General features: G+C 28.2%; 4 protein-coding genes across 4 annotated transcripts; 1 reads left to right on the top strand and 3 right to left on the bottom strand.

The window, feature by feature from the left end:
• The first annotated feature begins 12,842 nt into the window (after positions 1–12,842).
• On the top strand, positions 12,843–75,617 carry LOC111030181 (ly6/PLAUR domain-containing protein 6B-like). The gene is made up of 5 exons (XM_022309572.1): positions 12,843–13,145; positions 69,061–69,209; positions 71,779–71,862; positions 71,920–72,050; positions 74,709–75,617. The coding sequence occupies exons 2-5, from the start codon at positions 69,086–69,088 to the stop codon at positions 74,919–74,921; spliced, it is 552 nt and encodes a 183-aa protein (XP_022165264.1). The 5' UTR covers positions 12,843–13,145; positions 69,061–69,085; the 3' UTR covers positions 74,922–75,617.
• Positions 17,703–26,269, bottom strand: LOC111030179 (aminopeptidase N-like). The gene is made up of 12 exons (XM_022309571.1): positions 25,800–26,269; positions 25,450–25,605; positions 23,131–23,418; positions 22,849–23,029; positions 22,493–22,731; positions 22,192–22,375; positions 21,520–21,721; positions 21,173–21,450; positions 20,887–21,071; positions 20,643–20,813; positions 19,339–19,567; positions 17,703–18,215 (listed from the first exon to the last, which is right to left on the bottom strand). The coding sequence occupies exons 1-12, from the start codon at positions 26,267–26,269 to the stop codon at positions 17,871–17,873; spliced, it is 2,928 nt and encodes a 975-aa protein (XP_022165263.1). The 3' UTR covers positions 17,703–17,870.
• A 9,788-nt stretch (positions 75,618–85,405) lies between the features above and the next one.
• Positions 85,406–113,992, bottom strand: LOC111030173 (uncharacterized protein KIAA1109). Its single transcript, XM_022309553.1, has 75 exons — positions 113,685–113,992; positions 111,789–112,067; positions 111,527–111,670; positions 111,261–111,404; positions 111,079–111,179; positions 110,853–110,999; positions 110,669–110,792; positions 110,519–110,607; positions 110,119–110,217; positions 109,932–110,039; positions 109,267–109,404; positions 109,051–109,201; positions 108,825–108,980; positions 108,448–108,709; positions 108,193–108,382; positions 108,004–108,126; positions 107,732–107,932; positions 107,480–107,677; positions 107,272–107,391; positions 106,815–107,063; positions 106,437–106,609; positions 106,218–106,352; positions 105,962–106,153; positions 105,727–105,880; positions 103,775–103,920; positions 103,437–103,710; positions 103,093–103,337; positions 102,907–103,033; positions 102,737–102,838; positions 102,394–102,673; positions 102,130–102,318; positions 101,949–102,069; positions 101,603–101,879; positions 101,224–101,367; positions 100,460–100,667; positions 99,819–100,060; positions 99,598–99,748; positions 99,419–99,518; positions 98,052–98,180; positions 97,809–97,989; positions 97,578–97,736; positions 97,378–97,509; positions 96,686–96,815; positions 95,555–95,982; positions 95,267–95,483; positions 94,760–94,915; positions 94,479–94,693; positions 94,058–94,199; positions 93,490–93,993; positions 92,988–93,403; positions 92,702–92,914; positions 92,502–92,648; positions 92,324–92,441; positions 92,136–92,257; positions 91,943–92,071; positions 91,568–91,817; positions 91,112–91,437; positions 90,753–91,047; positions 90,282–90,681; positions 90,074–90,226; positions 89,771–89,995; positions 89,554–89,709; positions 89,062–89,495; positions 88,758–88,989; positions 88,572–88,693; positions 88,312–88,500; positions 88,051–88,234; positions 87,747–87,989; positions 87,518–87,675; positions 86,981–87,427; positions 86,642–86,908; positions 86,374–86,574; positions 85,990–86,306; positions 85,773–85,915; positions 85,406–85,688 (listed from the first exon to the last, which is right to left on the bottom strand). The coding sequence occupies exons 2-75, from the start codon at positions 112,030–112,032 to the stop codon at positions 85,478–85,480; spliced, it is 14,739 nt and encodes a 4,912-aa protein (XP_022165245.1). The 5' UTR covers positions 112,033–112,067; positions 113,685–113,992; the 3' UTR covers positions 85,406–85,477.
• Positions 113,993–125,419: 11,427 nt separating this feature from the next.
• On the bottom strand, positions 125,420–126,076 carry LOC111030170 (bladder cancer-associated protein). The gene has a single exon (XM_022309549.1). The coding sequence runs from the start codon at positions 125,929–125,931 to the stop codon at positions 125,689–125,691; it is 243 nt and encodes an 80-aa protein (XP_022165241.1). The 5' UTR covers positions 125,932–126,076; the 3' UTR covers positions 125,420–125,688.
• Positions 126,077–131,170: the final 5,094 nt, after the last annotated feature.

Below are 131,170 nucleotides of genomic sequence, written 5' to 3'. Positions count from 1 at the left end.
CTGTAAATTGTTATAGATTTGTAAATAATAAAAATGTCTGTAGCTATGTTGACTAATTTACTTATTTTTATGAGCGAAATGAATTAAAATTGATGTATTTTTTACACACGCATGCAGCTTCATTAGAATAGCAATTTGTATTTAAACATGTAATAAACTTAATATTATGCAATCATGATAACTCTGCTTACTTTTTTTTTTTTTTGAAAACGAATTCACGTCGCTACTGTTGCTACTGTGTGTACATTAACACACGATAAATAGTTGACATTTAACAACATGTCTTACAGTTTAGATGTTAATGTGTATACCATATATAAATACGAGTATAATATTATTATATTATTCAAAGAAAAATCTATAAATATACAATTATTAACAGCCTTATTAGTCAAGTTATTAAGTCAATATTATGTAAATTGTCGTTTCTGGTTTCTGGTTTTACTACAAAACGCGACATTTTACTAATGCGTTATTTGAAATCTAATTAAATTTTTATTTTTACTTCGCCTGTGTTTAAATTCTACAGTAATATGAAACAAACCAATGACTTGATTTTATGGATTTTAACTGATTTAACCCATTGCACTATTATTATGATCTAATCCTTTTCATAAACTGTAAGCAGCTTATTAACATATTATATTATTAATTACTATGCATACTCACGGATTTCTAGCATTTAGGGTAATAATATTAATTGTGATAATATAAATATATAATATTGCAACGCTAGTCATTAACGCGAGTCAATAGTTAAAGTTCAGTTTAATTTTATCTTAGCCCGCTATTTTCGTTGGTTGTAATTAAGTGAATAAATATTAAATGACTAGTTAATATTGAACTGAATCCCAATCCACAGTATTATAGATTAATTATGTTATAATATAACTTCTAGTAACATTGGTATCAACTATTAAAACAATAAACTTCTAATTGTCACTCAGAAAGCATACCGATGTCTCTTAGGAAAATATCATGTGGACAAAGAAAATAATATTGTTTCGATTCAGCTATTATAGGTAGGTAAGTTATTCTGTTTTAAATATTATTTTGTATTCACTTAGATATTTCTAAAATTGTAGTACTATTTACTAATTTTTAACCTTGTCAATTTCGTGTTGTATACTATTATTACCTACGTTTTAACCGAGTTTAAAATATAATTCCTTGGATTGCACAGCCTCGGAAGTTTAGTTATAATATAAAGTATTATGCATTGCATCTATCTTATTCATCTCTTTCATAACTATCTAATAATTATTCATGATTTTTGTGCTGATTTAGCTGAATTTATTTCTATGGGTTCTTAACGCCTTACGACACTCTGTTGAAATATTTCGGTATACAAATAAGACTTAATATTAGTATCGAAAAATAAATGTTTACTATGATAAGTATAACGGTACATAATATATTATGCTACATAAAAATATTATACTGTGCAAGTATTTTTAATTAATTTTAAAATTAATATTCAGCATAATGCGTCATATACTCATATCAAGCAGTTCAAAATTAGGTAACAAAGAAATGTAGCTGTGTATTCAGTGAAGTACATAATAATGTCGGTTTCGTTCGAGTGAACTTTATTTCTACAATGTATTATTATTGATAAATTGTAAATTGCTTTTAATACAAAATATTGAAAGTTTTTCCATTAATCTTGTATTAATCTTTCGATGATATTTATACAATATTGACTTCAGTTTTGTCTTCTTTAAAACTGTATAAATAAACAATAGTATTCGGTAAAATACATCTGCTTGTAGATTTTTATACGAGATTTCAAATGCAGTAAATCAGCATTATAAAAGCCAAATATACTCATTGATACTTCTCAAAAACGAATGAACTCAAAATGTTGTATTTAGTGGTTTCTCCAATGCTCTAGACGTTCAGTAAGAAGGGATTTATAAAAACTAGCATTTCAAAGATGGACTTACACAGGAATCTCATATATATATATATATAAGCGTGCAAATATCATTGCAAATCGATGTGGTAAACGTGGTTTGGAAAACGGACAAATCGCCACTGCAAATAGCTTCCGCGGCGGACAATAGGCCACTGCAAATAGCTTCCGTGGAGGACAATAGTCCAATGCCAATAATTTCCGCGACTGATGACACTATTTTCTACTACGGACGAGACGCCGTGAGGACGCTAAGAAGATGCTCAAGGCGTGTGGCGTCGTGCCTCAGTAACCACTTGGGTTTTGAAAAAGAACCAGTGACCACTTAGCAAACGTGTTCAAAGCGTTTTGTTGTTGTGTCAGCGCCAAGTGTTACGAACAATAACACATACGTTTATGATAACATTTTTTCTCGGTATGTATTCACGGTTCACGTTATAACTCGAAAGCGCTTAAAAATGCATTTGGTCTATACGTTGTGTAGGAAGGTTAAATGTATAATTTAAACAGGTTCATTTACACCAGTGTTTTTCGACCCTCTTTCGACTACAACACCCTAATTATAAACTTAGATCCGAAAATATAGCAATATGCTTGGGCAGTCAACGGATTTTTGATAAAGTAACAGTTATAAACTTATATGTAAATTGAGTATCTTTTTTTTCTTGTCTGAGGTTTTTACCATCACCTCATATACGTCATAATGTCATATTATAATTAATCCTTAACACGGAAAATATAAATAAACATTTCGGCTACACGTCACGGTAATACGTGATACATTAGTGTGACGTGTACACACCACGTTTGAAAACCACCTTTTTACACCATGGTTTTAGAGTTCTTCAAAAACAGAAAATATTTGCATAAAGTGTATGATCATCCGATTTTATTAAAACATCACTTGTAATAATATGATCTAGCTGGCGGTTGCCGAATAATTTAGACCAGTGAAGCTGTGAAGATGAAGCTAAGACACAGTCATCGCACAAACGCGTTCGTAACGAGATTTTAAATGTCGATGAAATCCCAACGTAGGTACATAATTATATATATTATGTACAATATTATCTATTCGAATATAAAAAAAATTGTCGACAGTTTTAAAAGCGCCACCCATTTTAAAGTACATAAAATAGATTGTTACCTTATACCTACTCTTTTGTCCGACGACTGTGGTTGACGGTTATAAATCGCTGCTGGCACGGCCCACGTGCTCCACGTTATCGAATAATGAAGACAGGAACTAAGTCTAAGTCTAATACCACCATAACGCCGTCGAACCAAAAACCATCGATCGAAAGAGTTTGACGAACTTCGAAATGTCAATAAAGGAAAAACAGTCGAATGTACACGGATAATTTTATATTATCCATTCGAATATTATATAGTTTTAAATGTGAAAGCCATTAAATATGCATTAAAAAATTGTAGCCTTCTCACTTATCCAAATGTCCGATCCCTGTATGTGGGATATACCTAATTCAGTTTAGTGAATCAAATTAATTGACTTCAGTACTTACAAAAGGGTAGATTCATCTGTACTAAGTTGCAACATTAGATTTCTGCAAGAATAATCATTCGATCATTTGGTGTTATAATATGGTTATTTGTTATAATTTAACAGTTTACGATTATATTTTTATTTTTAAATTAAATATCGATATATTGTTATGATACTTTTATAAATATATATGTGTATAGTATAGCTATCTATAGTTAAGCACTGATATAAATCAGTGTTTATGAACTAATTAAAATACAAAATTGGGAAAGTGAATGACGCTTTCCTGTATAGTAGGTCAGAAGTGGATCACTGTAATAGATGGTGTTAAATTTAAATTCACTGATATAATACCATCATTTACAAAACATTAGTCCATTAATTTAATGTTTTAGTATTGAAAAATATTAGAAAATATTTAAGACACATAAAATTCATGATACGTATTTTTTTTCTCATGTAATTTTTATTGTGAACCAAACTAAATTTAATTTAAAAAGTAAACCCAAAAAGAAAAAACCGAAAAAAAAGTTTTGAAGCTTAATAACTGTGAAATTTAACACATAACTTACAATTTTAAAAGTGTGAAACTGGATTTATTTCTTTAAGAAACCATTCCTTTTCAGAAGATTTTGAACTTTATACCGTAATTTATCTTTTTGTCGACATAAAATATATACTTACAAATCAAAATAAATTTCTATCCTAACAATATAAACTTAACGAGATATCATAACGAAAAACAGATAGAATTCTAATAGTAGGTATTAAATATTAATCCATAGATTGGTATATTGGACTTATGTTCCCCAGCATTTTTTCAAGCCACACAGAAGTTAAACTCCGTTTAGAACACTTCAATTATTAGACGAGGTACGTGTTTAATTGACCACAAGGTGAACATAATATTTATTTGTAAGAAATAATTTACATCAATATTTTACTCATTTACTTTTTTTCACATCATCCCGGCACGTTATAATTTATTTACCAGTGTGTCAGTGTTACCTATGCTTGGAGTTCCTATAATTCAATTCTAGTTATAAAAGTATGGCTCACCTGATACCACACAATTTTCATGTTTATGGTTCTTTAAGCAAATACAATATACCTACATGAATGAATAACTATGAATTTAGTATCCAAACTTAAAAAAAAATTTCCATTTTCTTTAACGATTGAAATTACTTTGTCTACAACTTACAAAAATAGTTTCTTAGTTATATAAGAGTGCAATCAAAATTGACGAACATCGATGTTACAGCAGGCATTTTTAACAAAATATAACGGACAATTTTGTAAGTTGAAAAAAATACCTATAGAGAAATTCATTGATCCATATTATATAATATTATAGACACCATAAAAGAAACAATATATTGATAACATTACATTAAAGCAAGGCTGGGCAAGTTAACTAATTTTTCAGCTCGTTAAGTTGAGTTAATATAGTAAATTTAAGTTGAATTTAAAGTTAAGTATTCCTTTTCTTTTCTGTATAATTCACTAAAAGTTCAAAGTTAAATTGAAAAAAAATTAACTTAACTTAGTTTAAAATATATTTTTTTTCTTGTGAAATTGATTACCATATTTATTCATTAAAGCTTAACAAATAACATAATTTTGAAGGTCTTACTATTCAAAAAAAATGTATATCTTTGTATTAATTTCAGTAGGTACTTACATATTTCAATCAATTAAAAAATTCAACAAAACAAATGAATTATTTTAATACATTTTTGTTACTTAGAAGTTATTTTCTTATAAATCGTTTCATAAATTGTATAGGTAGATAGTTGTACTTATCAGTTAGGTATTACGTTATTTTAATACCTATTGAAATATCAAATACAGAAATAATGCAAAACAGTTCTGACTGTTTACAATTTAGAGCTTATTTAGAATACAGAATAAAATAAGTAATAACACAAACAGTATTACATTTTTCAGGTTATTTTAATTTTATACATATAAAAACCAAAATATAATTTTAAATCTATGGAATTTATATTAGGATAAATAAATGAACTGACGTAACTTCAAATTAAATTAACTCAGTAAGTTAGAAATTACCAAAAAAAATTCAATAAGTTAGAAGTTCCTTATGGAAATAAAAGTAACTCATTAAGTAACTGAGTTAAAAGTAACTTAACTTTAACTGTTTAACTCGTTAATGCCCAGCCTTGCATTAAAAATAGGTACTTTATAGGTAATTTATTATTTATTTTATTCACATTTATGTATGCCTATACATTTACCTTTATACTAATGTCCACAATAAAAAGAGGGTAAGAAAGTTTGAGTATGAACCTGCTTCATTTTCAATACCTAATGGGGCAAATTGATCCAGCCTTTCTAATCAGCCATTTCATATTCACCAATATATTAATCTCAAAAATTGGATAAGTTATTATTTTCTTTTTTAGTATTTAATGCAAAATATAACATATATAATATTTAAACATCACTATATATGTCTGTATGTAATAAATTTCATTTAACTTATTATATTTCCTTTGTTTTATGTTTTACTATCATTAAGTGTTTGCTTAAGAAATATTAACATAAGGTGAATAAAAAACCAAAACATTAAGGTTACTAATTCTTCATAAGTTTTTTAAAATATTTATTTCATTTCAAAAAATAATTCATATTTAAAAACTATTAGAAAAGACGCATTGATATATAAGTCGATTTTTTTGGCTACTACCTAAACGTATTTATATTGTACTGAACACATCCCATTGATACTCTTCATAATCCAATAACTTATATTAAAAAATAAATATAATACCTATAAAGTCTAAATATTTACCCCAATCTGCAAAAAGATTTATAATTTCTGTTGATTTTATGTAGGTTTAATATAAAAAAACTTACTTTTTACCAACACAACTATGGTAACCATTTCAATATTGAATATTATGAAGTGAACTAAATGATTACCAGCAATAGGTATAATTTATTTAGATGTAATCATTATATTGTTTTCTACATAGTTAAATAGATGGTTTATAATTTATATATACCGACATTCATGTAAATATATAAACAATACCAAATTAAAATATTGGTACTTTCAAGAACCAAGTTATCAAGAATAGCTGCTTTTATTATAATTTTTTTTCGCATTCTTACCACGAAAATCTGGGATTTACTGACTAATGAAAAAAAAAAAATTGCGACCTTTTCCCGTGTATTGGGACCCTTGTATTTTACGGAAGAGTCGAGTGGGTCTGGTCATGAATTCAAATTATATTTTGGAAATATAATATAAAATCGTGTACTTAAAAAAAAAAGTAAATATGCGTATTGGGAATTGGTTTGTTGGCAGCCGAATATCATTTATATAATATGCTTTACGCCTTATGTTTGTTTGGGCAGACCTTTATTTATATTATTTTGTATTCTTTTTTTTTATTTCAATAAATTCAATAAATAATTCTTGAACCTCTCAAATGTATTAAATAATGAAAACATTGCAAATTATTCTTTTGTACATATCAACAATAAAAGCTGAAGTGACCTTTTTACGGTTAGATTTTTCCTTTATTAGTTTAAGCCATCCGTTTGTCATTCGATGTTAATTTCATTTGTGCGAATTTAACAAAACACTTTTTACAACAATACCATTTTGCAGTGGTCACTTAATACTGATTTTAATTATTTTACACGTTTAGTCTTTGTATTATTTTTTACTCGGGCTTATTAAAATTTAACGGTTCGAAAAAAATGTCTAGATGACTTGAGTTTAATTATTCTGGGTAGGTACCGTCAAAAGTGGATGTGAAGATTTGTTTAAAAAAATATTTTATAAAATCTTCCAAGAGAATTGCAATATTATATAATAAAGCACGTTGTCAGTTGTACAGTCAGGAATATACATATAATATGTAAATTACAAAGCTTCACATATTATATACAATTATATATGATATTTATATTATGCTATATTTTGCTGTGTCTTCTGTAAATAGTTTCAAAAATACAACTTTGAAAATCAACCATTGTAAAAAATACTAAAAAGTGCATTCCATTTTATTCTAAATTATCACATAATATGTGATCGATCAACAAATATATTTAAAATATCCTTCTAATCATTACAAAGTTCTTTATTACAATTTTATAATTTTAATTTCTATTACAGGTTATAACAACAATCTTAGTATCTTATCGTCGTTGGATTCAATATTAAATGCAATTAAAAACATTTATTTATGTAAACATTAAAAATACAATAGTATTATAACTAGTGCTTAAGATTTAACCTGATAAAAGTACTTGCTATAACATTTTTTTTTATAACCTTCAATTATTTGGTCATTAGCACTTTAAAATAATACACAACATTAAATTTACATTAATACAATATTTATAATTATTTTTAAATAATAATAATATTTCTTTTTTGGGAAATTAATAAGTACCTGTAAGTAGTAAATTAGGAATTTTTCACTAATATTAATACTAATTACTAATTGTTATCTATTTTCATATGTTTAAAAAAATGTACCTATCAACAATAAGTTAAGATGACGTCGTCAGTGAAACTTTATTTAGTTAAAAATATTAAAAAATAAAAAGGAATTTTTCAACTTTAATTATTGATGTACTGCAATATTCATAGTGGTATTTGGTTTCTTTTTCAACAGTTGTTGGTACGTGATGGGTGATATTTGTGTGAACAATTCTTATTCTCATAATATTGTTTTGTCTCGTCTTCGCACTGAAGGGGCTAGGTATGATATAAAATGACAAGTTTGTTTTGATTTGGTGTAGTTTATTTTATGTCTACCCGTCTCATTTTCTTTTGAACCATTTTGCCTCGTTGCAAAGCGATTTTCAATAATACAACGTTCAGTGACGATATGTTTCATTGACAAATAAAGTACACATTGCTGTGAACACTGAGTAGATTTCTAGAGAAATAAAACAAGTGTGATGTATACACATTGTTATTGCATTTAGTATATTAAAAATTCAGTAATAGAATATATATTAGGCATCTATAAAATATAATACCTACATAATTAAGCCTACATTTTAATATTAATTATGACGTTTATTTTTTATGCTTTAACAAGATGCAAACCCCAATATCGATTTCAAATGAGTGTGTAAATAATCGAATATGATTAATTATTTGTATGCATCATATCACTATACATTATTTTTGAAATAAAGTAATAAGTAACAAAATTCACAAAGCTATATTATTTTTGTACTTGTTATCCCGGCAGTACGAATGAAATTATACTAATTTACTTTTATAAAACCATTTTTATAGACTAGACGTTCAGTACCTACTTAATTAGAATACTCCTTTAATGGCGCATCTTCTAGTGAAATATAAGATTAATTTCTCTTTACAATACCAGGTCATGTTACTTTTAAGGGTATAAAGATAGTATACCTATGACCGAGTTTATGTGAGATGCCGTTAATTAATTACTCACTGCTCTTGCTATAATACAGTACAAACATTAGGTATACACTTTAATGTTATTGATGATATTAGGTATATTTAATGTTACAGCTGATGTTTTATTTTTCACCGAGTTTATATACGATAATTTTCTTGAATGTTGAAATCGTGTGTACTCGTATATATCGATATAGCTAAATACATAGAAACCATAGAATGTTGCTAATTTATTGTATACGGTATGCCCATCTCTCACAATATAAAAGTGCCAAAAACAATAATATATTCAAAACTAATTTCACTACTTTGCATAATATAAGTTTTCCAATTATTATTAAACTGCAATATCATACAACTAAAAGCAGTACAACTTTTGATTTCTAAATAGAACTTTAATGGATTTCTTAAAATATTAGTACCTACACAATAATTGAAAATTTAAATACAAAATAATAATGTACAATAATATAAATATTATTAAATTAAAATTCCCAATAATTATTTGCAAAAAAAAAGCAAAGAACTTTATATACTCTTATGCATGCAACTTATGTACTCAATTAAGAACAATTCAACATTATTATGGAAATTTAATAAAACCACACTACATATGAAACTATAGTATATTATACATAAATAATGATTGTTTTTAGTAATACATAAGAATAATAAAAGTGTAAGCCCGTAACATGTGTTCCAAATTTAGGAAAAATATGAGAACATTTAAAGAAACAAATATTATCATGATTAAATAATAATTAGTATTTTAAATTGTATAATGTTATAAATGTTGCAATAATTTAAATGTGTATTTAAACGTAAAATGCTAAATATAGTTGTTTTGAAACTTTTGAGATGTAAGCAATACGTTTTTAATTAGTACAAATTGAAACCATAACATTAACTTTGAAATTTAATAATCGTTAATTTAGTAACCAATTACAAATTAATTAGCCATGTAACTAAAACTCCCGTAGGTACATTTTTTAAACGCTTCAAATATGTTACCTACACAAATTCTCCTACAAACTCATACAAAACGGCTATCTTTAATTTCATAAACGATGATATAAAAAAATAAATTAGGCAGATAAATCGCACTTAACGCTCTGGTGAATTCACTATTCAGTTGATAGCAAATACCACGAATGTGAAAAAGAAACCAACGGAAATAAAGCGTGTACCGGAAATGTTTGCGTGTTCAAAGCTTTAAAGCCAAAATCTTTATAAAATAAAAAATAAAAAAACTATGTTTGTTGAAATTCTTAAAAAGGGCTATAGCTTATGATATAAACTCAAATTAAAAAAAAATATGATTAATTGCGAGGTAAGTAAAATAATCATACGAGATTATAATAAAATATTTTGATTTGTAGACAATTATTTTGTAAATCGGCAATATTTATAAGTAAATTTGAATTTTGATTTGTGTTTTAATTTAGTTAAATACTTGTATGTTACAAAATAATTAGTTACTCTAAATTTAAGTATAATAAAAATAGATTGTTAGTAATACAGCACTAAAAAACAGATTAAAATAATGATTTAAAGGCAATTAAGCAAGACTTATTAAAAAAGTTTTCAACAATCCTAATTGACTATTGAGATACAATATACTATTTATTGCTCTACTTCTAACACGCAATGTTAATGAATACAACATTTAGAATAATGGATTTATAACTCGAGATAAACGCTGTTAGGCTTAGGTGAACCTATGAATGCATAGATTACATTCAGGTACCAAAAAAAAAAATCTAATCCTTGAACAAAGATATGATAGTTTTGAGGGTTAATATAATAATATTATTACATTTTTAATTAAACCACCAGTTCTCCTTAGATGTCATACACGTGTCACAATGGTCATAGTTTTTAGTTTATTATTACACACCTATTATAATATAAGTTTATAACCATAAATCAATTACGGCCTTTGCCAACTAACTTTGATGATTAAATTAATATTAGAGTAGATATATAACGTTATGAATTATAATTTGATAATTATAAACCTAACTTATTTCTAGAAGTACTAGAATATATTTTTTTATTTATTAAAAAGCTCTAAAGTTGTGCACGACAAGTAAACTTTTTAATATATATTTTTAAGGATTCTATATAAATATAAATTCATTTTGTTATTTTTTCCTGTCTCATTAAATGCAAAATAACTTTTGTGGGTCAGAAATATTATCCATCGTTAATAATACATGTAATAGTATCAAAGCTATTCAAAATGTATCAAAGAGTTTGTGTGATTTTAAATGAAAATATAAAAATGACATAAACTCATAATACTATTATTATTTATTGTTAAACTGTCGAAATAATTGTACAGTCAGGCTCGTATTCTTCCTATGTATGAACTACAAGTATAATATTTTAACTTAAAGTTTATTAAAATATTTTAAGAGATTCGTAATATTGTATTATTAGTAGGTACCTTTTACAATGTATTTCCATGTAACATATTTCAAGAATTAGGTAAATCTTAAAGAATTTGTATATTTTTTCTTACTAAAACCTCTGCTTTCGCTGTGTTTTGAAAATTGCCAACTAAAGATATTTATGATTTTCTTCTGCTAAAAAATAATATGCATATTACCATAATATACAGCATCTTTACCCATTTTCAAATACTATCCCTCATTGTAATGATCGTATAAAACCATTGGATTCCTCCAGTCATAAATTATAAAATCGGACAGGATACATAAATTGGGTGTTTGGTACTTCTTCTCGTTTCTGGATAGTGTTGTATTATAATATTTTACAATTTAAATCAATGATAAATCAACGAATTAAAAAAAACAGTCTATCCCATAAATAAAGTAAGTTCAATAAATAACCTACTTATAATTAACTTTTACATTTTAAATACTTTTACATTTTTGAACATTTGATGTTTCTTTTAATTAATGTAACATAACGAATGGTTTTAGTAATACGTTATTAAAATGTCAAGATTAAGTAGGTAATAAAATAAAAATAGATAAAAATTATTGTTGTTATTATGAGATATTTTGAGTGCTATCTAGATCCAATTTCCAATTTAATATATTATACACTCCATAAAAGTTTTGGAGTTTTTTTTATTATCTAGACAAAGTGTTTTCCGAAAAAAAATCACATTATTGCAACAAATGGTTTCTTTTCCCTCCTCAGAATCTAAAATTGCACATTCCCTCAAACGGATAGTAAACTTTTTTATTTTATAATGTTATATTTTTTACACTTAATTTATAATATTTGGAACAATGTTATGGAGAATTTCAACGGAAGATCAACATTTAAATAATAAATTATATCACATAACAAATATTTCCGGGAAACGCAGTGCTCACGTTGAAAGCAGAGGAGGAAGGATAAGGTGAGCGTAAGAAAATGAAAGTTTTTGATGTATAGGATTTTCCGGACAAGTTAATATTTGGTATCAAGGTGGTGATGGTGACGGCGATGGATATATTGGGTGGAGCGAGACAGCTGAAGTTTAACTTTTCAATATTTGCGTTGCTCCGTAGTTTTCTCTTAAAAATAATAATAATAAATAAATAATAATAAAACAATTTCGAAACCGCTGCAGAGTATAAGAGATGACAGCTAATCTCGTCTCAATTTATCTTCTGCTATAGGCTTAAAAGATCGGTTTGACCCAAAAAACATTCGGATCACGTGCGTATTATATCTGTGAGTGTATGTGTGTGTGTGTGTGTGTGTGTGTGTGTGTGTGTGTGTGTGTGTGTGTGTGTACGGGAAAGGATGTGGTCTGTGGAGCAGTTGGTCGGCGGAGTGACGGCGGCGGTGGCAGTGGCGGAAAACCAAAACGAGTGGTGATGAGGTGCGGCCGTGGTAGATAGGTTCGCGGAGGCGGGTGCTGGTTGGCGGTAAGGGGTGACCGTGGCGCACCGAGGGGGGTTGCGTTGCGGATGGCTAGCGAGGGTGTAGCGGTAAATTTCTCGCTTTTCCAGGGCTCCGTACATCGCAGTCGCTGACCACGTCCGCGTCAGAGCGGTCCTGCAGTGCGTTTACAACCCGCACGTTCACCCATCCACTGGAGTAGTAAAATACTCGAGCGTATTTTTATCATATTATAACATTAAATGCTCGCGAGCATACGTTCGCGACAATCACGGCGAAAGGACGATCTATACTAATATTAGAATATACGGTGTGCAGCGATCTGTCGTAGTTTTTATCAAAATTATTATTCTACCGTCCGTCCGTCACACAGCAGTCGCGTGTATTGTCGTCGTCCGACCGGAAACATCGACGGCCTCACAAAAACCAACGAAACAGTGAGTATAAATTAATCACCAAAATATTTTTTCAGTACAATTGATGGTACGTAAAAGAAAAAATTGTATTGACGATAATACTTTTACATTCCAACGTACCACATGACTTGTATTCTAATACTACCTGTATTGTAATATTATTATTTGTTATTTTATACTTGAGTTACTATATCGCCTAGCATAATCGTCATCAAAATAATAAGCCACACGCACTAATTATAAGTAATAACGTAACACTTATATCATTAACATATTATTGTTACAACCTCGTTGACGCGTGTCCAGGTAGGTGACGATGATCGTAATGCGTATACCGTCGTACCCGTGCCTATTATTATAGTGGCTCATTAATTATTATAATCGATGTGTTTATGTTGGGTAAACACAAACGGGACGTCGTCACCGATAATGTTAGGTACGGTGGACCTCTGTAATATATATATAACATGGAAGCGGCTTATCAAATGTCGACGAACCGCTCGTGCACACGTGTATAATTTATACATATTATATTATTATTATTACGTACATAGGAATACGTCGCACTTTCTCCGATGTATGCAAATGGAATTTGAGTTTCACAAATGGTCGCCCCCTGCCCCACTGACGGTTTTAAACCAACCACTATTAGTATTACACATTGTGTAATTAAACACCTTAACGAATACTCGCTGTACCACGAATACGAAATACATTTTACAATATTGTACACTAATTGCGTTATGATACATAGGCAATAACGCATAGATATTGTATTAATATATTGTTCACGTTTCGTGACAGCAATAGTAATACCATCGTGGCCTACATTGTCAAGTATTTTTCTTTCCTAACGGCAGAATGGGATAGTACATTTTTTATATGGTTAATTAATTTTTGTTTTTAATTTCACAAAGTCAGGGTATAATCATTGTTTTTTTTAAGTGTACTAAATATCATTGTGTACACGTTTATAGAAACATTCCTTTATGTTGAACCCGATTTTTTAGGACTTTTCGTCCCCGTTTGTTACTTTTAGCACTTTTACGTACAATATTCGTATAAAAACAATGCAGATACCTAAATTTGATCTAACACATACAACTTTGAATGTATTCAACTTATATATTTTTTTCAGAGTATTGTCTTGTAGGTTAATAAACTTTTGATTCGTGAAGTAGTTTTTATATCATGGTTTATCTAATTAGGAAAATATGAATTGGTTTCAATCAATATATTCAAAAATAATTACGATAGGAGATTACAGTATAAACATATTTAGGGAATACATTATTATGAATTCAATTTTGAATATATTTATTTTTTATAAGTATTTTGTACATTTCTTTCCTCGTCTAACATAAGCTTAAAGCTATTTTTATGGGGACAGGTAATAGTCTACAACGAAAATAATTTATTACAATACTTAATAATATCATAAAAACATTTTTTCCCCATATGCTTTCAAACATATTACTATACCTTTTTTCTATGTTATATCTAAAATTTAAATTAAAACATATTTTCTCATATATTTTTAAAATATACCATTCTAATTTTAAAAAGTATAATTTTAATTTTAATTAATTGTTATAAAATGACAATAACGAAAGTGAATTAACTAAGGGCGATTACTGATAGTATAATTCATTTAAATTTATTGTTTGATTTAATTTCAATCTAATCACCTAACAGTTTAACAATGTCTTATTTACTAAAGCAGAATCTTATTGGTTTGATGACAATAATTGTTAAACTTTTTATGAATATGGAAGGAAACTATATCTGTAAATATAAACACCATATATTTTTTATAAAACAATAGAAAAAAATGTCTTTAGAACTTGATGAATGCTCAAGGACATTTTTTTTAATGTACACAACATAAATCAGAAATATAGCTGCTCCTGAATGTATTGATTTATTACAAATCCCCTCTTACGATCTTAATTTATTAGTTTTTGGAACATTTATAAAGACTAGAAGTGCGGCCAAAAGAGGTTATAAGCCAGTAGTAGCTGTTATAAATACGTTATAATAATAAAGTTCATATTGTAAAGTATAATTTATAAATACTGTAAGTAGCATATTATACATCAATAAAATTAATTTATAAATAACATTACAGATTATTACTAGAGCAGTAATTTAAATTACATTCAACTTTCAAAAATAATGTAATTAATTCGTTATTAGTTACAAATAATCCATTAAATTTCAATAATTACTAAATTGTATGATACCTAATAGTATAATAATTATAGGTAATATACTATTTTCACTTAATTTATATTAAGTCACTCAAAGCAGTCAAAGCAAACACAATTTTTAATCTGACAAACCATATACCCACAGATTATGAGAAAGCTGACTCACTCTTTCAGTGTACCTGAATACCAAATCCACAACTTATAATAATATTATTGAATACGTTGCGTATTATCATACTTAATATCATACGAAGTACCGGAAAACCGACCACACGACTGTGGTGTACCTATTTAGCCTACACATAACGCCGTGTGATTATTATTTTATTACCAATGTACAAAGTACATTAAAATTTAACTAACACTAGATACAATTCACTGCGAATGGATACTAAGCTAAAAAATGAGTTTTATGCATTTTTTAGCTATACATTATAGCAAAAAATAAACATGCACCCAACACACTTAAATGTACCCAACTACAAGATGAAATATTATGCACACCACTTAAATTCAAGTGCAATATTAATTTTTCTAATTAGATAAAATTCGTAGGTACATATCAATATGATAAAACCGGTAAGTCACTGAACCTTTTTCTATATTACTCAGCTGCACCTCTCTAACGCGATATATACTGTTATGATACCTTAGACCAGTCCCACACAAGACAGGGATTCCTATATACATTCGTAAAACATAACGATTATTTTTACTCGTGGTTTCCCAAGAGTTATAAGCTACTGATATTGCTGAGAACATAGAATATGACAAGTTGAAATTGATCCGTCGTTCGATATTATTTTATGTACTCAAAAGCATTTTCTCACTCTTCCTTTGGAAATTAAATAAACATTGTTCTATAAAAGTAATACATTTTGTTTCTCAAGTAACGACAACTCGGTTATTTTATTTACATGCAGTAAGGATAGATAGTATGGAAAAGCATTGGGTGTAAACTCCTAAACCTTATAAAGAGCTAAGGGAAATAATGTTGTATGCGTGACCTATGATAATCTCTTCATCGTCGATTTTTACTTAACCAACAATTTGGAGCTACGCAGGTTATGTACATTATGTTAGTGGTCATTTTTTTTAAAAATATTTTTAAATTGTGCACAAATCAGCTGTAAGAAAAAATTTTACTTTAACTGTCATCACAGTTAGTTAGGTTGTCAAAAATGCAGTAATTTTTTCCACTCTTAAATCTGAAATGAAATGTTTTTTTATCTGAACATTTCATTTTTACTTAAAAGTGTCTCGCTAAGGCTCCGTGGTTTTTGTTTTGACGTGATGGAATTCACTCAAAGAAAATATAAATAGGTGTAAGAAAATGAACCATATTATTCCTAAGTATACATTATAATAATCACACTCAATTCTTGTCTGGATATGGAGATTGTCAGCCTATATTACAAAGTATATGATATAGGTTGGTACTATCATATATTTAAATTGCTATCATCGTGGTAATTTGTTTTACTAATAGTAATACGATGATAAACTATACACAGGCAATACCTTAAAATTAATCTAAATCTTTTGAAAATGCCTTTGAATATAGTAAAATATAGTAATATTATAAGTAAACATTTCTCGTCCCAATAAATATTTTTGAATTACACTTCAAAATAACTAAAATCATTAATATTTGTTTAAGAATAAATATACATACATAAATAAATAAGAAATATAATACGTTTCATCAAAATGTTAAATTTAAATATCTTTAAAAACAATTGTGCTTGTAAGTATATTTATTAGATTTTTGGGTTTCAGTCAGAGCTACTTAAGAAAAAGCGGAACCTTGTATTATTTTTGAATGCCTCAGGCTATGTCATAATATATATAGGTCATTCCTATCTCTTATGTTATATTTGTTTTTATAAGCTACACATTTGTACAAAAAATCTTTTCACTTAGGTACAACATTAATAGGTACTAAATGAGAACGGAAGTGATCTATATTTTACTTTAGATAACCATTGGAATTATATTATATTTACACTCGTTTCCTCACGATCGATTGTATCAATTTAAAGAAAATATAAAATGAATATATAGGTTATCACAAAAATTGTAATCCCCGTGTTAGAGACCTGGTATTGTAACTTTCCCAGTTATTTCATTGCGTTACATAGATAGTAAATACTGAACAATAAATAGTAAAAATATAGAATTTCTAAAATATTCTAAATAAGTTCAATTTTCAAAAAAATGATGTATTCTATAATTACGATAAGTGTATAATATAGTTACTATTATATGCAATATTAGTACTTATTTTTCACTGTTCGTCTCTTACATGGTCATACACCGATGATTACGTATCTGAATAATCTGCAATCTTTCAAAAAAATGAACTTCATAAGTTAACACCTTTCACATTTATTTAAAATTATCACACTAACTGGACATATGTTAAACGTTATAGGTTTAAGAAATAATTACAATTGTTATACATAATATAATCTTTGTAATATTTAACACAACATTAATACAATTCAATCATAAATTATTATTTTCTCATTCAATTTTACAACAAGTACGTTTTTATGAATACTGCAAAGACCGTAAGTTGTAAAATCACAAGACTGCTGTACGCATTCAGAGTTGCACTAGACGGTGCTGATGTAGTGGTCGGTAGCCTACTCGTCACAGGAGAAACAGTTCTACCAGTTGGTGCGGCCGTGACTGGTGGTGGCGTTAATGTAGTGGTTTCTATCTCTGGTTCCTTTTCTCCGTACTGTGACGCCCATTGGTTAATTCCATCAGAATAACTGTTGAACCATTCCAAGTTGTATTCGACCACTTTGTACGAGTTTTCGAACGTAGGTCGTACGGAGGCTCGAAGAGTAGAATTGTTCTTGAAATTTTTTATCTAAAAATATAATTAAATATTAAACACATGCACGAACAGACTGATATGATCCCTGATTGCAGTCGATTTCTCTTATAAGTCTACCACTGACCGATATCTTTATTTTTCCCACAACTAACAGTCATCGGTAGCCGATACTGCACATTCGGTTAGAAAATATCATCTAGCCAGAGGAGGTTGTGGAAGAGTCACAGTGACACGGCATCTACCGGACTGCAATCACGGACTAATGGCGAGTTAGTTATTTCTCGTCATTGCATTCGTCGATTAAAAAGCCACGTGTCACCATGGGCAAATAAAACAACTAGATAGCCGACTGTAGGATAATATTGAAGTCGGCAGCCATATGCCAACGGTGAAAAATTGCATGATTGATAATATACATATTTATACATGTATTTGTAATATATATATATATCATAATATATCATATAAATGTTATCAATTGAGTTATTTTGTAAACATTGCCATGTTGACATAAAGCCAGATGACTTCAACGTTCCTGAGAGAATGTAATATGCAATTCACTATCTAGTTGTTTTATGTGTCTATAAGTGTCACTTATTATTATGGAAAAGACAAACACTTTATATTGCATTCATAAAAAATATAATTATTGATTTTACTCTATCTTGTATTAGAACGCCCTTGTATTTAAACTGTGTTACAATATATGCTTAACCATTAAATAATAAAAATGGAGATACTTATTATTTAAATTATTAATCAGCATTAATCGATAGGTGCTGTGCTGCATACAGTACTACCGAGACCACCATGGAGGCAGGACCGCATCAAGATGGATTAGAGAGAACATTAAACTAAAGAATTCATGATAGAGTTACATAATACTGTTAAACATTACCTAAGCAACGAGATTTTTAATAGGGATCACACTATTTTGACAGATTCATTTAAGCCCCGTTTAGACATACAATTTTTACAATTTCCTAACTATATTTTTAGTCAATAATAATATGACATTAACAAGTTGGAACATCATTAATTCAAACCTAATTGTGGTGCATAATATTTTAGTGTTTATGTTTATTGTATACTTTTTTAGATTATTTTTTTAATTTTTTAATTTATTTTTTTTAGACTTAGATTTAAAAAAATTCACCTTTTCGATTTGATCGTCGTCTGTCATTTTGGAAGCAAGAGTTGAATATATAAATGTAATGATATCTTCACCATTAGGTAGCTGATCCATAGTTGTGTTTATGTTGACTGACATAAATTCGTATAACACATCGAGACCCAATGGAGTCACTGATATTGCAGACACGACGGATCTCATGTCTTTTGTTTTGATCAGTCCGTTGGGTCCGTCTAGTATATGATTTATGTACCTGAAATCAAATATTATCACTCATAGTTCAATTATATCGATATGGAAAATATTTAAAAACCCATGATGTTAAATATGCAACATGATCTGAAATAACTCTTATAGATTTGTCATTGCTACACCTATTTATCGTCAATATTGAAAATATATACAATTTTGTTTAAATGACCAATTCTACCTATATTATGAACCTCTAGGTTTACGCAGTTTACGCAGTTTACCTATAAACTCATAGATTCGAAAACTTTTGGAACCTTTTCAATAAAAGCTATATTAATAATTTCTTTGAACTCCTATTATATAAGTTGCTATAGAATACTCACATATGATTTTTTTTTTTTTTTGTATTAAAATGGTACTATCATAATTTTTTTAGTTAATAAAAATACGACACTTAACAATTTGTACAAAATAAATATTTAAAAAAAACAAAATGTTAAAATCAAATACTTATGAACACAACTATGATGATTACTTTAATGATTTTCTCTCTTAATTTATTTGTAATGCAGACACATAAAAACCAGTCTTAATAATATTGGATTTACGTTGATATTTAAATACTCGTCGAATCTGTCTCCATTTTTTAGTGTTGACATAAAAAATATGCCCAGAATTAAGAAATGAAAAGTTATACAATTAATTGTTGTAATAGTGTTTGTATTATATATTTCAACTGAATCAAATCGGAAAACGATAGAGTTTTAATCTGATGAAGTAGGGTGACACATATACTACCTACTCAGTAGTATTTGCCGTTATAAAAATAAAATAAAACATAATTAATTAACACCACAGATATTATTCTCACTCTTTAATATTATTATCATTATTTAGTTAAATATTGGTCTATAAACTCAAATATTCTCAAATCATGCACAGCCAGGTGTACGAAAAGTAAATCTGGCACGTAATGCGTTTGTGTAGAATCAAATAACAAATCGATGTAAACCGTCACTCGAAGTCGCTTATACAAAAGAGCACTACATTGAGAGTCAATACACAAGTCAACTTCAAGCGTTACTTATTTTTTACTCAAAGATAGTAATATTGATGGCACTAAGCAAATAACATACTGAGACAATTGTGTCTTGTTGGTAGAACATCCTAAAGCGGACTCGACGGAGGATTTTTCCGAAATTGAGTTAGTGCTGTTATACAACGCTAACATGTTGTCAAAGACCGTTGGACCTTTGCTGTTCTTCACTCCAATGCAGAATGCCGCGTCCTTGATATCAGCAGGTATTCTGTATGGTACAATTATTCAAGTTAGGTATTTAGATGATCGCGATGCTAGTATGGTATAGTATGGTTACTGACTTCTCTCCGGCTTGCCATTTATTGAAGTATTCCTGTGCTTTCGTCGTACAGTACTTGTTCTCCAACCTACAAGCCCACGTCGAGAACGTTTCCCAAGCACTCAACACTCTAAACTCAGTGTTTCCGTTCGACACTAGGTCTTCTAGCTTTTTGTATATGGTTCCGGCCAAACTGCTAACGTGAGACTGAACGCAAAAAAATAAATGAAATTCTCGTTACACGTCTACTGGTTTATTATCATCGAACAAAGTCTATATATCCAGTGGATTAAAATATATGTGCATACCTTGAAGTCTTCGTATTCATCGCCGCTACGAGGCATGCGTTCTAACAAGTACGAGAAGCCGTTCATCGCCGAATACCACGGGGTTGTGTTGTTTTCATTCTTCAGATATTTGGACAAGTGCAATGGCACCGAATAGTCCAATTGGCCTGACCTCGCCAAATTGAAAGCGTCGTCTATCAGCTGGGCTCGGTTGAGCACATGGATATCGGTGGGTGTACGGTTCAGCTGCTGGATCAGCGCCATCCAGTTGTCGACTTCGTAGTTCACTCTGTAAAAACCTGATAAATAGACGGGTCAGTTTGAGATTGATTATTATTAAGCTCTGAAGGCATTACATCAACACTTACCGATTGACTGAGGGTTGAAAATGTACCAGCTTATATTTTCTGCAGGGCCTTCAAAAACAGTCAAGGCCGATTCTTTGTTCGTCCAAACAGACGAACTGTTGTAAGTGAAATTTTTGCTCACATCGGTTGTGTACGTGAGACAAATGTGCCATGCCGCCGTTTCGTTGGCGATTGCTTCGGACTGGTTTACGTAAAATCGAGCCTACATAAAAAATAAACAAAAAATAAAGGTAAGAAAAATATGTATGTAATGATATGTGGCTCGGTGAGGGCGGTCGTACGCTCAATCTGCGAAAACGGTCTGAGCGTACATACCGGCCGTCGTCGCTAGATTCCAGATGGGTGACCACCCGGCATTCTTAGCAACAAAATCCTTGCCACACATGCCACACATACATACGTCTTCCAATCAACCATTCTTTAATACAAACAGCTAATGACTTTTAGGTCAATACAAAAAATATATATAATCATAAACATAAATATTAAAATAAAATATTATATAATTATAAACATTTTTCAAAAACCAACATGACACAATAATATTCACAAAGCAGTTTGTTGTCTGAGTGCAACATTATTATTGTCATATTGAATAAATATACTTATCTATGTATTCGAATAAATTGTAATATTATTTATTATGTAATATAATGGTTATTATTTGATTACTTGAGTCACGAAAAATAATTTTGTAGTTGCATTTCTCGTAACATTCAAAACTGGATATCCCGATTGTAATGTCCAATTTGACATAAATTCGCTTACAGTCAATCCATTCCCAACATCATAATCATGGTCGTATAATATATTGTCAAATGATGAATACAGATCTCCAGGATCTGCTGCACTATAACTATAATTATTTACAAACGATACAGATAATTATCAATATAAACAATAAAATGAGACATGAACGTTTTAGTTAACGTACAAAGTGAGTGCTGATGTTAAACCGACTACGATTATTTACCTAAATTTACTCAAATAATTTTGAAGGGACAATTGGAACAAATTTTCGGACACCACGTATTTCAACATTCTCAGAACCGACGCCGCCTTGCCATACGTTATAGTATCAAATACATTATCAATCTCTTCTGGGGTATTCACGGACGAAGTTATCGGATGTCTGGGAGTCTGATCGTAGCCCAATGAATTCTGATTAGTTTCGACAACGAACAGTTCTTCCATCAGCCAACTGGTCCTCACCTACACCAAAAGTTATGATAAATTATATTTGGACATTTGTTTGTACAACATTGACCGAACAAATAATACTGTAGGCTAGCCGCTAGGTGCATATATTAATTAATAATTATACTTTACCATGCCGGTGGCGAAGTATTGGAAGTACCTCGCGAAACCCTCGTTAAGCCATGTGTAATCCCACCACTTACAGGTGACTAGGTTGCCGAACCATTGATGCGTGAACTCATGTTGCACAACTTCTGACGCCCGGATTTTTGATCTCGTTTTTGAATCATTTGACAAGAGCAGATAGAACTCCCTGCTCAAAAACAAAACAATTTTTTTTTGTTAAAGGTGTTTTGAAGGGAACAAGACATACTGATTAGCGTCTTCGTCTTTGTTGATTCATTTGCGCTTTACCTGTAAGTGTTCAATCCCCAGTTTTCCATTGCTCCGGCACGGAAATCGGGTATTGCCAACAGATCCATTTTGGGAAGCATGTAATTGATGCCCGTGTACTCCTCCAGCGCTTTAAGGTGTTTTGGTGCTTCGGTGGCTACATATTCAGTTTGATCCTTAACTGTTTCGTGTGTGTAAATTGTTATTTTTGAATCATTTTGATTTGGCACGAATTGACCCACATAAATGGCAGCTAAGTAAGTAGACATCAGCGGAGTTTCACTGAAGTTAACCGTGGTATTTTCTGGACTAAAATTCAAATTGTTGTGTTTTATTTTTAAATACAACTACAATTACATTAAAAAGTATTTCCAGATCATAATATTGCTATCACGATACAGTAAATAATAATAATAATAATAATAATATTGCTTTGAATTTAATCTTATCCAACAATGCACATTTTTGTACATATAAGTGTATAATAGCGATATTATAGTTTTTAACTAAATCTCTAAACAGATAAGTATTAGTACAAATATTACATGCAAATATCACGTCATCTTTCCTCAATTTATATTAATGTGGTTATATAAGAACCTTTTAACTTTGAAGGCTAACTAAATAACGTGCATCGTATAAACACTACAGGGCTTTAATAGTAACCTAAATTTATGATTGTCGATATTATTCAGTTACTATTCAACGACACTTACTGCTTTGTGTTTTAATCTCAATAATAAACTAGTGCCACAATATTTGTTAGAATGATTTGTAGATATAAAATATTGAGTACCTAAAAATGTATTTCACCTACTTATTAGTTATTACCCGAGTATGAATATTTTAAGAATTAAATTATTTGAATACATTTTCCCATGTAATTAATAAATAATTGCTTATTATAATATTTAATAATAAGTCACATAATAAATTATTGTCATCGAGAGTGGTGATCAAAACCATTGTGGTATATCTAATTGTACTTTGTTACATAAAGTGGCATCGGGTATTATAGTTGATTAATAATGAAAATAACGAAAAAATGTTTTTTGTTTTTTTACGAACAGTGCCCGTGCTCGATTACGTATAGTTGACACACTACATTTAAGATTTTGGCAAATGCACATAGACTAGTTACCTACGTTGACTACTTGATGTGTAACTACTGAATATTATAATATTATAATTACAATTTTGAAAAAAGTTGTTTCGTATTTAGTATTATTCTATATTATATGCTCTAAATGCATGGCTGTGAACGAAAATTACATATTAGTATGGGTCGAGTGAAAAAAAAACCCAGAACAAATAGTTTTTAAGTCGAAAAACGTATGGTTATATAGGTATAAATAAAGGTTATGTACGTATTAGGTGCATAATATATTGTTTATTACATTCTATTTTATTAGATTATACCGTTTGGTATTTTTTTTGTCGTGTTTAGTGTTGCACTAAATGTCTATTTGTATTCATGATATATCTCAATTACAACTTAGGTATACATATATATGTATATATTATATTATGTATTATTATATACTATGGTATACGCCTTATGAAAACAAATAAATTCGCCTAAACATTTAATTATAATGACATTCATTGAATATCTTATTGCTATTATAAGCTCATAAGCACTCGATAGATATTTTTCGTTTAATACAAACATACATTAATCATAGTGTACTTGAAAATTCAACCTATTTTAGAGCAAACCGCACAAGTACCTTTTGTGTTTCAGTACGGCCTATCATACTACCTACCTATCTTGCAAATAAATAATAATTAAGTACCCCACATAATAATTTTTGGTGCCACGCCTTTGTATTAAATTGATGAGACGATTTACTTTTGATAGATAATTATAACCGTGACGTAATACTGTAGTACACGTATGTGCTAAAAAAATTTTTTCGAGTGTCTTTTGAAAGTGATTTTTTCAACAAAACTACTTTTGAAGATATCGAAAAATTACTATTTCTTTAAAAGTAAAATGCGTTCAAAATGTTTGCGTTGAATAATTGATTAATGATTGAAAGTAATATATTTGTATTTTATGTTTATCACGTATAGAATGGTAGTCACTTTTACGGTATAGTGAATAAATTCGAAAAAATAATTCAAATATTTACCCATAAGTATAATTAATAGGATCATGTTTTTGTCACGTTTTTTAGAACAAAATTGATTTTGATTTTTTTTGTACTTCAAAACATAATATCATTTAATACGTCTTCAACTTAATAAAGGCTCATATACTTATTTCGTTTGTCATTTATAAATATTATAATACAATAAAGCAAATACCCATTCGATGTACAATTAAAGTGTCCTTACCCTTCTTCGGTTCTTACAATTGGCATATTGGACAATGCCGTCTGATTCTTTTGCTTCACCACCGATATGTTGAACTTGGCCTTGTACATCGGTTCGTCGTAGCACGGGAATGCCATCCTCGCGGACCTCGCTTCGAATTGCGTCACGGCCAACCACCTGTTGGTATACATACTCAGTGTAGTCGTAAGTCAATAAAAAAAAACCTCCCTTCAGAGTTTGCCATTGTATGACATGTCACTCGCAAGTATTTCACTCAAAAATCAAATTTCTGCTTTAATTTTTGAGCAGTCAATATAATAATAATGTGAAGCATAAAAATAACAACGACAACATCATTAGGAGGTGCTCACTTTGTCACTCCGTCTTCAACATACGAACTCTTGTACAGACCAATCATGTCGTCCCGGATGCGCCCAGTGTAATTCATGGTCAATAGCAGCTGTTTATTAATGGGTACGATTCTTTGTAAACGGATTTCGAATTGTTCGTTTTTGGTCAGGTAATTGATCCCGGTAACCACCATGTCCCTGGGTAACTTAGGATTCGTGACATCCGTTACCAACACGCTAGTCACCGAAAGCCCATTGAAGTTGAGCGTTACCTTGTCGGTGTCTGGTTTTATAATTTCCACTACTATTTTGGCACGGCCTTCGAACGAAGAGTTACTAATGTTTGGAGCAAACCACAAATCGTACGACAGGGGCCTCGTATCTTCTGGCAACCGAAACACGTCCATCTTCTGGTCGTCGGGATCTGCTTGTCCACGAACCAGGACGCATAGCAGCGCCGCTGATAGGACCGCGACGAGCTTAAACATCATTTCCGACAACGACGACAATTATGATCTCTGCGTAACGCAAGTAATGACGACGGTAACGAATATTGCGCAGGGTAGCTCCAGACACTACTCAGCCACTGCCTGAACTAATATGAACACAAACTGTCGTCGCATAACTGAGGTTTCGTCGTCGTGTGTAATGGCCTCTTTTATCTTATCTCTTCGAGTGCGTTGAGATAGCGGAGTTTTAAGAGGACGTCGTACCAGAATGTGTAGTCTCCTTCTTACAAACGTCTACAATACGGCAAATATGCGTTAAGCAGTTTCAATTTTGTATTGTTAGCTTAATATTAATGTGATATATTATCAAACTTAAAGGTTAGGTAATTATTTTGTTGGATTTTATTACGATACTTAAGTTTTTATTCAAGTCTTGAATATTATGTAAAATATAAATAATTAAAAATGCTCATAACTTGCTTAAAACTTAAACTGTCGTAAAAAAACCCCCCCATCAAAGATCACTGATAATGTTCTTACCTTTAAATTGCATAAACCATAGTAGGTTAATTCACTATGTTAAAGCTCACAACACACAATTGGAACTGCTAATCTTATATTTTGGTATGTCATTCGTTAGTAAGGCGGAGACAACACATACGGGCAAGTTGTACTCTTAACGACAAATTTAACTTGGAACCACGCGAACGATATTCACTCCAAACGTCAGTCCTTGCTTCATGACTTGTAGGGAAAAGCGGCGTAATTCCGCACTAGAGGCAAAACTGTATGATAAGGTGTTCTCAACATTAAGTCAATATGCAATACAAATTATTGATGTTCCTTTTCTATGGCCATAATATGTTAATTGTTATCTTAACTGTTAACCTTGTTTGCAATAAATTTCCCCTCAAATACCCGCTATCGAATACATATATATATATATATATTATATATATAACGTAATATAATGAATTCAATCACTATTTTATTTTATAAAAATGAAATACAAGACTATTTACTTATAGTGTACATGGATAAACCAGGTTAATTGGTTCACAGTCATAGAATAGTTAATCAAAATTGAAGGTATCTTGATCTGAAAGTATCAATAAATTTCAATTGAGTTTTGTATAGGACAAATTAATTTTGATATGAACATTTAAGAACAGCCATCCATTTAACAACCGTAAATCATTTTTTAAATTGCAATGCTCTCTTGTTTCGAATTTGGAAAGTTTACTGATTAATTTTAAGTTTTCACTTAACAAGTTTTTGCGTGCCTACAAATTTGACTAATTAAGAGAACTAGAGGAGTTACAGTTTTCATACTCGTAATCTATTTTGATCTTACTATATTATGTAAATTTATGACAAATTTTCGAGGTATTACCCTCACTCCATTATTTTAAAAAACGTATTGACATATGAAACATGTACACACAACTTAATTTGCTACAAAATATATGTATCACTAAGTAGTAATAACTAAAATTTCATATGATACATTTCAATAAACAATAAAGAAATTACTGTAAGAATAAAGCAGAAATTAATGTGCATGAATCAAAACATATTGGTAGAATAAACTGAATAAAATACTCACAATAATTTGGGGAGCTTTGTCGACACATGGTTTACTAACTTCTTTGATGTTAAATTTACATTATTTATATGTTTTTTTTTTAGCTGAAATAATATAACTTATATTTTACTTATTGTACTTGTAAATATCTTTTTTTTTTGTGTTCAATGGTTTAACTTTTTCATGAAAAAATGCTATTTTGACCATATTCGATCCTACATTATAGTAAGTTAAATTAAAAATTAAATTGACACAAAAATCAGTACTTTTAAGTTCAAACCTCTTAAATTTAAGTATGTTGTATGCTCCAAATTACAAAAAATAGTTATTAGCTTCATCGTACGTGTTTCTCTGTAACTTTTACTCATAATCAAGTTAGCATGAATTTTGTACAACTGTTTGTTTTACAAACTGCAACATTTCGTTATACTACGAAAACCATACTTAATTATGAGCAAAGTATTTACAAAATAAACAAATAATGTTACACTTCTACAACTTTAATTTAAAATATCGTTTTAATGCAACGGGTACCTAAAGGATCATTTTCTAAAATTACATCCGGAGAATGAATAAACTCGAGTCTCTTGTGTTCATATTATTTTTTTAACTTCTTTAATCTTATAAGACACAAAACTTTTCATCTTAAACGAGACATTTTGCAGCCTTGACTATTGTCGGTATGAAGTATTTTGATGATACTACATAGAATCGTTTAATGTTCATAAGACAAGCAAATTTAAACATTCCACGCTTTAAATCTACCAAGTCTCATGTAGTTATAACAGCTTAAATTGAATTTACGAACATAATATAATACAATGATAAGTAGATAAAAGGATAACTACTAAGAAATATTTATACAGTTTCAAATGCAAATAACTATAAATATTATAATTTCCATGAAATGCACCATTATTATATCAATTAATATATGGCCAAGTAATATGTACCTACTTAATATTAATGTGATCCCTAATGCCTATTAATACTATCCATATCTGGGCATAACTAACATGAAATGTTTAGGATTTATTATTATTTAAAATTGTAAGTCTTCGTAAAATACCTAGCATAATATATAATATAACGTAGGTACCTACTCTTGTACTACTACTATTATATCATTTACTACTCAATACTCATGATATAACATGTTACTGGAAAAAATAACATATTTGATAGTATCAATAGGTACACACAAGTACACAAAATATTACTAGTTACAAGTATTATTCGGACAGACAGTTGTGTATAATGATTTATGAATATATATGGATTAAATTATTATTGATTGGAAAACATATGAAACGCATATCTATTTTGATATTTCTGTAAGCCGAGTTTGTACCGTCTGAAAATAAAGAAATTTTACTTTTCTAAAACAATCACAATGGTAGAAAAGTTATTCTAAAGATTTTATGTTATACGTCATATTTAGATACAAGACTATAAGCAAATTGTTTATTTGATTGTTATCAAGTAATATCAACATAATACATCCATGATCCATTGTCTGTTATAAATATAAAATTAAATCCCGATTGTGTCCGTCTTGGTTATAATGCATTTTCCCCAAAAAATGTAATTAAACTATTATTTGAACTCTACATTATTATACGTTATGGTTTGAAAAAATATTTTTTAAGACTCCTCAACAATCTTCACATAATATTTATAAGATAATTAATATTGTTAACAGTCAAATTGTTTAAATTTCAAACAAAATTAAAGAATATTAATAATGGTCAATAATGATTTTAATTACTTTATTTCTAAAAAAAAATATAAATTGTAAAAAAAAAGCTAGATATCGGTTTATCGTAAAATAAAATAAGCAATAATAAACAAAAATCTAATTAAAAGAAAGCTTTTAATAAGATACAACTAAAATTAATATATACAACTTATTTAACTAAATTATGTTTATGTTCTACCATGGCTTATATTAGATATTCAAAATAAAATTTGTTTTTGTTTATGTCAAGTTATTTAATAACAATAAGTGTTTTTGCATTTTAATATGTAATCTATTTTATCTAACGTTGTCAGTTAAGAAACGAACAATTGAAATTTATGAAAATAATATTTTATATCCATTAAGAGATAAGTTGTAAACTGGAAACAGTGAAAACCAATGCATTTAAAATCTATCTTAACAAATAATATTTTAAAAGTTGGATTATAGTGCAGGTAAAATATATTCGAATACAAAAAAGATTATTTTAAAATTGAGTCTTTTGAAGGTATAAGAGTAGTAATATATTTTTTATAACATCCACTGATGACTAAATATAATTCCGCCAGTAGTCCAAAAATACATACTCAATGTAATTAATGGATCTTTTTTAGTTACAAAAAAATATTATTTATTTTCAAATACACATAGTTACATTATAATAAAACCATAACTATTATTTATTAAAAAACTATTTAAAACTAGTATTAATTATAACTAGTGATAACTGACATCAATGCTTATATTGTAACTAATTGACAATTTGAAATATGTCGTTGTATTTATTTTGAATAGGGAATGTTAAGATTTTAAACTTTTATACATTTCACTTGAGTAAAGATGTAATTCATTGAACATGAGTATTCAGAATAATAAAACATAGTGTTACCTGCTCAAAGTTGACGTATTTTTTTGATTATTTAAATACAAAAACTATTATTTGATTTGGCTATTTTCCGAGTATTCTAATTTACGATTAAACTGCTACATTATAGTCCTAGTATATAATAAATACATAATCAACATTAATGGTGCGTCAGTTGATGAAAAAGTAATTTCTACGGTCTTTCCTAAACAATTTTAGCGACTCTTGCAAGCTTTAGTAAGTATAGAAAACACTTTAAAATTATAAATATATTCATGTGAACTAGGTTTTGAACCAAAACATCATAGGATAATAGCATAACAGGTGAATACTTGATTTTCTCCAAGTATGCTTCATTCTCATGTGGGCATCTTAAAATATAGATTATGATTAAGCTTAGGGACCTATAACTATTATGATTTCGATAATATTCCACATTTGCATTTTATCTCATTATATGTTATAACTCAATACACACCTATATCATAGTATACATATATATATATATATATTATGTTACTGTCAAAGACATAAATCAAAGAATTAACGTTAATGACTATCCAATAACGATATTTCCAATCAAATTAGACTATATAAGTAATATGATATTGGCTAGGAAACAACGTAAGTCCCCATTATTTTAGGGCATTGATGCAATCAGCAATATTTTCTGGATAACGAAGATAATTCCAGTCTTTTTTCGGCCATAGTTGATAAAAAAAAAATGTTTGTTCAATTTTCTTTTTGAATTAAGAAACGTACCTGTGTTGTAAAATCGAATTATCTAATCGGTAGGTACTAACAAAAACATACTTTTGAGTAATATGTCAACCATTGTACAGTTTAAAGTAAAAGATATCAGTCGTCCATTGACCGTCAGATACATTTACATAGAAGGTACGAGTATACAATATAAATCACAATAGCGAACAATTTATTTGTTACAATATTTCTACTGGCATATTGCATAAAATATAATACCTATCAAAAGAATAGACCGATTTTTCTGTGCACTTGGTAACATCATTTTAAATTTCTAACCCAATTTAAATATTTTATTAAACTAAGTTATCAATATTTTGAATTTTCTACCATTAGTAGGCATTAAGGTAATCTCATTGTTAGATTTTCATTAAATGCATTGACAAAACATCTGATTTTTTTAAAGATTGCCTATATTTTCTGTTAATGACTATAGTAAGCATTGACGATATCGTCTACTAATGTTAGGCATTAATGATATTTGCTAGGGAATTACGTTATTACCTAAATTACTCCATTGACGGTAACATAATATATACCTATATGTATGTATAGGTATACTTGAAATATGGAGGTAATTACGTATGTTTTATTGGACCATCATGAAATATTATAATATAACACGATAAAGATCGTATCTTATAACCATTGATAAATTATAAATTATATTTTATTCATTAAAAAGATTTACTCACGTGTTCGACTCCGAATTGGCAATGTCTTATATAAAACCAGGGATGGTAAAGACACAAAACACATCCGAAACAAATCACATACGTCTTACAATAATTAGTGTTTTCGGGGCTGAATGCCAAAATATCGGGCGTCAAAGCCACTTAGAAATATCGTTTGTATATATATATATATATGTATACACAATAGTGTATGCCGACTTGGCGCAAAATCCCGAGCAATAAACATCGACGTTAATCGTGGTACCGGGGCCCAAGCGAGGGTGTGATAGTCTTAGTCGTCTGCATGGAACTTTTCTTCTTCTTCCGGTCTATTTCTCTCTCCACCCAATTCCTCTCTATACCCCGAAACACACACACACACACACACACACAGCAGCACGCACTTGTGCACATGTGAGGTTTTTTTCTACGTCTCGATATTACTATAATATTCTTTGGAATTATTATGATACCGTCCCCGGGAATATGAAATCACCATCCACGTTTCATTTCATTTCGTTTGTTTGTAAGTTTATTTTTTCTTTTTATACTCCATTTCGTGTTGTTACAATGAACAATTCAGTTTTCATATACGAGTAACGCATATAAGAGTATATGTATAATATATATACATATATATGTACAAAAATAAAAGATCAAGAAAACGGAGTCTGGATAACAGTATAATAGAACGAAAAGAAATAATATATCGACATATTTTCGAAAAGATCAAACCACTCAGTGGTTTTTGAGTTCGACCTCCGCCGCCGCCGCCTCCGTCGATAAGTTATTTGTGGAATAATATAAACGACGACACTGTTTAGTATTATTATTATTACTATAGGACGGGCAGCGGTGACGATGACAAGAATGGATTTCTAACAATAGCGTACACAAACCCACACAGTTACGTGGATAATATATCGTTATAATTTGCTAGTAGGTTACTGTTGTACGAGTGTGAAACAAACGGTTGATATCCTAGGATTTGTCAAAGTCGACCTACACCTGATTATGCAGTGTGGTGTATTGTCCTGGCGAGGATGAATACAAATCGCTCGATGCCCGCCGATATAGGGCACCGAAACAATACGCCCCATAATGTCGTGAATGCAGCTGAGGACGTTTCTCGCGATTTCTATTTATTATTTTTTTTCAGAAGAGTACGTCTTACTCCACTCCCCCGCCGCCCCTACGGCTCTTGACTATCGGTGGAACAACACACCTGCGGAGAACAGTTATTATTGGGTTTTAGAGAAAATACACAATAATTGATACGATTATATTAATATCGTGGAAAAAATTAATGTTTTGAAGCCAACGATACATTTCCGTTTTCCTCAATCAGTGTACAACAAAAAAATGAAAGCTGCGTAACATGTAAAAGGGTAAAAAAAAATTAAAAAATCGTTTTTACCTAAAATACTAAAGAAGGTACTTATATTGAAAAAAAAATGTTTCATTATCTTTAAATTATTATGCTCTTCCGGTTTATACTAAGTGTTATGACTCCAAAAACCACACTAAAACAGTAATACCCGATTTGCATTAAAACGACGAACCATCTGAGTATAACATGATTTTGTAAATAACCGCAATTACACGGGATAATCTATACATCATGAAAATAAGTGCAGCTTTGAATTAGCATTTAAATCAATTTTAATTTTTCTTAAAATGTCGTTAAAATATGGCCTATATAAATTACGTAATTTAATCTCTCGAAAAACACCGGTGCATATGACTTCCGACTTTAAAGGTCGTTTTTGTTGCGGTATTATACGCGCGTTACTAATAGTACTTACCCAAACATATTATGTTATGTCTGAATCTGATTATTCCGCGGTCGTCTGACCGCTGCCACGCTGATTAACTCGGAAACAAACTTATACATTAAACATTTAGGTACAATGTACGAGTTACAGACATATTGCATTGTTGTAAAACGGATACTGTCGTGTCCGCATGCGTGATGCCAGTGCGTTATTGTTATCTGCAATTATTCGTTGTAATGCGAAATGCTTTGCTTCTATGCTCATACTCGGTTATCGATTCGAAGTTCACCACATGCATGTTACATATAAAGCTTCTTTTTTTGAAAAATGGACGCAAATCGAAAGATCTCCGGAGTCTGCAGGGTCCCATATCATTTGTTTTTTTTTTTTATATAAATGCTTTTTCCCCCTGACGCGATTTTAATTTGTTCGCTATACTACCTACGTAGCTGTACGTCGTTCTTTAAACCTCGCCATTTCATGATTAACGAAATTATAACTTTTTTCCGACGTTTGTGCAATATCGTGTTTTAAAACATTTAACTCCATAGTATAAGGCCATAAACATCATTTTAATTGTATAAAAATGAAGTGTAGTGTGAAAATTCAAAACCCGCGTAAAATCAAGATTAAAAAGGATAGACTGTGGCCCAAAAATAACGAATGAACGGTAAAGGATATCTCAAAATCTGTAGATGCGATATGCAAAATGACTACATTACATAATTCAAAGAAGATTTTAAATAATGGCAACCGAATATTTTAATTATTTAACTCTTAATTACTTACATCAGACTGGCCTACATTCCTGTAATCGTATGTTGATACCTATTATAATTTATTATATTATTATAATATTTGGCCATTACAAAAAACAACTATTATTCATTGTTATGAGGTTTAAACTTCTTAATTTGTTTTAATTAAATAATTTATGGTTTACTAGTTTGTACGTTTAAATTACAAGGTTGGTATTAGTTATATCATTATTATTATTCATAATGTACCGTTTAATTATTTTTCCCAAGCACATTAACCTATTCATTTGTACAATAATTACTATATTTTGTCCAATGTAGTGATAACATCAACACAACTAAATTGTTAATGTTAAGTTATTCGTGTTTAAAATATACATTTTTATTAATTTGCACGTAACTGTTAAGAATCACACTGAAAAGTAAAAAAAATAACTAACTCGAAATTTTTTTTAAATTAAAACACATAATTATTAATTTATTTATGAAATTTACATCTATTTCACTCACGATTTCATGAATTTTAAATGTAGGTACAATGTTTTTTTCAACAAACAATTTTCACCAACTTACAGTGAAAATGTACCAATTTTAAAATATGTACAAGAAGTTTTATTTTGAACTTTTTTTTATGCATATTCAATAATCTATAACACTCTATACTATAAAATATGTTTTAAATCTGTATTATTTATTACTTTTAACATTTATATGTTTCGAATGAATTATTGTATTTTACACTCTTTAATAAAATTAATGCATGAGGACTTAATGTTTGTTTGATTAATTATTGTATTATCTAAAGCATTTTAATATTTATAGAAAGTTGTTAGTGAACATTAGCATAATGGTATAATGAATAAAATATATTTTATTGTTAAATCAGATTGAATTCAACAAAAGTACAGAGAAACTGAAAAACTCGCTAAATGTTATTTTCTTCATCAGAGAGGATATTGATTTTTCTTTTTTTGTCTACCTTATTTTTTACCACTCAACCGCAGTGTTCTGCATTCTAGTTTTCTCCTACTAATATATGTTTTAATTTCACTGACAATTTCATTTCATATACACATTTGTCGTATATTCTTAGTTTATAGTTCTAAAATTAAAAACTCTGCACAAAGATTTATAAAAAAAAGCATTTTCCATAAATTTAAATTATTTTCACGGTCACTAATAATTTAAAATAATGTTATGAAAATAAAATTAAATACTCCATTTTTCATTCAATTTCAAGAATATCAGATTGTTTTAATTTTTAAAGATATTTTTTTATAAAAAAAAGTTCAAAGACAATTAATTAAGATCATAATCACGATAAGACGATGAGTCCATTATTTTATGTTTAGTATATAGAACTATTTAATACAAAAAATACAATTTCTATAATAATCATAATGGTTTAATCATTATGAAATTTTTATTAAATTGATTGTACAATACAATTACTGTTATACACCCGCACTTGCCCAAAGTTAATCTTAATAAACTAAAAATCGAAAATTGATTTTATTAGTAATCAATTATTTTAAAAAAACATTGTAAACATTAAATATGACTCATGGGACCAAACTAAAATATAACCAATAAAATAATTATCACCGTTTCTTTTTTTTTTAGGTTAGCTATAGAATTACATAATATGTTTATTGCCCGGAAAACATTTTTTAAGAAAAGAGTAGATGTCTACTTCATTAGTTTCATAACACACTTGTTCATCATCTTACCCTCTTAACTGGTGATATTTTCATACATTTATAAGATTTTGTTGTGAACTTAAAATATTAATCTTAAACTCCTCATAACATATTTTAAAAATATTAAATACATTTCAAAAATCATTTCTCCTGATCTTTTTTGTGAGCACTTAAAAATAAAAAACTGAATATTTTAAATACTATACCTATTGTAAATTAAGCTCTACTCAGAGTAGCTTTACAAATGTGAGGGTTTAACGTATTCAATCACTGCTACTTCAAAATGTTAAATAATATAACCATACTAAATATTACATCAAGATAAGTAAAGTGAAATTAATAACCTACCTATTAATTATTATCTTATTCGCTTTTTTGGTATCAAACTGTTCATTCATTCAAAGAATAACCATTATAGATGCACAAAAAATAATTCGCTCAAATACACGAATATTATGAATAAATAACAGATCTATGTTTTATACTTCTAAGAATATAACTACAACTTTTATTATAATATTGCTGTGAGGGTATAATACATGGTCTTTGAATTTTTATTATCGAAATCTACCATTTTTGTGAGCATTATCTTAATTGGTAAATGTAAGTTCCTAAGCGAGACAAAATAGCAGGTACAAATTACCCATAATATTTAAGTTCCTACTTGAAAATATATACCCATGTGTATGCACCAACATAACAAAAATATACACATACTATATTATGTGAATTCTCACTCGAATAAAATAAACTTAAAAAGTTTAAAAATACACTCTCCCTAATAAAAATTACAAAATTAAATAAGTACCTTATCATATTTTTTTCCCACTTTAATATGATTTAGGAATGGCATCTTACATTTTAGTATGGATAAAATTTGTTTGTTTTGTATTGCGTAAAAAAGTTCTCCAATTAAATTTTTGGTTTAATCTTGTCCAGTGTTATTACAGATAAAAATCGATTAATAAATTTGTTTCGTATAGGCATAATAAAAATTATAAAAAAATGAGTTATTTATGGTTTACTTCGAAAGCCTACACACTTAACAATAGTAAACATATGAAAAAAGTTATGTGGCTATTTTATTTTATATGTTTTAATTTACGTATCTAATCTTACTTGTGTAGTAACTTGCATGTTTTATTTTATCTCCGTGTTGGAATTTATACATGGGTATATTTTTTTCCTTAGGGAACTTACATATGTAGCTATATAGGTACCATGCTGCAATTACGTTTCATGTTGGAACTTACAAAACCTCATCTAAATATTAAACATTTCTTACAACGATTAACTATTATTTTATAATATAAAATAAAAGTATAAATATTATCTACATACACAACCTATCAAACTAAATAATTGAAGAAATTAATCAGTGCATAAAAAAATTTAGCACAAATTAGCAAACACTAAAAATATTATAAAAAGTAATGAACTATTAGTTTCGGCCTTGGATTATTTTCAGGTAATGTATATACTAAACATAAGTAAATAAAAAAATAAGCATATAACATGTACCTACTAAATACTTAACACCTAAAAATTAATATTAACAAGTATGTTAAATATTTAATAAAGTATATAAATGAATTACTACAGAGTTCATTGTTCTTTATGATTTATACATTTTTTTTAATTTTAAAATTTTTTTATATGTGTATTAAATTTTAATTTTTAGATGCATAATTATTTATAATTGCACATCATATATGTATATATTTTTTTAATATTTATTTATATTAAATGAAGATGTCCCGAGGATGAATCTATAGTAGTGAGGTAAAATATATAATACACATGGCGTTTACGAGCTTATATTTTAAACTAATTGATCCTGTGCACTTCGTTGCTCGTTAAAAATGCCAACTCTATATGAAACTCGCCCGTGATAATGCGAACAGTAAATTATCAGGTTAGCGATCCACCAGTGGTGGATTTCGGACCCCGCTAGGTGAATATACTCTATAAAATATTTTTTTTTTATTTTTTTTGATTGTGAACAAGCTATTCTAAGTGTAACTCAGTCACCTTGGTAGGCAATTTGCATAAATTTGATTTGATGCATGCTTAAATACCCGATCTAACCGATAACCAATGGCAACCAAAAAACAAAAAAAATACTAATTTCTACTAAAAAATTAAGAATAGATTGTCGAATTTTGCTTTTTAATATCTACACGCCTTTCATCACTGAATCTTCAATTAATGTTTTTAGATCATGGTATTTAAAACATAACGATTGCCCTATTATTATAATTTATAATTTATAAAATGTAACTGTTTTTTTTAAATATAAACCAAAAGGCAAAAATTGAAGTAGTAATTATTAACAATACACAGTATCATAAACATTGCAATAACAACTAATTTTGTCTGAAATATGAGTATATCCAAATCACCAAGTAAATATTACACAGTATTAACGTTCTCTATTTCTATTTTTATTATATTGTATGAATTATGATATGTCAGTAAAAGTTTGCTTATAAGACAACAAAATTATTATAAGCGAAACACACAGGAAATTACAATTTTTAGCCATGGTTTTGCGTGTTTAACAATAATGTTTTATACAAACAATATTTTTTTTAGTTGTATACTTGTATGCACCAATAGAATATTTAAACGTAGATTTTCTTCAATAACACTCAAGCATCATGTTATTCGTCAATTATTCAATATAATCCAAGCTTCTAGACAATCCTTAAATACCCAGATAGTATGTAGAAATGTGTCAAAATGGATGATTGAACATTTACGGCTGTTCAATATATTATTATGTATTTCATTTAAAATATTCAAAGATTTTGTATTTACAATAATCTTATGAATGATTGATATTTGTCTTCGTTGTTGTTGGAGGTAAAAAAAAATTAACAATAATCATCTATTCGATAGAACGAAATCGCAATTTCAGTGTGGGTAATACTTTATATTCGATCAAGTTGTACGGCTTCCGCACGAAAAATCAACTAATAAGACCAGATATACCTATATAAATATTGCATGGTATGAAAAGTGCTACATTTCGTTTATTTCCCACGGGAATATAATACATACAATTGTCTGTATATATGGGTACGCTTTAGCAATGACCATATAAAACAAATCAAAATTAGGTTGTCCCTTGAGCACAAACACTAAAATTACATTTGATGGTATTTATCAATATACCTAAAAATTTAAATTTACAGTGCGTTGGTATGATAGCTATTTTAAAATCAATATTTACAAACAGTCATTTTTATTATATTTTACATCATATTAAAAAAAACTTTTAAATTCACTTAATAATTATTCTTAAATTGAATATTTTATTTATTGATGTTTTACCAAACCGTACAACACTACTACAGTATTAATAATACCCCGGTAAACTTACAACTAAAACTACACACTAGAGTACTACTTACTAGTACTTCATAATATTATACAGCTTCCGTAGTCCCATTTGAGAACATTAAGAATAAATGAAAGTGAATCTTACAAGTATATCTGATTTATTAGGCAAACTAAAATCTGAAACTTAGCTAACCTATAAGTATAAATTAACAACAAATATGGACACAGCAATTTAGGAGATTGGAGACACGCAGTTTAGATATAATATTATGAGGAGCTCGTAGCCAGGCAAGTGCGGACAACATCCAAAATATTATTTTTTCACTATTTTGAATGTTATTTATCTATCCACATAAAACTGTTTTAGTTTAAAAATGTGAATTTGAAAAAAATATGTATACCTAATAATATATAGTCTCCACTCTAAACCAAAAACTAGCGGTTATACGAGTATGTATGTCAGCAATAAAATCTGCGCTATTAGCTACGTACTAAAAATATTTGACAAACATTAATTAGTAATATAAATACAATTTAGGGAAAAAATGTGATACCACGTTAATATTTTATTCATTAACAAATAAAAAAAACAATTTGAAATAAACAAGAATCAAGTTGACAGTTCACATATAATATGTTCTAAGAAAACAAAGTCGTTCAATAATAGATTTTTAATTTACTTGCAGGACAATAAGAAAAATATAAATCTTATTGTGGACAGTTGGATATAAATTCAATGTATCTATTATGATATAAGTCAACATAATATTTTATAATAATTTTTAGTAAAAAAAAAACGTATATAAATAAATTATCTTCTATATTCTATATTACAGATTTTCACTGTTTTTTTTTTTTTAATTTGTTAATACTTAGATTGGTGTATAGTATTGGTACATTAATTTAAAAAAGTATATATTTTTATTACACTTATTTCGATCTTTTCCGATTTTATAATGCAATATATAATATTCGTATAGATACATACATATATTTTTATTTTATATATTTAGTAAATATTCATGATTTTGAGTAAAAGGGTGTAATGCGTTTTGTCCTTATTTTTGTTTGTTGTTTGAGTTATTATTTACCTTTTGAGAGAGCTATCCGTAGTGACGGGAGTGCACCAAAAGTTTTATTTATACCCACCTACATAAAAATACAAATTCGAAAGTTGTATCTAGTCAGTACTTTAAAGAGCACATTTTCGGTCTGTTTAGTAGTATTTTTAAACGCAATGAAAAACTACCAACAAATTAATAATGTACCCATTTTAAAAAAAATCTACTTAGTATTGTTGTATTGTGATAATTCAAAAATAATAATCTTAAATACTTAATAATTGTGTATTAGGTACTTATAGTGTATTCAAGATGGCAATCTGTGTGTGTGTTAACCCACCGTCAGATTTTGCTTGATAACAGAGTTGTTTGTTATATAATTTAGAATTTAATGTATAAAAGTGTCTTAGTTACTCTTTGGTATTAGATATCGTATCAACGCCAAAATACCAGTGATCGGGTTGAACACTTTTCGTACACTTTGCTGTTAAAGAAAAAGTTTCATGTATTCCACAACATTATTCTGTGTTTTTGAATATAATATAAGTACACCTACTTCAGTTCTACAAAAACATTTTTCCAGCCGATAATTATTGTTCTATCAGATAATGTACCACACTTGGCTGAAATGTCTTTACATTTTTGAACTGAGTACCATTATAAATATTTTTTTCTGGCATGCTTTAACGATACAATTTCAAAATATATTTTGTTTTTTCAAACTGGAACATTACTGTATGGTTACTCGGACAAAACCTTTGTGTTGGCACTTGGCAGTACCCCAGGCTCCTGAAGTAATTCAACAGAATCTTTTTTTTCTACATTTACAGGTAACTGCCAACTTTCAGAATGGTTGTAAAACTACTAAGGTTTTTATTTTCAAATAATGTGGTTTAATTGTTAAGCTAAAAATTCTTATTTAAAAACTAACAGTTAGTTCAAAATAAACATCATTTTTGTAATCAATATTATCATTTCTCACAAGACAATATGATAGTCGATATATTTCGTAAGTAATAATATTATAATAAGTAGGTATATAACGTTCAATACAATCTCCACAGTATGTATTATGGTTAGATATGTAATATGTATGGTATAAACAAAGATACAGCCAACCATATTTATTCAAAATTCATTGAATGACACCAACAGCTCTTAATCACACAAGGTCAAAAACCATACAAGTAAAACCACTCATAACAAATTACATCTTCAAAAATGGATATCATTATTTTTATTTTTACAATCAACTGAAAGACATTCAAACAGACATACAAAAACATAGAAAGTCATTTAACCGAATTTAACATTACAATTGGAATTTGACAAGTCAAAAGTCTTTTAATTGCTATTCATAAGGACATAACATCCAATTGTTTTCATACTCAGAGGCATGATATTTTACCCATAAATTAATTAAATTGACCATTCCAAAGCTTGTTTTAGAAACTATACAAAATTCCAAATAACGTTTTATCACATAGAATCCAATCTTAATGTTATCGTTTATCAATATTATTATAATATTCAAGATCTGTATACAAATATCAGCTTTAACAATTAAAAATTTCAACTTTAAATGACTATAGGTATATTATAATTTATAGCAAAATATATAAATATATAATGACTAAATTATTTAGTATGGTGAATTTAGTTACACATTCAATTTTGATACCAGAAAAACTCACGGTCAATTAATATATTCATTATTATAATAGATTAGTGTAAGTACATTATACAATAAAATTATTATTCTGTAGATGAAATATGGCTATCACCTCATCAAAATCTTTTGTTATCAACCCAAATTCGCTATGTTTCTGTTAATTTGAATAATTGTTTTATTTTTTATCTCACCAACGAACACTAAATAAAAACACTAAATTAATCGAAAAAAAATATAATTTGAAATATGAATGAAATATCAAACAAATAAGACGGATATTTTAAGTTTAAATACAGTTTTATCAAATTTGCTAGGTACTTTTTAAGCCTATATATTATATTTATATGAATATTATACACGGTGTCTATTCGATGAATCTCATCTAGGTACTGTTATAATTTAAACTAATATAATGTAGTAACATTGGTTTCATCTAATTAAATACGAAATGTAATACCTACACTTATAGCGAAAAAAAATTTTTCTTTTTTTCTCATTAATATTGATATTTAATATCACCAAAATGTTACACAAATGTTCAGTTAAATTAATCAAAAATAAAATAAAATAAAGACTACATTTTTTAAATTTTATCACCAAAATAATAATTCCAAGGGTTTTTGAATAATATTCTTAGGTGAATATTACTTCACTAATCCACTCCAAAAATTTTAATTTGTATAAATCAATTGTTGTGATAATTTTATTATTTAATAACTAAAATACATTATAGTTTAATTCAATAAATAATCTGAATAGTACAAACAATTTTGATTGTCGAGAAAATGAGATGGATGTATCACGTAATGCTTAAAAAAAAGGTTATGTATAGGTTAAAAACGAGTATTATAATAAACCCATTAAAGGCCATTAGTAGAACGTTAGACCTGTAAGAAACTATTTTAATTCTGTTACAAAATATTGTTGTATCTTCAAATATTATAATTTATAATGTATGCTTTTACTAGAGGTAAATCGCATTATATGCGTCATATGTATTTATGAAAAGGTAACCGTATAATTAGTAGATTACGTTCTGAAATTGTTTTATTTTATGTACAATATATTTTGTGGTGTAAGATAAATATTTAATGCGGTACACATTTAATCTAATGTTCTGAAACAAAACTAAATGGCTGGTTTGTAGAATATAGCAATAAAATCTTATAATACAGCCACATAATGGCTTTAATAGTTCGAAATCGAACAATTTCCGTTTTCCACAATATCAAATCAAAAATACTTTTGGTCATAAAACAAGTCGATCGTTGATGATATAGTGCAAAAAAAAATGTGTAAAAAGAATAATGTATTATGTAATACGAGTATGTTTACAGAAAGATTTATCCATACAAAAAACCATACATGAAAATTATTTTTTAGAAAACCATTAAACCGTGTATTTGCTACACAATAATTTGTATTAAATTGCACATCATCCATATAGTTTTGTGATGTAGTCGTCGAAGTTTAATGTTATTTTTTACAGGGGACGTACAGAGAGAACAAAAAATAAATATCTATAATAATATAGTGGTTGATAAAAAAAAAAAAAAAAACTTACGACAAAAAAATATCACACTAAAAGCTATAGCAAACTGACAAAGCATTCTATGCAGATGTATAAATTTAATTTATTAAGTGTATCTTATAGCTTAAACCAAAAATTTTATCAAAGGTATATATGTTACTTTGATTGTATGAACACAACTACATGTTGTAAATTATAATATACATATAGTACTAGCATATAAAAAATATGGGTCCTGTAGTTGTCCGCTAAATTTGATTTCCAACTAGATAATATTAGTGTGCTTATGTTCGTTTTCGCAGATAGTTGTTTAGATTTTCAGCAAACTAAATTTTTTTGATGCATAAAAATAATTTAAATAATCTTTATGGTAAACTTGGACATTTTAAAATGCTCAGTCTTAAAGAACATGAAACTTTTATTGCTAAACTTAAGCATGTTTAAAAGTTGCTATTTAAGTATTTTATACTGCTTTAAAAACAATAATTACGTTATAGGTAGAAACATACTGTAGGTATTAGCAGTATATAAAACAAAATACAGTTAAAATATTCATTTTATGACTAATATAAGCTGAAGAGTAGCGGTATATAAAAATAGCATTAGTCTCAAAAAGTCAAATTCATGCAGCGTGTTTTTATATTTTTCTAAAACAAATAATAAAAACATTTTATACTCCCTAAATATTATTTAAGTAAATAGTAATTACATTTTCATAAAATTTGGTATTTTGGTTTTGTGCTAATACAAGATAAATAATAAATATACTTAAATCTGTTAATTTCACGGAAGTTTAAAAAAAATATAATTTAAATTTATTCGTGTAATTTTATGTAACTCAAATTTTAAAAAAGGGTTTACTTATTTTTCATCGATTATAATATAATTTATAAATATGTAAAAACAAATTATATAAATATATATATTAATAAATAAAATTACATTAGGAATTTAAAATGTCATTTTTATCGCTTACAGTTGTACCTATTTATACAAAATTTACATTAACTAAATAATATATCGATATCGATGTAGGTTTAACCTATAATTGAGTTTAATTATTTAATTGCAACTGAAAAATATTTTTGCTTACGAATAATAATATAAAAGCTTACATATTTGTATTTTTATATGATCAATTATGATTTTGTGTTTATTGAGTCAACGTTTCAATACCTATGGTTTATTGGCCTTAAGGTTATTTAGTAGGATTTTAAGTTTGGGAGAAGGTACGGTCGGTTAGAACACTTGTATATGTGGCGAGGATTTCTCACTAAGCCGTGGGTGGTCACCCATCCGGGAACTAGTGACACCGGCTGAACATGTGTACGCCTGAAGGCAAACACCACTCCACACCGTTTCACATATTTTATTTTCATTTATGATACTGATTAATAATCGCTTCATATAACTTTTTTTTAAATAACATTAAGCAACTAGAATAATATTTACAAGTTTAATATACATTTTATAAACTGCCAATGATCATGTGTAATGTAATGCCTAATTAGAAAACTGTTTCAGATAAAAATCATTCTGCAATTGGCATAGTATATTTCAACTTGGTTATTTAAATGAGAACGACTGCTCCAAGTGCTCCCGAAATTGGATTTTAAAAATAATTTAAATACTAAAGACAATATACTGTTGAATTATGCAATATTTAGTTTTCGATTATCTTAAAATTGATTTTTACCTAACCTTACCAAATGATTAAGTATAAATGTTCGTAATTTATTCCATCAACATTTCACATAAGAGATAAAATAAACGTTGGGTTGAAATGGTGAAATGTATAACCTAAATTATGAGAAATATTTCAAATTACAAATTTACTATTAATTTGTGAGTGGTGGATCCACTAATACCAAACTATCAAACAAAATAAAGAATGTTTTATACTTGAGATATGAAAGGCACCAATTTCAACAAGGCATCATAATGTTTCCTCAGAGTTAAGTTAAGTGTATACACATTTTCAACTCTTTATAATGATCCGAGTAGTCGGAATGAAAAGAGTGTGATGAACGATGGTAAAAAGCACAAATTTTAATAGGTTAAGTTATTGCCGGGGTTATTGAAACAAGTTTTAGTTCTATTCAAGTGTATAAATAGTGTTCAAAAAAGCACGTCACAAATTACCTAACAGAGAATAAATATGATTGTATAAATGTACAAGCATTGCAAGTGCTAATAAGCTTTAATATTGACAACAGTTTTTTTAAATGAAAAAGTTCAAGTACAAAAATGATTACTATTAATCAGCTATCAAAACAAAATAAAATTGTGATTTAATTAATAAATTGATATTATAACATCAAATAAACATAAGCACAAAATATTATATAATTTATCCATGATATGGAAACGAAATATTTTTATTTAACGAAATCAAACATCTATTTTGCTTTAAAATTTATACTTTAATTAGCCATGATTTTATAATAAAAAAATGTCAACTTATTTTCAACTAAGCCATTGAGTGTATAAACGAAATTCCAATATTATGTAGGTATTTAAAGTATATAAGCTTTGTTAAGATAGTTTGAAACACCAACATAAGTATCTTTTAGAAGCAATTTTGACTTTAACGACTTAATATTATATCTTTAAGGGATTCATCGCAATAATTTTTTTTCATTATTGATTTAAATTATGATATTTAATTCAGATTGATAACATAAGAAAATATTTATATGTAGACTCATATTATTAATTATAAAATAACACAAAATGAAATATTTTTATTCGTAATTATTGAAATAACTATAAATTACTTTAATGCAGATATATTGAAGTTGGTCCTTGAGTGGTTCTATTCCTATACTTGAGAGTACTTAGGTTAAATAATACAAAGACCCGTGTCCATAGACAGATTTAAGACACTCATCCAGCTCCACACTCTTTGTCATGTCTTCCGTTGTATGTAATAATTTTGTAAGTGCCTAGTGATAAACTAGTGATATTAATAAATGTTCCATAGTAGAATTTGATTTATTATGGTGTTTATATGACAGTTTTTATTTTTTTAATTTGAAATAGGTAGTTACATACAACAAAAATATTGTTGCTTGGACATTTTAAAACTATTTGATTAAAGTTAGATGCAATATTTTAGTATTTATCCATTCAAGATTTAATTTCAAAAGTTATAATTTTCATAAAATTAATTTAAAAACAATAATAAATACCCAGTTACACAATTTATTTAACATTAAATCATCAAATACATAGTAAATTAATTTTATAAATAAACTAAACATTTCTAAATATTATAATCAAAATGTATTGTTTTAAAATTCACAAAATATAACTTCAATAACACGATAGTTTTACATATTATATCTTAAATATTTAATCTTATAGTGGAAGAGATTTAAGTGTCAATTGAATATTTAAAATTATTATTTTCACGTTATAAAGTCGGTACATTGTAAGCTTTATACATTTTTTAAATATTAATTTGTATGCATTTTTGTTTTTATATTTATTTTTAAGGTAAACTAACACCCTAAAAAATAATAATCACATTCAAATGTATAACACATATAACGTCTATGACAGGCTTAACCAATCAAAACAAAAACCAAAAGCATATTGTAGGTAGCAAAGTAACCTAATGTTACACGTAACGATTCGAAATGTCAAAATGAATACAAAAATACACAATTATTCCAAATTGTGTTTCATTGAATTTGAATGATTGTATATTTTTAAATCATGAAATAAATAGTAAATAATAATTTATTTTGTTCCCAAGGTATTTTCCATGAAAGTTATTGTTTTTTCGACGTTTATCGAATACTGCAACAGACATAACAACATATATTATTAAGCATAATATTATAATGTATAACGTTTCTTGTACATTCAATACCTAATCTATGCATAAGCTATCTAGCCAGTAAATGTGGAAAAACATTTAAAATACATTTATATCTTACAATCTACCAAATACCTATATAAGTATTATACAATTATAAAAATTACGGTTATAAAATCATTAGTTACCCAAGTTACCATTAAAAATCTTAAATATTAGCTATATTGTTAAATCTACGTATTAATTTTGACCTAATAAATAGCTTAATATAAAGTATGCAATTTAAAAATATAAGGATTATACAGCATATTTTGATAAACAGGGCACTTGTCTTATATTAATTTGATGTATAAACTATGATTCACTATTATTATATTCAGATATCATAAATGATCAGCCAAAAAATATTTTTAGCTTTCAATAAAATCAATATTATAGCAAACATAGATACCACGTTATTAGCACAAAAATCGTCACAGCCACATTCAATCGCTACATAAACAAATAACGGTTCTTTTAACAAGATATAAGTGCTGTGTATCCAAATTATATCTTTTTTTTGATTTCAAATAATATTATTAAACAATGTCATATTACTCATATTATATTATTGGTTCCGTCTTTATTCGATTTGAATGATCACAAAGTAAATAATTGTGTGTATAACTTATACAGTATAAGTATAAATAATAAGATAAATGTAAGACATAAATTAAGCTGTGATTATTTTTACTCGATAATTTTGTGTATTACGTTAGTCGTTACGAGTTCATCAACAGCACCGTACGTAATGTTTAATAAATAGTATATCTATACCAAATTGAATATCGAGTGTAGGCAAAATAATAATAATTATAACAAACAGAGCAAAATAGTTAAATCAGAAAAATATATTTACAGATACAAAAACAAAAGTTACCTGAATATAAATCGGAAAGAAATTCATATCAATAAAATCTAAATTATTCTAAAAAGAGCTTTATCTTTTACCATTCGAAACCCATACATTTCCATATACTATTAAAAATGTAGTTTTACGGATGTTATGAAATAATGATTGATTGGGGTAACATCGGTTGCCTTTGGCGCTAACCGAAAGACACGGAGGCACCTTTCAAAACGTCCTTCCCCAAAGTACGGCAGATGGATTTGTCGAAATTGGTTTTGATAAACGAGGTTGAATTTGTTTTCACAAGTTTACATACAATTTTCCATGTATGGACCGTGTTTGGAGCATTTTTTTTTTTTTAAGCAAATCGATATACATTTTCGGTGGCTCTGCCGTGGTATGAGTGGTGGTAGTGGTATCAACATGTGCCATATAATATAATATTACGGTTGTGCTCCTACCCGCACCGAACTATAAATTAACGTGGCCCGTGGACATATTATACAGTCGTTTTTTATTGTTTTAAATTAGCCTTGGACGGAGGCACAAGTGAAAAAACTACGACCGTGCAAAAAAGTACAAATTGGGTGTGTACAACACAGAAAGCGGGAAAAGTGCGCAGAAATTTCAATTCTATTGTTGTTCATGATTTGAATGCACAGATTTGTTTGAGATTTACACTGGTGATGATTGCAATCGAAAACTTCCACAATCACCTAAAAGCGAGGATTATTTTCTGCTGGCATCGCAGTGGTTTTCTAGAATTAACTTCAGCACTGAACGCTTTATTATTATTGTAAACACACAAAAAAATATCGTCAACGTACCTTATCGATCATTTTTTTTTTCAAATAAACAAATGTTATGATCAACGATTTATAAATGAAAACCTATTTAAACAACATTTACAAATTTAATTATATCAATTAGACCTAGACAATAGTTGACAATAGTACTGTTTTTCAATTTTGATTAGATTTCTACACATTTTTTAATGTTTCGATGTTATCCTAATATTGAACATATTATAAATAATATTATTAAAAAATTGCAATATTATAGGATTCAGAACTATTTCCCGCCGTAGCTAAATTGCCTATCTATGCCGCCGTGTGATTGAATTTTTTTAAATTTAAATGTGTTAAAAATAAAACAAAAACCAGGAATGTGGTGCTGCTGTGCAAAAAAAAAATAACCTATTTATCGATTCACTGAAATAGTTTTGTTAAATTCATCACTTCGCTTAGAATCCAAAAATAATAATTGTGGTCTATGGTATATGTTCTACATGGAAAATAAACTCAATTATATAGTGCCAAAGTCGAATAAAAATGAGATAAAAGTCACATCCAACGCATACATTAAGTATACTATATTAACTAAGTAACGATTCTCATGAAATTACAAGTTTTATAGGATAAATGTATGATAAGAAAATATTTTATATTATAAATATCATAATGTGTCGATGTGCGTGAGCGTGTGTACATTGTCTATGTATACTACTTAGTATATATTCTTTCTACATCTTATATTAAATTATGAACTTTCAATCTTGGTATTTTTTTACAACTTTTATCCCCCTCCTCCAATGCCATTTTTGGAATAGCTGAACCAATGCTTTGTTATCAAATTAAATTACCATGTAATAAATTAAAATATGTTATTATATTTTTATTTCATCCCACCTAACTTAGACAAAACTTTTTTTTCATTATCTTTGTACCATCTCATTTTCAATTTAATTGTTGGTAAATATTCCTGGTTTTTATCTGTAGTTATACACTTTAAATATTAAAATTAAAATAATAATCTGATGTAGGTATACTTTGAGATTTTATGCTGAAAATTGCTTTGTTATTTAAAGATATGAATACATACAATAGTGAATTATTAACAGTGGTTGTCTGTTTCTACGTGTTAAGTAGTAAAACAAATTATTAAATAAGAAAAAATGACTAAACACACAAAATATTTTTTTGTAAATACATTAAACAGTGGTTATTCAGGTAATTTCAGTCTTTGTTTTACTAAATTTAAGTAATTTAAACTTTATGTAAAGTAAATAATTGATGAATCCTTGAAAATTCAAATTCTTCTTACCCCACATAAAAGTATGTGTTCATTACGTTTAGCTCTGGTATTTTTAGCTTCAAAAGATATTTCATGCGTAATTTAACTATTAATCATTGAACATAATTGTATTATTTTAAATTATTTAAATTTTATAATTATTCAAACAAAAAAAATGTTTATATTTTAGTTCATATAATATAGTACTATAATTCAATATAAACTTGAATGTTGTAAAACCGATGATTTGAATTTTAAGTAGTAAATTGTAAATATTATATAATGACAAATGGCAATAATATAGATTTATAAATTCTTCATTTATAAATTTGAATTGGTAACAGTTCAGTATATTATTATGAATAATATTCATTTAGTCAGTGTTCAAAAATTATTATTGCTAAATTCTATTAATATAATTTATAATACAATTTTACTATAGGTGTTAAAGTATAAATTAATTAATATTTTATATATTATCTACATAGTAATATGAAATATTATGATATAAGTAAACACGAAACGTAGAATTAAGTGAAATACAAAATTATTTCATACATATGAGTAATTTCGTATAATTTATGGATAATCACGAGTATGGTAATTTTATTTGTATAAAACACTAACTTTTAAGTTCTGTATGTTTATATTAAGTTAGCTTGAACGTGGATAAAATGTTGATAATATAATAATAGTATGAATTCAATATTTTAGAGAATACAATCTTCACAATAATGAATACTAAAATTCTTAATCTACATTAATTTATCTTATAAATTCAAAAAAAAAACTTAAATATTACGCACGTCACATAATGTTTCAATTAAAAATTTGAAATATAATATTAGGTATACTTGCAGTATTTTTCATCATTGTATAAGCTCGAAGTAACTAACAAAAATATTTTTTTTTTTAATACATTTGAATACCTACCAAATTAATTATTTCAATTACTATTCAAATTTACATTAATATAATTTCAACGTATGCTATTTGCATAATGGATGCATTCCAAGAACATTATAAATTAAAGATTAAGTATCTTCTTATCGTATCAGTATTCAGTACCTAGTGTAGTAGTGTTGGATTAGTTTAGGTTACAATGCATAATTCTTAAATAAGAATGATTTCAAGTGTTTATTAAACAAAATTAATCCATTGCATATAACACCAACCACTAATACACAATATAAATGTAAAATTAATAATTTAACATATAACAATTATTATTATAGTTTAAAGGGGTTGGGGAGCATGTTATACTTTGGTAATTCAGTGGGAGTTCTCAAAGCGCAATGAACTATAATTTTAAATAAAGATAGGTCAAACTAATAATAATGATATGTTTTATTATTACACAATTCTTAATGTCAACCAGAGTTCATTAGCGTACGGGTTGTTGTTGGCCCAGAACTATTGAATTTGACATGGTGTGTATCTTATATAATATGTCTATAAAGCCTCATGTCTTATTACCAATAATTATTTTTTATACTGTCTTTATAACCATGTCGCATATAATATGTCATTGTGTGATCCTTTATAATAGTAGATAAAATGTAGAATGTGGTTGGTTTATTTTTTTTTTTAATAAAATAGGTCATAACTCATAAGTCATCGTGTTTGAAAAAAAACATTTTGATAGGAGTTAAGTTTACTATCTAATATTTTATAAATACGACTGTTTAAAAGTTATAAATAAGAATATCTATGTTATGATTGTATATTTTGAACATGTTGTATTAAATATAACAGTCAATATTAAATACCTAAGTCATCATATTGAATTAAAATGTAAATTTTAAATGTCATTTATACAAATACAGTTTAAAAATTCCATCTAACAATTAAACTGTTATTTTATATTTAATTTAAAAAATAATTCCATGATTATTTGAATCTTTATTACATAACAACATATTATATCATTGCGTTCATGAACAATTCTGAGTATTGAGTGGAACACGCAGTTTTCTTCAAATATTTTCTACTGTTTTTTTTTAAATTTATATTCAAGAGTTTAAGAAATAGTCAGAAAGATAGCCGATAGGTAAGTACTTAATATCGAGAAGGTCGAAACATTATTCAATAAAACATCATAATAAAACAAAACTAATAAACCTATCTAAAAACAGCTGTAATATTAATTATCTTGTAGAATTTAAGCACATATTATAACCTTGATTATAAATTATAAATATTATTATTTTAACTAATTTTTTTAATAAGTGATAATGAAGTTGATTCTTAAGATGAACCATGAAGAAGTATGCTTTTAGGTTATTGGTTTTTAGCTATCCTTTTTCATAATGTTTTTGTGTGGATAAAACTATTTTTGTGTCAAGGTTAAGGAGTACTCAAAATTTGTATATTTAACCTTCGATCGAAAACGTTGTCTTGCTGAAATACTATGATTCATTATTGATCACAAAATTAATATCACAGTATAATATCTCCATTCTGCACCGAGTGAAGGATTCAGAAAGATTGTGCCTACTAACTGATATCTGTACTCGTATCAGTTGGATCTGTTTTTTTTAAATTGTATAAACAAGTACCTATATAGATACCTGAATATTGTCTACAATATTTTCAGAAACTAAACTGATCTAACTTAAAAAACAACCCGTGTTGTAATTCTTGAAAAAAAAAATAATAATTTGGAAAGTTAAATTATTTTTCCACTTCACCTTCTAACTTAGATTTTGTCACATTTACGTTCTTTAAATTTAAAAATAAAGTTTTTTTCTTAAGTTATGTAGTTAATGAGAATATTTCAGTAACTCGGCTATTATGATAAATAACAACATTTTCACCATAAGGTCTCATTTAATATAATAATAGTATCATTTTATTTAACTTATTTAGATAAACTGTGTACCTATCCTAAGTCAATTAGCTACACTCGTAAACAGATAGAAAAATAATAATATTAAATAATAAAGCATTCAAACACATCTAAATTATGTGTTTGTATTAAACTACATCAACTTCAACAATAAAATATAAGTTTTAATAATTTATGTAAAATATATTTTTTTTTAAAGACACTGTATTGTGATAAATATGGTGGTTCACATTTGAAAATCACTAAATCTCTTAAACATTCAACATAATATTATATTTTACACCTTAAGCGATTTAGCATCAAATTATTCATGTGAAACCGAGCAAAATCCGTGGGGTATATACTTTTAAGACCTATATATAATGGCTTCACTTTCGCAAATATAGATATGGTAGGTATTCTGGGTGGTAGGTATACGCCAATTATATCATATCACATTTGGTCTACATTTTTTTCACTACACTGTTTTTATGGTACTTACGTACTATGGACCGGCACTGAATGGCCCAGTAGTGACTCATAAATATTTTTGAGAGGCTAAAATATATTATAGGAACACGTGGATTATCGAGCCAATAACGGTGCACTACGATTGCGCCCTTATTTTACCTTTTTATATGAGACGATCACAACGCTTCACAAATCACGATCGCCAGCCATACGAAGCACTTAACCGAAATGCGTTTTAGTTTTCATCGAGCCACCTCCCTCTACTGCTATACATGAAAAAATAAGCAAGTTTATCATTATGTCAGTATCGTCTTTACTGTAGTAAAATTACAAACAAATGTTTATAGAGGAAAACCACAAATTCTAACTCTACAAAATGGTCGGGTTCTGTTTATTTTATTTTTATTTTAATTAAGCCTCGGCAACTATGGCCATTGGTAACGAAGAGTTTAACTCTAAATTATTTACATGTTATATAAGTTACATATTAAATACCACTGATAAGGTAAGACTTAGTAATAAAGGTTATCATGAGTCTTATGTTGTCTGGGTGGAGGGCTTCTGACAAAATTTTTGAAATGCCTGGTTCTAGTCTATCCTGTTTATTTTTAGGTAACTAGGTAAGTAGATAGTAGGTACTTGGCGCCTACGTTAAATCATGCATAGCATGTTTATTGTATTTTCTTATAAAATAACTAATATGTAAGTAGGGTTAAATTTATTTATTTTATAGTGGTAACTGGTATTGTTAATTCTGAAAAGAAATCAGCAACGAACATGTGCATTTTTTTCAAGTTATATCGTATTGGTTGGTACTTATTATTATATATTCTTATTTTATTTATATTTTTGGTTATCAGTGATAAATGAATAATTCGTATGAATGATGAGTGATGGATGATAAGGGACGGCTGATGAGGTAAAATTTCACGATTATTATCTAAATACAGAATATTTTCGAACTTAATTGTCCACCGACGGTCAAGAGTTTTAATCTATATTCGTATTTAAATAATTCTATGGAATAATTATTTTTTAAATCATAAAAAAGATCACCATCATCATAGTGCCAAGTAAAAAAAGTGTTTCAATAAGTAAGGGGTTATTACGATTACCAGACTACTTCCTCTCCGTCACATGACACGTAATAAATACTATAATAAATTATACCATTAAAGGCCTTCTAGAAGATTGATATCTTTTATATCATCGAAAACATAATTTTGTTTTTATGTCATAGTGTTATCAGTATAGTTTTCTAGAAATATTATAATAAACTAACAACTTCTTGAAAATAACTAACAGGTCTTTTAAAAATAACAAAATTATTTTTATTAAAAAAATGTAAAACAAAACAATTTGTACAGACTTGCAGTAATATGGTACAATATGATGATAATTTGTTAGAGACGTGAGTAGCATGAAGAATAAGTTTGGTAATGTCTCATTTAATTATTTATTCGTTAGTTTTAAAATAGCTATACCAATTTTGTTTTAGCCAACGAAGAGAGTTATCAGGATTAAAAAGGAAGTCACATTTTATATTAATGGCTTAGCGTTGGAGATTAATTTGGAATGAAAACGTTTGTAAATTGTAATGAAGTTTGTCAAAGTCTTTAACAGTCGTAATTTGTAGATTGTATGTAATGTTTTGTTAATTGAATATCACTGAGCATTAGCAATAACACTGAGCAATATTTTTTATAAAGCTTGGATTGAATGGATTTTAGGTACTAGGTAGTTTGAAAGTGTCCTAAATCTGTGCATCGTATGACCAAACAAGTCTGATCACAGATTTATACAGGGAGTAGTCTTTTTCTGTGAATTAATTTGGACTTTAAAAGAGAACGAAATATATACATTCTGAAGTTGTTTTTTCTTCTCTTAATTTGAATGCAAGGTTCCTAGGTTAACCATTTGTTCAGTGTTTTTACAAAATATTTGGTTTAGTTGTTTATTAGAATATATTTTAAGTCATTAAGCATAATTACATTATATTTTGTTGGACACAGAGCGAAAATAACTAGAGCTGATTGATTTTAGTTGTTTTTTAATCACAGGTTTCTATACCAGATTTAGTTATTAGGTGGTTTATAAATGTAAATCTTATTAATTTATCTTGATTGTGGCTTGAATTAAACTAGGAGTCATTAATCACCTATGACAAAATTCTAATTATCGGTCAATTTTTGTTATTTTTTTTAAAAAAATTAATTTTACATGTCACAGTAGACCTACTAAAACATAAATAATGGAAAAAATCACGAACTAATAATATTTGATGTCCAATACCTATCTGTGAATGAATAAATTGAAATTCATCATATGAATTTCCATTTCATTGAACCAACTACAATGACACATGTATAGCAGGTTACAAAATTTTATCATAAATTAAGTGGTAATACCAAATACAGCAGATGTTTGAAAAAAGTCGTTGACAGATTCTGGTATATAATTTATGGAGTAACTTATTGCATTGAGTATTGATATAATAATATTTAAGTGCATAAACATTGTATTTAACTACAGTTGGAGGTATATATGACGTCACTTTTTCGTAATTCATGATTGTAAGTCAAAGACCTAATCATACCTGAGAGACATTATGCAAATATCATGAGTTTATAATATATGTTTTAAAAAATTAATATATTTAGAAATAAATAAATATTTCTTTCTTCTTGTGTCCTCTAGAGACTCAAAAGGATGGACCTTATTCAATAAAAGTTACATCAATAGATATCTTGAGACTTTTGGAAGGTTACATTTTTCAACCTATACAGGATATTAAAGTGTATCTCATACAAGAATTTTGTTTTGTCTCACGAAAAATCGAATATTTTCTTGGTTATAATAAATTTATTGTCGGCATCAGTTAGGCTTAGATAATAAAATAATTATTATGATTGGATATAATAGTCTGTATTGTATTATATTTTTTCATTTTAACTAATAAAGCTATTTTATATAAATGTAAAATTGAGTGACAGCTTATAATATATATTAGAGAATAGAGACAAGGTGTATAATTGTCAACCAAATTTGACAAAAAAACCTTTGGTACCTAATATTTCAACCGAAGTAAAACGGAAACAATGGATAGATATATTATGGTAAATAGTCGGCTGATACAGATGTTATTATTAGTTGGGTTATATCTAAATGGCACTTATGCAAATATACAGTGTTTGACCAATATTGATACTGAACTGGGCACCCATATCATTTGGGATCCTGGGTCGTAAGAGTGCACAGAATTACATCCATATAATACAAATAAAGCCAAGCTGAGGCTTATAGAATAAAAAAATACTAGACGAATTTTGACGATTTAATGAAAGTTTAGATAATATAGATAGAACCCGTCATTTTAGGGTGGTTGCTTCTGCTATTAATAATATTAAAATCATAGACACATATTCGTTTATTTTTGTTTGCGATTGGTCCACCTCAGCGAAAAAAGTTACTTATTACACTATTCGCCGCGGCGCCGCAGGTAGAGTGACGATGTCGATTTTATTTGTCCCCGGGCAACGCCAGTTATGTAATACAACTAATACTTTATAATAATGAAAATATATCGATAAAAATCATAAAATAATCTTGTAAATTATTTTGATTGTTTTCCTGAAATATCCAAAAATGTTTATTTTACACTTGAAATCAAATCATACTAAACAGTTCCCAATCTTAGCAATACAGCCATTATTTTCTAGTATTCATACAAAATCGATTACAAGACTTCCTGTCGTAATATTTTCTATGCTCTATAGTCTATACTATATTGAAACATATAGGTTCCACATTTATCAAATTATATGTAAGTACATTGAATTGGGTTTTGTAAATCTCCTCATTCATTACTAACATTATGTCGACGAGACAAGAACTTCCATATTAAATTTTTTTTCATCTATTTTAAGGTATATATTATTTAGGTACCTATACAACATACCAATTATAATATGGTTCGAAATGTTTACTTCAAAAGTGTTAAAATATATATGAAGTACATATACTGGACACTCATTTATAATTCTCACTTGGGCGCATGCAGCAAGAAACTAGAGTTCTACTATTATTTTTTATCATAGGAGTCATTAACTTTAGAAATGTTTTTACTGCACTACACCATTTTTCATTATTACTTTAAGACAGAAATTTAGATACAGAATCTGGAAAATATTACTCAATCCTTTCTTGTGTACACATTAGGGTTCGGATATGGAAAAGAGGGTAGTTTTCTATAATTTTGAAACCATTTATTATAGACAATAACGTAAAAACATCGAACTATATCGTTCTGATTTTATTGAAATTCACTATAACTTAAAACTTTAAAGTTAAAATACAAAAGTTCTAAGAATTAATTTATTTACCTATCCAATTATAACAAGTAATTCACTACATCTTTTTAATGAACTGGTGCAAGCTATTACCACAATGTCATTCCCTAAATGTCATTCCCTAGTCATTGTAAGATTATCTTACCCTGTTAGATGTAAAACAATTATAAACAGGTGGAAAACCACTGTTCCACTTATGGACCATGCAAGAAAGTATAAAATTATGCCATTCACTTTAAGAACTACATTATTGTTCAACACGATTGTAAATTTTAACTTTTATAAGGTCCCCTGACGTAAAAATGGTATTAAGTATTCACTGCGATTCCAGACCGAAGACACTTGAACGTCTCCGAAGGGAGTGGTTTATATTTTTGAAGTGCTTGGAGCGCTTTTTTTTTATTCTGCTTGGAATTTAATTTGAAAAAAAAAATGCAAAATACTAATGTTAAATTTATTTGTTTTCACGCCTTTATGAGAAACTCTATATTTCTTGCGCTTTATTACAACTCATTTTAGTCGTTTCGTTGTCAGAATAAAATACTCTTGGTAAATAAACACTCGCACGATATTATAAGGCCGCGTGTTGCAGCATACGTGTTTTTCGAGGTTTTTCCTTAACGGGACAAGGTGAAATATATAAATGTAAAAAGGTTCGAAAAACAAAATAGCAGTTGGTTAATAGTGCACGGTGCAAATGGAGGGTAAACAAAAACTTGTTTGGCCGAGCTTTGAACGGAGAGCTGCAGCCGGGAAGCTTTGCACGCCGATCACAATTCACAATACGCAGATTATTATCGATGGACCGGAATGATGGCAGTTTGTGATTTCAATCTCTGCCCGTATATATGTCCAAATGACACTTTTCTGTTGCATATAAATATATTATATAGCACGAGAACACAATGTCAAACTGCCTGATGGGAGTATGAGTCGATTGTAAATGGAAAACCCCGTGAATCCCTTTCCCCTTTGACCATCACCGATCACCTACCCAAATTCCACTTTATGCACATCCGGTATAATAAACATCGGATATAGATATAACTGTAATGGTGCGTATTGTAACATAAGGCAGCGTCACAGATGTCGCATTTTAATATAACATAATATTTATATTTATTGTACATTAAAACATATAACACGTGTGTTGTGTCGTTCAAATCAACGTTTTTTCAGCGGATATTACCTATGTATAAATACAGATAATACGGCGTTACCTATGCCGTCATAATATAACGTACATCATGTGCGCTATTAATAAATCATTATGTGTGCATATCATTATATTATGTGGCCATGTGGGTACTTACAACCCACACACATCATATCACATATTGTATTGTATATTGCATAATATTATTTGTGTTATGACGTTGGTATTATTTTAACGATATTACTAACAAAGTATCATAGATTATTGATCAGATTCACAAAAATTAAACATGCAAAGCTTGCCATTTTTGGATTGACCCTACAAAAGTTTTCTAAAGTGATAGAGGAAAAACACTAAATGTTGTACCTAAGTAATAATAAAAATACATACAAATTTCAAAAGTTTAAAAACATTTGTGATCATTAGTTTTTTTTTTTTTAAATTGTATACAAAGTTTTATAATTTGCAGAATAGTACTTATACAAATATACCTACTCATATTTGTTGCAAAACACATGCAAATTGTAAATGGTAGTTACTATAATTTTAGGACAGAAGTACAATATATTCAAACTTAATTAAAATTGGAACAAAACATTTCTAGGTTTATTGAAAAATGATACAAAAAAATACGCTCATTTTTTTATTTTACATACAACCTTGGATATTATAAATATTAATTTTTTTTAGTATACATTATATTTTACATAAGAAAAGTAATTTTAATAGTAATAGTAATTCTAAGTAACCATATTACTCATCATGAATATACGAGTATCTCCATTTTTAAAAGGGAAACAATTAAAAATTGTAGTTATACAATTTATAAAATATTAGAAACATAATGATATTGTATCCTAGAGTGATTGAATCTTACTTCTAACTTTGAAGTATTAACAGTAAAACTCCTAAATAGGTACAATCAATATACATTCGATAAGAAAACAACTTTACTGTTATACGACGTCTAAGAGATTTATTTGTGTGCATTTGGCTTTCTCTATAGAATTCTATACATCGGACATACTTAATCCGGATTTGTACGTTACCGAGATGTTGAGCATATAATATAATAAATTTTATTTTTTTACTTTAAAACTTCATTTTATAACAAATTTAATTACACAAGGAAACTAGTGTTTGAATATTCTTATACATTTTCGTAAAATAGAACATAGGTAGTAAGAAAAGAATTTGGTTTTTTGAAAAAAAGAGAAAACAATTTTTTTTTACTCATGATATTTAACAAAATATTACCCATAATAAATATTTGTAGCTTTAAAAAGCTTTGTAATTCTATCATTGCCCAATACTACCAATTACCTTTTAGCGTTTAGCTTTTGTTAAATAAGTGATAATATACCTACAGTGAATAATAAATGGTATTTTATTTTTATTGGCAAACAAAATTGAATTCAGCATCTATTGATAATATTATAATTGATCCTATATTATGTTTTAAGTATATTTATTCAGTGGTTATATATTTTATATGAAGAATTTGAATCACTTGATATTATATTTGTACACTCTACCAATTTGAAGCTTATAAATATGACTAATAACTAATAAGTAATATATAGGTAATAAACAAATTTTAATTTATAAATTAATTACCTATATCATGAGTTATAACCAACAACCAAAAAATATATTTGAATTGATAAGACACATAGTTTTTTTTTTTTTATCAAATTATATTAATTTCACCAAAGACCTTTTAGTAGGTAACTAAAAAAATGTTCTGTGACTTTATCACAGTTTCTGTTCTTTTATGCATATAAAAAAAAGGAGAATTTATATTTTATATGATGTTAATATTCTTAATATTATAAATCAGCTATATATACTATATTTATCTAAAACAGTTGTGAACTATAAAACAAATAGTTTTAATGGAATTACATATTATATTTTTTATCAATTTATGGCGCAATATTTCTTGTATCTCTTTTATTAGATCTGACGATTTAACACAAACTTTCGTTTAACCATCAAACCCTTTTATCCTTACTCATAGCATGAGAGGTTAAATACTTTATAGACATTATTAATCATGTATTGAGGTTAAAAACTTTTATTACTTATTTACTTATATTATCTTGTTTTTACTGTATTATCTATCTTGTTTTAAATGTATATTATATTTTAGTTTAATGATAGACTTTGGACAAAAAAAGTAAATGGAGTACCTATCAACCTACATTGAATATTTTATGCAACGTGTATGTTTATAATATAGTTTATTTTTAAAGTGCGTTTATCCTGAAACGAGGTTTGAAATTATTATAGAATAAATATACTATGTACATATACTGTATTTTAATATATATAATTATTGATCATCATTAATAAATTATAAAAGTCGCATATTGTGAAATAAATTGTATTAAATCCTACAATTGTAATTTCCATTGCTCAGATGGACAATTTTCTATAACATACAGTTGATTATTGATGCTTTATGGAAAAAACTATAAGAATTAAACACGTAACTCAGTTGTAGAATGATAATGACGTAAAAACAGTAACTTTATACCAATCACCCAAAAATGGAAAATTTAAAATTTTTAACTTTCTAATACGTATTAATGACTGACGTTCTTTTCTAATAAATTTAATATTTAAAGTACTTTTCATGAATGTAACTTAGTTTAAATATTACAATGTGGAACATTATATTTGATTGATTAAACTGTTCATTTTTTACATTTAACAAATATAAATTAATTACATCAATCAAAGTTCATTCCATTTGGAAAAATCATAAACTTTGTTTTACTGTTAAGTTTTTAATACAAAAATAATCCAATGAAACCTATTGAAATGTAAAAAAAACTGTATTTATGGTAATAAATAAACTAAAAATATTACCTCTTACCTTTCAAAAACATAACGTTTTAAGCACAGAATGATATAATCTCGAAAATAAATAGCAGTCATTTGTTGAATAGTACATTTGATGGATGATATTAGTGTTTTCAAAGTGCCATTTAACGCAAACAGTTGATTTTTGCTCGTTTCTTTTGAAACGTAATGATGCTTAAAAAGATGAGACAAAATATTTCAATATTTAGAAACTGACAAAGTTTTTGTGATGAAACTTTTGAAGTACTTCCAGTGTATTTTCGTTGTAAGGTGATAATTTTCTAGGCTCAAAAAAGAGTAGATAGCTATAATGTAAACATTAATATGTGCAAATATATAGATAAATACGTCTTATTACGAACAACGATTTGTTAATAAAATGATTTAATAAAACTAAACGCTGAAGATGATAATTTGTTTAATATTGAAATATAATTGATTATTCGACATTAAATAATTTTTATTTTATAACAAACTTATTTTTCTTTAAATTTTTATTTTTTAAATAGTTTCTTTATTACTCACTTATCATTATTGCATTACTATGGTATCTACATTTTAATAATTAAATTTATAATAAGCATTGATGTCACAAGTAAATAATATTTTTTAAACCACTAAGCAATAAGCAAGCTGAAGTGTACCTGCGTTAATAATAATAATTGATGAAAATATTGCGATTTGAATAAGTACCTGGTTAAAAAAACGCATGTAGGTAACAGCTCTGTCTTAGAGTAGGTGTCGAGTGTACCTCATAATTAAGTAGATGAATGAAATAGAAGTATTGAATTTGAATTCAACTGTAAATCATTCCATACTATAAACAATGCTGAGCGGAGATGGTCTGTCAGACTAATTTCCAAGTATATTTTATTTTTATTGCTAATAATGTAATAGCCTATTATAGTAAATTACTATTTTTATTTGTGTTTTTAGTCGAACCGTAGGTTGAATTGATTTTTGATAAAAACATAAAATATATTTTACTATTAATTAATATTAAAATAGTATGTATTTGTATCAAAATATTATTTCATTATTATTAACTTTTCAGTCAATACCGCCTCACCATAAAATGACTTGAAGTTCATGGTATAAATTGGAATTAACTTAAAGTTAATCTAAATAATTTTAAAATGTCATACGGATAATAAAATATAATAAATAATAGTACTGCAGGTAAAATTTGCAATTACTCATGAATAATATTATTCCTAGTATAATATATGTTATCCAATTTTGAGAAAATTTTACTTCAAGCAGTTATAGAAAAAAGTCATTAATACCTATGGATTTTAAATGTTTTTTTTATTACTCAGAAAAAATCTTATGTAGGATCTTATATTAAATTATATAACCTTTTGACCTTGTCTACTCATTTTTATGAAAACTTAAAATTTTAAATAACTTTAAATAGCTTAGACTTATTAAAATATTTTGAAAATTTAATTAGATATAATATGTATAGTTAGATAATTTAAGTTACAATAATTAAAATAATTTTTCAAGTTTCAATGATTTATACTTTTTAAATTAGGTAAGTACAAGTGTACAACATGAAAACTAAAACCATTTGTTGAGAAATCGTTATTTTACATATGATTATCCAATTTTCTTAAGATTTAAATTTGGTTTTTTAACTGCAACAAAAAAATCAAAATCTTTTTGCTCGAAATATGGTTTAATGTACATTTTTAAATAACAAAATGTAATAATCTTAATTTCACTGTTAAGTCTTCTTATTGAAGTAAACAAAATTCTGCATAAAACAAATTAAGACATAAAGCATTTATATTAAAGCAATTAGGTAGGTACCATTAAATTATACACTAAACATACTTTTAAAAAAACTGAGAGTTGAGTGACGAATTGTGTCTTTATATTATTTTTTAAATCAGAAATACATTATTTTATTTGAAAAAATATTGAGTGAAGGTCGGAATCCTTATAATAATCACGTTTTCTCGCATTCTTTATCCACTATTTTGATGTTTTTCATGAAAATAAATTTGAAAATTATCTCCATAGAATCATCCGTGTTTAATAATAATTCAAAATGTTTAGAAGAACTGCAAAAATATTTTTTATCACACATTATTTTTATCAAATTAGAAAGTGACAGAATTCAAAAGAAATTGTATAGAATGAATTGATTTAAGAACGTCTCCCTTATTTACTATGTGGTAGAAGAATAGTTTTTCAAATCACCCAAAAAAACCAAGATTACAATTAGTTTCAAAATCATGACATTTTAGATGTTACAACTTTCTAGACATAAATAAATATGTTATACAAGCAGATAGTATAGATAGAATAGTAAATTATTTAATCACATACCTATATGTATTATGTCATGACAGCAAATTCCTTTTATCTCTATCTTTCCAAACTATAACCAAATTAAACATCGCTTCATTGCATCGTTTTTCATTTTATATGCCAAACTGAAATCAGGTAAATAACCTAATACCACATTTGCAAGAGACTTGTTAATCAAGTACTCAATACATTTTTCAATGTTTAAAATATGTTTTAAATAGTTATAAGTTATAACTTATGACCAAAATAAGCTATTTATTTAATATATGTACCTTGGTAGTTTTAATATTGGAAACATCGTACGTAGAGCTTAGCATTAATACTTCTTGAAAATTTTAGTTTTGAAACAGTCTATATTTACCTAAATTGAACAGCTTAGCTATAAAATGGATAGAGTGCTTAAGCTATAAAATTGTGTGATGTATATAAACAGATAATGTTACAGACATAGATACTTTTAAATGTATACACGTGTTATGTTTGCGTGTGTAAAGTGTTTAACTGACTGTAATAAAAGTTAAACAGAAAACTAACAAAATTAAAAATCGAATTATTGTTATAGACTGTAGTAATAATGTATACCAAAGTTTACTATTCTAAGATATAATTTATTACAAAGGAATATTTATTCATGTAGATTTTAGTTTGAAAGTAGGTATGTCATAGCGATATACACAATGTACACATAGTTTAAATGGGTGTACATACAAAACAGCACATGTACCTAATCTATACTTACTAGTTACTGAATTTGAACCTACTGTTGATTCTAACGAATACTTTGATATTTAGTTCTAAAAATTAATGAAATTTCAGTACAGACATTTTTGAAATAAATCACTTTTAATGGGAATTATTGAAGAAACAATTTTAAAACAATGCAGAAGTGAACACTTTATTTCAGAAACTAACAATATAATCAAGATTAAATTATCCTCGTACTTAAAAATTTAGATTCACACGTTGAAACTGTGTTGTCAATAACCGTCGTTGATATATTTTGTCACACGTGCATAATTTCGTATGTACATAAACACAATATTGTCGTCTGATAAAATGTTGGTAACTGCACTCTCGTGAATAATAAATAATAAATATTATCAAGTATAGGAATGTAATATGGCCAATTTTGCACTAACAATGACTCGACATTAGATTTTACGCACGCCACACCTATATACAGAATATTCCAATACCTACCTGTATGGCTTTACCTATATAATTGGGTTGAAGTTTGTAAAGATTTACATAATAAAACGATAAGGTGGAAGGTGGCCTTAGCGGGGCAATAAATAATTCACCGACAACAGATGACCCGATTACTACACAAAGTTTGAAACGTTTAAGGATGACCAAGTCGGTCGGAAAGTGCGGGGCAGATTAAAATGTTATGGCCATCATCGCGTAATAAGCAACAAAAGGAGAGCGGCGACCATGTGTTTTCATTAGACCGACGCGTGTGCCCGTGTAGTAGAAACACGGTATAGGTATAGTGCTGCAGTAGGTATTATTAATATTATAATCGGATACAATGCTCTCTTACAATACGCGATATTACACTGTATACACTGAGATAACAGCTTTATATTGTTCTGTAGAAATTTACAACAATAAGCCGAGCTTTTTAAACGGCAATGGCACCAACCCTCAAGTATGCTCGCGTATATATAATATTTTATAATATTATGCATTATACGTGGTGTGCGCAGTGTACGCGTATATTGTGTATGCCCATTCTCTCACGCGTGGTCAAAAGTTACCATCCAAAGTCTATGGTAATAACTAATAACGACGTGTAACTGTTGGCAAACTGTCGCCAAAATCCCTCCATTCACTCTCACTTCACATTATACCTTTAAATTATTGAGAAGTTAGTTTTCCTCGACGACCTATTATACACGGAGGTTCTGTTGAAAACTTTTCGACGGTGGCGACAACGACGATAGTTAATCTTCACGCAACACTTAAGTCTATGACTTTCGCCTCGTATCCGTAGCCCATCAGTGGGAAATGTTTAATTACACTTAACGGAAAAACAATTTTAAAAAATTGACAAGTCGGAAAATTGTATATTATTATGAAAAAATATCATGATTTTAAAAATGCAAAAAAATAGCGAATCAGATACTGGGCATTTGTCATTAGTGTCTCTTCGCTGCGCTATAAGAAAGTGATGCATATTATTATTTTTTTTTTTTTTAATTTCAAATCCTTAATAAATCATCATAAATTGCATTTGGAAAGCAATAAAAATCTAAGCAAAGCCAAGTTTATAACATGATTTATATTTCAAAGTGAGTGTTTTAATAAAAAAAATATTAACTTTTGTCTGCGTTATAAGTATAACGATAAAATTAATTTTATTTAAAATGAGTTTGTTGTAACTTTCTCTATATTTTCACTATTTTTTTTTTTATGTCTTAATAAGCCTACTAAGGTATTCCAAAAATCACTTTTTAATCATCTAACTATTGTTTCAAATCGATAACGGACTTAAGAAATATTTTTGTTTTGAACAAGCGCTATATCTAGCTTTTAACAAAAGGCATACACGTAATTTAGGTCAAGCGTCTTTATAACTGAAAGCAATGAAAAATCATTATATTTGAAATAAATTCTTAGCTATCCAAACCTTTAAAATAGTTAAAACACACATTATTGTTTTGCTTATAAGTCTTCTACTTATTTGAACTTTTCAAAATGTACCGAACTTCAAAAAAATAAAAAATGTTATAGTAAATATTCTGCTTATGCTTAATTTTATACTCTAACAATATTGAAGCAGAGTGTGAAACTTTTAAGCTCTTTTAGAACCTTCCTATCTTAGCAATACTGTATTTAAAAAAGTACACATTATAAAACCAATACCTAATTTAGTTCATGTATTACTTGAAAGTTGTAATCAAATTATAATATAATAGACTAAGCTAATAGCCATAATAATTATTCGATATAAATACAACTTTGTTAGATATATAATATACGTAACAAAAAATTAAGCAAATAAAATGTGTATGTGTGGAACACTTCAAGTCTGCATACGACTAATTTATCGTAGGCATTTTTAGCGAAAAAATTATATGGCTATTATTGTTATTTACAATAACTGTTCGCATGTATTATACAGTTATAATATCAAATAACGATGAAGGTAATAATAAAAAAAACTAAATAAAGCTAATTCGCTTTTGCTAAGGTAATTAAAACTAGAATTGTACCATAAAGTACATCAAGGTTCGCTTAATACATAGTATAAACTACTAGCAAGATAAGTTTAATACGATAAGTTCTATAAATATGAAAACATAAAAGGTATGAAAAAAAAATTACTAATAGTTGCAACATGATTCCGATTCATATAAAACTACACAAAAATGGCATACTACTAATGACTTCCTTGTCATTAGACTTTTATTTCATCATTCATATAAAAATATTAATAAGATATAGTTATATAATTTTAATTTGAGTAAAGTGTTCCATTTTTTAACATTAGCGTAGGGAAAAGGTCACCAAATGGCGGCCAATGAACAAATTCTATCTGACACACAGACAAAAAAAATAAACATTTTTTATAGTAAATTAAATGAGGTTTAGATTTCATTTTTTTTTTTTTTTTTAAGGCTATATGCATCGCAAATTTTTGCTGTGAACATGTTTTTGAATTTGTATACTATTATATTTTTAGAAAAGATATTGATGATATTTTTTAAAAAATGTAAAATTATTTCCTTCATGTACGACTATAAAGTATAAATTGTAGTGTTAAAATATGTGTCTGCAGAATGATATATTTTGTCCGATTTATTAAAAACGAGCTGTCCTAATTTAAGTAACCTAACTCAAGTGCTACAATACTAGTGAATGGCATAATTAATTAAATTATATGTAGTTTAAACACTATTGCATGAATAATTCCAAACATTGTGTGAACACAGGACCATGCCCAACATATTGATTATTGAACCATTTGAGAGACATAAACACGAATACCTATATAAAACAGTTCAGTTATTTTATTTATAAACGACATAGGTATCAACATATTTAATTAATTACTATTTTGTTATTGGATTCGCAAATATGATCACATTAAATCAATAAGTTATTAGTTTTTTTTTTTAAACTATTATTATAACTTAAATAAATTATTGAACTAGTACAGAGTGCCTCAAATGTTATTATTAGTACATCACTATTCAAAAAATATAAAACCTCACATTTTACATAGATAATTTATTTTTTAAATGATCGACCGTTTAATTTGAAACGAATAATTCAAATATTTTAAATAGATATGTTTAAAAATGGATGCACATTTTATCCGAAATTGTTTGTAATTTATTCAACTACTATAATTATTAAATTTCCAGTGTCCAATGTATATTATGTATAATATGATCGTTTAAATAACTAACTGATTATAATATAATAACGTAATAGGCGTATTATATACTCCACAACTTTCAGAACTTTCTTTCTACACAAACAAACTATAAATGAATAACTAAGATGAAAATATTTTGATATAAATCTAAGGCAATACATTATTTATGCTAAAAATCTAAAATTAATGTTCTTGATTGTTTTAGGTAATGTTTGGGGTCGTACAGAGGTATGCCTCATGGTTGCCCGTGGATGGTACCACTATTTAGATGGGCCTTATTATCTGGTTGCGTGGCCAGACCGCTGAGTCCCGATACCAAAATGTCCGAGGTTGTCACACAAAACATGACAGAAGGTAATTCACTGGTAAACAATGTAAAGCCATTTTGCAACGTCCATTTGTGGATAATGGCAGGTTTTTAGCAACAAAGTACAAACCCTAATCAAACATTCAAATAAGCATTCTCTAAAATGTGTCACACACTCACACTTAATCCGAGGAAAACATGATACACAACGCAAAATGTATAATGAATGGTACTAGTGACGATTTTAAATCAATATATTCTTACAATTCGCATATAAAATTGTTTAATATAAATTATTATAATTATTGTTTTTTATACTATTTAATAATGCGTAACACCGAATTCTGAACATCACATTTAATACACTAATAATTCTTCATACTTGTATATTTATTAGTAATTCATGTTTAACTATTATTACTTATTTTTAACAGTTCAAATTATTTTTACGAACCATTTTGAATGTTCTGACTAAAAGACATAAGATGAGTTTGATTAAAGTAACTTAAATATTTTTCTTAGTTATGTGTATAGTAAACAAAAGAACAATGATAATATTATACATGCATAATTTCAGACAAGGAACACATTCATTACTCATTTAATTAGAGGTATTAGAGCAGTGTTTTAATGAGTAATAATTTAATTAAGACTTAACTTTTATGAATTTTATGTGGTTTATTATGTATTACGGTAATACATTATTGGACATCATGCAAACTAACTATACAACTATTTTTATATAGGTACCATAAATTTTAAAAGTACAAATACAATATTTATAAAGATTTTAAACTTGTCTGATGTTATAAACTTATAACATTACTCCATGTAAACCAAAATATGACAAAATAATGAATACCTACACAGATAATTGTAATTTAATCATAAATTTAAATTATTTCGTTTTTTTTTTCAAGAAAAAAAAAGGTGCATTCTTTGCCACGGAACTCCATTTAAATTTCTATCGACAGATATGTTACATGAAACTTTTGAAATAGTCTTACTACCCTAAAAGGTTCTTTTCTCGAGAGCTAAACTCAAAATACATGGTTGTCAAACCAATGTAATTCTCTTGCGACTAAGAATCTTCAAACAGAATACAAAACACACACAATGTTTTTAAAACAATTTATTTTTAGAAACATACAATAAACTCAAACAATTATATTAAATTTGTCACCCAAATATAATTTAATAGTTAAGGTAAAATTTTTCAACATCTTAATAGTTGTACTTTATAATAAGATTAGATTGAAACAAATTCTAGAATAAATATTTTTAATTTGTATTTTCATAAACTAGTCTAGATACTCAAAAAACCATAAAAGTCCCATGGAAATCTAAACAAACATTATTTCAAATTAATAATCTATTGTCTTTTTTAAAAACAATAATAAAATAATTATTAAATATGATGAAATACTTATTATTGTATTAAAGTTTTGGTGATAACAGAGCCCAAGTGTGTTACACATATTCCTGTGTGAAAATATTTAAATACAAGATTTCTTGTCTTTTTAATTTATTTTGAGATTAATTCCTTCATTTAGATTGGAAAATAAAACAAAGGCTCTCCTTCGCAGAATAAGACTCTAAGTATGCTTAGGATGCCTTAAAGCAATTAACCCTCAAGCATATATTGTTACAGCTTACAACTAACAACGCTTATGATAAAATTTAACAATATAGTGTTTCTAGTCCAGTAAAACATGCCTCATTTTAATGTCCAAATTTGAATTCACAAATCTCTATATTTCAACAGATATAGAAAAAGTTAAGCTTGCCAATTTCAGTGTCACCAATTATAAAAAAAAAAAACACTAAAAATATTTTTTTTCGAAACTTATAATGACTGTCCAAATCTATTAACAACCAAGTTAATGTAAAAAAACGTCACATCGATGCCAATATTTTTATTAATTATTTTCTTTTTAATTATTATTATAATAATTATGGTATATAATTTTTCCTTACACTAATATTTGATGGATCACATCGTTAGGTTTTATAAAAACGTTTTATTAAAAATACAGGGTCAGATTTTTTTTTTAATTCTCAATTTATACTTGAATTTTAATTTTTTATTCACAAAAGTTTACACTTTCCACATAACTTGACTAATATTATGTTTTATCATGAGGTATAATACGTAACTATTATATGATGATGGTACAGAGTTAACTTATAAAAAAACATGCTGCTTCCAATAGGTGATATTCATAATATACTGTCAAATTCATAAAAAAAAAAAATAAATAAATTTTAAATAGACTACCTATGTCATCTGTACTACACATATTCTTTTCAAATCTAATTTAAATATCAAGTAGCCAATTTGAGTAATAGCCAAATACATATTATGAGATAGAATTGCACCTTACGTATTAGGCATATGTGTATAAAGTTATAAATCATACTTCAACCTGCTCCGGCCTATGCAGCTTATTTAAATATATACAAACAAAAATTAAATAAATGATAACAATAATGAATATCCATAATATTGTACAGAATACAGATTGATATTAAATTATAGTTGACACGAAAACGTACACTATTTACATTTTCAAAATTGTATATGTTTTATTTTATAGATTGCTTTAATTATTTCAGAAAATTTAACTTGCTACACTTGCGTAAACGTGTCAGACAATTTGACATGCAACCAATATGCCATCGATAAACCATGTGCTCGAGGTATGTATCATTTTTAATCTTAAACTCCAGTGGAAGTAATTTATGTATCCGGCGTAGATCTAGACTACTGTCAGACGTTGCACATAATGGATTCAACTGGATCTAGTGTTATTGTGAACAAAAAATGTGCTAACCGAACAGAATGTCATCCGTCCACTGTCGGTTGTCTAAGCATTGACAGACAGACTGTAAGTTATTTACTACTATAACGGTTAGGTATAGTACTAGTAATAGTTAAGTGTTATCCAGTGCTTCAGCATTGTATAACATTTTTTTATGTGGGTATGCTTTCAATTTTTAAGGAAAAAATGTAAACAAACAGTTAAAAAGATGCATAATATTAAATTAATATAGATATATAGGTGTAGCCAGGTGAAGAATAGCCCAGTTAGGCCATTAACCCTTATTTATTTCATATAATAATCATCAGCAATTAAAATTGAGTAATTTATTATTAGTTTTCCGTCTAATTTAGTGATAACAAAAATTAGGGATGACAAATTTGAGAGTTATTTTTTTTTTCATTTATTATATTTTTTAAATGTGTCAACATATTAGATGTTATTTCTAGTTTAAATAATTATTGTTAATGTATTGAGAACGATCAATACAAAAAATCGAGCGATTTTCCTTCAATTTCGATTTTAGCTGGAAAATTATTCCATTAGTGATGGTAACGGATACATTAAACGTATTAATGGGGGAGGAAGACCTCCAATATCATTGCTGCTAACTAAATTGCAATTAATTATATTGATTTAGTTATCAGTAACTTAAGATTAGTACCCACCAGACTGATGTAATAATTTTGTAATGGACTACCTATAACGTAAACATTATTATTTTATTCTCTATTAATGAAAATCAAATATGGGTGTAGGCACAAATGGCCGTTAGGATGGTGAATACTAGCAAATACTAGCTATTACCTATACGTTATGATTATTGACTTCAAATATCATCTGTGCATTAATAAAATAGTAAATACTTATTTGTATGATACGTAAAAATCAACATGGGTGGAAGCCTAGCCTGTATATAGTACTATAGGCTATAGGGTAATATGATCATAGATTATAAAGGTATGTGTTGACAAAAATGGATATGGTTTGGACATGTAGTAAGTGATGAATGGAAACTGAGTGAGATACATTTGATTTAAAGAGACAAAAATAATAATAAATCGATGCAATGTCAGGAGATAAAATAAAATGGAAAGGTAAGATGTTGTGGATGGGATTTATACATCAAATAGATGGCCGGAAGAAAAACAAAAAAACTCCATTGTGATTTTTGTCCATTGTTCATTTTAATCAATCACTATTCAGTATTCACTATATACTGTCCTTAAAACTCACTATCAGCTACATTCTTATTGTTGGTGCAATTTAACTAATAAAGTGCCACTAAAAATAACTTTTACATATTCCTGTCAATCAATAGTTCCTCTCTTGAGTTTTTTAAACCACAATATAAAAATGCTCTAAACAAGGAATATAAAATCAATAAAAAAATGAATTTCAAATATATTATTTATTGTAAAAATAATTTCATTAGTACCTACAAGCTATTAATTATTAATTTCCTTGCCTCACCTAAACAATTAATATAAAAGGGATGAAAATATGAAATAAAATAGATTTACAATTTATGTTTAGACATATTTCCTACATAGTATATATATTTATTTTTGTTAAAACCATCTTTTCTTAAAAAATAACAAACTAAAACAAAAAAATGTTGATAGTTTATTTACATAGGTACCTTTGTAGTACGATATAACATTATGTCGCCAAAAAAAAAATGTAAGTAATATTAAATAATTAATAAGATGAAAGTATAAATAATATTATCCTCTTCTAGAAATTGTATATAAGCCCCATGAAGTCAACAATATATTATTGTAATACTATTTGTTTATATAATTGCATATCTATACAAAATGTATAATTAGTATTTAATAACAATTTCCAGAGTAGTTTATATTATACTGTACGTCATTCTGCATACCAAGTATCATACATTTATAATATTATATTTGACTCTTCTATATTTTTGTCTTTAGTACCTTCACCAGCCAACTTTGTTTACAAGTATTTATTTATATTTTTTCACGAATCCAGCAAGGGATAATCTTATTTTAATAATGTCTTAATGCACATTTAAAGCTATTTTAAGACACGTGGCTACTTATTGCACCTTCAGCCACTAATAAAATCAATATTTTTTATAGAATCTAAATCTTACAGTGCGTACCTAGCACATATATTTTCAAATGCTATCAGGGTGATCCCGGGGGGGGGGAGAAGACCATGCACTTAAATGGTCTGAAATTTGTAAAGGCCGAGTAATTGGTACGTAGTATCATTATTTTGCTGCACCATCAATCAGTGGCGTTTGGAGGCAACACGCGCGACTACCGTCCACCGGTCATACCACCAAGTCAATTCCAGTAGTATTATTCTTTAATTATTTATATGTTTATTTTGCTCTTTAATTTAACTATGTGTGTTTTGGACAAGACGTATAAATAGAAGAACCAATCACTCAATTTTAGTAAAAAAAAAAAAAAAATGTCCTCGAAAAGAATGATAATTGTGTATAATGGCAAGAGTATAACGATTGATTTTGTAGCTATAGATTTATACTTATCGGGTACAATTTAAAACGTTGCAGATAAATTTTTTTTTAATTTTTCTGCAGCTAAATTGAACGAAATCACGCCTTTGTGTAGCTAAAACTATAACTTTGCAATGTCAAAATGAAATAACAATAATTTTAATCAAAACTTTGGATAATACATAATATTATAAAAACACAATAAACACAATGATTATTGTTCGCAGGTGTGCGTATCCTGCTGCGATGACATGTACTGCAACATGACCGTGCCAACAAACCAAACAAATGCAGTGGTAACAGTCACACGGAAACATCACATGAATCCTACCAAAGGGCCGAAAACAAAGTCCGCTAGTGACGTACCATGCACTCAACTGACGGTTGCATCATATTTATTATTGTTTCTTATGTTATTGACCACAATTTTGCAATGCTAGATCGTTATACATTTATATAAAATATTATATCTTAACCGTTACCTCAATAATAATATTATATTATATGTAGTTGAGTTTAGATTTAGCTGTGGTATAGGTTATACACAAACACAATACAAACAAACTTCAAACTTGTGTAGTTATTAATCATTTAAACTACGCCAAGTTTACACCTGTGTATAGCCTATTCACAGTTAAACACCAACAGATAATACTCGGTGGAAACATTACGACCTTAAATGTAGGTGGGCAGAGCGAAACAGAATGATCAAAAATACATTATTTGGAAACTAAAAGTGTAGTCATTTCTTGTTATCTGAATATTAAACTTAAACCGTGGTAAAAACTTTTTAGAATCTGTACTAATATAAGAATGATTATAAAAATAATGGATAGGTTACGCTACACAATATATCAAAGTACGGGTAAATTGTTTTATAAGAAAGGTCTATACGTCCCTTAGGAATCATAGTAATCGATAGTTTTGACATAAGTTAAATTACCATATAAATATGCAGTACAGAATAAATTAAGAAAAGATATATTTCATAAAGTTTTTGTAAAAAAAATACTCATAGTAACCCATCCATAAGGCTTATTTTTCTTGCTCTGTCCATACTTATTCAGTATAAACAAAAAAAGTTCATCGTTTTGTTTACTTATTTGAAAATGAAAATGTTTTTAATCGAACTAAGTTTTGTGTTTTTTTTTAACCTTCTTGTTATAACATAAAATAAACGATACTATATAATAAACTTATCTTTTTTTTGTACTTATTTTAATACAGGAACCGCATTTTATAAATACAATAATCCTAACAGAAATAAGACCTACGATGAGAAAAAATAAGTAAACCTGGTTGATTTGGTCAATGGCGTCAAAATTAAAATTAATCACATAAATAAATAATTCAATAATTGAATTTTATATCTAACCTTAAATTGATTATCACAATAATGTATACATTGTTATAGCATAAGGACGACCTTTCTGCTCCTTTCTTTACACAAAAGAATTTATATTCAAAGTTAAAATGTAAAATTTAAAAGTCACGACAAATTATCGCATTTGAAAAATAAAACAATCTAATCATATTTTGCAAAATTATTATACTTTATGAGATGATCTCCATTTAAAATTATTATAATAATTTATAGTTAATAGTAGTTTTTTCGTTTGTCCAAATAAATTTTAAAAATGTTGATATTTTATTTTTCAAAAATTATAGTTAACCAATAATAATTGATTAAGATATAACTTTGGTAATAATTTTAAGTTGTAATACTAATTTTCATCAATTATTCAGGTAAACACGAAAGTCTTATATTTTAGGCAAGACGCCGCAGGTAGTAAAATATCGTATATTATTTTAATACAGATGGCAGGCAATATCGGTATAAAAATATTATTATTACGTACCTACAGGGGCAAACATGACGAGACACCCTGTAAAGTATAATATACCAGGTATATAATATTATATCAACGAACAAGCGATCTTACAAAGACTTACACCATGATGATAATGGTTAATCCTGTAATTAATAATGTGGTATACCTATCCAAAAGATGCTTAGCATACGATTTAGCTCCCCTCAACTTTAAAGGGTTATAAATAATAAAGCTGAATAGTTTCATTATTTAGGTGGGTAGTTATATGCCTATATACGTGTATTGAAACAGATTTTAGAACTACAGAGTAGAGTTATGATATTACGTTTCCATAACTTGTAAGTTATAATATTAAATAATGAGGTCGACAAAATGTCACGATAAAATGGGTGGTAGCCCCAAGAGAATGTTGACCCAAGTCACACATGCAGATATATTATATATGAACGGGCAACTATATGACGTGTAAATTAATTTTTCCGACGAGCGAAATCCAGTGCACAACATTGAACATGCTGGCCTAACATAACCTAACCAAACCATTCTCGTGAAGGAGCAGTGTTGTAATTTTTCGTTTTATCAAATGTTTAAAGATAAGGCCACATATAACGAATCGACTGCGTTATTATGCGTAGCATAATAATATTGTAATATCGGACATAAATAAATTATAATTTTCACTACCTATACACTTCATTAATAAAAAAAATCACGCAATGTCGATACATCAAAACATAATATTATAACATTATGAAAACCTGCATTAAATAATAATTTCCCGAGGTTGTTAAACAAATATTTAAATAATCTGAAATCGGTTTTTATAATAAATAATGATATACCTATATATATAAGCTCAAAAATGTAGTTGGACTCTTGTCATCGCCGCCGCGGTGCCCGCTGGCCTGCAGTCATCGATATCGTAATATAATATAAGCCTGTTACGGGGGGGGGGGGAAACTACCATCGCGATAATAATTTATTTCATTACTGTCAATGTTTGCCTACACAAAATTAAACCCTTTGGCTGGTGTATACCCTGGAAAGCACGGCGGACAACGGTCTCTGGTGCATTATGCGGACGAAACGCGCCTTGACAGGTCTGTCTGCGCATAATCAAATAGCACGAAAAACTTATTGGGTAGGCACTCGAAGATCGTCGCAAGAAGTAAGACCATTTGACACGACTCCGCTGAGAGACGTTCGTCGCAGTCGCGGAATAATAATTAATTAACATCACTAAAATAGTAAAATGACAATATTCCCAAACGAAATTACGTGATCGCAGCACGCTGGGTCGTGGAGTGTGCACGGCCTATATTTTAGGCACCATACCGGCTCGTGAGTATAATATAGTGTGATATTATATTAATCTGGTAGCTATCTCGTAATATTCATAATAATTAAAATATTTTTTATTTTTACAATATATGTACGATACCAATACCAAACAATTTATCTCGTATTGGGCCCTTGGCGGTCAAGATTTACCGGAATAAATTTAACTAAGGTCAACCAAAATTACCACCGAAATACATTTTGCACTGTGATATTAATACTTATTACTTGAACCTATGGGCTATTTTAACACTTGTGCGTTTTGATTCCTTCTCAAATTTCAATGAATGAAATATTTGCTCAACCGTGTTCATAAATATTTTTGGTACGATATGCTAATCATGGGTTGGCGCATTCGGAAAACAACAAATTAAGCCGTTTATCATAATTTTGTTTTCGTTTTTGCTGATATTAGGTATAATTTATAATTTTAAGTTAAAATTATATTTTAAAATATAATAGAGCAGTGGTACTTCACAACCTGAGGGTCCCAAAACTTGAATAGAGGGCCGCCAATAGTTGAACTCTGAATAAAAAAGTGTAGTACATTATACTATGCATAATATAATATAATTATGTAATATTGGTAAGGCAACCTCGTCGAAATAAATCAATTTGGGGGTCGTGATGGATCAAAAAAAGTTTGGGCTCCACTAGTCCACTGTAATAGAGAAACGGTATCTGTGCCAAAATAGATGTCAGCAAATTGAGTAGATATGAAATCGCTTCAATTGTATGCTATTTAAGAGTTATATTTAACTATTAGTAATCTCCAACCGGTTGTTAAAGCTGATAGGTAGGTCATAAAATCAGTACGCAAGTATGAAAAGTCTGTAAAACAAATATTAGGTCTTGGGTTTCAAGTATCCATTTAATTTTTATGATAGACTGTAGCTTAATAGAGTCAACACTGTCTCACTGTGACACGGTTTAATATAATATAACCATTGAATAGTTATTACTGCTAGAATAAGGTTATTCTGTGCTAATATTCTGAGTTATTACCGATGTGATAAACGCCATTTGGATGTTAACATTTACCAAATACCTGACCATTAACTTCGGATTTTTGTCACGTTTTAACTTTATATTTTATACTTACATCTAACAGAGTAACCCACACACGATACATTTTTGCTTTCGTCGCTTTTTTATTGACATCACTACATATTTTGATTTTAAATAAGAGGTTTAACAAAATTCAATATTACTTATGTAAGTCTTACAACATTTGAAAAGCGCTTTTTAAAAAGATATTTGTACATATTTGCAAGCACTCTTGTTTATGTTTCTCGTTTGATAAATTGAACTATAGTTAATATCCAAGTCCCGCAAGAGGAAAAATGTTAGTTGCTTTTATTTAACTATACATATTTCTACATAGTACATATAATTCCTTCAAAATAAACCAAATCAACAGAATACATTTCTTCAAACACGTTTTCTCCGAGCATCGAAATTTCGTGGACATTTAGAGTATACCTATACCTAAAAAAAATGCTAGGTACTAAAATAAAATTATCAAACATTTTACCAGAGGAAACTTATGTAAGAAACCACGACTAGGATTTTGAATTTAAAAGTAGGAACAGCCTAAATGGCTAAATATGTTATTTATAGTATTTTACCTACATAACAAATGGATATTTTAAATAATTAAATACCTAGGTATGTAGATACCTACTAAATAATTAATGTACGTTTATAGTTGTATGCGTTTGCGGATTAAAAGTTCAAGGTGTACATTCTCTTCCCTATTCAACACAATATTATCAAAGTCGGTTTCACATTATTCAATTTTAGTTTATTAAAGTTCATCAATTTATATATTTTTCATAATAAATTGAACATAATAATTAATTACAATCCAATGAAAAAGATCTGTGCACGAATACACAATTCTCATTTTTTTATGTTCTTTTTTTACTATTAATTTTTGATTGACTAAAAGAAAATTGCATTTACTTTGTTTTTCACTAATAATTCAACTAGGTGTACATATAATATATCGTATTTGATCAAAACATTTGAATATCTAATTGAAATACGCCTTTAATTAGCATAATAATTAATGAATAATAATTTATTCCCTTGAATTTTTCGATATTCCGGGAATTCCGGAGAAGTTACGCTAGGTCGAGGTTCATCGTCGTCTACGAACAACTTAATGCTCGTATAAAAACCGATGATAAAAATATTAAACAGCTTCATATCCTTTTTTTCAAATTTGTTTGTTGAATTAATTTGGGATAATGCTTTCGTATATTGACCATCATTGAGCATAATCCGCTTTTACATTGACCTCGTGGGTGATCCTTCAAGAAAACCCCTTAGTTTTTAGTGTGTGTGTGTGTGTGTGTGCCATTATAGTTGTTGTAGTAGTGCTGTACATTTCTACCTTACTATTGGTTAGAATTGTATTATTTGTACTTACTGTATTATATGTGCAAAAATGTTCAACAAAGTTAAGGTTTTTTACTATTATTGAAGAAGAAAAATATAGATAGGTAGCTACCAACAGTTTTTATTTGTAGATTTTCCGTTTGGTTACTGAAATTTTTAACTCCATGTAAAAACTACAGATACTACATTTCAACCGTAAAAACTTTTGACATTATTTACGCCAAATTATTGCCAGCCCAGTAAGCACACACCCACACGGATATAAATATAGGGTATAAATACACAAGGCTAAAAAAACAGTCTACTGTTTCAATATTAGGTACGTTATAATGTTATAAAATAAACACTGGCTTACATGTCCACAAAACCTCGGCGACACACTCACAGATATGGTATAGGTATTGGTGTGCGTATGTGGTGTATGTTTATTAATATCATATGCTTTAATCGACGAGTGTAATATAATATCAATTTATATATTTCTTCAATATTTCTCTCTCACTCTCTACACAAGCAGTTCTTAACCTTTTGTAACACACGAACCCCAGTAAAAATGTTCTTTGAAGCCACGGACCATCGAATTTATAATAAAAACAATTAATTTCAATAAGTTGATTTTTCACATTTTTAATAACATTTGCACATTTTTTTACACAAAAGTTCCTTTTTTCATTTCAATAACAATCCAAAAATATTGATGGTAATTTTTAAAAAAATAAATAAAAATACTTTATTATAACTATATTATCATAATATCATATACACGACGGTCAATAATACGTGACTGCAGCGGAGTGTCCATACTTCACACTTCACAGACGTTTTAAACTTATGCGAACAGATAAATAATAATACGTACGTTGTAATCTATTGCCCTTAGGCATTTATGAATGAATATAATTATGACTCGTGAAATTACAGTCTACAGATATCAAACATTAAATTTATAATATTATGGCTTTTAAATTAGTAGAAATTTAGATACATTGGTAAACTTACGCGTAATATTAGTACCTATATTACCTTTACCTATATATTTAATATTTTTGATTCCTACAGTAACATAAATTATTACGATTACATTTACTTAATTTCATATTATATAATGGTGTTAACTGTTGCACAACACACATTAATTAACTCAGAATAGTCAAACAGTTACAATAAATAATTGGCAAACATAAGTTGCTATACTGACCACTAAAATGTTATTATAAATAAAACAGGGTCGTACACCACACCGATACGGTAATGAGAAACATCGGCATATTGACATCTAAATATCAACATTAATAATCTATGTTATTTAAGCGCATTGTTCCATAAAGTAATATTACTCTTAACTTATGCTGCAATTGTGTACACTGCACATCCGCTTTTATATTATATCAACATACCATATCTATACCTACCTTACGTGGAATGTAGATTCTAGTTCCTTTGACAGATATTACTATAACTAAAAAAATCGAAAAAGAATATAGAGACAGTGGAGTACTCGGGGGTGACTAAGTGAGATTCACCCCCCCCCTCAAATTGGCCGTGTTATGGTATAATTATTTTGTAATCAAAGGAAAAGTACCTGCAAACCATGATATTTCTAAAAACGGTTTTGAAGAAACATTTTGAGTAAATATTATCAATTCTTTGTACAGGTCATTGAAGGTTACAGAATATACCTACAGAAATAACGACGTAGTGTAACAGAATAACAGATATCAAATTCTGATTTACTTTGTTTAGCCCCCCCCCCCCCAATTGAAAAATTACCTGGGTACACCATTGAATTCAGAGATCATGTTTTGGTTTAATCGCTCAATTTTACATATGATTTAGTGAAATTGTACACGCGTTATTGTGGCTACAGTTTTAGGTACCTATACCTTATTTTAAAGCAGGGATGGCAAACCTTTTCAACACTGCGTGCCCAAAATTAGTAATAACCTTTTTTTTTCTAGAGCGTGCCATGAAAAAAATAGTAAAAATATTATAATTTGTTATACTATAATTTGATTGTATAATTAATGTATTAGTATAAAAAGGTTAACTTATAGGTTATTATAGGTGCTATAGTATTCGAATAAGCTATGCGAAAGCAGTTCCCGCGGCGTAGTCGATTTTTAAATTTTCGAGTGCCCACAAAATCTTTTTGCATGCCACCTCGGGCACACGTGCCATGGATTTGCCATCCCTGTTTTAAAGCAATATAGCTAAGGAATTACTGACCGGTGCCCGGCCAATTCCCACACTAGTTTTATAATACGTACCTATGATATTTTAATACATGAGATTTTAAATTATATTATCACGAGCCAATTTTCAAGTCTTTTCAATTAATACCTATATTTTGAATTAGGTACATAACTAAAATCGTCTGATGCATATTAGTTATTTTTCTTTTGAATAAAATTTCCTTATGTTCTAAGACATAATATTTATTCTTCAATCGGCACTGTAATTTTAGCACACTATAATTACAGTATACCTAGTTGATATGTTTGATACAAATCTAATATAGCTACTGAAAATTAGTATAGAAGGTACATTTTAAATTAAATTATCTACTTTGCGAAAACATCTAAATGATACATACTTACAATAGTATCTATATATTAATAGATAATGCCTAGGTACTGAATTGAATACAATCATAAAATATCAATGAAATATTTAAATTTGTTAAATAGGTACATAGTATGTTTTGATGACGGTTACAATTCCCTAGCTTACAAATGGAGGGGGGATAAATGAACATTTTGAATGCTAATAAACGTAAACCTACGGACTAAGTCCCAAGTGGAGAGAATAATTTATTACAAAATTATTTACCCTACCACAGTTATATCTACTCAATTTATGTAACGTTATTAAAAATATAAACCTACACCACATACAGTAATTGGTTATTGGTGAAGCTTTCAAAAACACCAAGAAATTTTATAATACGGCTGAAAATTAGTCCTTTTAAATTATGTGTGAGGACTAATAATACTTACCTATAATATACAAATCATAGGTAAGGTGTAAATATATATAATAATATTAACTATATGTATCATGGGCCAAAGTTACCTACCTAATATTTAATATATTATTTATAGTAAAAGAAATAATTAAAACATAACCAACAAAGTCGCTAAGCTAATTAGTATGTGTTGAGTGCGCCTCAACATTGAGTAGGTCACTGTAATAGACTTAGTGAGACTTACTAAATTTGAATTCAATGATAATTGATAAGTCATTGGCCGTTATATACGAAAACCGGTTCCAACCGAGAACGGTTGGTTTTAGAACTCATATTGTATGTGTGGCAAAGATTTAGTTGCTATAAAGCCCGGGTGGTTACCCATCCGGGAGCTATGTAGAAGGTACGCCAGCCGGCACATACACTCAGAGCGTTTCCACAGATTGAGCGTACGGCCGCGCCTCACCAAGCTACTCTACTTATTTTATAAAGGATAATGGATATTTTATAATGTATTCATATTACTCTTAGTAAGACATTGAATAAAAAGTTAAACTATTTTTTTGCCGAAAACATTAAATTCACATATTTTATACTGTTATAATATTATTTTTATAAGCTTAACATCATTAATGACATTAAATATTAAATTAAACCAACATGTTACAGTAGAATGGTATAGGCAGGGGTTCGTGGTGAAAATAACTTAAAATTAGTCGAAATATTTAGCAAATTTTATTCTGTATAGAAAATAATAATAATATAGGTATCTAATGTAGTAATGTCAAGCAAAAAGTTTCAACTCTTTGAGATTTAATATTTTTTTTAATTGCATCATAACTAAAACCATTAAAAAATATTTGAATTTTTTTTATTATTTTTAATAATTGACAGAATTCATTGATGGTATCTAATTCGTGTTGATTTCAATATATTATTCTTAAAACTTTTAAAACTTTAAGCATTAAGCTCTATAGGAATAATATTTGATCATATAATTCTTACAGCTGGTTTAAAGATACCCATACCGGGAATACTACAGGAAGGTAAAGCAAAAAGCTTGAAAAAGGTTTTTGTGTTCTGGGTTGCGCGGAGTCCTGTACCTAGACTCTAGAGGTAGTTATGGAAAGTATCAAATATTTGGTACTTATTATGGTACTTACATTATTTTTTTTTCTTAAGATTAAACATTTTTATGAACAAGAATAATAACTAATATTTAGTTTAAAGTGTTTAGACACATGTTTTATCTATATTATTGTAATAACGTTGATACCTTAATCCGATTCCACACAGCTCGAAGAGCTTTAATAATATTCGTCAATTAATGTGCACATTGCATGCTTTACGAGTTATACGACTATACAAGGAATAGAAATATTTAATAGCATAAAGCTTAAAGATTATTTTTACTCGTAGATAGTAGATTTGCCATGTATTGTAGAAATTTACCCCACCCGTATTTTTGTATACATATACACACACACACACCAAATCGGGACATAGGTATAATGTCTCAAATCGACACGAACATTCGCAGAATCTATATGAATGTATACCTATAACGTGTCTAAATCAAAATAATTTGCTTATCCCATTAATTTTAAACGGAACAAAATATTTTAAATTTGAAAAGCCACTCAGTTGCACTCACTATTATTATTTATACAATTAAATATGTTTCACTGTTTGCGTACTTAAATTATTAATAATCTTTTCTTATTGATATATATTTTTTTATATATTTATTTATTTTATTACTATAAAAAAGCGAAGCCCTTATTTAAGGATATAGGTACAATGTGAATGACAATCATAGACACAACTAGAGCTTGTACATTTTGGTGGGGCTAAAAGTACCAAACACAAAATTCTGGTATTCGTTATTTTTCATCTGAGATTACTTATAACATTTTTGTTTAGGTTGACGCAATAAGTATGGGTTTCCATTACTAATCTGTAATATTTACTCAAATTGTTTTTCATTTTAAATTCTCACAACAATTTACAATAAAAAAATAATGTATATTCATTAATTGTATCATTATATTATGTAAATATCAATAACAAAATAAAATAAAAAATACATTTTAATAATTCATATGCTAAACAATTTTTTAAGAATTATCCAAATGTAAAAGGGGAAAGGAATATTATATTATACAATAAATTTGTTTATAGATAATAATATGTTAATTACCTTAAATATTGTTAATTCAATGCAGCCTTTTATTTGCGCGTGAATAATAAAAATATAGCTAATCTTTGGTTTATATAAAATACTTAGTAAATAACTGCCTTGACCATAATAAATATGACTAAGGCAAGCTTAAGTAGATAGAATCACTTGTCCTGTAAAAATATAATATTATTTTTTCAGTATATTGTTTTAGTATGATAAAAGAATGCAATTGTCAAGTCCAATGGAATAGTTTTATTTTAAGTTTAATCTATAGCTTCATACAGGATCATCCCTTCGGGTAACATCTTCTTCTCGTGCTATTGCTATCATTCGTAACATGAGCACTGAGAGTACTTTATCTAAAGGGTCCATGAATCCTCTTTGCATCCATTTTGGTATGGTCGTCCGAGCATGTGAAAAACCAAGCTTTTGTAATATATAGTCTACGCCATAAGGCTCAATACTTTTGCCTCCCCATGACAACAATCTAAAATAAAATAAAAATGTATTTGAAAATTTTTTTTATATTATCTCCAGTTTAAAATTATTAAATATTTTTGTTCTTCCACACCTAACAGTTGGTTCTAAATGCCAAGTGGTACAATTGTAATCCCTCCAATCATTAGTGAATGATTGAGGAGATTCCATGGTGGGCTGACTTGTATTTCCAGTGTTGGATGTTTCCGGACTTTGTGGTCGATTAGTCATAGAAGACTAAATTAACAAAAATAACAAAAATAACAACAATAATTGTATAAATTACATGATTGTATAAATCTGGAACTTACTACTTTATCTTTTTCCAAAATATAAGATGTTATGAGATCATGTAGAAAGAAAAATGCTTCTGCATCTACAGTTACAAAAATATGATCTTCAAACTCTGTTATAAAACTACACTCAACTGTCGGTTTGATGTCATATGGGGAAGGTAACTTGACGGGTTGTGTATGGTTGCTCTTGAGATTAAGTTGTAATGTAGGTAATGCAAATATGACTTCACGTGTATGAGTCAGGTTCTCTTGAGGTTTTGGTGTACGTGAGCGTGGTGCTGACTCAGTGGTATCTTGTTTCTCACGCTCCAAACTTGGGAAACGGTCAACTTCTACATATTTTGAATAAAATATTTCACAAAGTTAGTTAGTTATAATATAGTAATATAAAATAATTACCATCTATTTCACTTAATGCAAAGGCATAATTGAACCATTCTTGAATAGTTTTGAACTGCGGTGGGAAAAGAACATTACGACTAAACTTACACACAGTTGCCATACTGTGTTGTGGACGTACAGTACCCTCCATTCCCAAACTAAAAGTGAGATTTTGTACTATATTTATGTCCAAGTCATCTCTACATAGTGGTCCAGAATCTTTATTTATCAAAAAAATGTATAAATTATATGAAAATTCCTATAAATAATATTTGAAATCTATTACCTCCAAAATTAAATACTTCATGAGCTTCAGTTGCAAATGATATACATGGTTCTTTTAAGGAGAATAGTGCCCATGACTTTGATTTGAAATTAATGCCATGAAAGCATGCTAAAGATATATTTACACCATGTAAATCCATTTTTCCGCCTAAAACAGTACCCCAATGTGGTAAAGGGTACTTTAATGTGGATAATCTTAATCCAGAAACTGCTTCTAATGCACGTTGCCAATGTCGGTGATGGTGTTTACATTCGTCTGAACTTATGTCTAAAAATAATAATAGTAAACATAAAATTAAATTAAAGGTAAATCAATGTTAACTTAAAACATAATACACACTATCTGGACTTGAGGTTGAGATTAATATTCGTCTTCTCACTGTCTTCTTTTTTGAACTTTTCTCACTACCAATTGATTCTCTGTGGTCTTGTAAACTTGAGAAAACTCGTTTGCTGGACTTAAACTGCTGTGAGAAGAATTCTTCCAGTTTATAATACATTTTCATAATATCCGAGGAGGTGCTTTTGGATATCATCAACTGCAATTGGTCCCAACCAAGATCACCATGCATAAACACAATTCCTGGCCGTTTGCTTGAGTCATGTACACTGTCAGTTGATATGGCTTTACTCAACACCTTCCATTCATCCTTTAAAACCACTTCAAGTAGGCTAACTCTGGACATTAATACTGCTGTACCCATATAATCTAAACGAAGTTCAAGTGCTGACAATTTTAAACCAACAGTATGCCGAGGCTCTGAACCTGGATCTTCTCTAATCAACACTATAAAGGAAAAACATAAAAATGTCATAAAGTATAAACATCACAAAGAAAAAAATTCAAAATAAGAATATAATTGTATACAAAACATACCATAAGTGTTAATTTCATTCAATTCAATTATGCCACCCACAATACCGCCTTTAGCGTCAAGTTCAGAACCACCAAGACCTAAGCCAATGTACATATTTTTATGACCAGTACTTCCAATGGATAATCGGCCTTCGGAATGAAATTGCTTGGATAACCAACTAAACAAAAGTTAAAATTAGAATTTAATAAATATTAAACAAAACTATATTTACAAATAAAATATACTTACGTAACATTTCCCATAACATTTCCCATATTCATATGTACATTAAGTCTCTTAAAGTTTACAGCAAATATCACCAGTGTTTCCCATGCAGCTGCACCGACACTACTAGATTTTTGGTCTGGACTTGAGTCATGGCTTGAACTATTTTTTTTCTTTTCCAAAGGCAAATGTTTGTCACCCTTAATGTTCAAGTGTAATTTATCACGGCTAGGTTTTACTTTAGTATCAGTTATAAAATTTCCATAACTAAAAAAAAAAAGTAATAATCATTAAAAATATAATCAATATTACTTTTGTATTAACTAACGAATCTTCAGGATCCACGTTGTTACTATGGTCACTATACACGCTGCTTGGAACAGTTCTGGTAAGATCGCCTAAGAAAAGTCTGCGCACAATGCTACGCCTATACCAAGCACGGGGAAATGCTAAAATTTCAGTCAAACGCCTCATGTCATATTTGAATGAAGCAGATCCTATATCAACAATGGCTAAAAAAAAATAAACATTGTTAGTTCAATGAAAAAAATAAAACAATAGACAACAAAGCAGACAATAAAATACTCACTGGAGAATCTAATAGTTGCGTGACTTTGATCAGATGTGGTCTTAGGTCCAGGTACGGATTCAAAATTAAGCTTCCTACTTCTGGATAAATGAAATTTAATAAATTCAACATTTACGCTTAAAGAATCTTTGCGTTCACCATCAGCTAGTGGTGACCATGCATGAGTATGTGGCTCTTTAAGATTGGCTGCTATAAAAAAAAAAATAGCGATATATATAAATATGTTTTATAATTATATTTTAAATTAACTATTAATTTACATGATTTTTTTCCTCCATATGGATGAAAAATGTACATGGAAAAGTCTGCCATCACTCCAGTAATACTTAAACCTCCTACTGCAACTGGTAAACTATTGGAGTCTTCATAATAATCTTCAAGTCTAATATTCAAAGAAGTGCACATTTTTTTTAATGCAATTACTAATTAGTCAATTTTTATATTACTCATTTGAAGAATCAGTTCTTTTAGAAGAAAACACAATATCCAATGATGGCAACTTCAGCATACATTCGACGCGTGATACTGGCAAACATGAAAATCGGAATGTTGATGTTTGAACATGGAGATAGACAATTACGTCGACAGGGAATGAAGTATAAGCGTATTGCCCAGGTGTCAAATATGGAGCAAACAAATCGTCATCATTATCTGTAGCAAACATTGTATCAAATGTACCTAAAAAAAAATTACCAGATTTTAATTTTTTTTTTGAATATCTACAATGAATAATAAAAATATAAAATATACCTGTATCAGCAAACTGTTGTGCCGGTATAGGTGCTAAAGTCTGCTCTAGGAATTCGAGTATATGTGGTGATATAATAGTCTCTTCTGGTATGCTCTGGAGTGTAGCCCAACAATAGAGGCTGGCTTTTTTAGTACTTGTTTTTCTACTAATTACTCCACTTGAGTCAATTGAGTACATGAGAGATTGACCTTCATCAGACACCATTTTTGATGCGTAATGTACTTTAAAATCCAGTCCAGGAATATGAAATATAGTTAATTCAGATAACTGAGATAGAGTGTTGGTCACTGTCTGGTGGTGTCTTAATCGAGAACTCGATGTACTATTTGCACCTAATTTATCTTTATAAGAACGCCTAGGTAAATTTGGACTTCCAGGAACATATTCAAATACACCACCAGAACAACTACGCTCTTTTTTCATTCTAGTCATCCTTAAAAATAAATGAGTCACTAAATGTTTTAAAAATTAGCATGTAACAAAATACTTACAATTTGATTTCATCTTCTTTAACAGAATCTTTAGTGTGCAATACACATTTTCCACTGTTAATAAACACTTTTACATCTAACTCAAAATCAATATTAGGTTCTTGTGGTTTTTGAGTAGCACCCGACACAAATAATGGATTAACCAAAAAGTCATCCCTACCAAAATAATATTTTATTTAATAAATAAATGTTATTTTAAAGTTTAAAACACGATTACCTTGAGTCCATATGTCTGCCATAATCTGCATTTGGCCAACTATCATCACCTTCTGTAGTTAAACTTTGTTCGGAGCTAGCACTGGGCAACGAACTTTGTCGGAATATTTCTTTAGTATTACTGAATGTTACATGACCAGGATGTGTCACCCTAAATGATGTTGAACGTTGTGGTCCAGCTTGAGGAGAATTTTCAACACTACTTAAACTAGTCACTTCGTCAGGACTTAAAAATTTTATTAGTTATTTAGTTATTTTAATAGTGGAATGATTAGTTTGAGATTAGTCTTAAAGTTTACTTTACCTTTGAGTTTCTTTGAATTCTGATACTTCTTGTGTAGGTGAAACAATAAATGACTTTGACCTATATGTAGAACTTTTGTTGCTAAGTCCAAATTTACCCTTTAAGCTCGATTTACCTTTCACACTTTGTCTTCTAAGTTTCTGAATCATATCTCTAAAAATTGATTTACTTAGCATCAAATAATAAAACATTTCTCACTAAATCTCACCTTCTGAATCCTTTGAAAACCATTGCTTCCAATTCACGTAAACGCTTGACTTCATGTTCAATAGTCCCCTGAGATGCTCCCAACGAACGTAAATCATTAATGGCTTTAGCTTGTTCATACATTTCTTTCTCAATTATTTTTGATCTAGTTTTAGCACTCATAGTGGGATCAATGGCTAAAGATGCTAATATATCACCTTCCATGTTTGATTTGTGTCTAATAATATCACTGTCTTGAGATATAGGATTACTATCCGATAATGGATCATCAGTATCTTGTACTCCAGTTAAGGCAGTTAAAGTATGTCCTAACGCACTAAGCTGTTTTCCTATATTTACATCTAAATGCATGTCAACACCTTCCATTTGCCATTTTACGTTTAAGAACCATTTTGCATTTTCTATTATACAAAATTAGTTAATACATTGAACAGCAAAAATATTTTACATGTCGATTATTTATATCATGTACCTGTAACAGAATCTAATTTTTGAGAAGTTGTACGACTGCATACTTCATATGTTCCTTCTGACACTATGCACAAATTCATTGCAGTAGACACAAGTTCATTAGTTATATCAGGCTTCCAATCATCAAGAGATGAATCAAAATCATCGGCAAATCTTAAACATAGACCAATGAAACGGCCCTTACTGACTAGAGACCCAGAACTACATGCTGATATACTAGTTGATTCTAACGTAACTACCACTGCAGAACATGACTCAAAGTCCATGAAAATCGACCGATTTAAACCCCAAGTTGTCTTAAAAATACATAAATTATGAAATTAAAATTTGAATATTTAATGTACAAACATAATAACATACCTGGGGAAGTGGATTCAAAGGCACACAAATACCCATATCCTCAACAGTCAATTGTAAGAAAATAGTACCCAAATTTGGTGACACCGGTATTTTGTCAGATGGCAATTTTTCTGTCGATGGCTGAGTAGCTGTCAAAACTTCTTTATTTAAACTAGCCCGTTGTTCGTTCCAATATTCGTATGCATTTTTGTAGTTCAACCACACTAATATTGCCTTGTCCACAGCCAAAGGTTGAATATAAATTAAAGGCCTTCGCAGAGTAATGAGTATTACTTCTTTGTCTTCACCTTCACCAACCATTTCTCCTTGGAAAGCATTTCGTAGCTCTAAATAATGAAAAAATATAATTAGAAATGTATATTAAAAATGTTAAGCCTAATAAATTAAAAGATTAATTATTAGAATATATATTTAATTTTACAATACACGAAGTATGAATATAACAGCAACAATTACCTATCCTTGTTTTAAAAAATGCGAAACTTTGGAATTCAGGATCAGCTTCTTCAAACAATGGGTTCCGTATCACTTGACCAAGCGATAAATTTACATCAATATGGGCTTTGACAAAAATTTTAACTTGTTCAGATGTTTGATAAGATGACCCCGATACATTTTGTACCCTATTTGATAGTTGAAAGTCTGCCGAACCTGTTTCTAATCGAACAGCACAATTTGTCGGGGTAGTAGCAGTAAGTTCTATGCGCTAGAATAATAAAATATGAACCAATATAAAAATGGTTGTTTTTATAAGCTATCTATTTTAGATTATTTACATTAAAAATTTTAATATTATTATAAATATTATATCAAACATTTTAGGAAATTTACCCTCATTTTCACAGTCAATGAAAATAATATTCTTTTGACAGGTGCAGAACGATTTGTGTCATTATCTTCTAACCATATAGGTACAGGTTTTTCACCTCCATATACTTTTTGAACAACTTCATTGACTTCCTACATACATAAGGCATAAAATATTTAAATAATAGGAATCACGGTTAATTATGAAATAACTTACTTTCATAAATACTTTTTGAACAAACACTAAATGGTTTAATAGATCTGTTGTGAGCGACTGTTCAAATACACCAATATCAGCTACAGCACTTAAATAATTTCCTTGGCGTAGTACAGCACCATCTTATAAATAAAAATTAACTCACTGAAATAAAATTACTAAATATAATTTCAGTTTTAAAACCTTACCTGCTCCAGAAAATTGATTCTCTCCTGTTTTTAAACCACCATCAAGTATATATTCAGCCGACACATGTACCTTTGGAAGTTCTATACTAGCCTCTGATGGTAAATTTGTCTCAGTTACCTATTTGTTTTTAAATGCAATGTAAAAATTGTAAATTTAACAAGAACTTTAAAATCAAACCGGTATTTTAGTTGAGAATGATAAAGTGTGTTGAGGCAAATCAATTATAAACTTTGCTTTGTTTCCTGTATAACCAGTGCTGGTAACTTGGTCCATTTTATATTGAGCTCGTAATGAAGGCAATAAAGCAGCAGTGACAGTTAAACACTAAGAAAAAAGAAATTAATTAATGTTCACAGTTTATGAATTACTTAAATTACTTGAATGACAGCAGTGAAATGCATAACTAATGGCTGTAGTAAAACATTAGGTTCAGGAACAGTGACCTTAATAACTTCTTCTTTGTGCACTCTTTGCACCATTGGACTTTGTTGAGCAGTCATACTTGATGGTCCTACAGAGCCTTGTACATCAGTTTCATCAATAGTTGGAACCCGTCCCATTCGACTAGATGTTCGAGCCACTCGAAGTTCCTAAATAATAATTTCAGAAATGTAAATATAAAAACAAGTGTGATGTACTATCTAATACTAATTGATTATTCACCTGTAAAGTAGATGAAAGCTGCTTGCTTCCTCTAGTCATCATTCCGTGAAGAGCAACAGGATGTTGAGGGATATCAATATTTACTACACCAATTGTTAGTAAACCAGAATTTTGATCCTTTGTTCGGCGACTCATACTTGAATATAAAGTCTGTGATTTACCAACAGTAACCTTAACAACAGTCTGTTGATTAGGTGCGACACCTTCTAGGAGTACTATCATAGTACGACCTATATGTCCAGTCAAAGAACACTCTAAACTTGGAGGTCGTGTTTTTTTTCGAAAAGTTGAACTAGTATGTAAGTTAGTAATTTCTGCTTCTAATTTTAAGCCACTCAATGTGGCCAATAGTCTAGTTCGGTGAATACGAACTACAACAAACACCATAAGTCTTGTACGTTCTTCTTTTGTTATTCCTATAATATAATATGTTCTATGTATTTATAACGACAATAAAATAAAATAAACATTCTAATCAAACAAATATAATAAGATGATTTACGCTGATTTAGCTGTGAAACAGGTGGTACTGGAGTACTTGTAGACCCATCTTTATCAATATCATCGCAAGATTTGGACTCTGGTAATATATCATATTTTCTAGTGCCCTTGTATCCTTCCGATACATCTACACCAAATGATATCCGTTGTGTCACTGTTTTGGTTTCAGGCATTGTAGCATATAATTCTAATAAATGATAAACAGTCTTCCAACACCTAGGTGTCATTGATACAATATTGGAATCCACTTCATCAATGGGTTTCATTGGTGTGATACGTTCAAATTCAGATAAACTCGGAGTCAAGCATTCGCTGACTACTGGAGTTTCACTCAAATTCATATAACCTTTGACGCTTTTACCAGTTGATCTTAATTTTTGTGCTAATGTTTGGTGTTTTGAACGTATTGATGGAGAAGGTGATACAATAGGTTTCAATTCGCTAGCTGAACGGGGCAAAAAACGTTTGATAGGTGGTGGTGTGGGTACTGGTACTTCTGATTGATCTAAAATGTTCAACCAATTTAAGAATGAAATGTATTTTGGATGACATAAAAAGTATTTATTTACCAGATTGTGATGCTGGTGGCTTAGCATTAGTACGCGAAACATATGGATGAGGCTGTTGTTCACGAAGCTCAGTTTGAGTATCTTTCACATTTTGGTACATATTAGTTATTTGATTAAGAAGTCGCAACAAAGGCATATTAACCTGCAAATTGAATTGTTTAGTTAATATGTTACCATTTTACTCAATTTTTATACAAGAGCAGTTGTTTTAATATCTTCTTTGGCGTGCAAGAATTAGTTATGACTTGTAAATCATCATACAACTCAGTTTTATTTTAATTTATATTGTTATTTCTTAATTTATATAAGTTATAAGTTTTGACAGTTTAAGGGTAAGAATGCACAAGGATGAAAACAGTTATACAAACTATATGATAATATTCATTTTGTAATACATATATTATTATTATTTTGATCTCACCTGTTGAGAAATGTATCTAACAGAAACACAAATATTAAATGATGTGTTTGAATGTTTCTTTAATTGGCCTCGCGACAAGTATAGCATATTCCGTCTTTGTCGTCGAATATCATCAACAACTGTCATATCAGCTGATCGACGTACATCACATTCAATACTAACACGATCACATAAGAACGCAGGTACTTCAGGTAATAAATCTAACCACGGAGTTTCTAAAATATATAATTAAATAAACGTTTTATTGTGAGGATATAAATCTAATGAATGTAACCATATACCTGATTTGGATTTGTTTTTAAAAGATTTTGATTTTTTTCCCGTTTCCGGAAGTTTTCCATACTCACTGACAACAATGTCTATACGCATTGTTTCAAGACTCCCAACAAGTGACAAATTAGATCCCCAAGAGTCAAGTGCAGCCATACCATTGTTACCTATATTATAATGTAAATTAAATGTAAATAAATGTTGTACTACATAGTACATTTGCCAAAAAACATAAGTCTACAAAAGACAAATTAATTTTTTTCCACTTTAAAAATATCTACAGTTCTTTCAACGGTTTTCCATACTGAAAATAAAACCAATAATACTACAAAAGGGAAAGAGATATAATTATAATTCATACAAATATGGAAAAATATGAATATTTTCTTAAATCATAATTTTTGATATTGATTTAAATATTTTACTGTTATTCACTATTATGTTTAAGGTTATGAAAACACAATTTTTTATTTATTTATGAGTATGCTTAATATAATATAGGTAACATAAATAATAACCTGAATTAGGGTTAACCATTTGTTGAGGCATAACTCCAAGACTAGATAATAATGGTTCAAAAATGAGGTGAGCATCCAATAATCGTAGTGAATCATATTTAGGAAATATATTAAAACGTAAAGAATCTGATTCCGCAAAATCAGCTGAAGATTGATTATCAGATGTAAGAGGTACATTCTTTGATTCAGATGTACGTAACGGTCCTTTACGTAGCCGCTGAAAAATTAAAAATGTAATATAATTAAATAAGTAACTAAATAATTACATCATAACTCAAGTATACAAACCCAATTTCGTATTTTTTTAGCTTTAACCAGTCTATTAGGTACTCGAGGTTCAGGATTAATAAAATCTTGTTTGGCCATCCAAGTGTAAAGATCTTCATTTCGGTCTGATTTTTGTGGAGATATGTTTATAGCCTCTACGCTTCCAGCCAAGTTTTCACCTTCTACTGGAGCTTGATAGTTACTATCAACTAATGGAACTTCGACAATATTTTTGTATGTGTGCTGAACTGTATCATCCAATATTGGAAACATCACACTAGCTCTAGATGAAGATGGCATTTGTGTGGGTAACAGTGACTTGTTGTTTTTAGGCTGATCACAAGAAGAATTATGTGAACTCATTGCAACATCGTTTGGCTGATCTGCCATACCGGTAGGAGAAAATGGATCATAATAATGAGACTCGTTACCATAATTTCCTTTTGACCCTATTATAAATAATGAGTTATGACAATGCATTTTCAATTTAATTTAATTTCAAGCAACAAATAAACAAGCTTTAAAAATATAAATTAGCAAATAAAAACCAATTGAAGCAAAAAATAAAATAACAGGATAAAATGTATCAACAAATCAAATAATTAAAATACAAAGAATATTGGCCAAAGATTATCTGTAAAATATATTTAAAGTAAATTTATTTCAAGGTTTATAGTGTAGGCAGGAGATGGAAAATGCAGATAGTAGTAGGTGAGTATCATGTGCAATAAGTAATAAAGAGAGACTGTAAAAGTAAAATAAAATTACTCAAAAGTATTAAAATGTGTATTAATAGATGGATTGTTAATAAATTGGTCGTTCTTAATGAGTAATGACCAATGAAACTAAGATATGTGATAATTATATAAATAAAAATATTAGTATTTTTAGCAAATATAAGCCATTATTCTAAACAAATTTACTTACTAAAAGATATTACGATATGATAGTGATGATACACTTTATTTTCTAATTAGAATACCATAGTAAGAAATAAATGATAATTACCAATAAATAAAAGCACGAAACAAAATAGGTACACCCCAAGATAACATTCCATTAATAATAATAAATTTTAAAAAGTGGCATGCAAGAATATAATATCATTATTTTACGTTATAAATCTAATTTGTTAACATTTACATGTCCTACCACATTTGTTTGTATGCGATTTGAGTACCCGTTGTAATGTAGACACGTGCGAATGACGTTCGCTGGTCAGCAGCATAGCACACTCGTCGGTTATTCCTTCTCCGCCTTCTTCCCCAGAAGCCTCCCCATCCTTTAGCATATGACCAAAAAATACATATTTACAAATGATACCCAAGGCAAATTATGATTTTATCCATAAAATATACAGTAAACATGTAATTACAAATTATTATTATTATTATTATTATCACATTATTAATTCACACGTATTAACACAGATTAATGTGTAACTATTATTAATATTAGCAAACCATAAAGCACCTTTAGAATAACACTAATAGTGACAATGAATAAACGTATAACACAATGAAACACCTAATGAACCATGTAAAAGCATTACACCAAGTGATTGTACATTTGTACGTTTTTTAAAAAAAAATAATGATATGCAAATAATTGGATACTATTTTTTTGCTTACATATAAATAAATCGGGATTGTGTGATGTATTTGCACTTCGACGTGAATTTAAATAGCCACAATCATAAAACACCTGTTTTAGAAAAGGATACTAATTTGAAATTTTGTTTTTAACAATAAATTATCCCAATCTGATTCAGTATCTGAACTAAATTTGTTTTTTATATTTTTTTAATAATAAAAAAAAAATAATTTATTAAATAAACAGCATACCTCTTCAGCATCTGAAACTGCAAAAGTTACATTTAATGGTTTTAAGTTATGATGCCGGCTTTTGAAGTTGTGTTCAAGTAATAAAGGGGTATATAAGATATTTTTCCACTGACGACTCAAAACAATAACACCCTATAAAATATTTAAATTAAATTAATCATTTTATCATTTAAAATTGTAAATACTTAAAATAAACTTACTTGTCTCAAAATTGATAAGTTAGGCAAAAATGGATCTTTTAAATTGGTATCGATTGTTACATCACTTTGAAGAAGGTATTTTTGCAATATATTACACAGTTGACATGAAGGATCCTCTTGTAAAGTTTTAGCCAAAGGAGTAGTATGCCTATAACGACTCTATAAAATAAATATAATTAATAATTTAACTATCTATTAATTATTATAGTATCAAAACTGTAATGAAAATACCTTAAGAGGTATATGGAGACTTTGAACATCTAGTGCCTCAGCCATTAAACAAGTTACAACAGCTGTACAGCGTCTATATCTAGTACGCAGCATGTGCACAAGACGCATTGCAAAACGATTACTAGGATTCATCCATGCATTAATAGCCGGTGATGCTGTACTCAGTAAATTCCAGTCATGTCTACATATATGATTGAGTTAAATACATATTATTCCAATTAACTGAGATTCAAAAATATATACCTTGTATAGTCTATTTTACGAGTAATCGGTGTTAATGGAGGCGCAGCAAAGTTAAACCAAACTTGACATACTTCCATGACACAAGATGATGCATTTTTATCAATTCCCACTTTTGCCACTGTGTTATCACTAGAGAAAAACACAATTCAATTTAAAACCTAGTGTAACTCTATAACATTTACGTACTAACTTATAATGCATATACAACTTATAAAACTCATGGATATAAGATTCAGTCACTTATTAAACTCAAAATTGCCTGGAACGGTCCAGATGTATTCAACAGGGGCTGTACTTTTAACATTATTTTTATATTAATTTAAGTATTAATATTAATGATTATAATAATTTAAAATAATTAAAGCCATATTTGAAATACTTAGACTTATCTAAGATAATGAATTTATAGAGAAAGGTGAAAATTTCAATTTGAAGAAAAAAAAATTGTATTATCTATTATATTGGACATTATTATTATAAACGTAAAATTAGTTTACAGGTTTTTGTATCCTTATCAATAAGAACTTGCTAAAGCTATGTTTTTAGGGAGTGCTGCAACATTGTATCCCACTATTAATTTTTGCATAATTTTTTTTTGTTTTGTATTGTTGCAATAAAGTTATAATGTTGTTCCTACATTTGGTCTAAAAAAAGATAATTTAATTTTTGAAAATCCCCCTTTCCTTCCATCATGTGTCACTTCTCGATCTGCTACTGGTTATAAGACTCACCACTTTATTTTTAAGACTCAAATTTTGAAAGAAATATGGTATTAAAAAAACCTTGTTTGGTAAAATCTAAAAATAAATTAGTTTTAAAAAGTTATTTGTGTTAGTTATTACTGATTTCTATCTATGCTTAAATTTTATCGCATTTCAAATTTATTGCATTCATTGATATTTTAGTGTGTAATACACTCCCGATTACCTAGCAGAGTTATAGTAATTACGAATGCACACATACCAAGGTACTAATTTCATATGCAATACAAGTATGAGCAGTATATTACAGGAATACTAATTGAAAATAAAAAACAATCAAAAATCACTAATTTTTTCATAATTTATAAATTAAAAAACAATGTAAAATTAAAATTACCTACATGTCCTACATATCTGATTTAATTTATAATAGGTTAAAATAATAATAAAAGTTTACTAATAATAATATGTTTGAATAATTTTATTTATTTAACATTATGTAATACTTAGTAAAAGCAAAATAGAATGAATAATGTTAAAAATGTTTGTTCGTTTTTCCCCGCTTTGCCTACAAGATTCATTCAGTAATAAGACTCACTTTGTGCTGGTCCCAAAGTGAGTCTTATAAGTGGCGCTTACTGTATTAAATAAAACATAGAAACTTACACTGTATCTTCATTATTGATAAACGTTTCTGAGGGAGTCTTAATTTGCTTAGGAGTAGCCATGGGCGTTGAACCACCACCTACATCTTGTTTGCTAGAGGCTAAAAACAATAAAAATGAATTATTTTTTACTCAATTATTTTACAAAAATGTCCAATTAGGTCATAACATAATATTTACTATTTGCTTTAGATTCTATATTATCTTCATTTTTAGTTCGAATTTCAGAATGAGATACTTTCCCAACAGTTGAGTCAGGTACTGGTGAAGGTGATGGCACATCTCTGATTTCTCGATCATTCTCTTTCTCAAAATTTGATCTTTTTACAACCTAATCATGACAAAATGAACATAATTGTAATAAACACATTTAGGATCAGAATTTCCAAACAAATACAAACTTTAAAAGCAATTCCTTCAAAACCACATTCCATCATAATAAATCCCATTTTTTCATCTGAAATATTTATCAGCCCCATTTCATCATTATCGCTGTTTACACTATTCTGAACTTCTGTAGATTTCCCTTTAGAACAAGTTTTAAACATGACTTTTGAACAATGAGTCGGTATAGCTGTTATAACTGCTTCTTTCAATATTGAACACTCATTATGCAGTCTACGTAGTTGAGCATGTGCTCTATCTATAAATAAATGATAATTGAAACATTAAAAATACTTAGTCGTATGATTTACACTATTTTATATAAAATCAAATATATATTGTTCAGTCTGGTGTTTCATGTCAAGAATTATATACCTATACTAATTCTATGTAATACTATAATATAAATGAAATACAGGGAAAATCACTGAACAAAGTGTACAGTACCAATCAAATCAAAGATAAAAAACATATACAGGACATTATATGTTAACATTTCTGTAATAACTCATTTAGAAATGTGATAGAAACACAAATTGATAATTATTGAACAATTTTTTTTAAAAAAATGATTAAATTAATTTCAATAAATCTAAAAAATAAATTAAAAAAATATTATTATTATTATTTAACTATTTTAATTAATTAAAATAATTACTTATGTGCAGTGTGATAACTGTTTCTTCTTGCTGTTTTTCAGAAGTCTCAATATAAACTGGTTCACCGTGGGTGCTCTCAGGATCAACTTCAGAAGTAATATTCAATCCAAGTAAAAAAGCTTTTCCAGCAGCTCTACTTAAAACACCTTTCTTTTGACCACTAGGAGCTACAGCTGGTGGATGATATGTTTGTACAATTTCTCTTGCCTTTAAATAAAAACCATTCATATAGTTAAAAAATGAATAATTTAACAATAATTATATTATTGTATAACCTATAGTATTATACCATAACCTATTATATAAAAAAAATAATATAGTATGTAAAGAGGACACACAATATTGAAAAATTAGAATAAAAAGGGATTTTTAATTAGAAAATATTATTGATATCACGAGGACCAGTATTAATTTCTTTTAAAAATACATGAAATAACTTGATGTTATTCGACTTCATTTTTTCTTTATATCTTATCAAACTTTCCTTTAAAAGACTCTTTAAATATAGTTATAGCTTCAACCAGTTGCATATTTAGAACTGTATTTTGAGGGGGGTTTATTGGTCGTTATCATAGACCAAAAAAATACATCTCATAAAAAATTAATTCTTCCTGGAAATTGTGGAGGGGGGGGGGGGGGGTAAACCTCTTCTCCTTCCCTCTGCCATTACTATGCCAATGGTTTCAAATCGTCAATACTTTTTAATTTTACCATTAAACCACATTTCAAATAAAAAATAATTATTTATTTATTAAATACAAACCTGTTTACTAAAATGAAACTTGGTAGTAAGTTCTTCAAGACATATTGCTAATAATGATACACAAGTCAAATCTCTAATATTATCTAATGCTGAAAAAGATATAACTTCTTCAACAATGGACGCTTGTAGTACACAAATGTTAATCTGAAATATTTAAGAATATTTTAGTTAAAGGATTAATAATAAAAAGTTAGCAAACAGATAAAGTTTTCAAAATATATCAATTTAATATCCAAAGAACTTTGTTAGTAATACTGTTTAAAAACTCAATTTATTAGTATACAGTTACAGTTAACAATCGACAGAGTTTATAAACAATTAGACGATTCTATTAAATTACTCCAATTATATTCGAACAGTAAATAATTTATAAACATACTTTTGGTAAAATCACGGTTCCTTGAACTTGTGAAGCAATAAATTCTTCATAAACACGGTTTGGTTGTTGTAAATCAGGTTGTGCATCTTTATTTAAATTTGGTTTTACTCTTTCCACAGTACTCCTTTTACTTCCTCCGCCCTGCATTTGGCTTAAATATTTATCACGTTTAAGTATATTAGCAGCTTCAACACGACTAATGCAACTGGAATGTAAGTGGTTCAAAACAGTAAGCGGGTGGAGATTACTAAATGTTGGAATCAAACTATCAACAAACCTATAAAGTATAAAAACATTTTTTTAACATTTTTCAGAGAAATTAAGTAATTTTAAATATTGTGAATACTTTTGAAGTGATTCTAAGGCTAATGGTGTGACCATCAAATCAATATCTCCTTTGAGTTTGATAACAACTGTTGTTCTTGTTCCAGTTTCACTTCGTAAAGATACCATTTCCTCTTCACAATCTTAAAAATACATATTAGTTTAATAATAATGATATGTAATATTGTATAATATAAACATACCAATTTCAAATGTTTCTTTTGCATTCTGAGTAAAATCAAACTGTGATTGATCCCATGTATATTTCTTTGAAGATTGTGTTTGTGCATTAAGTGGACTAGGTTCTTTTTCTTTGGAATCTGTTCTAGGCACCATCTTTAAACTTGTAAAACCTTCAGCTGTAGTTTCAAATTTAGGTAAATATTTACTACCTGTAATATTTAATTTAAGTATAAATTACTAATAAAGTAATAACAAATTAACTCATTCAATTAAATAAATCTTACCAATAAATACAAGACGATCGTCTACTGTATGCTGATAAATTGGAACAGTAAACGCATCAGATCCTGCTGGTAATGATGTTTGAGACCAATTATTACAACTTGTTTGTGATAAATGATTTGTATAAGTTGTAAGTAATAATGGAGAATCAACAATAGGCTTGTTGATATGCATGTGCAAATTTATAAGTGCCAAGTCTTCTTGAGATGATACAGCAGACATAAACGATGTACTGGATATTGAACGTGAATCTGATGAATCTATAATTCCTCCATCATGTTCCTAAAAAAATGTTATAATATTTTTATACTCATGGAACTTTAACAATTTTAATTAAAATCATACATTATCAATTAAATTATGATTAGATTTCAACAATGGACTTTGATTGGCATCTCTACTCATGTCCACAGCAAGTAATGTTTTTTCATCATCAGCTAAATCACACTACAAATAGAATAAAATAAATATAAATTGAATAAATTGATTTGACTAAAAGTTGGTTTGGTTTTTACTTCTAAGGTGTCAATATTTAATACTGTATGGTCTTGATGATCAACTGTTGTGTTATTAGAAACAGTAATATTACTTAATAGTGCTGGACTACTTGGTATGATGGTTGTCTCACTTCCAAAATGATTCCTTAAACAAATCATACATAAAATATGGACATTTAAACTTTGTAGCATTAAAATGCTTACTTAATAAAAGATTCATTTTGACCAATTCCGCTGCTGTTCAAAGAGCTCTTCAATGAAGAACACCTGGCTGAGCCCAATGTAATTCGATCATTACTCTTGAGATTACTAGTTAGAGTAAGATCCTCTTCAGCCGAAAAAAAGACTTCAGATGGATTATCACTAGTTATAGATATAGTTCTTGAAAACGGGTGTTTTGAACTAGTCTGGTGTAAGGAATGTATGGAATCAGCATTGGCTGCACTAATCTAAACACAAAATAGAAAAATAAAACCCAATTTGGTATTTTAAAAATACCAAATACCAGTCACTCTCGCCAGCCATTTGGGACGAATGAAAATACGTACTGAATTATTCTGAGCACTTGTGACAAGTGCATTATATTGTAGGGCTGTTGTGTTAAAATAATCAACAGCAAGTCTAGAATCTGAAACACTATACTTTGGGCAGGCACCATTGTCTACAGCTAATGTGTTTTCGGGCACACTCAGTATGGACCTAGTAGTGTTAAACTTGTGAGGTGATTGTGGTCGTGAATCCATTTTAAGTACAGGGGTTGGACTGGCATCAATTAGGCGTGAATACGGCACTTCACGACTTATTGTTTGTACTCCATTTAGTCTAGAAAATGTGCAATAAGCGATATTTGGCAACTGATATTGATGAAAATAAGTTCCAAACAAACCTGCTGGCAGCAGATGAATATGAGAAACGTCTAGATAATGGGTGAGTCGGTAAAGGAGAAGGTATGTCTTCACTGTCTATTGTGTATGGTACATTTGTTGGGATATTAGAACTGTTCTTGCTTCCCTCAGACTGATCTTGGTATACCTATCAGGAACCGATCATACATTTTAAATAAAAAGCATGAATTTGATATTCTTAAAAAATATGGTTATTGGTTCTTTTTAAATTATTATTCTTTAGTTAACATATAACATTTAAATAGCAGTTGATTAAAAGCAGAAATAATGGGACATTTTAAGTCCCAAATAGCTGGATTTGTAAAAAAAAGCAAGCATTTAATTAATAACAAAAAGTATATAATAAACATTTTTTATTTATTTCTTCTGGTCTGTAAATTTTAAAATATCAAGTATCAATTGAGTAACTGTGTATATATTTATAATAAGTAATAGGTAACTAATAAATAATAAGTAATTAAACTTTGATATTTGTTTTGTTTAATTTGTGTAAATTTATATTACAAACGTGATTATATTGTTACAACTTATAAATGTACGATACAACTATCACTCAAATTACATATTTAAATTTAAATTACATAAAAATAACTAGAAAATATATTAATTTTTAGATCAGAATATTGTCTAGAACAAATGAACTCAAATGAAATAAAAATAAATAAATTAGAAGATACTATCTTAAGTTATTTAAATTATTGAATAAGTCAAGCTACTTTTATTCGTAAAACATAGATGGGCATATCAATCCCACAACTTCGTTTGGCAATTTTAAACCATCAATATCTCATTGAATAGTACATTTTTTTCCATCAAAATTTTACCAAACCATTTTTATTATTTTGACTATAACATTATACGATTTAACTTAAAATTAAAGAAAAAAAAATTAAGATCTCTTTTATATTACATAAAGTAATATGAACTATACTATTAATTCATAGTGATAATAGTATCATACTCAAAACTAATTTTCAAACCAATTTTTAGTGATAAGTAACTATCTAAAAAAATTAAATTAAAGAAATAAGAAATTGTAACAAGTTGTAAACACATTACACAATATGCATGTTATAACATACATTTTATTACTCCGTATTATCTTTTGTATAGTATTTACCAATGTAAAAGATACATATTTTAATTTATAGCATCTGAACTCATTGTAAATTAATGTTTGATAATCTGTTGATAATAATAGTTGAACATTTCCTTACCATATAGTATATAGTGTTAATTCAAGCATCAACAAAATTGTTTTATTAAGCACAAAACGGATTTTAGGCAAAAACCAAAATAAAATAGATATTTAGTTGTGACTAGAACGCATTTCATAAATACTCCAAAATTATCTCTATCCCTTTTCTAAAATAAGTAAGTGATTTAAAATCTAGAGTAATACATATTGTGTTGAACAGGTAATATTAACAGGTATATTTGCAAATACTTCTTCACTTTAAATAACATAAAAATATAATTATCTCAATAATCCAAATTACTAATCATTACAGATAATACCATTATTATTTGGAAATCTTTAAGATAATGTGAGTTACAGTGGCGAACACACAATATGATACCCTCCCCCCCCCCCTTAGCCACATTAGCAAGTGATATATGAAATATATTTTTTTGGAATAAAGTATAGAAATGTAATTGATGTTATTTGTTATCACATACTTACGAATGCATTGATTGGCAAATTGTTTTTATTAGATCAATTTAATTTAAAACCTCAATTATATTTTAATTTATATACATAAAGTAATATACACTAATATGTTATTATAATAATAAATTTAAGTTTTGATAAGATGAAATCTTAACAAAATAATCCTAACACCAGAACTTAATTAGTAAATATATTAGTAATAAGTAATACATAAACCATACGCATTTAACCATATATTAAACAAACTTAACGTATTTTTACCTTATTTAAAAGACGAATATTTGGCCATTGTGGTACTGGATGATCATGTATAACAACACCACTACCAATATTGTACGGTGGTGTATGAAATATTAATTGACAATCATGTAAAATACTTTGGCCGAATCCTGGATCTTTTCCACTTTCATTCACTCTATGACATAATAATTTAGAAAAATAAACAATAAACTATAACTTAAGGCTGTATACATTGTTTAAGCTAAACAATAAAAACCTTAAAGCTGCAATATTGATGCCATCTTGAATATCATTTCTAGACGGTTTAAAGAAACGTTGACCATTTCGATTACGTCCAAAAAAGGCACATCCGCCAACACAACCACATTTTCCCGTCACAAGAGACCTACTGTCACTTGGCCACAAAAACCATAATCTTTTGTAACGATCATCGTGCAGTTTAAGATATCTATAAAATATGGTTAAAAATATAAAATTAATTACAATATAATATGATTTAAATAGAAGCATACTTATGTTGAACAAGGTGTAAATTTTTATCAGAGTCAGATAAAGAAGAGGCCAACTCAAGTATAAAAGGACCCAATGATGCAGAACCAATCTCTAGCCACATTTCCTGATTTTCATTTGAGGTACCACTAATATTTCTAAAAAATATAAATCATTCAATAAATCAATGTTTTAAAAAAAAGCAAATTTTTTGAATACAAAAAAATCAAATGGATACATACCGATGCTGAGATCTGTTACTTCCCGAAGTGCTAGTGTTACTATTAAGTCCAAGTGTGTTTTGTGGACCAGCACAAATAAATTGTTTGAGTTTCACAGCTGGAATAACTAATGTAATACCAGACTTGAGATGATTACTATGTAAGTTACAATGTGATAGTCGTAATGGGGAAGCCTAAAAAATATTGTCTTATAAATATAAAATTATAAAGAATCATTGATTTATTAATTTTTTTTCATTTAAACACAATATGTTTAATATATCAAAAAAAAAAGTAAAATATAAATTATATTTTAATAAAGCGTTATTTTTTTAAACTTAATATAGCAATTATAATAAAAAAAACTTAAATACATATAAATATTTTTAAATATATTACCCATAAATTAATAGCTGTACCAGACTCTACTAGATAGATATCTATAGCATCAATAGCTACACGAGTCATTCGGTATTTTATTTCATCAGCTGTGGGACATCTATAACGGGCCTGTGGATCATTATGAGGACATGTTGAAGGAGATGAACCATGATGACATTCTAATGGTAAATGAGCTGGTTTGAGCTGATTTTCTGAATCAAACATTAGTAAGAACATAGTCTCCAAGCCTGTCACAACATGAAACAACTGAAAAATATAATTTTGTTATTAATATTATATATTATATGTATAAAGATTAACACACCCAAAGTTAAGATACAAATAAAAATTCTGTAAAAGCACTATTTACAAGAAAATTTAGTTTATTAATAGATTATTTATTGGAAAAAACTTTATTAAGTATTAAAATAATTAATTTTTTGAAACTGAAAAATTAATAAATATAACATCTTACTTGAGGTGCAGTAGCTTTACCACTAAGTTTTCCCAGCTGAATTTCTAATAACCAAGCATATTCTAACGTGTCTTGGTTGAGATTTCTTTCAGCATCACTAAACATAGCATGACCTCGAATCTACATAATTACATATATAATATTAATTATTAATACAAATAGTATATATAATAAAGTATTTATAAGTTATTAATCTATAATTACATACCTGTAGAGCAGAAAGCATTAAATGTCCTTGATTCAAATGATGATCTTTTACTGGTCGATTTCCTAATTTATCACTGGATATAAGTAAACTAGGTGATAACAATAACTGTAACTGAGTGTCCCTATAAGATTTCTTCATTTCCAGTCCAAAACGTTCAATTATTATAACTGGACAAGGGGGATCATTATCATTGCAATTCTGAAAAGATAAATGATGTTACATTTTATAGTAAAAACATTTTATTGAACTTACCTTAATGAGATGGGCTTGTAAATCATGCATAGTAATAGAAATAACTACTTCCAATGGTCTGTATTCTCGTGGATCTACTTGAATTTTTATATCTGATAAAGAACTACTGTCTTGATCTGTAACTTTATCAGTATTTGCACTTTTTGGGTTTAATTTATCATTCATATCAGTAAAAATTTGATCTTCACCAAAAATGCTTTCCTAAACCACAATATGAAGTAAAGTATTAAGGTTAGAACACAATAATTATTGATAAATAAAAAATAATTAACCTTTAAATGAAAAAAATGCCTGAGCCAAGATCCGTACAAAAACATAATTGATGAACCAATTTCCAACTCTAAACTAACTTTGTCAGCTGGTAAAGTAGTTGGGTCAAATTTTTGTCCTTCATCCTAATATAATAAAAAACAAATTTATTTATTTAGTTAGGTAGAAAAATAATTCTAATTTCTTCTAACTCGAGTCCAATGAATAGGAACATTTTGTGTCTTATGATGCTGCATTCTCATTGGTGAAAGCAATTTTTCTTCTTTTTCGGGTGTAGTTATGTCAGCTTGAGGTGGTGGTCCATACATTGGCATTGGATGATAAATAAAATTAATTGATAAAGCAACAATCGGCATGGTCCAACAGTCTACCCATCCAAGACTAAATTAAAAATTTCAAATTATTACAATACCATATTTTGAATATATTAAAATAATTTCCTATACCCTTTTTGACAAATATTTCGCCATTTACGTCCATTATCATCCAATTTTGATCTATATACTTTTCCATCACGTCCAAGTAATTTAGCATTTTGATTTAATGATAATAAAACACTTCGGCTAGTATATACTTCTGGCAAATACATAGATAAATCTATACTTTCACCTTGAATCCAAAATCGAAGTGGTAATGTGTCAGGCAAAAACTCCGTAAATGGGAGATCAAATGAAAAATCAAATAAATCACCACTGGCAGCAATAAGAGCTTTATAATACCATGAAATAGTACATAAAATTAGAAACATTTCAATAATATTGTAATTAGCTGATATTTTATAATTAAATAATAAATACTATTAAAGAAAATAAATTATAAATACCATTCTCTTGATTTTGAGACGAACAATCGATCCAATTGTATTCATTACTAATAGTTATTAATTCAAATTCTTTCATAAGAACTGAAAACTTCCATGTATATGGCACAAAATGTAAAATATCTGGCCTACTTTTACTGGCCCAATCATTTATCATTTCTATTTATAAAAAGAAAATCAGTAAGCTATAAATTGAATAGGCTAAAATACTTATTTATTTAAAATTTACCTTGAAAAAAACCTTTGTGAGCATAGGTAAACCACCCTGTTGCTTTACAACCAGTTAAATTAAACAACCATTCTTGATGATCATTCCACTGAATTGGATAGTGGCAATGAGCGGTAAATTCTAATGTTTCACACTCTAATAAACTGCGAAACTTTAAACATGATACCAATATATTAGCAATATAAATTGTATATTTTAAAAAAAATTATGTTTTACTTGCAAACTTGTAGTTGCTTCTAAATGAAGTAGCTGCCCGGTAATTTTAGTAGTATAACCATCATGTGCTACTAGCCATGGTAAAGTAATTTCCATGTATGAACCCGGTCCAACATTAATATGAATTGCATTAGTTTCCTAAAAACACAGTATGGTATTGATTTTAATATATATATTTTCAGTAAAGATCCTCAAATTTCTATATGAATATGCATAAAACTAAACTACGAAAAATGTTGGGTTTAGTCAAAGTTAACAAGTTCCTATTTGAACTTAAAATCTAAACTTATTACATTATTCAAATTTACTGGACATTTTTAAAGTTATTATACTGAGTTTGTAAACCGAAAGCCTAATAAAAATAAGTTTCAAATTGCATTTTACAGAAAATGAAATTTATAACACACTTTGTAACTATAATTGTCTTCTACGACTTATATTTGATTAAGTTAATTATATAAAATTATGGTCTTCTAAATATTAAAAAATATTATTATAAGGTATAATTCAGTCAAATATGACTGGTGGTTAATATCTATTATGTTAGTATTATTAATTTTATGAAAGTCGTTTGTTCTCCTATAGAATACAAAAATAATAACGTCTGACCAATTAGCACCAAATAAATGACTAAATTATTAAAATAATTAGGATATAAGACTTACTTTATTTTTTGAAAACAAAATGTCAATAGTAGATTCATAGAGTGTATTCAGGCGAATATCAAATGCTTGAACTTGACGTTTTTCCCCAGGTAATGGTGGATCACTAACCTATAACATAAATATATCAAAATAAATGTTGTAATATTTATTTTTGAAAGATAAGGAAAATTATAGAAATTATATTAACCTTAAGTGGTTGAAAATCTTGTGGAAAGAATAACTTGAATAAATGTTCCCTTTGTCGGTCTGCCCAAGGACCATAACTGAAGTCTGTTCCTTTTCCACACTATAAAAATAATTATTATTAATTGATAAAAATTAATAATGGTATAATATGTTGTATACAAAACAATTAAGTTAAATAATATTCAATAAACTGCTTAAAAAACCATGAACAGACAACAAAATAAAGTTTATGAATTCATAATTCATATACTCAAATTCTCTAACTATTCATCATAAGGTATTAATAACAGTTTTTTCACTTCCGTTAACTTTACTACAATATCTTATATTCTTATTTCTTGAGTACATTTGATTAAATCATCCTTTAAAATGTAAAGTTTTAAGTTATCAATTTTAAATACCTTTATGTCAATTCCCCAAATGGGTGGAGCCGATTCAACTATATCCCCATTTGCTAATTGCAACATTTCAGGTTCTTCAGGTACAACCCCTAAAAAAATTTATTTTGTAGCTAATTACTGATAATCTCAGACATATTTGTTAAAGTTTACCTGGTTCGTCCATGTAGTAGTAAAGTTCTATATTATTTGATGAAAACACAACAAAACCAGCACCCATGTATCGAGGAGGATCATCTGCCATGCCAGTATATTTGGGACTTGGTGCTAATATCACCTATAATATTAATAAATGTAATTTTATATAAATAATTTGTGTAATATAACAAATTTTTACTTTAAAATTTTCTGCTTTGCATTTAACAAAGTGCATAAAATGGTCCAATTTTGAAGCAGCTGGTTTAGTCGAATACACAAAATGGGCTTCTTCGACATTGACTAGTAAAGTGGTTGGTATAAGTCGATTACCAAATACCACTCGGCCCTAGATTTTAAATTATGATAACATTCACAATAAGACCACACACAAATAGTAATAAAATAAAATAAATAATAAAACTTACAGAAGACACTTCCATTTTTATCACAGGTATAAGATCTCTCCAGCTTTTTCCAAGCACTGCTTCTTGTTTCTTATCTTTATTATTTTTTGCTTCCTCTTCTTCTAAAAATTATAACTATTATAAGTATCATTTATTCAAGCAAAATTAACTAATAATAAATAATTTCTTTATTTTGTACTTACTGACACTTAATTCGTCCCAAGGAATAATTGACGGATCTAAATTGAATACTTTTTCTAAATTACTATACATTTTACAACGGTTATATACATGTAGTTCAAACCCATTTAACATAACGGACAGCCTAGTATCAGAATGTGACAAATCTAAAAAAAAATATATTTATACACATAATAACATAGCTAAATCATAAATTAAAAATAATAAATAAGTACTTTGATATAAATTAATAGACTAATGCTAAATAGTTATTAAAAGATTCACCAACCTTCTGATACATCTTTAGGAACATAAGAACGCCACCAACGGAATATCAACCAGCCATCCTGTACTCTTATGGTATAATCTTCAGTGATGTAAATTATATCTCTGAACATAATCTTACCAGAAAGAGCACAAACCGTAAAAGAACCTGAAAAATATTTTGTTTTTAATTAATAAAAATAATACATATTCTTTAAACTCATTTAAAAATGTTAAATTTGAGCAAATAATAAATTTAAATTAAATTTTAAAATAAATACATTTACCTATACTAAGATATCCTTTTGTAGCATAGAACCTAGTCAACAGTCTGGTGACAATATATGCCGTCACTCTAGAATTGTAGTAAGTAATATAAATTACCCACACCATTCCAGATATTAGTGAGAACAGCATCCAGGCAAAATTACTATCCATTTTAATGTCATCTAGATGAACATCGGTCAAGTTCCACGAAGAGTCCTCCATCCGATTGGCTGGTTGATACATAAGTGTTGTTTCTTTATCCATTTTGAAGTTATTTAGCCAATATAGGTACTTCACATCTAAAACCAAAATAGTTTTAAATTATAAGTATAAATAAGTATGTTTAGGAATATTATCGATCATTTAAATCATTAATCATTGATAATCTGGTAAAAAAATATATATATCTACGTCTCTATTTCTATCAAAAGAGATTCCAAAAATAAAAATAATACATATTAACTTGAAGGATTATTAGTGTAAGCCGTAACTTATGTTTAACCTTCATGAAATAAAATTTCATTATTAAAAAAAATTTAAGTACCTACCATACAATTATAAAGTAGCCAGTATATATCTGAATATATACTCGTATAATTACTAATTAACGATTTCCTAATACAATTTCACATGCAAATAAAATTAAGTGTACAATATTTATTTATCATGAAGATTCTTTACCGAATTATTAGATTTACTAACTACTAACATCACATAAAATACTGGAATGAAATCAGTGTACATACTTAATCGTTAATCTGTCAACTACTGTATTAGTCACTAATAGGACAATATCATATTAGTTTTATCTAAGTAGTAAAATTAATTCATGATTTGATAAGTGCACTCTATCAAATAAATTAAATTGCATACTTAAGTTAATTCCAATTATAAATTAAATTTTTTTTCAATAACTGAATTTAAATTATAGTTTGATTGATCCTAAAATGATAACACTTTATTTTTGTCAATACCCATGGAAAACTTATGGTAAATTTGTTGACCTTGCTTTTCTTAGGTTCATTAGTTTTTTTCATTTTCTTTAGTAAATAATAAATATTACAAATTTAATTCCATTTCCCAGTATAATTTAATCAAGTAGGTAAGTTAGTTGACTAATTTTGTTTTAAACAAATGTAATTATTTTTATATTTATTATTTTAATGGTCACTTGCATTTTTTGTGAATGTGCAAATAAAACTAGTTTTAAGTAAAAATATTTAAATAATATTAGATATAGATACTGATGACTTTTTTAAGTTACATAAAAGTACAAGCATTTAGATTCAATAGAGTATGACTAAACCTGTAGATATTAACTTGCCAAACTGTTGAATTGGTATACATTGTATTTGACAAACAATTGAAGTATTTTGTTTTAAAGGTAGTTAAAATGTAGTGATGTGTTATTTTTCTGATGAAATACTACAGTGTAACGTCTCGTGAATTGACAAAATGTGTTGGTCTGAAAAATTTTTTTATATGATAATCTGGCAGTATTTTGTGACACTTGTTATGCTGATAATATTATAATAAATAGGAAAGTAACTAATATATATTTATAGTAGCTGATATGATTTGTACAAAAACAGAATTTTAGAAGACTGTAGGAATCAAGTAAGACTGAAACTAGTTGTACTGTGGGTATATAAGGACATTATATTACATCATTAAACCTGATTGTAAAGATTTGGAAAATCATCATCGAAACAAGACAAACTAGATTTCTAGGAACCCTTTAAGCTAGGAGAACTATATAGTTCGTAAATAGTAATGGGAGTGTTACAATATTATTATAGTAGTAGTGACAATAGCAGTAAGTAGTTACTAGTTATCCTTGCGGCGCACTGGCACAACAAGTGGCGACTGCACAGCGCGCGCGAGCTAACACGGCAAAAAAGTTTCCGGAAACAAACCTTCAAAAAGGTCCAATACTTTCGTCACCGGATGGACGAGAATTCGGTGGTGGTGCAGAATTGGTCGCACCCGGGCGGTATCATAGTATTATGATGGCGCTGGTCACATAATAAAAATATTATTGTTGCATTTGTAATTGACACACGATTCATGCGACTGAGGGAAAACGGACGTCCGGCCAAATGAAAATCATTATCGTGAAATATAAACAACAAATTATAATATCGTCAGGCGAGGAATCGCGGAGCTCGTCGGGAGCACTTGACCAGCGGCTTACAGCAGCTCGTCGGGATTGTCGACGGTGTTTTGAACGAGATTGTGTAGTGATTAGTGATTATAACAAGACACGCCCCTATCAGTCGATAACACGCCGCCGAATCGAGGGACCCCCGCCCAACCAACTTAACTAAAAAGCACACGCACACCAGCTTCCCTATCACACCAGTACACCACCGTCAATGGTTCCCAAAGTCCGCACTCCGAGCCACCATTCAATCGGTCTGAGTCACTGAGCTACAACATACGCGATTACGCCTGAGTGTCTGAAATGATTCAGAATTCAGATTACAAAATTAAATGTATCATTATTAAAATAGTAATAATATTACCTACATACAATTTAACAACGTAATAATATAGGTCTACAATTTTACAGCGGCCGGCGCGGTGAGATGCCTTCGACAATAATATTTCAATAATAATATAATCTCATCTCGTTAACGTTTATGCCCAAGTGTAGGTAAAAATGTAAAATGTAAATAATCACGAACTAAGATATTATAGCCTTATATAGAGCAAGTAGGTACTTTCGAATTCTCGACTTGCGTGACTGTATAGGTACGTCGAAATTAAAAACCTTTCGCGATCGATTCATTTCCTCGTTTTTAATATGTATAATGCATACCTATATACGGTTACTATACATGTAAAGACATTTGAAAGAAGTATAGTATAGGCAGATACTTTTGTTTGTGTTTATAGGTTAATATTGGTGCCTATTAAGTATTAGGTATAACAGACACGCAGGTGCATAATAGCCAATAGGTGTACCGTGAATGCACTTTAGAATTAACATGTATAAGTATATTATTTTATTATAAGTTATAACTTATTTACTTATTAATTGTTAGTGTTATAACATGCAACCCAAAGGCCATAGTCTATAGCAGTGGTGGTGTAGACAATTGTCTCACAGTTAAAGTGTGGTAATAAAAATGGTTATAGTTAGGTACCTATAGTGAGTACTGAAAAAGTAGATACCTATATTAAGCATTTAAATATTTTGTTTATGTATTTTATGTTATGATGAATGACATTATACGGAAAATAACGTTACTCACTTGTAATCACAAAATTTAAATTAAAGACCAGATAGATAGGTACATAGGTCATTTATAATTAATTATCAACTAAAGTTATAAGCCAGATATTCACGTTATTGACTAAATGCATAACCATAGGTACAGAAGTACCTATACCTAATTATCGATTTACAAAAAATTAACTATAGGTAAAACACTAAAACTTGAATTTCAAGTTCAGTAGGTAGGTAATAAGGTATATATCAGTAGTACCTACCTTATCTTACACTATTTTGGAAAAAGAAATTTTAATGAGAATGTGTAAATAGGAATATTAAACTGCATGATATTATATTCCAAAATAAATATTGATGTAATAGTCTCTATGGCAACTTTATCTAGATTTAACATAAAAAAAGGTGGGCAAGGAAGTACCGATCTGGCAGTCTGCAGCTCTGCTGTAAATTAGTTGTATGGGTCACCCTAATGGGTGTATTGAATTTGAATTCAATGATATAAAATCATTGTAAACGTAAAACGATTCTTAGTGAAGACGTGGTCAACCGACTTATATTACCTACTAAGTATATTTTATATTTTTATTTTAACGGTATTAAAGTAATTTATTTTAATATTAGTAAAACGGTATAGGTTAACATGTGTTAACATAATTATTTTGATTTCAGTATGAAATACTTATGAGAAACCTTGTCTTAAATATTCAATCCTTAACTAAAATTAAACATTTCACCAAAATGTAACTACAATAAATTGTGGCACTAATAGTATATTGTTTGACAAGGACGGGAAGTGAACTATTTCAGTCGCGGAAAGAAAAATGTTTACACGTCATGCACTCATGCAGGTACCTACATAGGTTTCATATGTTGTGAATATAAGATGTAACTAAAAATGTATGTTTTATAAGGACCGTGGTGGCGTGGTATAGATTTAAGGGGATAAGCGCGGCACTTTTTGAGATTTCAATTTTACAGTTGACCATCAGCTGGATGAAAGCCTCGCTTTCCAACTTTTCAACCATCATCAAAAATTAGACTTTCGGTAGATGATTTGCAAATTATCTTTGATTAATTTTGTCAACATTTCAACTTAAAAAGCTTATGAAAAAAGTCACGCCTATATGTTTACTTAATATTTTCGAACTGCTATTAAAAAAACTTATGAAGAACCTTTCTATTAAATTTTCAAATTTTAGATATTAAAAAAAAACATTTTTATTGATATTAATAGAAAAAAATAAACAATTTTTAAAATGTTTAAGATCTAAAAATAGCTCAAAAAGAGTCGGAATGTTTTTAAAATGTTATTAATTATTATGTACACAAAATGTTAACAACTATAAACATTCAGTGAAAATGTAATGTATCTACGTGGTTATATTTTTTAGAGTTACATCAACAACCAAAATCAATTTTGTCAGATTAAAAACTGATTTTGGGTTATAATTTCCTTTTTTCATTAATTTTTTTCCCACAACACATTTGAAAATTACTGGGAACTTTTAATTCTGACCTTTCGAATGCATCAATGAGATTTACTTTCCCACCAGAAAAGTTACAGAAGTTGAAAATTAAAATATTATTTCGAATACTTATCATGTACACAGAAACAAAAAATAAAAAAACCCACTATTCACTATACACATTCATCAGAATCTAAAAATATTTATAACTCCATAATACCTATGTTATAGTATATTATACATTATAATATATATTATATACATTACATTATATATTATATACATTACATTATATATTATAATTTATAAGGAATAAGGAACGTTAATAGTTAAAAAATAAAAGCTATTATTCATTATTTTAATTAAATTTTTTATAATGATTATGGTTTAATGTTATGATTTATAAGTTCATAACATTAGGTATTGATATTGCAATTTGTAGTGTTAAAGTATAAAACAAATATGTATTTTATCGTCGATTGTACACAGTAGGTAGTAGGTACCTATTATACTGAAAGGCGAAACCATGTTAAAACAAGGTAGGTAGGTATGGATACTATTATTGTTTATTGTTTTCGTACCTACTAATATGTGTGTTTACAAGCCCATCGTGAAAAAAAAACAATAAAAGTAACACAGAATACACAAAGTCAATAATATAGGAAAATAATCTACATAATATTATATTACATTTATATATATCGCACTATTGCAGTACCTATATATTAATGTATTATACAATTTGACATTTTGTATTCCTAAGAACCTATTATTGTGTGCACTCAATAATAATATCAACAACACCAATATTGTTACAATTAATTTAATTACCCCCCTTCCCTTAAACTTTTATTGATATAATTTATAATAGACTGTTTTTCTATTGTTATTAATTTTTTTCTATTTTTTAGTCTATATTTACAGATTGTATAAACCAGATGGCTATATCACGATAATACGATAGGTGCACTACTGTCCACTACAGCACTATACTATATACATATAGGTATGTAGGTATCTAAAAATTCTACTTGTATACTTGAGATCGACTTTCCCACATTTTTGATTTTTTGATTTTTAGTTCTCCAAATAATGAAATATGAAAATTTTTTAATTGTCCTTTTTTAATATACCTAACTTTTTTTAGGAATTTTGGGTCTTGGGGATAGTATAAAAATGTGGGGAAGTCGTTTTCAAGTGGCCTTGACTACAAATTCAAATCTATTTTTAGAATTTTTATCGCTTCATTAGATCAATCTGTACATTTGGCAAAGAACACGTCTAAAATCCTATATCACGCATGTATTAGATATTAATAGAAAATCACGGTATCAAACCATCGAATCTCCTTAATGTTTAACGAAATTTTAAATTGGGGTATACTGTATCCCCTGATAAAATTTTTAACTAAGCCCCTGGTCTCGGACTCTCGGTATCTGATAATATGACATTTTACGATATTTTGAGTTTACCTATAGACAGTAGACACATAATGTACCTACTTAACTAGTAACTACATTACCACATAGGTAGGTACTATCAGTGCCGGATTAACCTACAAGCAAATTAAGCACTGCTTAAGGCGCTCGAAAAAATTCGGCCAGTAATTTTTTTTTTGTATTGAAAATATTTAAAATCTGTAGATTTGCACACAAGTCAATGGTCAGACTAGACCTGGCATAGGCTCAATATTTTACCAAATTATTAGTCCGTTTATTGAGAACAAAATTTGGCCGTCATAAATGGTCAGACTAAATCCGGATTTCAATAATTTTTACGTTAAAAAAAATTCAAAATGATCCATTTCAACCACAATCAAATCGTCACCAAGCAGGAAGCTTAAGTAAAGTTCTCGGCCATTTAGAAACGAACATTATGTGTGAATTGTGGCATTATATCCACGAACCTTTTAATAATTGCAGTAAAAGTGTTCAAAATTAGCGAAATTGATTTATATACTGCAATTAATTTAATTGAAAATCTTAAAATTGTCCTTCAGAATATAAGGTGCTAATATGATGATTATGAAACAAATGGTATGAAAAGAGCTAAAAATGAAGACTACAAATTGACTAGACACCGAGAAAAAATTTAAATAAATGAAAGTAGTTCCCATAAACTAAATGCAAAGTCATTTAAAATAAACACTTTTTATGTAATAATTGATCAGCTTTATAGTGCTCGAGAACATAGAATTATCGCTTATACTTGTGTGAGAAATAATTTTAAGTTATTATCTAAAATTTCAATGGACATGGAAATCAAAAAAATACAAGAAGGAATGAACAATTTGTTAAAAAGGTATCCAAAGGATTTCCCCGACGATTTTACGAATGAGTTTAAACAGTTTTTAAGTTTTTCATCAACGTCTCTATTATTAATTACTACGAACTAAAATAAGAATAAGAATATTTTGCTTAACATGTATAAGATGATAGTTGATTTAAATGTGACTGAGAGTTTTCCAAATGTTGAAAGTTTATTAGGTTTAAGTCTTTCTCTCATGTGTATCAACTATTCAACTATACTGGTGAAAGATCTTTTTTCCGATTAAAATTATTAAAAACACTATTGCGATCTTCACTATCACAAAATAATCTGCAGAATCCTGGAATTTTGATCATTGAGATTGAATTTGTAAAATCTCTAGACCTAGATGATGTCATTTGAACTTTTTCAAATGAAAAAGCCAGAAAAAAAGAATTTTGTATAGATGAAGAGGAGAGACAACTACAAGTGAATAGTTGCAACGATTACAGTGACTAATTTTATAATAAATATACATATATTTTAGTATACAACTATAATTTAAAAATGTGTTTGACAGAATTATCATTTATACAAAATGAATTTTTTTTAATTTGTAGTAAACACCTTTTTTACTTCTTATGGCCAATCAGGCCCGTCTGATTTATTTGCTTAAGGCCTGTGAAACACTTAATCCAGCACTGCGTACTAGGCGATAACAAAAAAAAACTCAATGGACAAAGTTTTTTATTAAAATAAAAACATGAAATTGGTACCCAACAACGGCTACAACCTACCTAATGAATTCAGCACGAACTAGTGAATCACTTATCACAATGTATGCGATGACAGGTAGGCACACAAATACAATAGGTGTATCGTACCTTATATGTGCATATTATTATATATAAACATAAAACAGTACTAAAATGATGATATTAGTATTAATGGTTTTCTAAAAATGTTTAACCTTTGTTGGTATACAATAAATACATAATATATATTATATATGTACACTTTATAGTATATTATATAAATGTATTATAAACCAACATTTTTTTATCATTACATAACTGCACTCTATAAATATATTATAGCCTATTGCCTATAGATATATGTATACCTATATGGCTATATATAATATATTTCTATATACTATATAGTCATATATCTAGGTAGATTCATTGTAGTATATCGAGAAATCCTGCAGTATCGAGGTTCTAGGTATAAATAAGTAACAGTGTAATACCGGTAAAGGTCCGGTGGACACGCGTACAGTTGTTTGTTACTGCTGCGGCACCGTAAATATGGACTAGGTAGTAATATTATGTGATCAAATTGTGTAGTGTACAATGTACATGTCTGTGGAACATTCCAAAAATTGAATTTTAAACAACTGCATTATTGAGGAAAAAAAGGGGTGAGCTTCCTTCAGACCCGGCGCAAGGCTAAATGACGCCCCAGGCCAAAATGCCAACTGGCGCCTTTTTCATACAACCCATAATATTATAATATTTGGAAAAAATGTTATTCGTGGACAGAAATACGGAAAAATGATATATAATGCTTAACTTGTACAATATTTGTTATCGTCTTAATTAAAAAAAAAATAACATATTATGACGAAATATAATGTAATTAATAATAAATGGAAATAGAGTGTACAATAAAACATAACATAAATAAAACATTTATTTAAATTTGTTATTGATCAACATCTTTCTTGATTTTCTCTCGGCAAAACTCCGTATAATTGTAGGAAAATCAATGTCCGCAGCTATTTCGTTTTCTATAGATAAAACCGATAGTAAGACTTAACGTTCATTAGCCATAGTAGATCGCAAGTATGTTTTTATGAGTTTTAATTTTGAGAAACTTCGCTTACCACTAGCTACTGTCACTGGTAACGTCAATAATAATCTTAAAGCAATCCAAAGATTTGGAAATATGTCTTGGAGTTCATAGTCAAAAATTTATTGAGGAATATTAAGAGGTGAACTTACGTCAACACAAGAAATTAACAATTGCTTGATGTTCACAATCTCTGTGCATAATTCGACACCATCAATATCAGAGTCAGATCCATCTTTAAGGTGATTGTGTAGATCTATACAATGTTTCAATAATTTGTTTTCATTTTCAGGTGCATTTTTTAAATCGTACAAAAAATTCCATAAATCAACATGGATCTTTAAAATTTCAAAACGATCTGTCAATGATATAGTAACAACGTTCATTAATGTGTAAAAAAATTCATGTTTAAATTTTTCGACTGCAGTTTTATGATCAGTATCATCTGAACGCTCATAATCAGTTTTTTTTTTTATACGCTTCCGAACTACTTTAATTTCAGAATCCACCCCTAGTTCATCTGCTATTGATTTTGCTTTGACCAAAATCTGATCAAATTTATCTCTATAGTTCACACAGAATAAGCTGATAAGTGACGGACGAAGGCGACGCGACGTAGTCACGACTGTCACGAGTCACAACGGCTCGACGCGATCCCGATTAAACGATAACAAATATTCAGGAATTTTTATATTTATAGAACAATATATTATAAGATAAACATTTTACGTTAGTACCCTAAACAGAATAACCATAATAATAATTATCTAAATTTCAGTACAAAGTTTTAGGTAGGTATTTTATATTTAATAAAAAAAATTACTGACAAAAGTGTGCAAAATTGTAAAAAACAATTTCGGCGCCCCCCTGAAAATGACGCCCTAGGCGACCGCCTGAGTCGCCTAACCCTCGCGCCGGGCCTGGCTTTCTTGATGAATTAGGTATCCTATTATCCTGTATATTATTCTCAATTTTCATCACAAATATCAAGTCAATTTACTCTAACTAATAATTATAGCCCATAAGTTTCAATTTTCAATCAATTTGAATAATATTTTTACAATTTGAAAAATGAAGAGGACGCGTCGGTTTCGTACCCTCTGGTGTGCTTATGTCTCTGTCTATTACTAACGCAAAGCATAAACTTTCAAATGTTTCGTTTAGAACAATCCATTTTACTCTGTTAAATTTAATTATACGGTAATTTGATTTACAATCAAATTTAAAATTTAAAAGTATGAACACCTATTATTTATAAAGCCTCCCGGTTCCCACTTATCTACCTACCTTTTATTATATTTGAATACTGAATCAAATTACGAATGCAAAAAAATTACGATTTTAATGTGCTCATAACTTGTTTGTAACGAAGTTATTGAAAGACAATTTTAACGGCATATATTAAAACAACAAAATATTATATAAATTTATTAAAATTTAACCATTTAATCCTCTAAATATAAGTAATTAGTATTTGGCATTTGCATATGAATTGATAACTCCTGTATACAATTATTGTATTAATATTAATGTATGAAATAGATAAACATTTGAGTTACAGAAAAATTAACTTCACAAGACTAGCATTTGTAAGAAGATTAAGATATTCCTCCCTCCACCACTATTCTGAGAGAAGTCTATAGGAATACTGGTAAAGGTGACCTAGGTTTGAAAAATTATCTATAATTTAAAACCAAAGAAGATGGCAAGCCGCTGAATGATTTGCATTTGCGACAAGGTAACGGTGACGAAGGAGTAAGCGGAAAAATGGCTAACGCTAAGTAAATAATAGTTTATTTTTTTGTTAAATGTTGAAGCCAAAGTTAAAGAGATGGTCGGATGGAGCCATTCTTTGCTGTACAATGTGTGTTGAAGAACCAATTCCTCTTTTTCATTTCGAATAAATTATACTTAGGTAGGCGGTACCTACTTAGTTAATAAATTAAGCGGATTGCAATCTACCAGTAATGTTCTAGTGAATAATTCAGGGGGTGGTCCGTTTTATAAAAATTTAAAAAGTTCATGGCAATGTAAGGTCATGTTAGTTTAGGACAGTGATATCCGAACAAATTTCTAAGTGGGGCCGTCAGACATCATCACATAGGCTGATGCTGCAAATTACAATATATCTACATTGAATGCATATATTATTTATATACTGCGAGAGTGGTCAGATAAAAAAGTAGACGTATGATATTAATATAGAATAAAAAATCACGGTGGAGAATGGAACACTTTCTAGCTAATTTTAACGAGGAATCTACATGGATAAGGTTACGTAGGTAGCTCCATAATCGTAGGTATATCACAGGTCATAATTCATAATACATGATAATGTTCGTCTTTCGTGAGGTTTTGCTGTTCTAGAATCTAGAGCATTCCTATTTCTTACTCAAGAACAGTAGACAATACCTTTACGGCTTTACTTCAATAGTATGCCATAGTCCATTGAGGTACAAACATTAAACATTTTATTTATTAGGTATAAAAATTATTATTGATTATACATTTACCATAATTATCATAACTATTATTATAAGATTATTCAGTTAAAATTATGGGTTGTACAAAACTATTTTATTATTAGTTACCTACATATCTATTCATTTTTTAAAAATATTTTTTCATTGTTCTGAATGCATGGTAGATAATTAAAATCAATTTACTAGAGATATCTTTACACACAATTTTAGGTATTGACTATTAGCATATTAGCATATTTCTAGTTTCTACGGTATTTTATTAAAGTCCTGACTCCTGAAAGTCATTTGCAAATTTGCAATTATATCTATACGTTATAAGGGGAAAAAAAGACTCATATTTGTGACCGCTGTTTATTTTTTAGGGACTTCTCCAAGGAAAAACGAAGAGTACATAGGTATTAACAAAAAAATGTTTAGTAGATAGGTACTTTGTACAAGAAATGTGCTGAACATAATTTTTTTCCGGATACAATATTATTACACATATTGGCTTTGAACAAGCGAATACATCCAGGTTACCTACTGGTAAAATAATAGAATTATGAGAATATTTTTATTACCTAGGTACCTATGTCAAAACACTTACCTACCGAAAGTCGAAAATACAAAATTTAGGTTTACAGATTTTGTAGGTATACAAATAACGATATAATATAATTTGCGAACTACCTACCCATAGTTTTATAATAATAGTTATGACTTACGTTAATGCTGGATTCATAATTAATAATGATATACCTATGGGCTATGAGGTATACAATAAATACCTAATATTTTTTTTTAAAAACATTTTCGCTGAAATTGTCATCCTAATATCACCTATTCTGAAAGTTAATCCAACCAGTAACCCTAAATTAAGATACTTCATAATTAACGACTAAAACTTATAGCACGAAAAGTTCAAATTATAAACATTTCTTAAAAATGTGTAGGTACGTACTTATAAATATAAATAATTAGAATTGGTTTAAAACTTGATAATTGCCGACGTTGCCGTAGCGTTGATTGTTTTTTGTTAGGTACCTATTTTAAAGTTTGAACAAACCACACAGTTCATATACCTACTGGCTACTAGAAATACTTTTTTTACTATCGATTTAAAATGGATTACTAAATAGGTAATAAATTATTTCATATTTTGAATGCTTACGGCCTATATACTTACGTGTTCCGCACCACACTAATATTGACATATAATAATTGAAATTACTATGGCAGTTAATGCATTACTCATGTGGACATTACCTCTATAAATAATTTATAAACATTAGAGTAGGTATAATGAAATATGTACAGGTAAATAATTTATAACATTTGCAACATCATAACTTACACAAGAAATACATACCTATTTTTATATAATATATTAGAAAATATAATTTCACCATCAGATTTTTCAGCAGAAAAAAATATTTTTATCAATTCTAATTTCTAATTAGTAATTTCCTCCCAAGACATTTTTTACGACCCTCATTACCTGGGCTTCATTGAAACATATGAAGCACAAATTGTTTTTTTTTCAATTTTGAATTGACTTACTTAATTTCTTACCTTCATTATTATATAACTATTGAGTAGGTATCTACAGCCAATACTTAATATTTACTTAATAGATGATTCTGTACAATTTTTCTGTTAAAATTGTTTAGGTATAATGTAGGAACTAGAAAGAGTTCTCAATAATACTACCTTCTTTCTTCTAAATTGAGCTTGTAAATTATAAATTATTATCACATTAATTTATATATATTTTAATTTTTTTTTTATTTAGTTAAACTATTTTAACATAAAATAGTGCTTAAACGAAGGTACTAAATTAAACAGTAAGAATAATAAAAAAACATGAGTATGAACTTGTGTGGCATAATGCATGTGTGTCCAATGCATACTATCACACTTGTGTAGCAGTTATGACCTAAATATACTGATCTGTCTAAATCTTGTTAAGGTCATTTAACCACAATAAACATTTTATAATATTAAACTGATAATTTAATTTTAATAAATATATTATATAAATTAGAAATAATATATTTTGGTATTTATTTATTTATTTATACACTAGTTTTATATTACATATTTGATGTTTAGTAGTTTATTCCTAATCTATTCCTTCGTTTATTCAGTTTTACCTAAATAAAAAATAAAAAATCATATTTATAAATAAGTACCTTCATACCTAATTTCTTCCTAGATGTGTTATCTCAATAATAAATATTTATGATAAATCTGCTCTTTGAGCAATTTACATTGTTCTCAGTTCATTGTCTGAAAAACGATGATCAAGTATCAATAATTTATTGAGCTTATCAACTGTTGATTAAGCATGAAAGCTAAGTACTTTAAAATAAAAACATATTTAAAAAATATTTAAAATTGTATATACAAGTCTATATTTCAATAAACCAAATAGCAAAAAGTGCCATAATCCACTTATTACAAGCTACATAAATAAAATGTGGCAAGAGATTTGAATTGTACATTTTTTTTTTACATAAACTTAATTTTGGTCAACTTAAGTAATTGATTTCATAAAAATAAAAAATAAAAACAAAAAAAATAATTAAATAAATATTCCTAAACACTAGTGGTGTATCCGTTTGGGTATGGTATATGCTCGGCTCTTGACGTCTTCTCCTTAACCGTTATCACACTGTACAGAATCACAGTTGCTGCTGAAGAATATACAATTGCCATACCCACTGTAACAGATCAGGAACACTGCTACTAAAAACACTATGCTGCATATGGTGCACGGCTTCCGTTCCAAAAAGAATCCAGTCAAGTATAGAACCATGAACATGACATGCGTCTGCAATAGCGCTGGATTCAGTGGTTTTGGTATGAGTAACACAGGTATCAACCATTGAAGACAGTACATGTTGGGTTTGTGCGTATATGAAGACTACGAAACTGAAGTCCAAACTATGAAATTCTAAACTAAAATCGATTCAAACAAAGAAATTAAATATTTATTAAAGAAAACGTTTATTGTTTAATGAAAATAGTAATTTTTAATTTTCATAATAATAAATGATAACGTGGTCAAGATAATATTCATGATTAGCCCATTGATTTTTCAGTGTCTCCTAAATATATGATGGCGTATATTGCTCTGGTTTATATTTAATCCACAAGAGAGTAGCACATGGTGTTTTTGAAAAAATTGAATATTATAATATTAATATTATTTAGACAAAACTGAGATAATGGACGTATGATGAAGATACATCTATTGTATTTAGGCAATTATTGGCATATTGAGTAGTTGTGCAATATAATAAAATACAAAATTTAAACAAATATTAAATACAAAATATGTACTGATGCCATTTATTGCGACAGTTTATTTAATAATATTATTGTTATAGACACTTATTTACAAGGTAAGTAGGTATTTAGCTTTGGAAAGTGTAATGAAATTCTATCCTTAAGATTAATGACTGTGTTCCGAGAATGTGAGGTTGGATTACCCAATTACTAATGAGAAATGATGAATAAGGAATAATAACTAGACCAAGTCCGGATTTAAGATCTTTGGGCCCCAGAATACCAGGTATTTACTGGGCAATCTTCAATATTCTTTAACTTTGTCAATTCTTTCTTTAAAAAATATTATAATTACTATTTTTTTACGGTTGTATATAACTGTATAGTTGTATACTGTTTAAAAAGTATATAAAATGTGTTGATATAATATTATACCTATTACCTATACAATAACTATAACTTTTTTAAAGAGAAACAATACTTCAATAGGTATACCTATACCTATAGACACGTCACAATCACCACATTTACAAATTAATTTCTAATAGTTAGTCAGTGGCCACTAATATAAAATACTGTTAGGTACCTTTCGCAAAAAGACCAAAATCAACTCATATATTAATTGATAATTTAAGATGTGAATAATATAAATTAGGTACTGAGTATAGTTCAATAATTACATATTAACATATTTATAGTATCGTACCAAATAGGTATACTAAATACACTGAACTACACTGTAAAAAATTCTATTTTCACTAATTTACAAAATTGATTTATTTATCCAAAAACCTTCAGTGTGAAAAAAGCGCCTTAAAATTCATCCATAGGCAATACAACATACGAAAACAAGACGGGTATACAGGAAGCAACACTATTCACGAAAAGAAATTCTTGAGAAAGCATACCAAGTTTGTAGTTAAATAATGAATTTTGAAAATATAATTATCTTATTGTAATTTTCCCTTAGATGTATATGCTGTATTTTTAAAATCATTTTGAACAATATCAACAGAGTTATAGCCAATTTAACTAGAAAATTATTGTATTTTTTAATATTTTATTAGTTAAAATTAACCGTGGTCTGCATTACAATGCACTATCTGTCATCTATGGCAACCAAAATACAAAAAATAACTTATTTCACTATTACTATTTACTATTTTAATTTCTAACCAATGGCAATACATTTATAAACAAATAAACCTTTGTAAAACAAATGTGTTCCCGAAAAATTAAAGTATTAACAAAAATGAGCGATATCTCAAAAAAAAAACTCTTTCAAATTAGGTGTAAAAAGAACTGCTCTAAAAGTTGTGATATTGTTTTATAGCTAAGTCTTAGAACTACAGATTACAGATACCATTCATGTTTAAATATAGTTTGATAAATAATTGAACATAGCTTGGTGATTTAAGTAAAAAATTAAAAAAAAAGCTATAGCAATATAGCATAATGAGTACATAATAATTCAGTCAACCATCAATAAAACAGGCAGTGTACCTATTACTAATCAAGAGTTTTAAAGTCACCAAGTTTAGTTCAGCTTTCGAGAAAACTATCTTAAAATAAATTATGTATTGATATATGTGTATATACTTCAAAGACTTAGATATAAAATGATATCACACCTTTTGGAGCCGTTTTTCACATGGTGTTTGGCGAAGTGTTTTTGTTGGGTTTAAATTAAACGAGTGAAGCCCAATGGACATAATATTTTCAGCCAAATATAAGGTATGGCCTACAACTTACAAGCGTTTATAAAAATATGCAACATACATAACATAATAGTTTATACTAATATACTATTCTAGCCGATCTTGTGCACTTCGTTGCCCGTTAAAAATGTAAACTCTATAATTCATATGATTTATATATTAATTATCTATTTATTTTTTTTCTAATATTTAATATAAAATATTCATACAACGGATTGAGTGATTTTTGTGGCGTCTCATATCCGGTGCCTTTTTGTATGTAAAAAATGTAAAATCAAAAACCGGGTTTGAGTGTTTTGCAAGACAGCTGATCACCCTAAACGAAAATCGATTTACGTAAAATTTAGTCATTTAAGTAGTCAAACAGTGGAAATATGAAAGCAGTGTATCAAAAGCTGGTAGAACACAAAGATGAGCTATAGTAAGTGCAATTTATATATATAAGCAATATATGCCAACTACTCCCATTAAGAAAAAAGATCATCTAGGTATTAAAATTCTTTATTTTTTACTAAATCAGTAATCACTGAGTCAACTACTGTTATTCGAAAATCTTGATGATTTTCTGAAGCGTCAAATAAAGCGTGAGCCAGGAATGAAATGAGTAATTACCAAGCACATCTAGAGCATTAGAAAAACCACAATTTCAAATTTCAAGTTCATAGGTTTTGTCATTTAGTGAAAAATTAAGCAAACACATTGCAACTGTTGAATTTTATATTATTTTACATCTCCTACCTATATATTACCTACCTATCAAATTTCAGCTCCATAGATTAAGAAGTTTTCGAGATTTCGTGTTTAATCGAAAATACTTTTCCCTTTTATATATAAATTATATTATATAGGATAAGTATACTTTTAAGATATTAAAGGTACATTAAAAAAAAACAATATTATTTTCACTGAATAAATCAACATCAAAATCATTAACCTAGTTCGTGTTCGTTAATCTATTTATAGGAGCACTTTTAATAAAATTAGTAAGAAAAAGGTACAAAAAAGTGATACACTATAATATTCTTATTATTATCATTAAAACAGATAAAATATTTTGATTCAACACCATTATTAACATCGAAATATTAATGTATTTGGTGCTCAATAGGTATGCAGGTTTTGGATAGTTAAAAAAATACGCTTCTACATACCCCTACTCTCCCTAAAGTACCATTCAATTTGAGAACATTTTAATTTTTAGATTATCTCCTTAACTTTCACTATAACACCTATACCTTTGTGCCAAATTTAACATTTTACCTATGCAGTTATACGGGAAGTACCTTATAATGTTGATGATCAGTGATTGGGTGAGAGAGCAAATGAATCAGTAATATAAACACAAACTTTGAATAATTTTCCCTTTTGGAAACACTTAATATTAAGGGCTCATTTTTTATAATGTCCCGAACTACTTAAACTTAATATATGTTTAAAATTTTAAATTCCATCTTAGGAGGAAGCAGAGATATGAGGGTCAGAAAGACCGGATGAAGCCATTCATGCAAAAGGTAGTATGTACTTTATTGGCATTGTTGGAACTTGGCATGCGCATTGCAGGGCTCTCAGATTATAGGTGGTTTATTTATTTATTTTTTGTTTTTAATTAGTTTTATTACACAATCTGTAAATATATTATTTTTACAATAAGCGTAAGTGTTGTAATAGATTAATAAAAAGGAACTGATGACTTGAGCGAAGAATCCATCCAGTGATGGGACTTTTTGGAGTTGTGGATGGGTTTTATTCAGTCAGGAGATAAGGTGGTTTATGGGGCAATTTTAAGATTTCAAGTGATTTTTGCTCTTTCCCACTAACTTTTTATTAATATACACATGTACGATATACATTTTAGTAAGTACTTAATGTAAACTGCCAATATTTCAAATTGTCTGCTACAACAGCCTTAACATATGACTTTTACTATACAAAATGTATACCATATTGTATTCTGTCATTATTTTGAGTTTTGACCATCACTTAAAACCTATTAATAGGGCTGTGAATTTGTAGGGAAGTGCATTTTATTTTTATGATCGTGAAACGTAGCTTTGTAAGTACATAATTTGAATTATGTAACTATGAATCTATTTATGCAACTTTTATTTTGTATTTTTTTTGCAATTTTTTACATTTTTAATTTTATTGGTGATATTTGTGCATTTTTAGGTCATCTTTTTCTTTTTTAGTTTATTTTCTAGTATTTTTAATCAAATTCCATCAATTGACGGAAAAAGTGTTTGAAAAAAAAATTTGTTTTTTGTACACAGCCTGTATATACGTTGATAAAATAAGGCAATTGCTAGATAACTACATAAGATATTTGTAAGTTATTTATTTCTAATGTTTTAAAAAAATGTTTAAGGTGAATAGCGTTAAATATAGAAAATTCAAATACAATCAACATCATTATTATTTTTTATTAAATAAACACTTTTTTATGCATGATGTAATGTACTAATGTATGATATCTTGTAGGTACCTAATATTAATATAAATAAAAAAATTAAATTAAAGACTATTTTAAATTAATTTTATACTATAATTTCTGGCATTTTATATTGCATTTTTTGCATTTTAAGTGCATATTTTATTGCGTTTTTTTTACATTTTTAATACATTTTTAAGGTTCTTTAGTGCATTAAATTCACAGCCCTAATTATTAGTCATTATAATTAACAATAGTTACTAAGTTTCAGAAATTTTTATATTGTCATTTTTAATGGCAATATGTCAACATGCCGCATTCATATTTGTGGAAAGAAGTTGTAAATTAGTGAAATTTTTAATAATTATTAATAATGTTAAGGTTTAGGATGGATTTTAAATACCTGTTTATCATAGAATTATGGCGATTACGTTTGAATCAACAGTAATATCAATTCCGCAGGAAACAAAAAAAAACATCTTGTTAAATAAAAATAAAATATGTGTTACTTTATTAAGTAACACACATTTAGTTGTTTTAAACAGTAAACGATTCGGCGTTTTCGTCGTATAATATTATACCTATAGGTAAACTCTATAATCTTTATATAATATGTATTATGTATATGTGACATAACTCTGACATATAATAGGTGTTTATTTTTATATTTATTTAGAGCAATAGATGGTTTACAAAATTAATGA

The sequence above is a fragment of the Myzus persicae genome, unplaced genomic scaffold (genome assembly GCF_001856785.1).
Source record: "Myzus persicae strain clone G006 unplaced genomic scaffold, MPER_G0061.0, whole genome shotgun sequence".
Lineage (NCBI taxonomy): Eukaryota > Metazoa > Arthropoda > Insecta > Hemiptera > Aphididae > Myzus > Myzus persicae.
This window is presented reverse-complemented; position numbering and strand designations above follow the sequence as displayed.

Coding starts and splice junctions, on each gene's coding strand:
- LOC111030179 (XM_022309571.1), bottom strand. CDS start 26,269: ATGATGTTTAAGCTCGTCGCGGTCCTATCAGCGGCGCTGCTATGCGTC. Junction 23,419..25,449: donor ATTGTAAGAACCGAAGAAGG/GTAAGGACACTT, acceptor TTTGAATTTTAG/TCCAGAAAATACCACGGTTA. Junction 21,072..21,172: donor ATGAATACGAAGACTTCAAG/GTATGCACATAT, acceptor TTTTGCGTTCAG/TCTCACGTTAGCAGTTTGGC.
- LOC111030181 (XM_022309572.1), top strand. CDS start 69,086: ATGCCTCATGGTTGCCCGTGGATGGTACCACTATTTAGATGGGCCTTA. Junction 71,863..71,919: donor CGATAAACCATGTGCTCGAG/GTATGTATCATT, acceptor TATCCGGCGTAG/ATCTAGACTACTGTCAGACG. Junction 72,051..74,708: donor TAAGCATTGACAGACAGACT/GTAAGTTATTTA, acceptor TATTGTTCGCAG/GTGTGCGTATCCTGCTGCGA.
- LOC111030173 (XM_022309553.1), bottom strand. CDS start 112,032: ATGGATAAAGAAACAACACTTATGTATCAACCAGCCAATCGGATGGAG. Junction 108,710..108,824: donor GTCTCAAAATCAAGAGAATG/GTATTTATAATT, acceptor GGTATTATAAAG/CTCTTATTGCTGCCAGTGGT. Junction 92,072..92,135: donor TTCAAAAAGTATTTATGAAA/GTAAGTTATTTC, acceptor TTATGTATGTAG/GAAGTCAATGAAGTTGTTCA.
- LOC111030170 (XM_022309549.1), bottom strand. CDS start 125,931: ATGTACTGTCTTCAATGGTTGATACCTGTGTTACTCATACCAAAACCA.